Source organism: Heterodontus francisci, chromosome 5 (genome assembly GCF_036365525.1).
Source record: "Heterodontus francisci isolate sHetFra1 chromosome 5, sHetFra1.hap1, whole genome shotgun sequence".
Classification (NCBI taxonomy): domain Eukaryota; kingdom Metazoa; phylum Chordata; class Chondrichthyes; order Heterodontiformes; family Heterodontidae; genus Heterodontus; species Heterodontus francisci.
The window spans coordinates 145,329,537-145,439,983 of NC_090375.1; the positions used below are offsets into that span (position 1 = coordinate 145,329,537).

At 44.3% G+C, this 110,447-nt stretch overlaps 1 protein-coding gene across 3 annotated transcripts; it reads left to right on the forward strand.

Annotated features, from left to right (window-relative positions):
* Positions 1–7,746: 7,746 nt before the first annotated feature.
* On the forward strand, positions 7,747–80,362 carry colec10 (collectin sub-family member 10 (C-type lectin)). 3 transcript variants are annotated; one of them, XM_068032192.1, is made up of 7 exons: positions 7,747–7,834; positions 26,119–26,270; positions 50,342–50,413; positions 54,982–55,053; positions 57,682–57,735; positions 62,626–62,721; positions 78,863–80,362. In XM_068032192.1, exons 2-7 carry the CDS (start codon positions 26,138–26,140, stop codon positions 79,249–79,251), a joined length of 816 nt encoding a protein of 271 aa, XP_067888293.1. In that variant the 5' UTR covers positions 7,747–7,834; positions 26,119–26,137; the 3' UTR covers positions 79,252–80,362. The 3 variants fall into 3 exon arrangements, with proteins under 3 accessions (XP_067888293.1, XP_067888294.1, XP_067888295.1); XM_068032193.1 differs by having other exon boundaries at positions 57,682–57,726; XM_068032194.1 differs by lacking the exon at positions 57,682–57,735.
* Positions 80,363–110,447: the final 30,085 nt, after the last annotated feature.

Sequence of the window (110,447 nt, forward strand, 5' to 3'; positions counted from 1 at the left end):
AATTACAATTTTATTTTAATGAAATTGCATTTTAAGGCATTCCCTTCCCAGAGGAGGCTACAGGGACACATGTAACATCTTTCTCAGGAGGCTAGGGTACCCGGCACCTCCCTGAAACCAGACACTTGTGCTGGACCTTTCAGCCTCTCAACTATGGCAGGTGAGCTAGATGTATCCCTTGTGAAACAGGCCCCGATTACTGACATGATAATGAATGAACCTCATCCGATCCCACAAGCATTGGCAGAATTAGTGCCAGAGTTCTTAAGCAGGTACAATTTGGCACTGAAACCAGGATGCCCCTCTCCTTGCGGATTTTCTGCACACTGACGATGTAAACATTATTCATCTAGGACTGGTGTGATCCAGTTGTTTTCATAAATCTCTGTTCTGCATAAATAAATATTTTTTGCTAAAAATATTTTCCAAGTTTATGACCATTACATTAATGGCTGTTAAATAAAAAAAAATCATAGCACGGAGTCAACATATTATTTATATCATTGTGGAAGCAGAGTGGTTTCTGTTAAACGAGCATCGATATTTCATAGTTTTAGTTAAACCCTGTATCACATGGGAAAAGCACCAAATCCAAGGTCACTAACACAGAGTACAAAATGCAAATCAAAGATCCTGACCGAAGCTAGCAGAGGGCACAATTGTTACAGCGTGTGTTCCTAGAGCAGGGGTAAGCAAATATTTTGGTGGGAGGGGCACATCTGGGTATGGAAATTGTATGGCCATAAATACTCAAGAAATAAACAATTAAAATAAAAATAAATTTTGGTACATAAAATAAACATAAAACCTTTATTATGATAATTATACGATCATAACAATGCATTACAATAATGAAACCAAACATACCCCCTTTTACAAACTCTCTTGGCTTTTCTTTATTTTTTCATGGGATGTGGGCGTCGCTGGCTGGGCCAGCATTTATTGCCCATCCCTAATTTCCCTTGAGATAGTGGTGGTGAGTCACCTTCTTGAACCACTGCAGTCCTTGGGGTGTAGGTACACCCACAGTGCTGTTCGGAAGGGAGTTCCAGCTTAATGCGAACAATGCAGTTGGTCACTCCTCTTTACAATGACATCAAAGTCTGAAATAAGGAGCTGAGATGCTGGCCAGTTAACTAATTACTGATATGCCCATCTCAAAATGTTAAAATAAATCTTTGATGGTTCCCAGAGCATCACTTAATCACATGACAGCCAAAACATCATTTGATGTTCTGATCTAATCAAGTATTTGAATCTATAGGTATTTAAAAGCTATTTGCTGAGAAGGGTACTTAATCACTTGAATTTTGGAAAATACTGGAAAACATTTTATACTGTTACGCCATAGTATTTATAAACAGACCTCCCACAATATCAATTTAGCATCATTTTCACGCTGATTAGACTTTTTAACTTATTCATGAAATTTTCTGCATTTTAGAAAATGATTGCATACCAAATTGAAGTTTGAAAAAAAAATCACATGACCTTATAAATAGGCCCATTTATACATTATCATCTCACAGAGCCAGGTTTTGATCTTTGAGGCCTAAAAAGTGGATGCCTGTAGACCCTTGTCCCTCCCAAGTAATTCCTAATGAGTTCAGACTAACTGATATTATAATGCAGACGATATTATAATGCAGACCATCACACCCAGTCCAGCCTCAATCACCTCCAGGTCAAAAATATAGCCTTCCATAGTCAGCAGAAATCTGAGGGTTTACTTATATTGTGCTGCTCTTAGTGTACCTCCACATGCACGCCTCTCCTTTTACATGGTGGCCACACTCCTCAGGAAATACCCGCACCTGTGCTAAATTAACCACAAAACTCACCGAAAGACCAGGTCAGAATCAAGTACATCTTTATACTGTTAGTTTGGAAGCCAAACAAGAATTGTAGAAGAACATATTATAACGGTTAATCATGAGGAGGACTAATACAGCAGCACAAGGCTACTAACCAAGCAGATATTCCCCCTTTCCTTCTACATCCAAATGAGTAAAACTCCTCTTTCCATGAGCTAAGGCTTGAGGTGAATAGAGATTATACTATAATCAGAGAGGGGGAGCGAGGAGCGGAGCCTGGGGAGCAGCAGGACCGGAGGTATAAAAAGCTCACCAGAAACCTATGTGGGAGAGAGACAGAGAGCAGCGGAGCCCGGGGAGCGGGGAAAAAAAAATCCAAAAGCGACATCAGAGTGACATCACATTGAACAGCGAGAGCAGGGAAACAGAGAGCAGCTGGGGTTAGTATTCAGGGAAGTTTTTCATTTAATTTAATTGAATCAATATAGAGTAAGACTTGATTAATTTATAAGTATATAAACTAAAGACTAAAGCAGTTTAAAAAAAAACTAAAGACCAGTCGGAAATTTAAGTAACAAATTAAAATCTAATTATATAAAATAGATTTGCAGGGCCTGGTGATGTGTTGTACCTGCATGATGTGGGAGCTGGTGGGCCCCATTGTGGTTCCTGGTGACCACATCTGTAGCAAGTCTTGGTTGCTTGAGGAACTCCGGCTCAGAGTTGATGAGCTGGAGTCTGAGCTTCGGACGCTGCGACACATCAGGGAGGGGAGAGTTACCTGGACGCTGTGTATCAGGAGACAGTCACACCCCTTAGATTAACTACCATGAATTCGGCCAGTGGTCAGGGACAGGAGGGTGTGACTATGAGTGAGGCAGGTAGAAGGATCCAGGAGGTAGTACTACAGGAGCGTCAGCCATTGTCCTTGTCCAACAGGTTCAAGATTCTTGCTCCCTGTGTTGACGAGAGCAGGGACTGTGGGGAGGATGAGCAAACTGACCAGGGAGCCATTCAAGGGGAGAGAGAAAAGAGAAATGTAGTTGTAATTGGGGATAGCATAGTTAGGGGCATAGGCACTGTTCTCTGTGTCCAGGATCGAGCGTCCCGAAAGCTGTGTTGCCTACCTGGTGCCAGGGTTCAGGATATCTCATCTGGGCTGCAGAGGAACTTGGAGTGGGAGGGGAAAGATTCAGTTGTCGTGGTCCACGTAGGTACCAACGATATAGGTAGAACGAGGTTTGAAGTTCTGCTGAGGGAATATGAGCAGCTAGGGACTAAATTAAAAAGCAGAACCAAAAAGGTAATAATCTCCGGATTACTACCTGAGCCACGAGCAAATTGGCAAAGGGTAAATAATATTAAAGAGGTAAATGCATGGCTCAAAGATTGGTGTGGGAGAAATGGGTTGTAATTCGTGGGACATTGGTACCAGTACTGGGAAAGGAGGGAGCTGTTCCGATGGGATGGGCTCCACCTGAATCATGCTGGGACCAGAGTTCTGGTGAATCATATAACTAGGGCTGTAGATAGGGCTTTAAACTAAATAGTGGGGGGGGGGGGGGGGGCGGTGGGTGGTCAGTTGCATGGAAAAACAGGAAGTTAAAGGAGAAGGTAGGAGTGCAGGTTAGTGGTGAGGCTGATTGTTACCAAACTGCAAGAAGTATACTGGTTAAACCAGAAGAGAGAAATAATAAACAGGTGAATAAAGCATCAGTGCTGAGGGACAGGTTAGGGGTATAGCCCAAATAAGAGTTCTATATACAAATGCACGGAGTGTAAGAAATAAACTAGATGAGCTGCAGGCGCAAATTCAAATGGAAGATTATGATGTGGTGGCCATTGTGGAGACGTGGCTGCAGGATGGTCGGGACTGGGAACTAAATATACCTGGTTATAAAGTTTACAGGAGGGACAGGGAAAAAGGCAGAGGGGTTGGAGTAGCCTTACTGATTAGAAATAATATCACCTCACTGGTGAGGGAGGATATAATGAGGGGAAAGCATCCAGTGGAGACCTTATGGGTGGACTTGAGGAACAGAAGAGGATCCAAAACTGTAACAAAGCACGAATCAGTTACTAGAATTTTAGACTTGGGTAAGGCTGGCTTTCCCGGGATGAAACAGAGACTGTCCATGGTAAACTGGGTAGATCTGTTAATGGGTCAAACGACTGAAGAACAATGCAGAATATTTAAAGAAACATTTAACGAAATACAGAGCGAGTATATACCCCTGAGAGGAAAAAGCTCCACTTCATAGAAAAAACAGCCATGGACAACTAAAGAGATTAGATTAATAGCCGGTAGGGGACTGGGACTTAACACAATTAACGTAAGTAAAACATCAGTATCAAGGACATTAATGGAACTAAAGAGTGAGAAATCCCCAGGACCTGACGGTTTCCATCCGAGGGTGTTAAAGGAAGTAGGGGAGCACATTGTAGATGCCCTAACTATAGTCTTTCAGAGTTCCCTAGATTCAGGAGTGGTCCCTCTGGATTGGAAAGTTGCACATGTCACTCCACTTTTTAAGAAGGGTGAAAGGGGGAACCAAGGAAATTACAGACTAGTTAGCCTGACATCTGTGGTGGGCAAGTTGCTGGAGTCTATAATCAAGGATAGGGTGACTGAACACCTAGAAAAATTTCAGTTAATCAGGGACAGCCAGCATGGATTCATGACGGGAAGGTCATGCCTGAGAAATCTCATTGAATTTTTTGAAGAGGTGACCAAGGTAGTGAACAGGGAAGTTATTTATATGGACTTCCAAAAGGCATTTGATAAATTCCCACATAAGAGACTGTTAACTAAGGTAGAAGCCCATGGAGTTGAGGGGAAATTATTGGCATGGTTAGGAAGTTGGTTGAGTGGTAGGCGACAGAGAGTGGGGATAATGGGTAAGCACTCCGATTGGCAGGATGTGACTAGTGGTGTCCCGCAGGGATCTGTGTTGAGGCCTCAATTATTCACATTATTCATTAACAACTTGGATGATGGCATAGTAAGTCATATATCCAAATTTGCTGATGATACAAAGTTAGGCAGCATTGTAGACAGTCTAGATAATAGCATAAAATTGCGAAGACATATTGACAGACTAGGTGAGTGGGCAAAACTGTGGCAGATGGATTTCAATGCGGGCAAGTGTGAGATTATCCATTTTGGACCAAAAAAGGATAGAGCAGGGTACTTTCTAAATTGGAACAGGTTAACTAACAGTGGATGTCCAAAGAAACTTGAGGGTTCAGGAGTATAGATCTTTAAAATGCCACGAAAAAGTGCAGAAAATAATCAAAAAGGCTAATGGAATGCTAACCTTTATATCTAGAGGATTGGAGTATAAAGACACAGAGGTTATGCTGCAGCTGTATAAAACCCTGGTTAGACCCCACTTGGAGTACTGTGAGCAGTTCTGGGCACCACATCTTAGGAAGGATATATTGGCCTTGGAGGGAGTGCAACGTAGGTTTACAAGAATGATATCTGGACTACAGGGGTTAAGTTACGAGGAGAGATTACACAAATTAGGCCTGTTTCGCTAGAATTTAGAAGGTTAAGGGGTGATCTGATCAAAGTCTTCAAGATATTAACAGGAAAAGACAGGCTAGATAAAGATAAACTATTTTCACTGGTTGGAGATTCTAAAACTAGGGGGAATAGTCTAAAAATTAAGACCAGACCATTCAGGAGAGATGTTAGGAAGCAGTTCTTCATGCAAAGGGTGGTAGAGGTTTGGAACTCTTTCCCACAAACAACAGTTGAAGCTAGAACAGTTGTTAATTTTAAATCTGAGATAGATAGATTTTTATTAAGCAAAGATATTAAGGGATATGGGCCAAAGGTAGGTATATGGAGTTAGGCCGCGGATCAGCCATGATCTCAATGAATGGCGGGATAGGCTTGAGGGGCTGAATGGCCTACTCCTGTTCCTATCTTCCTATGTTCCTATCATTGGCACTATGACCTCAACAGCTCCTTCATCTCTGCTTTTCTCTTATCTTTCACGTGTGCCAGTTTACCTTTGCATCCTAAAGTCCAAACAACAGACTTGAATCCATCAGCATGACTGCTCTTATCAACCACACCTGGCTGGACTGTCAAACATTATTGTGAGGGTTTATGTACATTGTGCTGCTCTCAACACTCCTCCACATGCGCCCCTCCTTTCACATGACAGCTGCACTCCTTGAGAAATGCCCACCTGATGAAAGGTCACAGACCTGAAACGTTAACTCTGCTTCTGTCTCCACAGATGCTGCCTGACCTGCTGAGTATTTCCAGCACTGTTTTTATTTCAGATTTCCAGCATCTGCAGTATTTTGCTTTTATCTGTTCACCAATCATTGGATAACTTAGCTCAAACTACTTCCTGTGGTTGTTGGACCCATTTAATCATTGTTTAACTTACGTTAAATTACCTTTTGTGGTTGATAGACCCCTGGATGTTTGCCGAAGGCTGTAGTTTGCCCACCCCTGTCTAGGGCAACAGAAAAAGAGGTTCTAGCTAGAAATCAACCTTTAATTTTCAAATCATTGCAGGTCCTGATTGGTCTCCTTATTTACAGATGCCAGTTCTAATTAGGATTTTTAATGTTTCGCATTGTAATGACAGCCATCCTTATTATATTTAATGTATTAATACCATAGTTTGTACAACTATGCATCCTCTTGCTTACTTCCCATCTTTGGCTTTGACTTAGTATAACAGAGTCTTCAATCTTGGGAGTCAGAGAGATTGTCCCTGCCTCCCTGGGTATGGCTAGCCAACTCTCCTTTGTCATCTTTCTGTTTTTTCTTTGCTGCATTTTTACATTTGTTTCTGTTTCTTTCTTTGTTCTTTACTCCTTCTTCCCTTGACTACGTATCCTCCATGAATGTCCCTCAAGCCTCTGCCAAACTTTATGTTAAAAGATCAGAATACAAGGTATGGAAGGGCAAAAGTGGGGAACATGCAAACTACCTTGCATAGCCCCTTTACGCACATAATTGCCACAGTAAATATAAAATAAAAATCGAAAAATTAACCATAAGAGCCAATAGGTTTCTCCTGAACATTAAATAAACAGTGACATACAGGCTCTTCAGATTTTGTTTACATTTGATTTTCAGACTGACACCCTTCCTCAGATTTGTAATTTAATGAAAAATACATTTCTGAAAAGACTTTGGAGCAGGAGCGTAACAATTTTCTGTTTTAAAATGATAATATCGAAAATTGTGTATATTCAACTAATGGTTCATTTTTTTGGGGAGTTGGTCACTGTGCTTCACTCAACAGTTTTGTGTCTATGGAACTATTTGTGAACCTTCAATTTCATAGAACTAGTGGGGAAAATCCAAGCTAACCAAGACTACCTGCCTGACATATTGCATACAAAAGAGCACCTTTTGCAAGAAATCCTTGTTCCTCTGTCTCTCCCTGCCCCCCTTTCCCAGTAAATAATGTTTGACCCAATTTCCTCCTCTCATACTCCCTTCCAATCACTGCCCTTCTGGTATGATGTGGAGGCCAGCAGCTTCCGTAACAGGGAAAAAAGAAGAAATCTTGAGCTCCAGCTACCCTACGTTCTTCTTGTGCACCCTTTCACAGTCTTCTATACATGAAGGCATTGTTGTAGTTTGGAAGGAAAGTGAATAGTGGAGGGAAATGTAATAGGGAAGAAATAGAGAAAAAAAAGGCAAAAGAATAACTCTTTTAACAAAATAGAAAAAACTGCAATTTGCTCAGTGCAGGAATTAATTTTAAATAAACCACACTTCTTTCAACAATGCTTTCATTTATTTTATGATTACAACACACTTCACAGAGAGTCTTTGAAAAACTTTAATATTACAGAATCAGATCCTTTAAACAGAAACACTGGGTGGGCAATGTGATTCGCTGACGCAATATTAAAAGCAACTCTGTAATAAACAAATGTCAACAATGAATAAACACTCTGGGAAGGATGGGATCTGGATGGGGTACCAGCTGAAAGGCATGGATAAAATCTTCCATTTTGCTCTGTTGCTTCAGGAGGTAAGCCGTCTAAACTTGTTCCAGAATATGCAAATCTTGTGTTTAGTCAGAAACTTTAGGTTGTGTTTAGTGTTATAACATGAGGATTGACATTAGTTTTTAAGAAAGTGTGCATTAAATAAACAGTGGCATAAAGGCTCTTCCGTTTTTGCTTTTATTTAACTTTCAGAATGACACCCTTCCTCAGATGTATACTTTAATGAAAAGTATATTTCTGAAAAGACTTTGGTGCAGGAACATAACAATTTTCTGTTTTAAAAGGATAATATCTAAAATTGTATTTATTCAGCTAATGATTTTTATTTTCCCGGAGTTGTTCACTGTGCTTGGCTCAGAAGTTCTGTGTTTAGAGAATTATTTCTGAACCTCCAATTTCATGAACTGGTGATTAAAGTAGCGGGATAGATGGATTAGTAAAGTATTATTCATGTAGGGTCACTTCAACTGGAGATAAACAGCTACACATCCTGCTGGGCCTCAAAGGGGAAAGCTAACTGAGAATTTAAATTACAACGAGGCTCTGTGGTGAACTATATCAAAACAAAGAGAATGAATAATGACAGGCTAAAAGAAGGAACTACAAAGTGCCCACAAAATAAATTAAAAGGGATCATTACTGATGACGGATCACTGCAAGTGATGCAATCTTGCCTGATCCAATGTTTTTTTCAAATTAAGATCAGAGCTATGCTGTTATTAAAAGAATCAAGAGAATTTCCAGTACAATCGTACTGTCATATCCATCCAACCATTAGATAAAACAACATTTTATGTTGAGACAAAAACAAGAAATGCTGGAATCACTCAGCAGGTCTGGCAGCATCTGTGGAAAGAGAAACAGAACTTAGACCTGCTGAGTGATTCCAGCATTTCTTGTTTTTGTTTCAGATTTCCAGCATCCGCAGTATTTTGCTTTTATTTTATGTTGAGATGTCATCTGATGATATATTAAGATCCGCCAGGTTTAAAGGATTAAAAAATCATCAAACAAGTAAATTATGTACATGCAAAAATGTAAAGAGAAACTTCCAGGCTGTCAAAATTATATTAGTTGTTTGTTTGGAGGTACAATTCCTTCTTTGTAAAATATATGGGGAGAAAATTGGTTAAGATCCTTTTTGGGGGTATAACCAGTAGTGTGCATGCAGCACGTCCCCCAAACAGTCGGCCTGAGTCTCACCCAAAATAGGGCTTCAGGCCTCATTTAAATAATTTGCTCAAGCTGTCAATGCCAATTGCACCTCCAGAGGCAGGTCTTCCATTTCAAGAGATCTATTTCACACTGCCTGTCTCACTGGCAGCAACCCTCAGTTAAGTCCTGGGAGGAGAGGGATGAACAACAGAAGGGAAGTCCAATTGTAGGCTGGTAGTGTCTCACAGCATGCTGTGGAGCTGGGAGGAACATTCCTGCTGCTCCTAGTTCCATATCAATCTGTAAGATATTTTTTACTTACCTTTTTTAGTGACAGGCACTAGCTAGGCCACTTCAACTCCAGGAAGACCAATTTGACACAGGGGTCCTAAAATAAGCCTTGGATCCCTCAATAACATACGCAAGGGGCCTAATGCTTGTTTTAGGCAGCTTCCAGGGATGTCTGAAAAACCATCTAATGCAATATGAGATCAGAAATATTTCAGAAATCTGAGATTGTTAGGAGTTGATGAATGGTTACTTAACCTCACTTTGTGGCACGAAGTCTCTGCTAGTTCTTTCTTGCCTGTAGCATCACAGGCTAAACTCCAGAGTTCAACAGGTAGCGGGTTGCCTGCAAGAATGCTTATTATCTTATTCTATGGCACAACATGAGAGAGCAACAATGTTCTGATGTTCTGTGTCAAAAAGTTCCCATCCCTTGAAAATGTGATTGATTTGGGTTAGTTATTTTTCTGTTAACTTTGTGTCATCCATCACGAAGCACCATTCTGGTAAAAAAGGTGAGGTCCAAACCCAGGTCTGTAATATCACTCCATTGCCTACTGCTTGGAGTTGTGTGAAAGTTACCCATGTGACTAACCCTCTGGTCTTCCCTCCCTTTCATCTCTGCCTCTCAGCAAATACCCCTTAGGATACACATTTGTCAGAAATTCCTTTCTCTACTATTTTGGCGGAGACATTAAAGAAGGAAAGAACTTGCATTTATATTGCATTTTTCATGACTTTAGGACATTCCCAAAGCCCTTTTCAACCAATGAAATACTTTTTAAAGTCTGGTCACTTTTGTAATGTTTGAACCCTGATGGGCAATTTGTGCAAGCATAGTCCCACAAACAGCAATGTGATAATGATTAAATAATCTATTTTAGCAATGTTGGTTGAAGGAACAATATTGTCCAGGGTATCAGGAAGACCTCCCCTGCTCTTCTTCAAAATAGTGCCATGGGATCTTTTGCTTCCACCCGAGAGGGCAAATGAAGCCTTTATTTAATATCGCATCCAAAAGATGGATTATTCCTTTTACAATAGATAATTTAATTCCTCCACTAATTTAATTCCTCCGGCACAGTGGCGCAGTGGTTAGCACCGCAGCCTCACAGCTCCAGCGACCCAGGTTCAATTCTGGGTACTGCCTGTGTGGAGTTTGCAAGTTCTCCCTGTGTCTGCGTGGGTTTCCTCCGGGTGCTCCGGTTTCCTCCCACATGCCAAAGACTTGCAGGTTGATAGGTTAATTGGCCATTATAAATTGCCCCGAGTATAGGTAGGTGGTAGGGAAATATAGGGACAGGTGGGGATGTGGTAGGAATATGGAATTAGTGTAGGATTAGTATAAATGGGTGGTTGATGGTGGGCCGAAGGGCCTGTTTCAGTGCTGTATCTCTAAACTAAATAGAACTGAGAGGAATTTCAGGCAAATACATTAATCATTGGTATAGTTGCTGCTGCTCTCACATGCATTCAAGTCTTCAGAAGAAGGAATTTTCCTCCACATAAGATCAGATGGCAGGTTGTTCAACCTTGCCCGTCTAAGAGCGAAGACCAAAGTACGGAAAGTCATCATCAGGGAACTCCTCTTTGCTGACAATGCTGCATTAACATCCCACACTGAAGAGTGTCTGCAGAGACTCATCGACAGGATTGCGGCTGCCTGCACCGACTTTAGCCTAACCATCAGCCTCAAGAAAACGAACATCATGGGACAAGATGTCAGAAATGCTCCATCCATCAATATCAGCGACCCCGCTCTGGAAGTGGTTCAAAAGTTCACCTACCTAGGCTTAACTATCACCAGTAACCTGTCTGTCGATGCAGAAATCAACAAGCGCATGGGAAAGGCTTCCACTGCGATGTCCAGACTGGCCAAGAGAGTGAAGGAAAATGGCGCACTGACATGGGACACAAAAGTCCGAGTGTATCAAGCCTGTGTCCTCAGTACTTTGCTCTATGGCAGCGAGGCCTGGACAACGTATGTCAGCCAAGAGTGATGTCCCAATTCATTCCATCTTTGCTGCCTCCAGAGAATCCTTGGCATCAGGTGGCAGGACCGTATCTCCAACACAGAAGTCCTCGAGGCGGCCAACATCCCCAGCATATACACCCTACTGAGCCAGCAGCACATGAAAAGGCTTGGCCATGTGAGCCGCATGGAAGATGGCAGGATCCCCAAAGACACATTGTACAGCGAGCTCATAACTGGTATCAGACCCACCGGCCGTCCATGTCTCCGCTTTAAAGACGTCTGCAAATGCGACATGAAGTCCTGTGACATTGATCACAAGTCGTGGGAGTCAGTTGCCAGCGATCGCCAGAGCTGGCGGGCAGCCATAAAGGCGGGGCTAAAGTGTGGCGAGTCGAAGAGACTTAGCAGTTGGCAGGAAAAAAGACAGAAGCGCAAGGCGAGAGCCAACTGTGTAACAGCCCCGGCAACCAATTTTATCTGCAGTTCCTGTGGAAGAGTCTGTCACTCGAGAATTGGACTTTATAGCCACTCCAGGCACTGCTTCACAAACCACTGACCACCTCCAGGCGCTTGGGTGTTGGGTGTTGGGTGTCTTGCAAAGCATTAAGGTAGATAAGTCCCCAGGGCCTGATGGGATCTACCCCAGAATACTGAGGGAGGCAAGGGAAGAACTTGCTGGGGCCTTGACAGAAATCTTTGCATCCTCATTGGCTACAGGTGAGGTCCCAGAGGACTGGAGAATAGCCAATGTTGTTCCTTTGTTTAAGAAGGGTAGCAAGGATAATCCAGGAAATTATAGGCCGGTGAGCCTTACGTCAGTGGTAGGGAAATTATTAGAGAGGATTCTTCGGGACAGGATTTACTCCCATTTGGAAACAAACAAACTTATTAGCGAGAGGCAGCATGGTTTTGTGAAGGGGAGGTCGTGTCTCACTAATTTGATTGAATTTTTTGAGGAAGTGACAAAGATGATTGTTGAAGGAAGGGCAGTGGATGTTATCTATATGGACTTCAGTAAAGCCGTTGACAAGGTCCCTCATGGCAGACTGGTACAAAAGGTGAAGTCACACAGGATCAGAGGTGAGCTGGCAAGATGTCATAGAAGACAGAGGGTAGCAGTGGAAGGGTGCTTTTCTGAATGGAGGGATGTGACTAGTGGTGTTCCGCAGGGATCAGTGCTGGGACCTTTGCTCTTTGTAGTATATATAAATGATTTGGAGGAAAATGTAGCTGGTCTGATTAGTAAGTTTGCGGATGACACAAAGGTTGGTGGAGTTGCGGACAGTGATGAGGATTGTCAGAGGATACAGCAGGATATAGATCGGTTGGAGACTTGGGCGGAGAAATGGCAGATGGAGTTTAATCCGGACAAATGTGAGGTAATGCATTTTGGAAGGTCTAATGCAGGTGGGAAGTATACAGTAAATGGCAGAACTCTTAGGAGTATTGACAGGCAGAGAGATCTGGGCGTACAGGTCCACAGGTCACTGAAAGTGGCAACGCAGGTGGATAAGGTAGTCAAGAAGGCATACAGCATGCTTGCCTTCATCGGTCGGGGCACAGAGTATAAAAATTGGCAAGTCATGCTGCAGCTGTACAGAACCTTAGTTCGGCCACACTTAGAATATTGCGTGCAATTCTGGTCGCCACACTACCAGAAGGACGTGGAGGCTTTGGAGAGGGTACAGAAGAGGTTTACCAGGATGTTGCCTGGTCTGGAGGGCATTAGCTATGAGGAGAGGTTGGATAAACTCGGATTGTTTTCACTGGAACGACGGAGGTGGAGGGGCGACATGATAGAGGTTTACAAAGTTATGAGCGGCATGGACAGAGTGGATAGTCAGAAACTTTTTCCCAGGGTGGAAGAGTCAGTTACTAGGGGATATAGGTTTAAGGTGAGAGGGGCAAAGTTTAGAGGGGATGTGCGAGGCAAGTTCATTACACAGAGGGTGGTGAATGCCTGGAACTTGCTGCCAGGGGAGGGGGTGGAAGCAGGTACGATAGCGACGTTTAAGTGGCATCTTGACAAATACATGAATAGGATGGGAATAAAGGGATACGGTCCCCGGAGGTGCAGAAGGTTTTAGTTTAGGCAGGCATCAAGATCAGCGCAGGCTTGGAGGGCCGAATGGCCTGTTCCTGTGCTGTACTGTTCTTTGTTCTTTGTTCTTACCCATTGTCTTTCGAGACAAGGAGGCCAAAGAGAGAGAGAGAGTTATTACACAACTTCAGTGTCCTTGAGTCCAATGTCAGTGACACTACTGATATCAGGAATTCACTATTTGATGTGAAAATTGTATACTTGGCACGGTATTATCTATAAGGAACAGATTAATCTTCTTCAAAGGCTCAGCCCAACAACTATAATAGGTTTCCTCAGAGGTGATAATGGTGTCCACAAGGTCTCCTTACTACTAACAGTCTTTTACCAGAACTTCTTCCTGTCTAATAAGTGTTAATGATATATTGTTCCAATAAATACCATCTGTTTAGTAACCAGTTATTATGAACAGTTAAAAAGAAATCTACTCTTGTTCAATTGCTCCGAGTTGGTATTCCGAAACAAGTTTAAGCAGGGTAGTGTTATCAAGTTCTAGGTCACACCAGAATGGAAATACAATTGCTGCATCAAGACCATTGCAACTGACTGAGCAGCAGCTCCAAATGGAGCATTGCATTGTTGCCAAATAGTCGTTTTCTATCTTTTTATGGGAGCTTGCTGTGCACAAATTGGCTGCCACATTTCTAGCATTACAACAAAGAGCACACTTCAAAAGTACTAAATTGGCTGCAATGGGTTTTGGGGCATCCTGTGGTCATGAAAGGCATCTATGCATGTCTTTCTTTCGAGAATGATCTCGACTAGTCATTTTAAAGAGTAACATCATGGGCTGAATTTTATTCGGACGCCGTGCTTCGAGGCGGCGCCCTTCAAACTTAGTGTGGCGGCCGCATTCAGCGTCTGCCGAGGAGCCCCCACGATATTTCATGCTGGGGCTCATTTCAATCGTGGGGGCAGAGCGCCTGCCCACGATGACGTAAGGGGGCGGCCTCCGCGCCCCCGGTAACGGCGTCCAGCGCCACCGCGCAGGCACCGGTGCCATTTTTTAAGGGCTTTAAGCCCTTAACAATAAGTGTAATTTTTAAAGGGATAATAGACATGACTTTTATTACATGTAAAATAAGTGATGGAGGCCCTTCCCCAACCCCTGCAATGGTCATTTCAGGCAATGAAATGACCATCAATTGCTTGTACAAATAACCGAACATTCCACCCCAACCTTCGATCTTTTGCCCTCCAACCCCTTCCCATCATCCCCACATCCAATAAGTATTGTATCCCTGCTCCTCCACCCCTCCCGCCCTGAAAATTTTATTGCTCCCCCCTCCCCACCAGGTTCTCGCCTGGAACTCCACACGGAGTTCCGAAGGCGTGCGGAGCACAAACGGTGGCCCTAATATCAGAGTAGGAGGCTGCCGCCTGCAGGTAGATTTATTTAAATATTTAAATGTTCATTTGCATATTTAGATGAAGGGCTCACCGCCATGCGACGGTGGGGCCACACCGACATCCCGCCACCGCTGGTAATATGCGGCAGGCCCTTCTCAATGTCGCGGGGTGAGGCAGGCCTCTCCCCACAGCATTTTACTGGCCCCCCCACCGCATCCCGCGGCGTCAAGGGGCCAGTAAAATTCAGCCCCATGTGTGCCTGATATAATTAGGATAAGAGTAATAAAGAAGAAAGACTTGCATTTGTACAGTGTGCATGACCACTGCATGACTTGCATGACCACTGGACGTCTCAAAGCATTTTACAGTCAATGAAGTATTTTTGAAGTGTAGTCATTGTTGTAATGTAGGAAATGCAGCAGCCAATTTACGCACAGCAAACAGCAATGTGATAATAACCAGATAATCTGTTTTTGTGATATAGATTGAGGGATAAACATTGGCCTGGACACTGGGGATAACTCCCCTGCTCTTCTTCAATATAATGCCATGGGATCTTTTACATCCACCTGAAGAAGCAGATGGGGCCTCAGTTTAACATCTTATTCAAAAGACGGCACCTCTGACAGTGCAGCACTCCCTCAGTATTGTACTGGCGTGTCAATCTTGATTTTTGTGCTCAAGCCCTGGAGTGGGACTTGAACCCGGAAGCTTCTAATTCAGGTTCATTTTAAGTAGTAATACCATGTTGCCTGATACAATTAGGATAACAGTAATACAAAGTGCACCAGAAGATTACAATATTCAAATTTTGATTTAAATAGTCAACTGCAGGAAAGCAATATTCTATGCAGATCAAATATGGTTTTAGCATCCTGTTGCCATTAATCACTATGGTTGTTGCATTAGTTCTGATGTTCATGGTTAAAAGAAAATCTTGCCTTAAAGCAAATTTTTAACTTCCTACCTGTCAATGAAAAGAAACAGAACACAAAGGGCAAACTTCCTAAGAGAAATTAAAAAGTTGCCAACAGTCCTCTTGGAAAAAACAGAAGCAAAATGCATACCTAAAATAAATGTGAATTGGCTCCAGAATGCAGTATTGTTGTGATAGTGAATAATCCATTGGGGACCTTCGCCTTAATCTAACTAACCAGGGAGAAATTGATTAGCACCTGACTAGGGGCACAAAATGGTTAGAGTGACTGCAATGCATGCCAAAGAGGTTGGCCTGAGAATCACCTGAAATTGATCTTTGGGCTCATTACCATGACCCTGGTGCTATGGGCACCAATCAGGCGTCACAATGTAGCTCATTGGTCAGGCCCAGAGAATTTATGGCTGCTGCAGATAGATTTCAGAGGCCCTCGAAGCAATGAACATAACTCAGTGAAATTGGACTTTGTTACTACCCATTTGTGCCCAAGAAATGGGCAATACAATTTCCAATTTTGCTTCCATTAACTCATATAGAGTCATAGAGTTTTACAGCACAGAAACAAGCTCTTCAGCCCATTGTGTCCGTGCCAGCCATCAAGCACCTATCTATTCTAATTCCCATTTTCCAGCATTTGGCCTGTAGCCATGTATGCTATGGCGTTTCAAGTGCATATCTAAATACTTCTTAAATGTTGTGAAGGTTCCTGCCTCTACCACCCCTTCAGGCAGTGCGTTCCAGATTCCAACCACCATCTGCGAGAAATAATTTTTCCTCAAATCCCCTCTAAACCTCCTGCCCCTTACCTTAAATCTATGCCCCCTGATTATTGACACCTCCACTAAGGGAAAAAGTTTCTTCCTATCTATGCCCCTCATAATTTTGCATACCTCAATCAGGACCCCCCTCAGCCTTCTCTGCTCTAAGGAAAACAATCCTAGCCTTTCCAGTCTCTCTTCATAGCTGAAATGCTCCAGCCCAGGCAACATCCTGGCAAATCTCCTCTGCACCCTCTCCAGTGCAATCACATCCTTCCTATAGTGTGGTGACCAGAACCATTCCACAGTACTCCAGCTGTGGCCTAACTAACGTTTTATACAGCTCCTGCTCTTATATTCAATGTCTCAGCTAATAAAGGCAAGCATCCCATATGCCTTCCGAACCATCTTATCTACCTGTGCTGCCGCCTTCAATGATCTATGGGCAAGTACACCAAGGTCCCTCTGACCCTCTGTATTTCCTAGGGTCCTACTACCCATTGTATATTCCATTGCCTTGTTAGTCCTCCCAAAATGCATTACCTCACACTTCTCAGGATTAAATTCCATTTGCTGTATATACTGTAGCTTTCTTGATCAATCTAATGAGCCTAATAATTACCATTGATGATATTATTGTTTGCTATTCTACTATCAACTATTTTAGTGTTAAGCCGTTTAAATTAAAGGACGTCTTTAAATGTGTTACACATTTGTCTGCTAATATCACCATCTAGGCTGTAATCGGATGCCTGGGATAAAGTCTCTCTTATCCCGAGGCTGCTGCGAGGCTATTCACCAGTAAAGTCTTTAAATATTTACTGCCTGATTAAAAAAAAGAGCACATTGTTTAAGGATGGAACCCAGTGATAAAATATATGTCAGAACTATTAAAAAACAGGATGGAAATTGTCCTCTGACAATTGCTGTTATTTGTTTGTTCTAGCACTACCTCAGTGAATACAAAACAGGATCCCCGTGGTTGATGAAGGGTATTTTTAACAATGTGCAACAGTAAAGTTGAATAGCATTTACCTCCAAGTTCTGACGGTTTTGTGCCAAAGACCTGGATCCATTAGGAGTTAGATTAGGAGTCACATAGAACAAGATGAAATTTTATCCAAACAATCTGCTGAAATTCAAATCCTGTCCCAAAAGAACAAAAGACTGTGGAGGAAGGATTGGATAAGGCCAGAAAATGGGTACAGCGATCATGAGGTGTGATTAACCCACACCCATTCTTTCTGATGCAGGCAGCACGCAAACTTCATGCTGCCTGCTAATATAAATGATAGTGTCTTGCAGCCTTGTAGTAAGCTCGCTGCTGAGCAGCTGCATGCCTGAGCAGGGGGCCCAAGTTCGTGCGGGCCTAGCACCACTTAAAGTTAGCCCGCACTACTTAAAGCCAGTCTGCACCTCTTAAAGGCAGGACCTGGAACCAGTTACAGTAGAGTCTTTCAGCAAGAAGAAGAGCAGAAATGGAGCAACAGGACAAAGAACATGCTGCAAGGTTCTCCAATGCAGCACAGGAAGCCTTGATGTGGGAGTGGTGAGATCCAAGAGCCACGAGGTCCTCCAGAGAAACTTTGTGAAGAAGTGGGAGCAGAGAACCGTCGCTGTAAATGCCAACAGCCTAACCCCGAGGACTTGAATGCAGGTTTAAATGACCTTACCTGAATAGTCAAGGTCAGTGAATGCCATATCCTACACAAGTGAACTGCTATCCTCACGTGCTGCTCCATTCACCACCCCCATTCATCCCCTACCTACCAAAAATCTCGATCAATCATGACTCAAGCCTAACATTCATAGCTTCACCTCAGCCTCACACACTTAACACTAGTGTAAACCTCACACCCACATCTCTGAGCTTGCACATAGTGCCAGCTATTCAACAATGACAGGCACATCACCCAAACGCATTGCACCATACTCATTGACACAATTCCCTCTCTCTTGCAAAACAGGATGGCCATAACCAGAGGCAGTAACACCTCAGAAATGGGGGGCAGGCACAGCCACATGTCCTCACCCCCATGCAGAGACAGTGTTGGCCATCATTGGAGCAGCCATGACTGAGGCCATGGCCAGCAACAGGGCTGAAACTATGGAAGATAACGGCTTGTTCCTACCTAATCCACCTTCTCACATCTCACTTCTCCCTCATCCCAAAATCTCTTCTGATTTACAAGCTGCAGATGGTATAACCATGCATCTGTTGCTTTCTCTCATTCCCCCAGATAACCTCAACTCTACCCTTGTGCCTTTCGCCTTTCGAAGACCCAAGAACTGAAACCTGGTAAAGCACTGGTATGGGAGTGTGTAGTGCAAGGGCACTGATGATGAAGAAACACTGTCACTCGATCTCATACTCGCAACTACCAGCTTAGATACTGGCACTATGTGAACTTCAGAGAGTAGCACAGAGGCAGGATCTACATGTGGTGAGCCACTGGGCATGAGTGGCCTCCAACCAGGGCAAGGGGAAAGGGTAACACAGGTGCCAGCTCCCCAGAGGATGAGATCGCACACAAGTTCTACTGCTGAGGACTCAGATAATGACTTCAATGGGGTGGCATACAGAAAGAGGCTGATGGGTATGCAAACAGAAATGCTTGGTGCATTGGCAGACCTGCCAGAAAGCCTGCTGTCACTGTCAACATAAGAACATATATAAGAACATAAGAAATAGGAGCAGGAGTGGACCATATGGCCCCTCGATCCTGCTCCACCATTCAATACGATCATAGCTGATCTTCTGCCTCAACTCCATTTTCCTGCCCAGTTCCCATATCCCTTGATTCCCTCAAGAAGCATAGAGGAGTCCAGCACCAACTTAGCACAGGGCTTTGTGCAGAGCTTGGACCCCATCCTTTCAAGATTGATGTGGAGGTCAACTCCATGACAGCATTTGCAGACTTGAGCACGTTGTAATGTCTGATGGCCAATATCTCAGCTTCCATTGCAACACAAGCAGAAGCCACCCAACATATGACTGGCCTGACCAGAACACTTAAAGTCAAAACCAAAGCCTTTTCCATGTGCAACACCACTCCCTGCAGACTTCATCAATTTCAAACAACTCTGCAAATCACAAAGCACCTCTACAAACTCAGACTGTACCAGTAGAAATTAATCAGTAACTAATCGGAGAGTGGTTGACGCTCCCTTTTAATAGAACCGGTGGGGTTGGTAGGAGTTGAGGGGTGTGGTCTTTCTTGTTGCTGAATGCATGCTCAGCTGTGTGTGTTTAAAAGAGGATATTAGCTAGAGCGGTAAGGTCGAAAGTGGCTGTGCTGATGTGGGATCAGCATTACACACTGATTGATGTCACAATCTGCCTATTCTGTATACTTCCGGCATACGGTCCTCATGCCCATGCTTCTGACCTCCCCTAAAAGGCTTCCGGTGTGTGATACAATGGAAGTTTGGACGTATGGTGCGCTCCACACCATGTTGGGACCAAAACAGCACCCGTAGCGCCAAAACTACAGGGGCTACAGAGCCAAATTTTGCAGCAAGTGTATTAACTTACAGTACCACTCAACATCCACTCTCTCTTTACTGTTATATAATTTACATATTCTGTTGTATATCTCAGATGTAGCAATGTTCAATTTTAATAATACACACATAGAAAACAAATGGCACATTGCTGAAACAAACTCACCAATACATGGATTTCTGGCAAGTTAGGCTTTCATCATCCAGTCACTGTGCAATGAGGACGTGTGCAAGCATGAAACTAATCTTATGTACAATAAAGCTATATTGCAGTGGGTATGTTTATTGATTAGGAAGCAAAGCACTATGTAGTGTATTGTATTGAACTGGCTGAGCTAGTGTATTGTGATAGCTAACCATTTGTACACAGCCTCTCTGCTGCTCTCTCTGTTGGGGAAGTGTAAATAAAAAGCTCCACAATGGCTGCCTACTCATGTTAGATTTACTAAGTGAATACACAACACACTGGACCTCATCATAGCTGAGGTGAAAATAGGCCACTCTGATTGACTTAGAAGGGAGGAAAGTGTCTGTTTCCATATCTATCATATGCTCATTTGAGAACTTTCAAGCTCCTGAACTAGCTTTTGATCTACCATGACCTCGACCTGGTGTATTGCTGCGACCTGGAGCTTTACCGTGACCTGGAGTATCACTGTTTTCTCTACTCCTGCATGCCATCTGCATATGACCAACTTTCCCACTGGCATAGCACTTTGAGAATACATCCATAAAACACACAATTTTGAATAGTTCCATTCTTATTGAAAATGCATTGCACACATCTCTCCTGCAGTCTCAGTGTCCCTGTTCAAAGACCATTGCTTCCCTTCACCACTTCTTCCCTCTTTTGCAGTTTTTCTATCAAAGAATGGAAGCTCACATGTCTCACATGGGATCATGGCATAACATCTCCAATGTATTTAAAAATTAACAATATACACAAGCACAAATGAAAGTGAATCAAGTGAGCTACTCAGTGCAATGAACAGCACGGTGGCCTTTGCTCTCGGCCACTTCTATGCAGTGCTCCCTTTGTGGTCTCGGATGAGGTGAGGCAGCCTGCTCGCGTGTGTCTGTTTGTGGCTGAGATGGCCATGGCGCCATCCTTGTCATGGAGGTTCCAGTGGGGGCAACTCCAGACGCTGCTGCACTGGCATCAATGCAGGGGCCGCCTCCGTCACAGGGTCCTGCTGCATAGATGGTCCCTCAGTCAGAGGGGCGAAGGAGGCCAATGATGATGATGGTGCCCCATGAGGATTGACACCCTCACCCTCATCAGTGACTCAGTCCTTTGATGGTGCTCTAGATTGCTAGATGGGAACCATCAGACGGGGTACAACTGGCATCCACCCTATGCATCTCTGCACCATTAGCACTACTGACTGTAGCATGCAATGAACAACATGACAGCCTTTGCTCTGTGTCAGTGTGCTGTTCCTACATCCACTCAGGGTGCTGCTGCATATGACTCTCCATGAGATTGGCCACTCCCTCAATGGAGGAGCTCATACGTTCAAAATCCTGAGCCATGATGTGCACATGAGCTGAATGGACTCCTCCATTCTCATCCCATAACTCTGCACTGCTCCAGGGAACTCCGACATGTGGGCACACCTCTCACACTGCTGGTCAAAGTCAAGCTGCCTCGCTTGTGACTTGCGAGGCTGTGCATCTGCACCCAGCTGAGCAAGGCTGAGTCTGTCCTCCATCCTCTGAGGGGACTGCTTGCAGCTGCCTCTGCCTCTCTCACCTCCTCCTGCTCACTCGTGACGTGCTCTTCACACATTGTCACTCTTTCTAATAGTACTTGAGGACCCACTAATGTGATTATATCTGAACTTGTATGATGTGACAGTGCTGGCTCTGTGGCTGCTGTCTCCTCTGAGGACACTGGTGATGTCACTGGGGCGCTGGCCCTGTGGGAGACATAAGAAGGAGATCATGAGAACTTGCCTCTGATGGCAGATGCCTCTGCAGAGCTGAGGCTTCCCAATGCAGCTGTAGTATTGGCATGCTGTTGCATGGGGAGGAGTGCATGCCATCGCCTTCATCTACAGAATTCAATATCTTTTCATCCTCTCCTCCAGGTATTCCCATCTCTCCATCACCCACTTCCTCATGCAATGTCACTCTCGCTATGTCGAGGTGCGCTTCCTTCATTCTAGTAAGGATGGTGAGCTGGGACACTCCTCCATCTGTGCGAGCCCCTTCCCTGGCATGTGTATCCTCTACTCCTGCAAGGACAAAAGAGAGATAAGACAATTCTGGCCTCTCTCACCAATTCCAGCGGCTCATTTAAATGAGATGCTGCATTCATCAGTGCTCCAGCTCCTCAGCAGCACTAGGGAGTTGAGCCTTGTTCATGGGTCTGTAACTATCCTGGGCACACACTTCTCCCATGTTCAGGAGCACCAGGCAGTCTCAGGCTGCTCAGCCGGTGTGTCTGCTGGTGGCTGCAGACCTGGAGGCTGGTCATCTCGGTGTCGCACTGCATTCACCTGGCCAGAATGGAGAAGGCTGTTGAACATTTTACGGCACTGCACCCAGGCCCACCTCACAACGCTGCAGCTACTCACTTGATGTTCCGCCTCCAGCCAAGTTTGTTTGGTCTGGCTGGGTGGCCTTCTCCTGCCACTCTCTGGGAACAAGATACCTTGATTACCTCTCATCACCTCCAGCATCACCTCAAGGGCGGCATCACTGAACCTTGGGGCTGCCCTGCCACGGGTGTCTGGTCTCTGCTTTTCCTGCTCCTTGTTTCTCCCTGCGATAGCATTTCAATATGGCAGCCACAGTAATGGTTGCCTTCATCCCTTTAAATCAGGCCCGCACTTTCAGTCTCCCACCTCCTTTCCGTGCCTGCTGCCTCTAATTGGTTGCCAAAGCTGCTCTCCAGCCAATTAGGACTAACCTCCAGGAACATCGGATCCCATGACTGCTTCCCCCTCAGAACAGGGTCAGCACCTGCCAATGGTGCTGACGTCGGGGTGCTGACCCCTAAAGGAATCCAGCCACTGGACTCTTTTGGAAGTGTCAGGATAAAGGTTGAATTTTATTGGATTTAGTAACCAATGTCACTAAACAGATATTGACGGCTGCTTCATAATTAAATTATCTGTTTATTTGGGTTGGACTCTGAAAACTCATTAATGCTCCCATCACCCACATTGAAAAAAATTGAAAACAGTATTTGTTAACTAAAAAGCCAGTCATTTCATTGTTTATATTTGATTATTTCATTATAATTTGCACTTTTAGACTTTTATATTATCGAACGAAAGTCCCAATTCCTGAAGTCAGAACAGTACATAAGAGTGGATGGGCACTCATGCCAATATCAATGTAACTTGATTGCTTGCTGCAGGAAATTAGAGTTGGGCAAAGGTGAACCAGCCAAAGAAATTGAAAAAAAAATACCAAGCTATTTATTCAAAATAAACTCAAGCCTTCTACAATGTGGCAACCTTTAATGCATTATCATTGTTGGATGCCAGGAAGGCTCAAGTGTCCCAAATGCCCAGCATTCTTAAGGGCGTAAATGCAGGAATTATGTCATACAGTGTTATTTCCACATTTGCATGTGCCTGACTAATTTTGGTAGGTAAAAGAGGAGTGGAGACCTCGTGTAATCAAATACAGCCCTTGCTAGTTCCTGTTCATCCCGAATGCAATGCTTTAATAATAGAAAGGCCACGGGAATTCAATCCCATTATTATGAGCTATCTGCCCTCCCTCTGTTGCGCCATTGCCTTCACCATAACTGCCTTAAATCTCTCTTTCCTCTTCAGATTTCATCCCACCAACCAGTACTGTGTGCCCATTACTTGCCACCAACAAATTCTCTGAAAACTCTAACTGCCCAAATGAAACTTTTCAACATTTCTTGTCACTCAACCTTTACTACCCATTCACCATGACAGCCTTTTATCCATTCACTATCACTAACCTCTCCACAGCCCAACAGCTTCATCCTCTTTCCTCCCCTAGTGATTCATAGCTCCCGCCACTCTAACCTAACTCCTCAACATACGGGCACTAAATTTTCACATATCCAACTTAGCATCCACATTTGAATCAGCAGAGAAACTGATACCCAAACATAAAATTCTCGAAATGCTTTTATTGTACAATTTTTATTCAACTAGCTTCAATCATTCAACCTCAGGGAGGCAATGGTGTAGTGGTAATGTCACTAGACTAGTAATCCAGAGCCCAGGCTGGTGGAATTTAACATCATTTAACTAATAATTAAATTAATCAAAAAAATCTGGAATTGAAAGCTAGTCTCAGTAATGGTGCAATGAAACTATCATTGATTGTTGTAAAAACTCATCTGGTTCACTAATGTCCTTTAAGAAAGGAAATCTGCTGTCCTTACCTAGTCTGGCCTATATGTGACTCCAGACCCACATCAATGTGGTTGACTCTTAACTGGCCTCTGAAATGGCCTAGCAAGTCACTCAGTTGTCAAGGGTAATTAGGGATAGGTAACAAATGCTGGCCTTGCAAGCAATGCCCACATCCCATGTAAGAATAAAAAAAAGTTCAATACTTTACAGAAAAATATTCCAAGATGTTTAGATACATGCATTACATATATAATTGCACTTTACAAACAATGTTATATATTTTACATTAATTTATTTTAACTTATTTTCATCTTTGCAATCCACTGTAAGCATATAAAAACATTCTAATATTCAATTTTGTCCCAATTTTCAATTGCTAATATTCTTTTTTCTATAACCTCTATATAGTTTTGCAATGATACAGTCTCTATTATACCATCCGGTCCTTCATTTGCAAGCAAACAGCTTCCTGTGAGTCACAGGAAATCTATAAGTATCTATAATAAATAAAATGTTAAATATGTAAGCAATTATTGTAATATCTGATGAATTGCCCCACGTTTAATCATGTGTTTTGCATGCTGTAGTATAACATTAGTATAAATTGGGGCATTTCTTGTGGTTTTGTATATGCTATAATATAATATTGGATTTCTTATAGGAAAACATATATTTGTAGGTGCCAGGCAAGCCCCTACATCTGCCAAGAATGAGGAATATTGATTTTGCCACATGAACACTGATTTTAAACTGTTGTTGGTGAAGAAAGAACTTGCTTTAAAAAACAATTGGAGATTCTGACTGGAAAGATATTTGCATAGAAACAGACAGTACTTAGAACGGACAAAGGGGCCACTCCCTGCTCCAATTTAATCCACAATGGACTTTTGATTACCAGACATTGAAACATTCCAGGTTAACTAAAAAGATGGCCGAATACACAAGCAGACATGGTCACACCAGTTTAGTCACATGACTAACTGACTATTGCAGTTTTTTGAATTTGACCTGCCCACAGTTTTAAAAACTCAGAAAGCTGTTTGCTCCTGGACTGGAAAAGACCTCTCTACTGTCTGCTCTCATCTCACTCTCACCAGCTTTGGAAACCACTGAAGACATATGAACCCCAAGAGAGAAAAGTCTCCTACAGTGAACAAGATTTAAGAAGAATACTGGGTCTCAACGAAACTCAAGACTACCTACAATCAAGGACCCTACAGCAAGCTCGAAGCACAGTAGCAAGAAACTCTTCAGAGATTGCGTCAAATCGCTCCATTTTATTTTTTTCTCTTTTCTGTCTCTATTTCATGTGTGTATCACATGTGCATGCTAGCGTGGGTGTGGCGTGTATCTGTAGGCGTTAACCAACTTAGAGTTGAAGTAGGTTTTAATAAATTTTCACTTTTCTTCTTTAAACCTAAGAAAATCTGATTGTGCTCATTTCTTGGCCTTATAATGGAAAGAGGTGAACAAGGATTCACCAAAGGGGGAGCTCAAAACACAGTGTGTTTAAAATTAAACGCTGTTACAATAGGGTGAAGACAGTAAAAGACCCCTAGACACTTTTCTCACCTGGTCATAATGGTAGGTGTTGTGTCAAGTCACTTTTACATAAATTGAATGCATTTTATAAGTATCGCAGTAAGGTATGAAAATAGTAGATTTTGACCTTGTGTGATGGTGTAAAACAGCTAAAAACGAAATGGCAGTCCACTTTACATCTCTCCTGATTCTCACTGACTTCAACAGAAATGAAAAGCAGGTGTGATGTAAAATGGGCTGTCATTACGTTATCATCCATTTTATACTAACGCTCAAGGACAAATCTACCCCAGAAGTAGATGTAATTATAAATTCTGAGTACTGCTGCATTTCCTTTTTTTGCAGGTTAGAAAAATCTAGAGGAATGGAAGTTGAGTGGGTGAAGAGATTTTTGTTTTTGCTCATAGTTCTACAAGTACAGATTCTGTCCCTCACTACAACCCATCGTCCTGCCTCAGACAGCTGTGCAACTCACATAATCTTGCCAGGTCCAAAAGGTACTGAGAATATATTTCAGACAAACAATACTTAATGCATCATAAAAACATTATTGTTGTTATAGTAATGCATTTATTGAACTGATTTCTCTGTGTCACCCTATTAACCTCCCAGCTACCTCCCGAACTTACCCTCAGCAACTGGATCAAGAGGCATTGGTAGAAGCCTGGAATCAGAGTAACTACTCACCTTCTCATTCAGTTTTAATATATGGCATGAGGGGACCTAAAGGGAGAGAAGAGAGATATGTTAAAAATAGAAGACGAAAATAATTACTAGAATCATAGAATAGTTACAGTATGGAAACAGGTCATTCAACCTATTATGTCAATTCCAGTTCCTGTAAGAGCAATTCAGCTAGTCCCACTCCCCTGGCCTTTCCCTGCATTTTTTTTTCTCTTCAGATGCTTATCCAATTCCTTTTTGAAAGCCACGATTGAACCTGCCTCCATCACACTCTCAGGCAGTGCATTCCAGATCCTAACCACTCACTGCATAAAAAAGTTTCTTCTCATGTCATTGTTGCTTCTTTTGCCAATCATCTTAAAGCCGTATCCTCTTGTTCTCCACCCTTCCACCAATGGGAACAGTTTCTCCCTATCCACTCTGTCCAGACTTCTCATGATTTTGAACACCTCTATCAAATCTCCTCTCAACCTTCTCTCTTCTCCAAGGAGACCAATCCCAGCGTCTCCAATCTATCCTCATAACTGAAGTCTTATAAATCTTTTCTGCACCCTTCCCAAAGACTTCACATCCTTCCTAAAATGCAATGCCCAGAATTGAACACAATACTCCAGTTGAAGCCAAACCAGTGTTTTATAAAGGTTCATCATAACTTCCTTGCTTTTGTATTCTATGCCTCCATTTATAATTCCCAAAATCCTGTATACCTTCTTAACCACTCTATCCGCAGGTTTCTCTGTTCCTGTACCATCTTTAGAATTCTACAATTTATTTTGTATTGCCTCTTCTTGTACTAGATATTATATTTGCAGCATATACCATGCACTCCTTATTTGGGCATCAACATTCTCTGACAATCAGAATTTGCTGTATAAGTGCTAATGTTGAAGAAATCAATATTTTACCACCTACATTGGAATGAATTCTCTGTAATCTCTATATAATGAGGGGATTTGCAAACTGAGCACGTGCTGTATCTGTTTGTTCATATTTCCATTTAAGGTAGTTTGCAATTAACATCAACAGAGGTGGGAGAGTTTGGATATCACAAGCCTGTCCATTACAATAATTGGAGTGATTACTTTCAAGGTGTATCAGCTGTCTTTCTACGTATGTGCACAATATGGTGGCCGAGCCTGAAGACCATCCTGTCCCTCCACTGGAGCCACCTATGCGCACCGCAATTGCAGCTGCGCAGGTGCCTAGCCAGAATCTAGAGTCTGAACCATGTTTTTGGCTGTAAAATGTCAGGAACTTGGTGGGAGAGGTGGAGAACATCAGAAACTTGTGGAAAGAAGGTCAGGAACTGTTGTGGGGAGGGAGCATGAACTTGGGGGACAAGGTCAAGAACTTAGGAAGGAGGGAGAACGTCAGGAACTTGGGGAGGTCAGGAATTCGGGGAGAAGGTCAGGAACTCGGAAGGAGAGGGTCAGGAACTCAGGGGAGAAGGTCAGGAACTCAGAAGGAGAGGGTCAGGAACTCAGGGGAGAAGGTCAGGAACACGGGGGTGGGAAGGTCAGGAAATCAGGGGAGAGGGTCAGGAATTTGGGGAGAGAAGGTCAGGAAGTCGGGGGAGAAGGTCAAGAACTCAGAGGGGAGAAGGTCAGGAACTCCGGGGAGAAGGTCAGGAATTTGGGGAGAGGGTCAGGAACTCTGAGGGAGAGGGTCAGGAATTTGGGGAGAGAAGGTCAGGGGAGAGGGTCAGGAAGTTGGGGGGAGAAGGTTGGGAAGTCAAGAGAGTAGGTCAGGAAGTAGGGGGAAAAGGTCAGGAAGTCTGGAGAGAAGGTCAAGAATTCGGGGAGAGAAAGTCAGGAAGTCAAGGCAGAAGGTCAGGAAGTCGGGGGAGAAGGTTAGGAAGTCAGGAGAAAAGGTCAGGAACTCAGGGGAGAAGGTTAGGAACTTGGGGGGAGAAGGTTAGAATTTGGGGAAAGGTCAGGAAGTCAGGGGAGAAGGTCAGGAAGTCGGGGGGGAGAAGTTTGGGAAGTCGGGAGAGGTCGGGAAGTCAGGGGAGAAGGTCAGGAAGTCGAGGGGGAGGTCAGGAACTCGGCGGGGGAGAAGGTCAGGAATTTGGGGAGAGAAGGTCAGGAAGTTGGAGGAGAAAGTCAGGAAGTCGGGGGAGAAGGTCAGGAACTCGGGGGAGAAGGTCAGGAACTCAGAGGGGAGAAGGTCGGCAACACATGGGGGGTGTGGGTGGGGAAGGTCAGGAACTTGGGGAAGAAGTAGAAAGAATGAAGAAGGACAACATAAACTAAATGGCATAATTTTTAAAAGCTTGCCAGAACAGAGAGAGCTGGATGTATGTAAACAAGTCTCTGAAGGTGGCAGGCCAAGTACAGAGGGCTATAAAGGGATTACAGGATCCTTGGATTTACTAATAGAAGCATAGAGCACGAAAGCAAGGAAATTATGCTCAATCTTTATAATCACTATATATGCTTCAGTTGAGGTAACGTGGTCAATTCTGGGCGCCACACTTTAGGAAGGATGTCAAGGCCTTAGAAAGGGCGCGGAGGAAATTTAGTTGTATAGTACCAAAGATGAAAGACTTCAGTTACACAGAGAAACCAGAGAAACTGGGGTTGTTCTCCTTAAAAATTGGAATGTGTTCTGTTCTCCTACCAATGTGAATTACATTGGGATGGTGTGCTATTTATCATGCTGGACTATTCCAACGTTTTCCTGGTCACCCTCCCATCTTCCAGCCTCAATAAAATTGAGATCATCCAAAACTCTGCTGCTCGTGTCGTAACTTGCAGCATGTCCCATTCACCCACCACCCCTATGCTCATCGACCTGCATTGGTTCCTCGTCGAGCAACACTTCAATTTTTTAAAGAAGGGTCTCTGACCTGAAACGTTGACTCTGCTTCTCTCTGCACAGTTGCTGCCAGACCTGCTGAGTATTTTCAGCATTTCTTGTTTTTGTTTCAGATTTCTAGCATCTGCAGTATTTTGCTTTTAACTCAACTTTAAAGTTCACTTCCTTATGTTGAAATCCCTTCATCTCTCACCTCTTCCTATCTGAACTCGGCAGTATGAATGCTGCGTGTTCTTTGAAATCCATAGTGAGAGCCTCATGCACTCTCTAAAATCAATAGTTTGAGCAGTGTGCCTTCTCTGAACTTGATAGTGTGAGGACCAGGTTCTCTGAACTTGGTAGACTCGGTGCTACACGTTCTCTGAATTTAGTGGTGTGAGTATTGTGAATTCTCTGTACTTGGTAATGCATGCTCTGAACTCAGTGGTGTGAGTGCTGTATAGTTTCCTAACTGGGGAGTGTCAGCCCTGTCTGTTCTGCAGCAGTGTTAGCACTGTGAACTTTGGAGCCTGTCTAAATGGCTGGATAAAAGACACATTGCAGATGTTTTGAATTACTCTACACCACCAATCCACTTGTGGTGCAAATGAACACAGCCTACAAAAATCCAGCTTCCACTGTACTGCATTGTTATTCCATGAGGCTTTGCTGACACATTTGACAACTCACTGGGGTAATTTTAAGCTTGGACAAAGGTCTAAATGGTGTGATATTGGCTTGGCCTCCCATTAAACACCCATCCTGATTTTTGCTTCCATTGAAGTCAATAAGGCAATATGTCAAATGGGATAGATTCAGAACAGATCTAGCAGCTCAAAACTGGCCATCCATGAAGCGCTGTGGGCCATCAGCAGCAAAGAATTGTATTCAACCACAATTTCAGGAATGAGAAATTTCCCATTGGCTTCTTCTTTCCAGACCAGTCGGACTTTAAAAACATTCACAGACATCAGTTTCACAGCTGACAGGTGCTGGGAGCAGGAACAGCAGCTTCCAAACTCAGGACCAGTTCGGAGTTTTCCAGTGGGTTCCGATCTTGTTAAAAAGCCCACCACAAACCACAAACTTGTCCTGAGTTCTGAAGTCGCTGTTCCTGCTCTGAGCATCTGTCAGCTGTGAAACTGTCCACTGTGAATTTTTTTTTTAAACTGAGCAATCACAAAGCAGCTCTGGGAAGAGTTCCTACTCTCTGCAACTGTCACAGAGAGAGAGAGGGAAGACAGAGAGGGGGGAGAGAGAGGGGAAAGAGAGAGAAGAGGGAGAGAGAGGGGGAGAGGGATGGATACAGAGAGAAGGGTGAGAGATCGAGAGGGGGAGAGAGGGGGGAGAGAGATGGGGAGAGAGTGAGAGAGAGGGGGAGGGGGATAGAGGGAGGGGGGGAAGAGAGGGGGAGAGAGGGAGGGGGAGATGGATGGACACACAGGGAGGAGAGGGGGGAGAGAGAGAGATGGGAGAAAGATGGACATAAAGGGGAGAGTGACTGACACAGAGGGGGAGAGAGAGACAGCAAGAGGGGAGAGAGAGATGAAGATCACACATGACAGATGGACATCAATCCAGATTCTCCACATCACCACATCAAGTGTGTGGGCAGCCATTGGCTACTTGTGCAAGCAAAAACAATGCCAGGTACTCACTAAATAGGGAGAAATGTGTTTTAAATCAGACTGTATTTTGATGGCATTAGGTTGGCTGTACACTTTATATACAAATTAATTGCCCCCATGTCCATGACTGAGTCAATAATTTTGTCAAATGTCCATGGTGCAACATGTTGTTGCCTATCCCTGGCCAGGAGCAGCACCAGGCATACCTAAAAATGAGGTGTTATCCTGGTGAAGCTACAACACAGGAGTATTTGCGTGCCAAACAATGGAAACAGCATGCATTAGACAGAGCTAAGCGATCCCACAACCAACAGATCAGATCTAAGCTCTGCAGTCCTGCAACATCCAGTCATGAATGGTGGTGGAAAGTTAAACAACTAACAAGAGGAGACTCCACAAATATGCCCATCCTCAATGATGGGGGAGCCCAGTACATTAGTGCCAAAGACAAGGCTGAAGCATTTGCAACAATCTTCAGCCAGAAGTGCCAAGTTGATGATCCATCTCGGCCCACTCCTGAGGTCCCCAGCATCACAGATGCCAGTCTTCAGCCAATTCAATTCACTCCATGTGATATCAAAGAACGGCTGAAGGCACTGGACACTGCAAAGGCTATGGGCCCTGACAATAGTACTGAATGCTTGTGCTTCAGAACTAGTCACGCCTCTAGCCAAGCTGTTCCAGTACAGCTACAACATTGGCATCTACTCAACAATGTGGAAAATTTCCCAGGTATGTCTGGCAACAGAAAGCAGGACAAATCCAATCTGGCCAAATACTGCCCCATCAACCTGGTCTCGATCATCAGCAAAGTGCTGTAAGGTATCGTTGTGAGTGCTAGTAAGTGACAATTACACAGTAATAACCTTCTCACTGATGTTCAGTTTGCGTTCTGCCAGGGCTACTCAGCTCCTGATCTCATTCAGCCTTGGTCCAAACATAGACAAAAGAGCTAAAATCAAGAGGTGAGGTGAGAGTTTTTGCCCCTGACATCAAGGCAGCATTTGAAGAGTATGGCATCAAGGAGCCCTGGCAAAATTGACGTCAATGGGAATCAGGGGGGAAACTCTCTGCTGGTTGGAGTCATACCGAGCACAAAGGAAGATGTTTGTAGTTGTTGGAGGTCAATTATCGCAGTCCCAGGACTTTGCTGCAGGAGTTCCTCAGGGTAGTGTCCTAGGCCCAACCATCTTCAGCTGCTTTATCAATGACCTTTCCTCCATCATAAGGTCAGAAGTGGGGATGTTTGCTGATGATTGCACAATGTTCAGTACTATTTCCAACTCCTCAGATACTGAAGCAATCCGTGTCCATATGCAGCGAGACCTGGACAACATCCAAACTTGGGTTGATAAGTGGCAAGTAACATTCATGCCACACAAGTGCCAGGTAATGACCATCTGCACAGAAAGGATCTAACCATCTCTCCTTGACACTCTGTCATTGTTTTATGCAATTGAGTGGCTTGCTAGGCCATTTCAGAGGGCAGTTAAGAGTCAACCACATTGCTGTGGGTTTGGAGTCTCATGTAGGCCAGACCAGGTAACAACAGTGGATTTTCTTCTCTTTAAGGGCATTAGTGAACCAGATGGGTTTTTACAACAATCCACTTGTTTCATGGTCATCACTATGGAAACCAATTTTTAATTTCCAGATTTAATAATCGAATTTAAATTCCACTAGCTGCCTTGGTGGGATTTGAACTCATGTCCCCAGAGCATTAGCCAGGGCTTCTTTAATTACTAGTTCAATAACATTACCACTATGCCACCATCCCCAGTGATATGGATCCCTTTTCTGCTTCATCTTACTGTCTGTCTCATTCGTCAATCAGGGCGCTCTGGCTTTGGTTGCCCTAACTTTCCCCCTCTTGGGAATGTACCTCAACTGTACTTCAAATATCTCCTCTTTCAAGGCAGCCCATTGTTCAGTTGCAGTTTTGCCTGCCAATCTTTCATTCCAATTTAACCAGGACAGGTCTGCTCTCACCCCACTGAAATTGGCTCTCCTCCAATTAATTATTTTCACTGTAGATTTCTCCTTGACTTTTTCCATAGCTAATCAAATCTTATACTATGATGTTCCCTAAATGTTGCCTGACTGACACTTGATCCATTTGTAAGATTTAGATTCGGGAGTCACAGATACCCAAAGAAGGGGGATGAAAATCACAAGTAATTTTAAAGTAGTTTATTAAGAAGCAACAGTTTAAACATAATGAATATTAAGAAGTGGCAGTTTAAATATGATGATGCATAAACTAAATAGACAGAAGAAGTATATGACCCGTGAAAGATGATTTTGCAGCTGATCTCTGCAGCTGGAAAGGCAGTCTTCTCTCTCTTTTTTTCTTTCTTGTGCTCTCTTCCTCTGTCCTTTTGCCTCCTCCAGTTAGCCAAGGTGTCAGGAAGCGCTCTATCTTCTGCCGGGCAGGAGCTGTTCTCTCTTTTCATCTCAGCATCCATTGATACACCATATTTCTGGGGGCTGGTACTTCACCCTATCTCAATCTCTTGTTTGAACCCTTCTGACCAATGAGTACAGGACAGTTATCTGAGGTATCCATCACTTCAGTTGGAGGCCATCTTTCAGTTTACTTCATACTAGAGGCCAAATTAGACACTTACACAGGTAAGAGAGTACACAAGGTGCTAGAAGACTCTCTTTTATCAGCGTAGGAATATCTATGGTGTCTAGCGGCTTCTATATGACCCCCTTGGGAACGTCATGCATTTCCCCCCTCTATCTTGTTTACACCAGTGATGACCCTGGTGTCTGTCCCTTTTGAGAAAGGAAAACAGTTCTTCTGTGGGTCTATTTCATACAATGCCTGTTTCTATAATAATTCTACATTACTCTGAGAAATATTATCTCTTAAAGGGGTCCCACTTCTTATCAACCTCATTCACCAGAATTATTATTGATCTACAGACCTTTGACAGTAATGTTTCATAGCAGTTGGCTTAAAGACTAAAGCTGCAAAATTCAGCTCCACCGCGCTAGTAACTTTGGCACTACAGGTGCCAGTTTAGTAGCAAAATGACATTAGTGCCACTTCTGCCCAAGTCCAGTGTCGTCCCTGCTGAATGCCACATTGTTGAGGCCGTTAGCGCGAGCATTAGGAGCGTCCACCAGCAGCATGCAGAGTAGGCAAATTGTGACGTCAGTCCACTCCTAATGCTGATTTGACACCAGCGCTGCATTTTGGATCTCGCCACTCTAGTTAACACCCTCTCTCAAACACGCACAGCTGAACATGCATTCAGCAGCACAAGAGACCCCCACCAGTGCTAGTTAAAGGGATCATCGGCAATGTCCAGGTTAGTTGCTTATTACTTTCTACAGGCTCTGCTTGAATTTGTGGAAGTATCTGGTGGGGGAGAAATTCATTTGTGTAATGTCACTTCTAGCTATGTAGATTTACATCGAGTCCAACGCAGTGGCCACTACCTGAATGGCCCCTGTGGCATTTTTTCATTGATACCATTCATATCATTTGAACAAATTTCTCAACCTGGATGTTCAGAGGAGTTGCTTATAGTTTATGAAGATTACAGGGAGTGGTGCTGCATGTGGGGAATTCATTGGTTGCTACTGCAAGGGCTCTGGGCACACCACTTGCTACAAGTCATGGGGACCATAGTAGCAGTCTCCATTTGGGCTGCAGCAAGAGAGGGAGATGGTGCAGAGGCAGCAATTAATAAGACAAGCTGCTCATAAAGAGAGAAGAAAGGGAGAGTTCTCAGCAGCAGGTGTTATCCACCTCAGGTCTTCCGGGAGCTCTTTGTTTACATCCACTAAGTCAGGAGCAGTGTGTTTGTTGTCTGTAATTCATGAAGGAGCTGCTCACAGAACTATGCCACCTCTTGAAACTTGACCTGCAGCCTCAGAGCTGTGTGAGGATGGTGCTATCAGTGGCGGTGAAGGTGACCATGGCCTTCAACTTCTACATGTCGGGATCCTTCCTGGCTGGAACAGGCGACATAGCTAAAAAGACATAGCTAACATCCCCAGTTCACCGTCCATTGCTCTATCAGAGAAGTGACGGATGCTCTTTATGCCAGGAGAGGGGAGATCATTGTGCTCTTTCTGAATAGAGAGAAGCAGGCGGAGTGCGCATGTGGCTTTGCCAGGTTAGTGGGGTTCCCCATGGTGCAGGGTACCATCGACTGCACACACATGGCTTTGCAGGCATCTCAATTCTATGATGTACCGTAACCACAAAGATTGCCACTCACTCAATGTGCAAATGGTGTGCGACCACACTCAGCATATAATGATAGCCATGCTTCCATGTGAAACGTCATCAAGCAGACAATTGGAGTGCAGAAGCAAAGGTTCTGCTGGCTCAACCACTCTGGAGGAGCAGTTGTCCCAATTCGTGATGATGTGCTGCATTCCCCACAACTTGGCAATCATGAGGGCACAGCCCTTGTCGCCATGGATTTGGCGATGACCTCAGGAGGAAGAGGAGGAGGAGGAGGAAATGAGGAGGCAGTCAAAACATCCACGTTCCATACAGGCTATGCGTAAGCATCTAATTCAACTCCAGTTTAAGTGAATATGACCCAGATCCACATTGCCCAACAGCCCCACACCTTACCATCCATCAGTTGTGGACCATCACATCATCCTCTTGGACACATTCCTGAAATAAAAGCCACCATAAAACAAACATTCCATACCAACTTCATGCAACAAAACATCCAATAATCCATATAAAACTCAACCAATCGCCCTTGTGCATTCCCTTAGTGTCTGACTTACAGGAGCCTTTGCCTGGTCTAGTGCTCCTACATAGTGCTACTCCGGTGTCAGCAGCATGGCTGTTTTTCTTAATTCTTTCATGGGATGTGGGTATCACTGGCAAGGCCAGAATTTGTTGCTGCTGACTTTCAGCGGGGGAGACCGCAGATGGCCTTGCAGGACAACAATGAGCAGCTCCGGGCTTATAAGACCCCGCACCAACTTGGCATGGACAGCTGCAGCCTAGGCCGGCTGGCTAACAGGCAACAGCAAGACTACTGGAGGAGTTCTTTTTGATTCTTTCTTGGGATGGGAATGCTGTTGGCAAGGCCAGCATTTATTGTCCTTCCCTAACTGCCCTTGAGCAGGTGGTGGTGAGCCATCTACATACAACTGAGTGACTTGCTAGACCATTTCAGAGTGCAGTTAAGAGTCAACCACATTGGTGTGAGTCACATGTAGGCCAGACCAGGTGAGAACGGCATGAGATGGGTTTTTATGATAATCTAGTAGTTGCATGATCATTATTAATGAGACCAGCATTTTATTCCAAATTGATTAACTGAATTTTAAATTCCTCCAGCTGCTATGATGGGATTTGAACTTATAGTTCCAGAGCATTAGTCCAGGCTGCTGGATTACTATTAGTAACATTTCCACTATGCTACTGTGTGGCATTGTTGGGAGCACAAATGATGTTATCCTGAGAGAGGACACAAGATTCGCACTGCACGGAGCCACTGCCACTGCCCCGGGGAAGCACTTCAGCAATCCTAGTAATCTGCAGGAGGACAGATTGCTGGACTGCTATGAGACCCTGAAAGCATCTTTGAACACTGGTATCTGCAGTCATGATGGCAGCAATCTGAGCCTGCATGGCAACAAGATGAGATTTTATTACCTCAAACTGAGCTTCCACTGCAGCACTCAGACATTGGGTACGTGGCTTCTGCTAGTGCTGCAATGGAAGCTGAGATACCGGCCATCAGACACTGCATTATGCTTGGGCCTGCAAGTGCTCTCATGCCAGAAAGGATGAGCTCCAGGATCTGCACAAAGTTGCACCAAGTTGAAGCCAGACTCCGACAAGCTCCTATACATTGATAGCAGCTGTCTGACAGGTCTGCCAATGCACCTAGCATTTTTGTGTGCATGTCTCTAAGCCTTTTTCTATAGGCAGCCCCATCGAGGTTTTCACCTAAGTCCTCAGCAACAGAACCTGTGTGTGACCTCACCTTCCGGGTAGCTGACACCCAAGTGATCCTTTCTCCCTGCCCTGGCCAGAGGCCACTCGTGCCCGGTGACTCACTGGGCTGAATTTTATGGTCCCTCTAGGGAGGTAGGGGTCCCATTAAATTGTGTGGCAAGGTGCAGGGCGCACTGCTGCACGCTTTTCCGACACCTTCAAATTAATGGCTATTTAAGGGCCTCTTGCCACCACCGCTGGTATTTTACCAACGGTGAGGGGTGCCTCCGGCATTTGAGACCACCCAGTAACTCAAGGAGGCCTCGGTGTGGGATTGTGGTGGCCCTCTTCTGTGGGCAATCTGTGGCCCACGGAGGGCCCCTGGCTGCAAAGGCCTCCCCTGTGGCATCACTCACCCCCACCCCCCTGCTCTTAGTAACTCACATCCCCCATCCCTTGTTCTCTGGGACCTGCTTGAGTGGTCCCAGCGAGCCCACACCCACTTACCTTCAGTCCAGGCTCCACAGCCGCTCTTCTTCAAGAGACTGCTGCAGTACCAGCAGTGGCTACCATTCCCAGTGGAGCTGCTGGGACTGCTGAGCTGCCAGACCTCTGATTGGCCAGTCACTTTTGGAGGTGGGATCTCTGTCCTTAAAAGGATGGGGACCCTGGAGGCAGGCAGTTAATTGCCTAAGCACCGTGAAATGCAGCCGGGGGTACCCAAATGGCCAAGGTGGGTTTCCTTCGTTGTTTTGGGCCAGGTGTCAGGACCCACGCTGGCTGCATAAAACCCAGCCCACCATGTGTAGATCTCAATTCCATACTACCCTTTAAAGTACTGTAGGCCTGAAAGTGCCGGTATCTGAGCTGGTGGCTGCTAGTGTCAGATCGAGTGACAGTGTTTCTTCCTCATCAGTTTCTTCCTCATCTAGGGCTTCAAATTCCTGCACCACTGGCTGACCTGGTGGCAGTTCTTGGGTATCTAAAAGCATAAAGTCACGAGGGCAGGGTTTGGGTGAGGGAAGGATGAAAGCAAAAGGTTACATCATCTGCAGATTGTAAACCATAACAGATTCTGGGATGATGGTGACGTGGGATGTGAGAAGGTGGATTAGGCAGGAACATACTGTCATCCTTGATGGTTTCAGCCTCGCCACTGGCCACTGCCTCAGTGATGGCTGCACCATCTTCTCCATGGGGTCAGCACATGCAGCGATGCCTGCTTGCTGCTAGGTAGCTGCTACTGCTATTATGGGCCATCTTGTCATTGATTATTGTGCCATCTTGTTTGGTTGATGTGCCTGCCACAGTTGAACACATGGTAGTACGTGCAAGCTGTGAGATGTGTGCAGCTTCTAGCAGGGCTAGGTGTGCGAGGGTGAGGTAAGACAATGAATGTAAGGTATCAATCGTGGTTCAAAGATGTTGGTGGGTGACTAAATGGAACAGTGTGTGAGGCTAGTGGTGCAGTTAGCAGTATATGACATGTGAAGGTGCATTCACTGATCTTGACCACTCTTGTGAGGTCATTAAACTTCTTTCTCCACAGTATCCAGATCCTCAGGCTAGACCGCTGACATTGACTACAACAGCTACCTGCTTTCACTACCTTCTCAGTCTCTCACTGAAAGGCCTTCTGAAGGAAAGTCACCTCCCCCCTCCTGTGCAGCTTCTGCGCCAGAGTCTCCAGTGCAGCATCCAAGAACCTTGTGGCACACTGTCCAGCCTGTTGAGCCATTTCTGTAGCTTCTTCCTAATCTTCAACTCTTCTTTAACCAGTTCCAGCCCCTGCTGCAACCAGAATGCACCAGACCATAAGTGGTCGCCTTAACTTAGAACCCTGCTGAGGCAAGCAGCTATGCAACAGTGCATTCGGTGCTGGGCTGCAAACCGCAATCATTATAATTGGCTGGCAGTTTGAAATTTACATGCTGCCTGCATTACTTTGAACAGGTGCAGATTAATCGCACATTGCGATCACCAGCCCAATTTCAGGGGCTATCCAATTTTGCCCCATGTTTCACCTCCTTACTATTTTAGAACCAGTACCTGTGTAATTTATGTGCTCAGTGCATTTATTTCTGATTTCCACCTCTGCAGTATTTTGCTTTTGTATTCTTACCTTGTTGCACTGTTATTGTTAATGAATGAATGTATAGTAAGGTATCAAACTACTTCACACAATGTAGAGTATACGGATCTGATAAACTATAAAAATAACAATTCTTGGTAGAAGTCCCAGATAAGTACATCCTGTATTACCATGAAAACGAAAACTTACCAAGAACACAATTTCTCAGAGACAAGATTCTCAGAATAGCTTTGACAATAGTTGCCATCATTGCTTACAGCCAAAAATTTCTGCTTGTGTAACTGCATGGGGCAGCTAACAGCATAGATTAGTTCAGCCTCAGGCCATTCTAGAATATGGTGAAAGCATTTGTTTTCTGATCAGTAACATAATTCCTATATCATAGCCCCAACCAGTCAAGTCATAACTTGGATCCACCCGGCTTTAACTACTCAGAACATACAGAAAAATTACACATCCCTAAATTTCAATCGGCAAGCAAGTTAAAATACATGTTTACAGCTCAGGTGAATAACCAGGCTTCATACTGAGGTAGTTTGTTAGGCCTAAGTTCACATCCTGTCATTTCAATTTAAAGAAACAGCCATTTAGCCCACTAAAAGGAAGTGAATCTGCCTTTAAAAATGTGTGACACTTTGCAAGTAAGTACTGTTTCTTGGAAGATTTCCACCAGAAAAAAAATACGATTCAGGAGTTTCAACTTTAAAAACCATTGACTGAAGGTATGTCACAATCTACCACTGGAGTTTCACAGTACAAGAGCTGACACTCACAATCAGACTTCCTTCAGGTCACACTGCTATAAATATAAGTTTCTCCCTTTCAAATTTTACATGACTGTTGTTATGACGGAGGTGGGAGGAGTGCACTGTCTTTTCTAGTCTGACTTCTCCGCAGGTCACAACATATATTTTAAAAACATTTACCCAGTTACCAATTCAAGCAATCACATACTCTACTCTTTATTCCAGAATAAAATACACCAACCAGGTTTCTTTAATAAACAACAAAATGATCAGTTTATTATCAAACAAGACTTATCCAGTAACAAAGCAAAGCATTAACACAGATTGAAATATGAAAGTTCCCTTTTTAAATTCCCCCCCACATATACACACACTGAAAAAATACAGAAATTCTCTCTGCAGAGGTATGTTACAAAAAAAGACAAAAAATAATACTTAGGCCAAATACTTGCTAATTCTTGAAGAAAAAAAGATATGGAAGGAAATCAGTTGACCCTTTTGGTCTAGCATCCGGGTATACAGTGATAGGTAACTGCAATCTTTTCTAAAGCAGTTATTTTCAGGTGGCGTTGAGAATTAATCTGTCAGGTTTTTCCAGCTTCTCAGGAGAGATATAGCAGCAGGGATTTTAGCTCTCCCACACTGAATCTTTGCAGGGTTTCTTCAAAGAGGTATAGAAAGAGGTGAGCTGGGTGGTTTCTTTTTCCTTGGCAGGCAAAACACCAACTGTGTTCAAAACAATTCACACCCCAACAGAAAGTGAACCTCCTGACCTCTATAAACCTTGACATGTGGCTTCTCTGTAAACATCTTCCCCAGGTCACTAAGGTTTCTGTTGTTTATTGAGCTTAAAGCACATGATTTCCAGCACAGGTTATTTTCAAACAACATCTCAAGTATCCTTTCAGTGAACTTGGTAAAACAAAAAAACACATCCATGGAATATGTTCAGTTTTAACACAAGTTCTCAAAAAATTTTTTTTAAATGGAAGCACTTCCGTAACACTATAAAATTCCTCATATACACTCAGATGGGATTTTATGGGCCTCTCCGAGATGGGATCGGAGGTGGGGGTGGAGGGCCCATCGCCTCCCCATTGTCCAGCAATCTTACCGGGGGAAGGGATAGGCTGACGACGGCCATCCTGCCCGGAGGCAAATTGAAGCCCTTAAGTGGCCTGTTAAGGGCCAATTATGGGCCTCTTCCTGCTGCTGCTGGGATTTTACCAGTGGCAGGAGGGCCTCCACTGCGCAGAGAGGACGCCTTGGAAAATGAGGCGCCCTCCCTGTGGGCTTGAGGGGGGGGGGGGACCCTCCTTTGTGGGAACCAACTGATCCCCCAGGACACCCCTCCCTCTGGACCGCAAGACCACACCCCCTCACCGGGGCCATCCAGACTGGCACCAGTGACCCAGCCTCACCTACCTCTTCTCAGGGGTTCCAGAATGGGCCTGCGTCTGAGGCATATACTGTACCGGCAATGGCCACAGCTTCCGGTGGCGCTGCTGATTGTACTGAGCTGCTGGCCCTGTGATTGGCCGGTAGCTCTTGGAGGCGGGATCCCGGGGTGGGGGTTCGAGACAGAGGTGGGGTTCGCCCTGCCTTTTCTGTCTGGTGCCACGAGCCCTGCCTCAAGCACAAAATCCAGCCCAATGTTTGCATAGTTGCTCTTCCAAGAATAGGTAGCCCTCATGATCTCTTTCTCTCAGATCATAATTTCTTTTCGAATTACCTTTAAAGCTACTAGTTTATCATATTTTCTACCAGACCCAACTTAAGATGCCCGGATTGAACTTCCATCTTCTTCCTCCAAAATAAAAATCAATTCAAATTTATTCTATTTAAATGGATGGTTCAGAACACCTCCACATTTCTTAAATTTAAAATAACATCACTAAAGCAGATGATCTGGTCATTATCTTACAGCTGTTTGTGAGACCTTGCTATGTGTAAATTGGCTGCTGTGTTCCCTACATTACAACAGTGACAACACTTCAAAAAGTACTTAATTGGCTGTACAGCACTTTGGGATGTTGAGAGATCATGAAAGGCGCTAAATAAATGCAAGTTTTGTTTTCTTTCTTTTTACCTAATTTTAGTCACTTGGAGTATCTGTTTGAAGTGTAGAAGCTATCTTCTTGCTGCAGACCCTTTTGTGGCCAGTTATAATTTTAGTGAAGGCTTGATCCAATGAGATTGGTTTACTTTGTAATGCAGAAGTAACTGCAGAATTACAGAAAATCTATCTTTTCAGTAGCTACACTAACAAGAGCCACTGCTTCCAGAACCTCAAGTACCCACAGAGCAGGATTATGTCAGAAAACCTGAGCAGAGCATTGATGCAGGTCCACTGCCACTCAATGCTGACATGGGAACAGTCCCTCATTCAAAATCATGAGTGGTCTGGACAGAATAGATAGGGATAAACTGTTCCCACTCATGAAAGGATCGAGAACGAGAGGGCACAGATTTAAGGTAAGTGGTAAAAGAAGCAAAAGCGACATGAGGAAAAACTTTTTCACACAGCATGTGTTTTTTTATGCATTCATGGGATGTGAGCATCGCTGGCTATGTCAGCATTCATTGCCCATCGCTAATTGTCCTTGAGAAGGTGGTGATGCGCTGCCTTATTGAACCGCTGCAGTACATGTGGAGTAGGTACACCTACAGTGCTGTTGAGAAGGGAGTTCCAGGATTTTGATCCAGCAACAGTGAAAGAATGATGATATAGTTCCAAGTCAGGATGGTGTGTGACTTGGAGGGGAACTTGCAGGTGGTGGTGTTCCCATTCATCAGCTGCCCTTGTTCTTCTAGGTGGTAGAGGTTGTGGGTTTGGAAGGTGCTGTCGAAGGAGCCTTGGGGCATTGCTGCAGTGCATCTTGTAGATGGTACACACTGCTGCCACTGTGCGTTGGTGGTGGAGGGAGTGAATGTTTGTGGATGGGGTGACAATCAAACGGGCTGCTTTTCCTGGATGGTGTCGAGCTTCTTGAGTGTTGGTGGAGCTGCAGCCATCCAGGCAAGTGGAGAGTATTCCATCACATTCCTGATTTGTGCCTTGTAGATGGTGGACAGGTTTTGGGGAGTCAGGAGGTGAGTTACTTGCTGCAGGATTCCCAGCCTCTGACCTGCTCTTGTAGCCACAGTATTTATATGACTACTCCAGTTCAGTTTCTGGTCAATGGCAGCCCCTAGGATGTTGATAGTGGGGGATTCAGCGATCATAATGCCATTGAATATCAAGGGGAGATGGTTAGATTCTCTCTTGTTGGAGATGGTCATTGCCTGGCATTTGTGTGGTGCGAATGTTACTTGCCACTTATCAGCCCAAGCCTAGATACTGTCCAGGTCTTGCTGCATTTCTACACGGACTGCTTCAGTATCTGAGGAGTCAAGAATGGTGCTGAACATTGTGCAATCATCAGCGAACATCCCCACGTCTGACTTTATGATTGAAGGAAGGTCATTGATGAAGCAGCTGAAGATGGTTGGGCCTAGGATACTATCCGGAGGAACTGAAGGTCTGGAATGCACTGCCTGAGAGTGTAGTAGAGGCAGGTTCGATCGAGACATTCAAAAGGAATTAGACTGTTATCTGCAAAGGAAGAATATGCAGGGTTACGAGGAGAAGGCAGGGGGAGTGACACTAGGTGAAATGCTCGTTAGGAGAGCTGATGCAGACATGATGGGCCAAATGGCCTCCTGCGCCATAATTATTCTGTGATTGTTGTTGAGACAAACTATGCCAATTTTCAGCTCTGGTTTATCAGCTTGAGGTGGCTGGTGTCAGCTTATAAACAGCAAATCTTTACGGCAGTCTGTAGGCTAAGTAGTATTGGCAAATTGATGTACTGATAAACTTAGAGCCAGCATTCATGGAACAGGGAATCTTCTAAGCACCAATACAGGCTACGGTGTTATCTGTGCTTTATGGTATTGGCAAATTGAATATACTTGTGGCGTTGAGTCAGAGTCAAAGCTAGAAACTAGTTATTAGAATGAACTTACCAGCTACTTCAGATACATGAACTACAGTTTGGACGTTTCATCTTCTGACAAGGAGACGTTCAATTTACATCAACAGGAATTCCCCTGTCTCAGTTCAAACAATATCATCATTTGATTAAACTGTATGACTCTCTGACTCTAGGTCTTTGTTCCTTCCTGTGGGAGTTTATTGCATTTCCAAGTAGACTGCTTTGTTGCCTAACTACGTTAACACAAATAACCTCCTCCAGAGTCTAAAGGCCAGATTTTGAAAGAGCTGTGGAGTTGGGATCTGGTGCGAATGCAATTTGAAAATCACAGTTCTGCAGGTCATATCCAGAACCTGATGGTTCCGAGGTAGTCCACAATTTTTAATGTGAGGGCAGCAGGGAGGGAACGGGGTAGCTGCTCGCTTCGAATTACGGACCCATTCAGCTCCTTTAAGAGCTTGTTAACAGGGAAGACGGGGTCTGCACCAGAATCTTCAAAGAGAAATGCAGTGAGCTCCACCAGTCTGGGGAACAATAGTGCACAGCAGTCCGGCTTGCAGCGGGCAGGGGGTTAACTTTGCTTTTTGAGGATAAAATTTCTCTGGGTTCTTGTGCTGGGTCCAGTGCGGGACTTTTTTTTTATTATGGAACCACTGCCTCACCTGTTCATTCTGCTGGCCCTCTGAGGAGCTGCCTGCTCTCCTTGGCAAGGCAGTGGCAGCCCCAACATGTCTGCCACCTGCCTTTGTCGCTGGCACCAGGCAGGCAGCTCCCATCTCCTGGAGGCACTTGCGGCACTAATTGGGTGCCGAACTGTCCTCCTGCTCAATCAGTGCATTAGCACTTGAAGATCACATTGCGAAAGCAGCGCAGCTGAGGTGCGGTGGTGGGGGATGGGGGGGTGGGTGATCCAGAAATCATCTGGGTGTCAGGTTCCCGACCCCATTTGGAAATCCATCCCGAACAATCCACAATCCAAAAACTTTACAAAAATCATTAGTTTTAAAGAATTTTTAACTCAAATTACTTATTGAAGGTTTGCAATCTTGATAAATTAATGCTCAATAATTGATGGGACTTTTCCACATTTCAATATCTGCTGTTCAGAAATTTTGGCTGTGACTTTGGGCTCCGTAGTGTCTCTGGTGCCAGTGTTACACAAGCCCCAAAGCAATAAAATGGTGCGGGCCACACTGCTGGCCACTCCAGGCACGTCCCGCTTGGCACTGCATACTGGGCAGGGTGCTAGTATGGGCATATCACACATACACCAGCAACAAAAGGAAGGGTCTGATTGTGGCGTCATTCCAGCTGATTTGATGCATTATTTCACTAACTTGGTAGGTACATGTGTACTGAATGCCTGTGCTAATCACTGAATCTACATCTTGATCCTTCAATCTAAGGTCCTCTCTCACTAATGTACTGATCTCATCCATTATTAACAGTACTACCCCACTTCCTTTTCGTTTTGGCTATCCTTCTTAAATGTCAAATACCGTTAAACATTCAGTTCCCTGCCTAGGTCACCCTGCAGCCACATCTCATAAATGGCAATTAGGTCATACCTGTTTACTTATATTTGTGTTGTCAATCCATCTACCTTGTTGTGAATGCTGTGGGCATTCAGATGGAGTGCCTTTAATTCTGTCTTTTTTTCTTATTTTCACAACCTCTCGCCTTATCTGGTGGTGCACTCCTAGATTTGTACTCTCTGTCCCTTCCTGCCACACTCATATTCTTCTTCTTCTTTGGCCTCCTTGTCTCGAGAGACAATGGGTAAGTGCCTGGAGGTGGTCAGTGGTTTGTGAAGCAGTGCCTGGAGTGGTTATAAAGGCCAATTCTAGAGTGACAGACTCTTCCACAGCTGCTCCAGATAAAATTGGTTGTCGGGGCTGTTACACAGTTGGTTCTCGCCTTGCGCTTCTGTCTTTTTTTCTGCCAACTGCCAAATCTCTTTGACTCGCCACACTTTAGCCCCACCTTTATGGCTGCCCGCCAGCTCTGGCGATCACGGCAACTGACTCCCACGACTTGTGATCAATGTCACAGGACTTCATGTCGCGTTTGCAGACATCTTTAAAGCGGAGACATGGACGGCCGGTGGGTGTGATGCCAGTGATGAGCTCGCTGTACAATGCGTCCTTGGGGATCCTGCCATCTTCCATGCGGCTCACATGGCCAAGCCATCTCAAGCACCGCTGGCTCAGTAGGGTGTATATGCTGGGGATGTTGGCCGCCTCGAGGACTTCTGTGTTGGAGATACGATCCTGCCACCTGATGCCAAGGATTCTCCGGAGGCAGCGAAGATGGAATGAGTTGAGATGTCGCTCTTGGCTGACATATGTTGTCCAGGCCTCGCTGCCGTAGAGCAATGTACTGAGGACACAGGCTTGAAACACTCAGACCTTTGTGTTCTGTGTTAGTGCGCCATTTTCCCACACTCTCTTGGCCAGTCTGGACATAGCAGTGGAAGCCTTTCCCATGCGCTTGTTGATTTCTGCATCTAGAGACAGTTTACTGGTGATAGTTGAGCCTAGGTAGGTGAACTCTTGAACCACTTCCAGAGCGTGGTCGCCAATATTGATGGATGGAGCATTTCTGACGTCCTGTCCCATGATGTTCGTTTTCTTGAGGCTGATGGTTAGGCCAAATTCATTGCAGGCAGCCGCAAACCTGTCGATGAGACTCTGCAGACACTGTTCAGTGTGAGATGTTAATGCAGCATCGTCAGCAAAGAGGAGGTCCATGATGAGGACTTTCCGTACTTTGGTCTTCGCTCTAAGACAGGCAAGGTTGAACAATCTGCCACCTGATCTTGTGTGGAGGAAAATTCCTTCTTCTGAAGACTTGAACGCATGTGAGAGCAGCAGGGAGAAGAAGATCCCAAACAGTGTAGGTGCGAGAACACAGCCCTGTTTCACGCCACTCAGGATAGGAAAGGGGTCTGATGAGGCACCGCTATGCTGAATTGTGCCTTTCATATTGTCATGGAAAGAGGTGATGATACTTGGTAGCTTTGGTGGACATCCGATCTTTTCTAGTAGTCTGAAGAGACCACGTCTGCTGATGAGGTCAAAGGCTTTGGTGAGATCAATGAAAGCAATGTAGAGGGGCATCAGTTGTTCGCGGCATTTCTCCTGTAGCTGGCGAAGGGAGAACAGCATGTCAATGGTGGATCTCTCTGCTCGAAAGCTACACTGTGCCTCAGGGTAGACGTGCTCAGCCAGCTTCTGGAGCCTGTTTAAAGCGACTTGAGCGAAGACTTTCCCCACTATGCTGAGCAGGGAGATTCCACGGTCGTTGTTGCAGTCACCGCGGTCACCCTTGTTCTAATAGAGGGTGATAATATTGACATCGCGCATGTCCTGTGGTACTGCTCCCTCGTCCCAGCACAGGCAAAGCAGTTCATAGAGTGCTGTAAGTACAGCAGGCTTGATTATTTCAGGGGTAATGCCGTCCTTCCCAGGGGCTTTTCCGCTGGCTAGAGAATCAATGGCATCAGTGAGTTCCGATTTTGTTGGCTGTTCGTCCAGCTCATCCATGACGGGCAGAGACTGGGCTGCATTGAGGGCAGTCTAAGTGACAACATTTTCCCTGGAGTACAGTTCTAGGTAGTGCTCCACCCAGCGGTCTATTTACTTGCGTTGGTCAGTGATTGTGTCCTCTGATTTAGATTTGAGGGGGGCGATCTTCTTGATGGTTGGCTCAAAAGCTCTTTTAATGCCATCATATATTCCTCTGATGTTTCTGGTGTCGGAGGCCAGCTGAATACGACTGCATAGGTGTTGCCAGTAGTCATTTGCACAGTGCCTGGCTGTTCTTTGTGCAGTGCTTTAAGTGCTACAGATGTTAACTCACTGGGGGCTTTCTTGTAGTTCAGCAGTGCAATGTGCTTAGCGGCTATGACAGGTTCCAGCTCTTCAAAGTGAGATTGAAACCAGTCTGCATTCCTCTTCGCACGTTTGCCATAGGTGGTCATTGCTGAGTCATCGATGGCGTCTCTGATGTGGGCCCACTTGGTCTCAGCATCCCCTGAGGGAGTGTTTTGAAGGGCTTTTTCACTCAGATTATCAACTCCCTTATTGCTACTTTGATCTCTTGTCTTCTGATCTCTCTTTAAATTATCATATCTTCCCACACTTGATCCCTCACCCACACTATTTAGTTTGAAGCCCTCTCTACTGCCCTAGTTATATGACTCACTAGAACACTGGTCCCAGCATGGTTCAGATGAAGACCGTGCTAACTATACAGTTCCCACTTACCCCAGCACTGGTGCCAGTGCCCCATGAATCAAAACTCACTTCCCCCATACCAATCTTTGAGCCAAGCATTTAACTCTTTAAACTTATTTACCCTACACCAATTTGCTCGTGGTTCAGGTAATAATACAGAGAAATACTAGCCTCTGAGGTATGAGCTGTACCAGTATCTGAGCTGATAGCTGCAAGTGTTAGATCAAGTGGCGGTGCCTCTTTCTCGGAGGTCTGGTGCAGCTATCTCTTTTCCTCCTGGGTGTGCTGTGGCTGGCCAGGTGACAGTTCTTCGGTATCTGAAACATAAAATCAGAAGGGGAGGGTTGGAGTGAGGGGGATGCGGGTGCTGGTGGGGAGGAAAGAAAGAGGTCCACAGTCATGCCATCTGTAGCCTGCACTTCATGCCATACAGCAGGGTGAGGGTGAGGTGGGAGTTGAGAAGGGGCATAATCCTGAATTCTCTCAGTAACATCAGATGCTACAGCCTCTGTCACAGCCGACCCCGTGATGCAGAGCACCATTTTCTCTGTAGGGCTCAGGAGATGAAGGCATACATAGCCCCCATCAGTTCTCTGTTGCTCCCTGGTATTTCATGCCACCTTGTCCTGCAAGATTGAGGATAGAGTGTCAGTGATTGTGTTGCACTGTGCTTGGATGATGTGCCTGCCACAGCTGAATAGCTGGAGATATTTGGAGGCAATGAGAGGTGGGCGTGAGGCTAGTGTTATTGGAAGATGTGTGAGGATGAGGTGCAACATCTGAATGTTAGGCCTGAGTCCAGAGTGCCAGGGACTGGTGATGGGTGAGTAATGGGGGGTGTGGTGCATCGAGCAGCATGGTGCAATGGGTAGGAGATGTAATGCGAAGATGCATTCACTGACTTTGACCACCCATGTGAGGTCATTAAACTTCTTCCGGCACTGCTGCCAGGTCATCGGGGCTAGACTCCAGAAGCTGACCTCCCTGGCCGCCTAATCCCTTTGGAGGGCTGACCTTGAGGGCCTCCAGGCGCCCTACAGAAACATGGCATCTCTCCTCCTGTTCATCTCCATGACTAAAGATTCTCAGGCTGCATTTGTGAGCCAAGGAGCCTTCTCCCTGCTCTGGTGCTCCATTTCCCTTCTCTCCTGTTGCAGCAGTGACAGTCAGCAGTGGCCTCCTGTCATTTGGTGCAGCCTTCCTTTAAGATGGGTATATGCCTTTAAGAGCTGGAGGTGAGCTGGAACATATGCTAGCCTCACATGCTGTTAGGACCTCTGTTGTGTATGCAGTCAGGCAGCAGCACAGGTTGATCTGGGTTGCAAGCAGAAATCATGGAAATGAGGCAGCACAAGGTTAGCAAGCTGCCTTGCCTCAAAGTGAATGGGTGTGGGCAGATGGCAAATTGTAATCTCTGTGCCTAAAAGGACCTAATCGAATTTTCCCCCCAATTTCTTCCATTGGCTATGCACTACAGACCTTTATTGCCTCTTTACCGAATTTCCAAATAGTCTGTGTGCCTGGAAGACCCAAAGGCTGCTTACTTGGAAAACATTCCAAATCCTTTCCAAATGGCTGCCGAGCACCACATTTCCCAAACTCCCTTGTCCAACAGATGTCCAAAAGGGGTCCAAGGATTGATGATAGGACCCATTACTGTCAGCTGTATGGAGGTTGGGTTGCTTGTGTTTGGAGGTCTGCAAGTTACACCGCTCTATAAAGTTATATCTACCTGCTGATAAGTTCCTTTTCCTTCTAGAGGATTATTACTTTTCCATGCTTTGCACCTTTCCCTTTTGACAGTGGCAATATTGGAAACTTATGATATGGGCAACTGTGAGCATAAATACTCCCCCAGTCTAACTAGCATGAGACAACTTGTTTGTATGATTCAAAGCTGCCATCTCATTTGGGACCTGAGTGCAGCATCCGGAGCACTTTTGTCTGTCTTGTAATTAGGCAGCCACAGGAATACAGCCCATCCACATTGCTTTCAAAATCAAGGAAAACATAAAAAATATAAAAGGGGAGACTGGTAGCAAAGCAATAAGAAAGAGCAGCCTCTGACTGACGTCAAATTTGAAAGCAGAATTAGCTCCTTTCTAATACTACAAACTTAAATACTGTAGAACAAGTAGCAAAATGTACATTTAAGTAAGAAAAGCCAGCTCCATACCAGTTGTAGTTACACTGCAGCCAATGCCCAGCGCGACCTGTGATATTAATACAAAATAATTAGTTTCTCAAAGACAACATCACATTTCAGTATAATTGGAAGATAATTCTATTTTGTAACAGTTAGAAAAACACAAAAATCACATTTGGAAATACCATGTTATGAAAACGGTACATGTATTGTGAAAATAGGAGCAATGCTTCTGTTTCAAGGATATAATATTTAAACAGTAGAAAGCTGGAAAGAAAACTTCTGAATTAGCAAAACCTGCATCTGATGATTGTTTTCTGTTTTGAAAGGTGAACAGGGCGAAATGGGCGACTCCGGTGAACCTGGGAAAACAGGAAAACTAGGTCCACCTGGACCAAAAGGTATGGTGCATGGTAGACAGAAATATACCACAGCTATAATGGCTATGGGCCAAGTGCTGGAAAATGGAATTAGAATAGATTGGTGCTTGATGGCCAGCACAGACAAGAAGGGCCAAAGGGCCTGTTTCTGTGCTGTATAACTCTATGACTCTATAATCTGTAGGAACATTTTAACTTGCAATTACTGATATCTTTAATATCTGCTGATCAAGAACCAGATAGTGGTAATATTGCAAAACAATAGCTATTCACAGGCGGGTTTGGATGACATTGCTGCAGATCACAGAAACAGGGTCAACTCTCAACATACTTCAGCACAGTTTACATTTACAGCATATCATACAAAGCTACACACTCTTCAGTAACCCTCTCTCTAGAACTTTAGCTCCAGGGCTGTATCTCAATTAACATAGATTTTAACCATGTCTGATGACTCAGTAAATGGCCTGGTTCTTAAACTTGGACAAGTTCTAGCTACATTATCTCTCACTGCAGCATCAGCTTCTCAGCCTTTCTCTGATATCCTTAGGAATCAGGTATTCCTCCTACACTCAGTGATCTTTCAGACTCTCTCCACCTGCACCAAGGTTCACTACAGGCGCTCACTGTCTTATATTCTGGCTTTCTCCTTTTCGTATTGAAGGATCTTTGCTGCTTCCTCTCCTGCACTCTCAGCTTCAGCTGATTTCTCAGTGCGATCAGGTTCCATCTAGCTGTCACTTTTGGTTCATTCTTTCTTTTACTATGATTCTCAATGGGCCATCGTCTTCCCTACCTGCTGTTGATCTATCTTCTTTTCTCAGGTTTGTGTCTCTCTCCTTGGTTCCCACTTCCTTGTTTCTCTTTTTGCTTTGCTACTATCCATCTTTTCGTACTTTCTTTTGCTGTGTCTCGAATTTGTCACACATTCATTTTCCTTTCTGAAATTTAGGGCTGAATTTTCTTCCAGGTTATGCTGAGCAACCATTTTACATATGAATTCTTCAACAACCAACTGATTAGCATCATCTTCCGTGTATTTCAATTTTTATAATGCTGGGAAGCCAGTGTAACCATTACGGGGGGAGCAGGGATGCAAAATTGGGCAGAAACCCTTATGTTATCCTCCCTTGTCATTTGTGCCTTAACGATGCTGGGTGAAAGTGAAATATTTTCAACAATAGCATCCAGTATTCCTAGAGGACTTAGGTGAGTTAAACATTAAGGCTGTTACAATACAATTGATCACAGAGACAACGCAGTGATTTTCTTTCCCCCCTCCCCACCTTCCACGATCCTCTGCCTCACCAGCCAAGGTGGGTAGCTCAGCTATGCCACTAATGGCAGCAACACCCAGGCAAAATATTTTAACACCTGTATTCCTGGGATATAGGCCAGCGTCAGGGGAACAGGTAAGGGGTGTGAGGGTGGGAGAAAGTCCTGTCACACACAAGATCTGCCCCTAGAACAGCCAAGCAATACCAATCCTTTCCTATTTATTGGTTTTCTAAATTCCTTTTGGCATACTAGATGTGCTTGTTTGCTTGGTCCTCCTGTACACTTTCCTTTCACTTAATGCCTATAAATCCACTGACTTGTTCCAAAGTCATATTCATTTTTACACAGTGTCACAAATTTTTTTCAGGAAGTATACAAAGGAAGAGCCAGCCTGTTCTCTACAGGATTAACTGAAAAAAAACATTTACTGTTTTACTGCCAGATTAGATTCACACTGATTTCACCATCAAGCACCCATGTTGCATGGGTTAGTACAGGGAAAGATTCTTTGGATACTGACTCCTATAAATTACCTTAACTCTTTCCCTCTCCTGATGTGCACTACATACGACACCAGTTCTGATACTAGTCATCCTGTCTAAGTAAGATTGCCATGAGCTTGCTTGCCCATTAGTAAGTTAATTTCACTTAGGAACTTTATAGGTAAAGAGAAAGGTAACTTCAATTCCACCAATCTGGATAAATTTGAATTCTGTCCTGTGGGTAATCGGTCAGTGTGCTGACTGTTCACTGGGACTCTCAATCCTGAAAGCCATGACTCTTAAGAGATTTGAGTTCAGACACTTTTCTGTGGTAGACCAGGGGAAGTTTACTCTGAAGCTAGCTACGCTGATTTGACCGAGGAGTATTTCATGCCAATGTTAGAAGGGTAATTTTTCACCATCATGTTGGCAGCCAGGAGCCTCGCCCGTTAGTGTCACATCAGAAATGATTGGAAAATTGAGCGCAGTGCATGAGTGAATTTCCAACATGTTTGATGGTTGACAGTCTCAACTGTCAGCATAAAGTGAGGATATCACCCCTTAGGCACCATTATCTAGCAGTGACAAAAATTTACTATCATTCACTGCCAAAAGAAAAGAGAAATAGCTGGCAAAAGTTGTAAACTTCAATGAATTCTAAAGCTTGATTCACATTTTGTTCCTTATTCCCATAAATGAGACCAATTCAAGTAATCATGCTAGCTGCAGTCAGTATTGTTATTTGTAAATACGCAAAGCTATTCCTTACTAACCGGATTACCTTTGACAGTCACTTAATTGGAATTCACTGATAATGATAGTGAAAGGAAATTTATTTCTGCAACAAAAAGTTTCCCATTAATGAGTATCAGTTTTAGTATAATAGACAAACAGGATGCCCCGTCAGTGGTCAATAAATAAATATCAAAGGAATGTCATCTTTCTAACTCAGCAGTGTCAGCTGTGGCTCAATGGTAGCACTCTTGCCTCTGAGTCAGAAGGTCATGTCTACTCCAGGGACTTGAGCACAAAATCTAGGCTGACATTCCAGTACAGTACTGAGAAAGCAACGCACTGTCGGAGGTGCATTGAGACATTTTAGATGGGATGTTAATCCAAAGACCCATCTTCTCTCTCAGCTTGACATAAAATATCCCATGGCACTATTTCGAAGCTGAGCAGTGGAACTCTCCCTGGTGTTCTGGCCAATATTTCTCATTCACCCAACATCGCCAAAAGAATGTATCTGGTGATATATCTCATTCCGTTTGTGGGACCTTGCTGTTTACAAATTGGCTGCCTTGTTTCCCACATTATAAAAATGACTATACTTCAAAAAGTACTTCAGTGGCTGTAATGTGCTTTAGGATGTCCTGAGGTTATGAAAAACTCTATGGAACTGTGCATTGCTATTTGAAGCTGGCAGGACATATTGAGAGAGTAGTTAGAAAAGCATATGGGATCTTGGGCTTCAGAAATAAAGGTATTAAGTACAAAAGCATGGAAATTATGCAGAACATTTATAAAACACTGGTTAGGCCACAATTTGAGTATTGTGCCCAATCCTGGTCACCACACTTTAGGAAGGATGTGAGGATCCTTGAGAGGGTGCAGAGGAGGTTTACCAGAATGGTTCCATAGATGAGGAATTTTAGTTACAAGGTTAGATTGCAGATGCTGGGTTTGTTCTCCTTGGAGCAATGGAGGCGGAGGGAAAATTTGATGGAGGTGTACAAGATTATGACTCCTGGTTATACCTAGCGCAAAGGAAGATGGTTGTGGTTGCTGGAGGTCAATCATCTCAGGCCCAGGACATTGCTGCAGGAGTTCCTCAGGGTAGTGTTGGTTAATGTAAGTGAGTCCTGGGAGTTAAAACCACTTGGGCCTCACGCTCTGGGGTGGGAGGCATGGATAGTTTCCTCTCAGCTTCGGTCCCCGCAAGCACAATGCCTGGCCAGAGTCATAATCAGGGCATTAATTACCAAATCATCACTACCAAGGGTGCCGCAACACTACTGGAAACATTGAAGAATAAGTTTGTGATATCACTGATCTCACCCCTGCTACAGAATTGAGTCCTGGTCCCTAAGCAGAGGTGCCATTCACTGTTACTGTAAAGGAGGAAGTGCAGACAACTATGTTTGTGGGGTTTAAATTATAATGGGTTCCTTTAACCTAACCCATCTGGCGGGAAACTGACGACATCAAACCAGTCGTCTGTTTTACACCACATCTATTGCTACTTTCCATCAATGCAATATAACATCAGATGGGCTACAAATCTGATGGCCAATCCAGTCAGTCAATTTCCCACTGTGCTGGTTAGATTAAAATTACACTCTTAGACTTTTCTCAAATGTTAAGTCAAAATTGCATTTTTCAGTCTTAGCGCATCCGAACTACAACCTGTTTTTTGTACCTTAAGCTTTATATTAAACAATATTACTTAAAGACACTTAACTAATCAAAGATCAGTTTAATGATATTGACGCTCTACTCAAGTACATCTGCATGTCTTTTAAAGATTAAATAATTTGACTGTGAAAAGCTGTACATAGCTTTGTACATTTGACTCCTTACACAATTTTGGCATAAGTTGCACTAGATTATTTCTTTCATCCAAGGTGCAAGGACATTTCACCCAAATAAGAAGAACTCTCCTTTTCATTCTTATTGCCTGCTAACAAATATAACAAACTCCAATTTGATTGGTCACATAAAGTATGCAATGAAGTACCATTTTGTCTGAATAACTGCCATTTTATCAGTAACAGCTATATTACAATACAACACATCAACCAACTAATGTGAAGTTTTAATTTTACTCAGGATTGATTGGTGAAGCTGGTCAGAATGGAGAAGTTGGACGAAGGGGTAAAATTGGTCCAATTGGTTCAAAGGGTAAGCCTAAAGTTTGAATAGTATAAGCACTTTGAAGTTGCAATGTTTAGATATAACCAAGCATTTCCTTTCTCATGGAGTTATTTTTATCGTTGAACATTACTTAAGATTAAACAAAGAGAATTGGAAAATAAAGATCTCTGATTACATCAGCCCCTATTAGAACATTCTGGAAGAAAACTTCTATTTCAAATGTTTCAGCAACTCATTCACAATCTTGCAGTAAAGGAACAATTTATGAATTAATTCCGTATCATAGAAAAAATAAGTTTGTTTGCTATTTTATGCTTCCAACACATTCTGGGGCAACACAAATTTTGCTTAATATTCTCTTTCCCTCATTCAATGTGGTACGTTTATTTTGTGTAGTAGTGAGTGAAGGAGAACAGGAATGGTATTAATGTGGCTCCAATAATGGTGGCACCAATATTTTCCTTAATCTTAGGTTGGAGCACATGCTGAAGCACCATTTTTAAATACAAAATTTTGGAGCAGATATTTACAAATATCCCAGATAATTCAATTGACAAAGGTCATTTTTACACCTAAATAAAGAAGAAAAAAATTCAAAAATATTCTTCTGCCTCAGGGTGAAAATGGTGTGCGATTTGTATAACATCAGTTAATTTCCTTTCTGTTATTTTGATTTTGCTCCAGTGTGCAGGTGCAGAAGCAAGCAGGGACAGATTGCTGTGGCCTTATAGATATTTAAAGCAGATTATCCCTCCATCGGGGATGTTGTGACAGGGCAGGACTTCCCTACCACCAAAAGAGAAACACATAATTGCTAGGCCAGAGAAATACTGGCAGTGCCATAGCAGCACCTCTGCTGCAACACTTGAAGAAGTGGGACCACTTAATGGGGTGAAAGAGCTCCAAAAGATCTGGGGGAGAAATTTGTTCATTCATTGATATCATTGAAGAACACCACAGGCCGCACTCCTGATGGTCTTTGAGATCGGCAGATGGCAGGGAAATGGAGCAGCTTGCCGGGCCCCACCTCTGTGCCGGAGTTTACGTGTGGTGGGCGAGGTAGGGAGCAAAATTTTACTTTGAGCAGAAACACAAGGTCACGATCCAGTTTTCTCCTTATTTTCTGCTTTTATCTTGCCCAAAATTGTGGGGATATCAGTGGAATAACAGAGGAAAGTCCAGCCCCCAATTGGTGAAGTAAAAGAGTGCTGCACCACCAAGTGAAACCAATAAATCAGTACCTGAGGGCATACAAAACACTGCACATTGCTGAAATATTGACACACTAATAAAATTAACCAGTAGGCTTTATAGCTGGGACATTTATTAGAATTTAAGTACTGTCAGCAAACAGACTGGCACATTATACTTCAGCCATGTTCTATTTGAATAGCGGAGCAGGCTCGACAGGCCGAATGGCCTACTCCTGCTCCTATTTCCTATGATCCCATGATTCAAGGTACAGTATGTAAACCTTATAGATAGAAGGTTCAATGCTGACAATTCTCACATGAGAAACACATTTTTGGAGTGGAATACATAACTGTATCCTAACTGGCTAGATTTAATAGTTATAATTTATGAACAAGTAGTTTCCAACATTTTATAGTGGCCCCAGCCTATAGAATACATTTCCTAAAACAGATTAAAGTTGCATCATTTTAAATTATTTTTTGACTTCCCACAAACACATCAGACAAAATCTTACTGCCTTTGAAATTACTCTTCCATCAGGGACAAATGTTGCCTCTGCACACGCCATCTAATTAAGGATGGTGGGCAGATCAGGGAACAGATGGAAGGAGCCTGCAGCAATGTCTGGCCGGCATCCCCACCAGGAGAGGTAGGTGCTGCTGAGGCAGGAAGGAGACCACGAGGGCACCTCAAGATGGAGGCACCCTCTGACGAATTATAACATTTAAAAAATTAACTGTGGCCACAGCTGCCAGGCCATCGTTGTGGAAGAGGTACCCGCCACAGGATGGCCTGCAGCCGCGGCTGTGGCCCAATGTTCAAAGTGGCTCCAGGAGGGGGGGAATTAAAGGAGGCATCAATAGCCCCTGGACTGCTGCCAGGAGACCACCTCCTCCCACCTGCCAGGCTCTAGCCTCATCAGGGGGCCTGTCCACCATTGGTAAGATCCAGGGAGCTTCATATTCTTGTCCCCAATTGGCCTGTTAATGGGCCTAATTGGCTATCCACCAATGTCGGGCAGATAGCTGCATTTTCCTTGGCTCCACGTCTGGCAAAATCGCTTGGAGACAGGAAGACGTTGGACATTCCACATGATGATCATCTGTCAGAATTTGCCTGCCTTCCTGCCTCCAAAGCCGCCTCTACGTGGCTGGTAAGATTCCACCCATTATTTTCCAAAGGATTGGACCACAGACTTATCCATGGTTGTATTTGTTTATGAACACATCTTGCACTTATTGAATGCAAATTACATTGTAATGCATCATTGTGTCATGTACATGTGCCATCACGGTGATGAAAACGATGCATGGCTGTTCTTCCTCCCAAACAAAAAATTGATTTGCCATTTTTTTTCCATAAGGACAGTGCACCTTTAAATAAAATAATATTGTACCTCTGGCAATAACTAGTCCTCTAATTGCGATATCAGATTGTAACTCACTGTGGATTATAATTTAGGTGACAAAGGGAATAAAGGTTATCCAGGATCTCCCGGATTGAAAGGTGAATCAGGTATTGTCTGTTTTTTAAAATATATGGGTAAATTCAGCAATTGTATGCTCTCAGTGAAGGGCCACACTAATTGGGGATGTAGATTCGACAGAGGGCTACAACATGTTGGGATTTATTCAATTTATCCTACCATTTCTTTGATTAACTTTTTCCTTATAAAGCTGAGAAATCTTATTGCTGGGGAGGGAACACTTTTCAACTTTTGGCACCCTGTAGTTGCATTGACCTTCCAATGCCAGGTACAGGCCAAGATTTTATCAACTGCCGTGGGTCCTGATGTTGGGACCAAATGCGGGTCCTTAGCCCGTGCAGGTGGATGATGGGACCACAGTGACAATTTTACTGGCAGCAGCCAATTAAGAGATTGCCGCCAGGGCCGCCGACAAATTAAGAGCGGCGGCCTGCCTCTCCATACTGCTGGCCCAGAGGGCTGGCAGCTCTGCAGCGCCACCGATAGAGGTGGGTATGCCTGAGGCTGCAAGGAGGAGAGGGGGCCTCCATGTTAAGGTACCCCCAAAGGACCAGTAAGAGAATGGTGGATGTGCTGGAGCAAGGCAGGCAGGCCCCAATGATCTAGCGGTAGCATCGGAGCTGTGGAACTGGCCATTGCTGCCAGGGGGCTCCTTCTTGGGCCATGGACCATCCGGAAATGAAGACCACCGCAGGAAGCTGCTGGGAGGCCATCTCAATGCAGCTGCTGGACTGAGCATGTGGCTAGGGGCTGTTCCGACGCTCATTAAATCCCAGTGGCCTGATCAAATAGGCATCAACAGGCCAATTCATTGGATTAATTGGCTGTCTCCAAAGGACTGTAAAGTTCTGGCCACCGTGAGGTAAATAATACTCACTATACCCTATTCCATCAAAGTGCTTTTTTTATTAGTTCCTGGGATGTGGGTGTCATTGGCTAGGACAGCATTTATTGCCCATCCCTAATTGCCCTTGAGAAGGTGGTGGTGAGATGCATTCTTGAACCACTGCAGTACATGTGGAGTAGGTACACCTGCAGTGCTGTTGGGAAGGGAGTTCCAGGATTTTTTGCTGCAACAGTGAAGGAACGGCGATATAGTTCCAAGTCAGGATGGTGTGTGGCTTGGAGGGGAACTTGCAGGTGGTGGTATTTCCATGCATCTGCTGCCCTTGTTCTTCTAGGTGGTAGAGGTTGTGGGTTTGGATGGTGCTGTCGAAGGAGCCTTGGGACATTGCTGCAGTGCATCTTGTAGATGGTACACACTGCTGCCACTATGCGTTGGTGGTTGAGGGAGTGAATGTTTGTGAATGGGGTGACAATCAAGCGGGTTGCTTTATCCTGAATGGTGTTGAGCTTCTTGAGTATTGTTGGAGCTGCACCCATCCAGGTAAGTGGAGAGTATTCCATCACACTCCTGACTTGTGCCTTCTAGATGGTGGACAGGCTTTGGAGAGTCAGGAGATGAGTTACTTGCCGCAGGATTCCTAGCCTCTGACCTGCTCTTGTAGCCACGGTATTTATGAGGCTATAAGTAGGCAGTTCAGTTTCTGGTCAATGGTAACCCCCAGGATGTTGATAGTGGGGGATTCAGCAATCGTACTGCCATTGAATGTCCAGGGGAGATAGTTAAATTTCTCTTGTTGGAGATGGTCATTGCCTGGCACTTGTGTGGCATGAATGTTGCTTGCCACTTATCAGCTCAAGCCTAGATGTTGTCCAGGTCTTACTGCACTTCTACACGGACTGCTTCAGTATCTGAGGAGGCGTTAATGGTGCTGAGAATTGTGCAATCATCAGCGAACATCCTCACTTCTGACATTATGATTGAAGGAAAGTCAGAGATGAAGCAGCTGAAGATGGTTGGGCCTAGGACACTACCCTGAGGAACTCCTGCAGTGATGTCCTGGAGGTGAGATGACTGACCTCCAACAACCACAAACATCTTCCTTTATCCTAAGTATAACTCTAACCAGTGGACAGATTTCGCCCTGATTCCCATTGACTCCAGTTTTGCTAACTCCAGTTCTAACTCCATCCTCAAAAGAACACCCTGCTGTATTGGTGAAAGTCAAGTTTCCTTTGCCAAGATAGAGACCATTTGTTCAACTGCCTTTGTTGCTACCTCCCATTCCCTTTGCCCAACAAATTTCCTCCAAAGACCATTCATACCTTAACCCTTAACCCCCATCGCTCTCTAGTTTCTCTCATTTCCCTTCCTGTCTCCTCTGAGCTCATAATGACTGAGATCCACTTCCTGCTGCCTTGATCCCATTCCCACTAAACTGCTGACAATCTAACTTCTCTTCTTGCCTCCAAACCACTTGTTAGCTACATTGTAAACAGTTCCCTTGACTCAGGCATTTTTCCTTCCTTTTCAAAACCACTATCATCAATTCTCTCCTCAAAATAAAACACCCTCGACAACTCTTTCCTTGCAAACACTGCCCTCAGTTCAAAACTCCCTTACCTTGCAAATCCCTGAATGTTTTATGATCCCATCTTTTATGCAGCACCCTGTTTGAATCCCGCCAATTGTATTTCTACCCATCCCACCACACTGAAATTTGCCTGAATGAAATTTACGATTGAAATCCACTTTGACTATGATGCATTATTCCTCCTTTTTCTTCTTTTTCACTCTGCAACCTTTGTTAAGAATGTAGGAAATAGGAACAGGTCTAGACCATATGGCCCCTCAAACCTACTCCACCATTCAATATGATCTTGCTGATCTTCTGCCTCAACTCCACTTTCCTGCCCACTCCCCATATCTTTTGATTCCCTGAGTGACCAAAACTCTGTTTATCTCAGCCTTATATATACTCAATGATGGAGCGTCCATAACCATCGAGACGAGAATTCCAAAGATTTTCAACTCTTTGAGTGAAGACGTTTCTCCTCATCCGAGTATTAAATGATTGGCCTCTTATCCTGAGACTGTGTCCCCGTGTTCTAGATTCCCCAGTCAGAGGAAGCAAGCTCTCGGTATCTACCCTGTCAAGCCCCTTCATAATTTTGTATGTTTGAATGAAATCACCTTTCATTCTTCTAAACTCCAGAGAGTATAGACTCAATTTACTCAGTCTCTCATCATGGGATAACCCTCTCATCCCAGGAACCAATCTAGTGAGCCTTCACTGTACCACCTCCAATGCAAGTATATCCTTTCTTAAATATGGAGACCAAAACTGCACACAGTATTCCAGGTGTGTTCTCACATGCTTTGACATGATTGACTGTATCATTCTCCTTCAATGCCTCTCTTCCATTGTATTACTTAGTAGGGTTGCAGTCATTCAGTCAGATACCAGTGTATGTATGTCAGTCTAACAATGACTTCTCTTCCCATCCTATATGATGACCCCAGGAGTCCCTCAAGGCACCCTTTTCATACTAATTTAGGTGCTACCCCGGGTGACATTGTCTGCAGACATGGGCCAGTTTCCACATTTATACTGATGACACCTTGTTCTACCTCTTTTAGCTCCTCTACTGCCTGTATGCTGTCAAACCTTTTAACCCAACATTTAGTCTTAAATGAACTGCAATTTTTCCCAGTTAAGCAAAACCAAAGCCACCTTTCTCAGCTCCTGCCACAAACCCCAAAATCCTCACCGTCGACTCCATTCCCAATCCAGTGTCCTAGTTGGCATCTACTCAACTATGTTGTTGTTTCCAAACCAGACACTTTTGAAGTATGTCAGAGTGATACTGTCAAGTATGTGCCAATTTTGCAGTTATGTGCAGTGGATACATAAGGGGCGGCACAGTGGCGCAGTGGTTAGCACCGCAGCCTCACAGCTCCAGTAACCCAGGTTCAATTCTGGGTACTGCCTGTGTGGCATTTGCAAGTTCTCCCTGTGTCTGCGTGGGTTTCCTCCGGGTGCTCCGGTTTCCTCCCACATGCCAAAAGACTTGCAGGTTGATAGGTAAGTTGGCCATTATAAATTGCCCCCAGTATAGGTAGGTGGTAGGGAAATATAGGGACAGGTGGGGATGTGGTAGGTGTATGGAATTAGTGTAGCATTAGTATAAATGGGTGGTTGATGGTCGGCACAGACTCGGTGGGCCGAAGGGCCTGTTTCAGTGCTGTATCTCTAAATAAAAATAAAAAAATAAATAACTACAAAGAACTGGACTGAAACTGCTTCCACTAACACCAGCACAGATGACATGGAGCAAAGGGCCTGTTCCTGTGCTATAACATTATATAATTCCACATAAGATCCCACCTTACAACTGGCAGTGGGGATACTGATCTCATTAATCTGGTCTGAATTTCAACCCAGAGATAGTGTGTTAAATTACTGTCCCACACTGTGCTAAGCCTGATTTTTCATTCTATCATCCTGTTATGACTACAACTGCCAATGTTTCTGCACATGCTTTAAAATCAATATGGATGCTATTGTTAAGGTAGATCTGGAACACTACTTAAAACTGAACTGCAACAGCAGGATAAAAAAAGCATAAGTTCAAACTAGTGAAAGGCTAATTCAGGACTGACACCAGGAGGTTCTTCACAAAAAAGACTAATTAGCATATGGAATGGAATTCAAGATACAGCAGTGGAGGCAAAAATCCTGGAATCATTTAAAAGACAGTTAGATAATTTTATAGATGGAGTTTAAATTCTTTGTAGATGGGTGACCTACCCATCTTTTTGGCCTTCTTAAATTCTATCAATCTTCTGATCTGGTGACTTATTTGACTCTTCATCATGCAAAGCCAGGAGTGCACAATTCTCCTGAAAAGGTTGAATTTTCTCAGCCCTGCGGAGGCTTTGGAGGCACAAATAAGTCATCAGATCAGAAGATAGATAGAATTTAAGAAGGCCAAATGATCTATATCTATCTAAGACCATGCTTATCCTGAATAAGGCAACATCACTCATATAATGTGTTCTGATCAATTAATAGGCAACTTCTGTGACTGTGGAAGATACCGCAAAATTGTAGGGCAGATGGATATCAATATTGCTCGTCTGAACAACACAATGCGCTTTGTAAAGAATGGTAGGTAATTTTAGATATCAAGTTGAAACAATTCCCCACTGAATGGGCATGCTAGTAAACGTTTTTGAATATGACTGACTAAGTGAAGAGGATATTTATTTAGAGCAAAATTTATATTTACTATCAGTAATACACTGATATTTCCTCAATATTTTATATTATCTATTTATGATCACAGAATTCCAAATGCTATTGCTCTATAATCCACACAGATTTATACTGCACGAGAACTAAGAAAAGAATCTCCTGGAATGCACTTCCAAAAATGTAATGGAAGCAGATTCAATAGTAACTTTCAAAAAGGAATTGGATAAATACTTGAAAAGGAATTATATTTAGGGCTATGGTGAAAGAACATGGGGGTGGGACCAATCGATAGCTCTTTCAAAAAGCCTCCACAGATACGATGGGCCAAATAGCTGCCTTCTGTGCTGAGTGATACTTTTGATTCTAATCATTTAAGGTGTGAGTTTCACCACCAGTTCATGCAACCGCGCAAATACAGTTAAATGCAGAAATATGGAAGTTCCTGTCCGCTTTGTCCTGCTCATCTGGAAACTGCCCTATATCAGCATCTCACCAAGAAACTCGGCATTGAAATACATGAAAGGGCGTAAGGTTGTGGTACTTATGTGATAGATACACTAAGCTCATCAGAAAATATTATTTCTTGCTCATGCCAGTGTAAGTGAATTTTTAAGGCTGTGAGAAGTCTTAATTACTCCCAAACAATTTCCCTGGCATTAAAAAAATATTTTTACAAATGTGGAGTCTCATTACTTCAGATTTTGTTGGAGGTTTCAAAAAAATTAAAAACTTAAACAATTTTTTTGAAACATTTTTTATGTCTCTTTTATCTCTTTCTGTCTCAATCCTATCTTTCTTTCTCTCTTTATCTCTCTTTATGTGCATGATTTGACATTTAATGAACTATTCCAATTTCATCTTTCTGGCTTAGACTGCATGCTTCAGTAAGGATTATTCAATCTGATTCATTAAGTAGATACAGAGGGGGGAATTTTATGCTCTCCACCGCAGCAAATTTGGTGGCGGACAGGTGATATAATTAAGTGGGAGGTGTTTTTTTGGATTCCCAACAATGGGATATTTTAGAGGAATTAAGTCAGTGGCGGGTTTGTGGTGTTCCCCAGCTCAGTGGTGGATTGCAGTTTTACATTCATTTAAATAACATGAATACTCATTACCCTATGCATAATTGCAATTTAGTCCTACCTGCCAGATTAAGTGAACAATGAGCGATATTCCCATGCCACTTGGTTCACATTGTTTCAACGTGCAGCAGTCGGATTTATGCAGTTGAGTCTCAGGTCTGTGCTCTTCTCCCTTTAACTCATCTGTTAAATTAACGCCAACATTAAAATGGATGTTTGCCTCCAGACCATCACTGGAATGGATGTTTGCCTCCATGCTCGACACCAGCAAGGGAGAATTTTCTAAGGGGAAGGTGACAAAGGCATGGTTGAGGGCTACATGGAGGAGCAGGGCAGGGTAGTCGGGGAGGGAAGGGTAGGGCGTTCACGTGCATCAAGGAGCAGGGGATGGCGGAGTGGAGATTGTTGAATGGTGAAGATGCATGTTGTCAGCTGCGGGGGTGGTGGGTGGATTAGATCACTACAGTGTGAAGATATTTGGCAAGGGTCTAAAGGAAGGGGTGAGTGCTGTCGATGTCGGGGAGCTGTGGGGCAAATTGAGGGTACTGGCTAGCAGAGGGAATGGTCACAGTCAATTGGGGGCAATTGGATTCTGTAGAGGAGAAGGTCAAGACTAATGGGTGGGTATTTGGTAACATCACATGGAGGGGAATGGGACTCAGCAAAAATGGTCAGTTTGATGTGAGGAGGTTCAAGGGTAAGAGTCGGCATGTCGATAGTAATGGAAGTAAGAACAGGGAGGAGGGATGGCATGAATAAATTGGTGATTACACTGTGCACGGAAATGGGGGGAGGCTCAATAGTTATGGAGGGAAGGGTAATGGTAACATTGGGTGGGTCAAGGATGATGGGTTCAAGCTAGAAGGTTGCAGGAGGAGGTTGGAAGGTGGGGAGACTTGCCCTGAATTCCACGCGCACCATCTTCTTCAACGATAATGGAAACAATGTGAACACTCAGGATTGCTAGGAGAGTGGGAGGAGGCAAACAACAGTGGGTGTGTCTTCTACCTGGATGCAATTTGAAGGCAGATACAAGGGAGCTGTTCATTGCCTCGATGTTTCAGCTCAGTGTCAACAGAGGGCAGAATTGCCACATTCTGCTTATTTATTGTTCAGAAAGGCCACAGCGACATGGGTCTCATATACGCAACTTGTCTAGTACCACGGGAAGAAAAGCAAAAGGAGAGACTAAGGAGGGTTCTCTTCCCTCAACTCAAGATGCCTGAGCACCAGCAACAGACATAACAGGAAGGAGAGGATGCTCCGTATGGTAACATCTAGGAATGGCATTATCGAAGACAGGCACTGGCACATCATCGCATCTTCAAGATAAGGACAAATTACCTACAAATGTTAGAGAGGCAATGCCAGAGATGCCTAAGGATGTCACATGAAATGGTCACAGAAACTTGTAGGTTGAGCTGCAGCCGCTCGGCTTCGGTGGGAATCCCATGCCAGTTACCCTCAAGGTGACAGCTGCACTCATTTTTTTTCCAGTGCCTCCTTCCAGGGATTGAAGGGTGACACATGTGGCATCTCGCAGTCTGTGACCCACAGGTGCACCAGTGACCTTTTTCGATGTGCCAATGATTTCAGCTACTTACCTGTAGACGAGGACAGCCTGGCAGCAAGATCTGCAGCCTTCGGTGCCATCGCTAGGTTCCCTAGAGTGCAAGAAGTGATTGACTGTACTCATGTGGCCATTAGAGCTCCCTGGGACCAGCCTGCTGTGTTTGTCAATTACAAAAGCTTCCACTCTTTAAATGTGCAGCTGGTTTGCAGCCACAGGAGAAGAATTGTGCATGTTTGCACACGTTTCTCAGGGAGCTGTCATGACTCATACATTTTGAGGAACTCCCAGCTGCCTGCAGTTTTCGAGGAACCAGCCAAAATGGATGGATGGATCCTGGGTGACAAGGATTACCCACTTTGTACATGGTTGATGACACCAGTACATCATCCCCAAAGTGCTGCTGAAGAGAGGTACAATGTCGCTCATGCATCCACCAGAGCCATCATTGAACACACCACTAGCATGCTGAAAATACAGTTCCGTTGCCTTGAGGGGCTCTTCAGTACGCGACACAGAGGGTGTAATGAATAATCATTGTCTGATGTGCCTTGCACAACCTTGCAATTAGATGTAGCAACATTCTGCTGGCAGAGGAACAGGGGGAACACCAGTCCTCCTCAGATAAGGATAACTATGAAGAGGGTGAGGAGGAGGACAACAATGACAACGATGCCATCATAGATATGAGGGCCATGGAGAGACATGCAAGGGACATCAGGGAGAACCTCATTTGTGCACAGTTCGGCCAACAATATGTCGCATCAAGAAACGCTGGGAGGAGAAACATAACAATTCCCCACAGAAAATCACTTTTGCATGAGCTGTTTTTCATCGCTGCGATCTTAACGAAGTTTGCTGCACTTTCATGTGATTGGTACTTGAAATCATCTATGGGCTACGATAAATGCGACCGTACACCGCCGCAAGCAGCGTTAAGTTATGACTGTAGAAAATAACAGTAAGGCATGACAGTACTGGAAAAAGTTAATATTCATCACTGGGACAAAGCACAAAAGAGCAATAGTTATAGGGGACTCGATAGTCAGGGGCACAGATAGGCACTTCTGTGGACGTGAAAGAGACTCCAGGAAGGTATGTTGCCTCCCTGGTGCCAGGGTCAAGGATGTCTCTGAACGGACAGAGGGAATTCTGAAGGGGGAGGGTGAACAGCCAGAGGCTGTGGTACACATCGGTACCAATGACATAGGCAGGAAGAGTGATGAGGTCCTGCAGGGGAAGTTTAGGGAGATAGGTAGTAAGTTAAAAAACAGGACCTCTAGGGCTGTAATCTCTGGATTACTCACTGTGCCACGTGCCAGTGAGGCTAGAAATAGGAAGATAGTGCAGCTAAACACGTGGCTGAGCAGCTGGTGTAGAAGGGAGAGTTTCAGATATCTGGACTATTGGGCTCTCTTCAGGGACAGATGGGACCTGTACAAGAAGGACGGGTTGCATCTAAACTGGAAGGGCACTAATATCCTAGCTGCAAGGTTTGCTAGCGTCACTCGGGAGGGTTTAAACTAGTGTGGCAGGGGGGTGGGAACCAGAGCAGTAGGACAGCTAGTGAAGTAAATGAGGACATAGTAAATAAGGCTAGTAGAACTAAGAGGAAGAGCAGGCAGGGAGATGTTGCTGAGCACAGTGGGACTGGTGGTCTGAAGTGCATTTGTTTCAATGTGAGAAGTATAACAGGTAAGGCAGATGAACTTGGATTAGTACTTGGAAATATGATGTTGTTGCTATTACAGAGACTTGGTTGAGTGAAGGGCAGGATTGGCAGCTGAATGTTCCAGGCTTTAGAAGCTTCATACGGGATAGAGGGGGATGTAAAAGGGGTGGGGGAGTCGCATTACTGGTTAAGGAGAATATCACAGCTGTACTGTGGGAGGACACCTCAGAGGGGTCATGCAGCGAGGCAATATGGGTGGAGCTCAGGAATAGGAAGGGTGCAGTCACGATGTTGGGGGTTTACTACAGGCCTCCCAACAGCCAGCGGGAGGTAGAGGAGCAGATATGTAGACAGATTTTGGAAAGATGTAAAGGTAACAGGGTTGTAGTGGTGGGTGATTTTAACTTCCCCTATATTGACTGGGACTCACTTAGTGCTAAGGGCTTGGATAGGGCAGAATTTGTGAGGAGCATCCAGGAGGGCTTCTTGAAACAGTATGTAGATAGTCCAACTAGGGATGGGGCCATTCTGCACCTGGTATTGGGGAATGAGCCCGGCCAAGTGGTCGAAGTTTCAGTGGGGGAGCATTTCGGGAGCAGTGACCATAATTCCATAAGTTTTAAGGTACTTGTGGATAAGGATAAGAGTAGTCCTCGGGTGAAGGTGCTAAATTGGGGGAAGGCTAATTATAACAATATTAGGCAGGAACTGAAGAATTTAGATTGGGGGCGGCTGTTTGAGGGTTAATCAACATCTGACATGTGGGAGTCTTTCAAACGTCAGCTGATTAGAATCCAGGACCAGCATGTTCCTGTGAGGAAGAAAGACAAGTTTGGCAAGTTTCTGGAAGCTTGGATAACACGGGATATTGTGAGCCGAGTCAAAAAGAAAAAGGAAGCATTTGTAAGGGCTGGAAGGCTAGGAACAGATGAAGCACTTGAGGAATATAAAGACAGTAGGAAGGAACTTAAGCAAGGAGTTAGGAGGGCTAAAAGGGGTCATGAAAAGTCATTGGCAAACAGGATTAAGGAAAATCCCAAGGCTTTTTATACATATATAACGAGCAAGAGGGTAACCAGGGAAAAGGGTTGGTCCACTCAAGGACAGAGATGGGAATCTATGCATGGAGCCAGATGAAATGGGTGAGTTGCTAAATGAGTACTTTGCATCAGTATTCACCAAGGAGAAGGACTTGGTGGATGATGAGCCTAGGGGAGGGAATGCAGATAGTCTCAGTCATCTCTTTATCAAAAAGGAGGAGGTGTTGGGTGTCTTGCAAAGCATTAAGGTAGATAAGTCCCCAGGGCCTGATGGGATCTACCCTAGAATACTGAGGGAGGCAAGGGAAGAAATTGCTGCGGCCTTGACAGAAATCTTTGCTTCCTCATTGGCTACAGGTGAGGTCCCAGAGGACTGGAGAATAGCCAATGTTGTTCCTTTGTTTAAGAAAGGTGGTAAGGATAATCCAGGAAATTATAGGCCGGTGAGCCTTACGTCAGTGGTAGGGAAACTATTAGAGAGGATTCTTCGGGACAGGATTTACTCCCATTTGGAAACAAACGAACTTATTAGCGAGAGACAGCACGGTTTTGTGAAGGGGAGGTCGTGTCTTAATAATTTGTGGAAGTGACGAAGATGATTGATGAGGGAAGGGCGGTGGATGCTGTCTATATGGACTTTAGTAAAGCCTTTGACAAAGTCCCGCATGGCAGACTGGTGCAAAAGGTGAAGTCACACGGGATCAGAGGTGAGCTGGCAAGATGGATACAGAACTGGCTCAGTCACAGAAGACAGAGGGTAACAGTGGATGGGTGTTGTTCTGAATGGAAGTATGTGACTCATGGTGTTCTGCAGGGATCAGTGCTGGGACCTTTGCTCTTTGTAGTATATATAAATGATTTGGAGGAAAATGTAGCTGGTCTGATTAGTAAGTTTGCGGACGACACAAAGGTTGGTGGAGTTGCGGATAATGATGAGGATTGTCAGAGGATACAGCAGGATATAGATCGGTTGGAGACTTGGGCGGAGAAATGGCAGATGGAGTTTAATACGGACAAATGTGAGGTAATGCATTTTGGAAGGTCTAATGCAGGTGGGAATTATACAGTAAATGGCAGAACCCTTAGGAGTATTGACAGGCAGAGAGATCTGGGCGTACAGGTCCACAGGTCACTGAAAGTGGCAACGCAGGTGGATAAGGTAGTCAAGAAGGCATACGGCATGCTTGCCTTCATTGGTCGAGGCATAGAGTATAAAAATTGGCAAGTCATGTTGCAGCAGTACAGAACCTTAGTTAGGCCACACTTAGAATATTGCGTGCAATTCTGGTCGCCACACTACCAGAAGGACGTGGAGGCTTTGGAGAGGGTACAGAGGAGGTTTACCAGGATGTTGCCTGGTATGGAGGGCATTAGCTATGAGGAGAGGCTGGAAAAACTCGGATTGTTTTCACTGGAACGACGGAGGTGGAGGGGTGACATGATAGAGGTTTACAAAGTTATGAGCGGCATGGACAAAGTGGATAGTCAGAAGCTTTTTCCCAGGGTGGAAGAGTCAGTTACTAGGGGACATAGGTTTAAGGTGTGAGGGGCAAAGTTTCGAGGGGATGTGCGAGGCAAGTTTTTTACACAGAGGGTGGTGAGTGCCTGGAACTTGCTGCCAGGGGAGGTGGTGGAAGCAGATACGATAGCGACGTTTAAGAGACATCTTGACAAATATATGAATCGGATGGGAATAGAGGGATATGGGCCCCGGAAGTGCAGAAGGTGTTAATTTCGGCAGGCATCAAGATCGGCGCAGGCTTGGAGGGCCGAATGGCCTGTTCCTGTGCTGTACTGTTCTTTGTTCTTGGTAGGAAAACAGTCACCATTGAAGAGTGAAGGCTCAAATTCCAATGAGAAATGGACATTGGACATTTCCTGAGATGCTTTGCAAACATCATTGCGTTCTTGCCATTGGCCTCCAAAAAAAACATCTTTGTATCCATCTGTAACCAAGCAAAACATTATCAAAAGTGGATCAAATTTTGTATCGTTCCTATTATCACAATATGCACGTCACCCGTGCCACCTTCATAGAGTCATGGAGAGATACAGCACTGAAACAGGCCCTTCAGCCCACCGAGTCTGTGCTGACCAACAACCATCCATTTATACTAATCCTACATTAATCCCATATTCTCTACCACATTCCCACCATTCTCCTACCACCTACCTACACTAGGGGCAACTTACAATGGCCAATTTACCTAACAACCTGCAAGTCTTTGGCTATGGGAGGAAACCGGAGCACCCGGCGGAAACCCACGCAGTCATAGGGAGAACTCGCAAACTCCGCACAGGCAGTACCCAGAACTGAACCCGGGTCGCTGGAGCTGTGAGGCTGCGGTGCTAACCACTGCGCCACCCCTCATGCTTAAAAATGTTTCAATTTTTTTCACCCACTACGTCTCGGTGCTACCCGACATTAGCAGCTGAGGTGGAGACAGGCTGCTCAGTGCGCTGCCCGGTTGCTGTGGATGACTGACGGGCAGCCTCTGGAGGAATGGGGCCTTGATGGTTCCATTCTACTGAGGGTCTGCAGCAATGGTGCTTGAGTATCCTCAGTGAGTAAATTGGGCCTATATTCTCTGGAGTTTAGAAGAATGAGAGGCGATCTCATTGAAACATACAAGATTCTGCCTACAAGGGTGAAGGAAGTGGAAATGATGAATGATTTCAAAAGGAAATTGGATGGGCACTTGAAGGAAAAAAAACTTACAGGGCTACGGCAATAGAGCTGGGGAATGGGACTGATTGGATTGCTCTGCAGAGAGTTGGCATGAACTCAATGGGCCGAATGGCCTCCTTCTGTGCTGTTATGACGTTATGACTCTATGGGAACAGGGCTATGAGGGCTATGGGAAGGGCTGATAAATGTAGAGGCCTAAAATAATAGCTTCTTCAAAAGTGCAACTGAGTAGCCATTGCTGGAGCTGTAAGATTTCCTTTTCTCAGTGGTGAGTGGTAGGAATCTGGAGACAGGTGCGAGGCCTCTGGCAACTCTTGGGTAGCTGGAGTTGGCAGGGGAAGGCCTGGTTTTCACTCAAAGCCCAGCTGAGGGAGTTCAGATGGGATCTGATAGGATGTTAACCTGTCTTTTTCCCTTGGGCAAAGTCATGGACCTTCTGCCTAACTTCAGCACTCACCATTTTAGTGCTGAATTCCTGTTTTTGCACTTTCTTTCATGTCATCTCACCAAGACGTTGTGCTCAGTGATAGAAGTAGCCTTCATATCCACGAGCTCTTGACAAGGGCTTTTTTAAGTAGTGTGTCATACAGATTGCACAGTCCAAAGCTAACAACAGAAGGGTACATGAGAAAATGGTAGCAAGCTTCACGGACAGTGAGGATGATACTAATCAACTGCAACAGGACATAGATAGGCTAGAAGAATGGGCAGACAAGTGACAGATAGAATTTAATACAGAGAAATGTTAAGTGATGCATTTTGGCAAAGGGGATCGGGAGAAGAAATATAGATTAAATGGTACAGTTCTAAAGAGTTACCAGGACAGAGGAACCTGGGGATTCATGTGCATAGATCTTTAAAAGTGGCAGGATATATTGAGAGAGTAGTTAGCAAAGCATATGGGATTTTGGGCTTCAGAAATAATGGCATTGAGTACAAAACTGGGAACGTTGTGTTGAATCTTTATAAAGCTCTTGTTCGGCCACAACTAGAGTATTGCATCCAGTTCTGGTCACCACACTTTAGGAAAGAAGTGAGGGTCCTTGAGTGGGTGCAGAGGAGATTTACCAGAATGGTTCCAGGGATGAGGGATTTTAGCTCTAAGATTAGGTTGGAGAAGCTGGGGTTGTTTTCCTTGGACCAAAGGAGATTGAGGGGAGGTTTGATAGAGGTGTACAAGATTCTGTCAGGTTTGAATAGGGTAGACAAAGAAAAGGTGTTCTCATTAGCTGATGGAATAGATCTGAGGTTTTGGGCAAGAGATGCAGGGGGGATGTGAGGAAGAACTTTACATAGCGAGTGGTAGTGAACTGAAACTCACTGCTTACAAGGGTGAAATGATGAATGATTTCAAAAGGAAATTGGATGGGCACTTGAAGGAAAAAAAAACTTACAGGGCTACGGCGATAGAGCTGGGGAATGGGACTGATTGGATTGCTCTGCAGAGTTGGCATGAACTCAATGGGCTGAATGGCCTCCTTCTGTGCGGTTATGACGTTATGACTCTATGGGAACAGGGCTATTTTGAACATTGGACAGAGCAGCCAGGATGAGCTTCAGCAGATGCAACCTCCTGGACAGGAGAAGGCCAGAGGAGCACAACAGGGGGCTGCCAGGGGAAGATGGTGCAACCCAACACATCAGGTATAAAAGTAAAAGAAAGTTATTTAATTTTTTAAAATTTTCAACAATAATTAAAATCTGAAAGATTGAGGCTCCACACTTGAAAAAGTAAATTTTCAGTGTCAGAGAGGTTGTTTGGCAATAATAAATACTTAACACCCCATTAAAATTCCTTACACTTGAATGGTCAGGCCTAATTTTTTCTGGTGTGTTTAGTAGTATCTATCACGTAAGTACAGCAACTTTGCACCCTTACATGTAGTTCAATGCTGAGTCTATCAGTGAGATAGCAATATATCGCAACTTCTGGATGAGCAGGGAAACATGGACAGCAACTTCCTGATTTCCACGTTTAACTGCAAGTGTGGACGCCGGATATTGTCTGAATTATGTCTTAATAACTTTGGGCGCTGATAGAACAAAGAACAAAGAACAAAGAAAATTACAGCACAGGAACAGGCCCTTCGGCCCTCCAAGCCTACGCCGATCCAAATCCTCTATCTAAACCTGTCGCCTATTTTCTAAGGGTCTGTATCTCTTTACTTCCTGCCCATTCATGTATCTGTCTAGATACATCTTAAAAGACGCAATCGTGCCCGCGTCTACCACCTCCGCTGGTAATGCGTTCCATGCACCCACCACCCTCTGCGTAAAGAACTTTCCACGCATATCCCCCCCTAAACTTTTCCCCTTTCACTTTGAACTCGTGTCCCCTTGTAATTGAATCCCCCACTCTGGGAAAAAGCTTCTTGCTATCCACCCTGTCTATACCTCTCATGATTTTGTACACCTCAATCAGGTCCCCCCTCAACCTCCGTCTTTCTAATGAAAATAATCCTAATCTACTCAACCTCTCTTCATAGCTAGCGCCCTCCATACCAGGCAACATCCTGGTGAACCTCCTCTGCCCCCTCGCCAAAGCATCCACATCCTTTTGGTAATGTGGCAACCAGAACTGCACGCAGTATTCCAAATGTGGCCGAAACCAAAGTCCTATACAACTGTAACATGACCTGCCAACTCTTGTACTCAATACCCCGTCCGATGAAGGAAAGCATGCCGTATGCCTTCTTGACCAGTCTATTGACCTGCGTTGCCACCTTCAGGGAACAATGGACCTGAACACCCAAATCTCTCTGTACATCAATTTTCCCCAGGACTTTTCCAGTTACTGTATAGTTCACTCTTGAATTGGATCTTCCAAAATGCATCACCTCGCATTTGCCCTGATTGAACTCCATCTGCCATTTCTCTGCCCAACTCTCCAGTCTATCTATATTCTGCTGTATTCTCTGACAGTCCCCTTCAGTATCTGCTACTCCACCAATCTTAGTGTCGTCTGCAAACTTGCTAATCAGACCACCTATACTTTCCTCCAAATCATTTATGTATATCACAAACAACAGTGGTCCCAGCACGGATCCCTGTGGAACACCACTGGTCACACGTCTCCATTTTGAGAAACTCCCTTCCACTGCTACTCTCTGTCTCCTGTTGCCCAGCCAGTTCTTTATCAATCTAGCTAGTACACCTTGGACCCCATGCGCCTTCACTTTCTCCATCAGCCTACCATGGGGAACCTTATCAAACGCCTTACTGAAGTCCATGTATATGACATCTACAGCCCTTCCCTCATCTTTGTCACTTCCTCAAAGAATTCTATTAAGTTGGTAAGACATGACCTTCCCTGCACAAAACCATGTTGCCTATCACTGATAAGCCCATTTTCTTCCAGATGGGAATAGATCCTATCCCTCAGTATCTTCTCCAGCAGCTTCCCTACCACTGACGTCAGGCTCACCGGTCTATAATTACCTGGATTTTCCCTGCTACCCTTCTTAAGCAAGGGGACAACATTAGCAATTCTCCAGTCCTCCGGGACCTCACCCGTGTTTAAGGATGTTGCAAAGATATCTGTTAAGGCCCCAACTATTTCCTCTCTCGCTTCCCACAGTAACCTGGGATAGATCCCATACGGACCTGGGGACTTGTCCACCTTAATGCCTTTTAGAATACCCAACACTTCCTCCCTCCTTATGCCGACTTGACCTAGAGTAATCAAACATCTGTCCCTAACCTCAACATCCGTCATGTCCCTCTCCTCGGTGAATACCGATGCAAAGTACTCGTTTAGAATCTCACCCATTTTCTCTGACTCCGCGCATAACTTTCCTCCTTTGTCCTTGAGTGGGACAATCCTTTCTCTAGTTACCCTCTTGCTCCTTATATATGAATAAAAGGCTTTGGGATTTTCCTTAACCCTGTTTGCTAAAGATATTTCATGACCCCTTTTAGCCCTCTTAATTCCTCGTTTCAGATTGCGCCTACAATCCCGATATTCTTTCAAAGCTTCGTCTTTCTTCAGCCGCCTAGACCTTATGTGTGCTTCTTTTTACCTCTTAGCTAGTCTCACAATTTCACCTGTCATCCATGGTTCCCTAATCTTGCCATTTCTACCCCTCATTTTCACAGGAACATGTCTCTCCTGCACGCTAATCAACCTCTCTTTAAAAGCCTCCCACATATCAAAAGTGGATTTACCTTCAAACAGCTGCTCACAATCTACATTCCCCAGCTCCTGCCGAATTTTGGTATAGTTGGCCTTCCCCCAATTTAGCACTCTTCCTTTGGGACCACTCTCGTCTTTGTCCATGAGTATTCTAAAACTTACGGAATTGTGATCACTATTCCCAAAGTAGTCCCCTACTGAAACGTCAACCACCTGGCCCGGCTCATTTCCCAACACCAGGTCCAGTATGGCCCCTTCCTGAGTTGGACTATTTACATTCTTTCTTTTTCTTTTGGGCCTCCTTATCTCGAGAGACAATGGATACGCGCCTGGAGGTGGTCAGTGGTTTGTGAAGCAGCGCCTGGAGTGGCTATAAAGGCCATTTACATACTGCTCTAGAAAACCCTCCTGGATCCTCCTTACAAATTCTGCTCCATCTCGACCTCTAACATTAAGTGAATCCCAGTCAATGTTGGGAAAATTAAAGTCTCCTATCACCACCACCCTGTTGCTCCTACATAGCCTCACTATTATTCTTACAGCAAAATACGGGACATTGCATTCAACAATTTCTTATGCAATATTCTCTGCTTATTCACCACTGCTATATATCTCCAACACAGAAGTCCTTGAAGCGGCCAACACTCCCAGCTTATACACACTACTGAGTCAGCGGCGCTTGAGATGGCTTGGCCATGTGAGCCGCATGGAAGATGGCAGGATCCCCAAAGACACATTGTACAGCGAGCTCGCCACTGGTATCAGACCCACCGGCCGTCCATGTCTCCGTTATAAAGACGTCTGCAAACGCGACATGAAATCGTGTGACATTGATCACAAGTCGTGGGAGTCAGTTGCCAGCATTCGCCAGAGCTGGCGGGCAGCCATAAAGACAGGGCTAAATTGTGGCGAGTCGAAGAGACTTAGTAGTTGGCAGGAAAAAAGACAGAGGCGCAAGGGGAGAGCCAACTGTGCAACAGCCCCAACAAACAAATTTCTCTGCAGCACCTGTGGAAGAGCCTGTCACTCCAGAATTGGCCTTTATAGCCACTCCAGGCGCTGCTTCACAAACCACTGACCACCTCCAGGCGCGTATCCATTGTCTCTCGAGATAAGGAGGCCCAAAAGAAGAAAAGAAAAAAGAATTCACCACTGCACAGACCTAATTTTCTTCCACTGAACAAACATACATTTTAACTTGTTTCTCACACACATTTGCATTGTGTGCACCAAAATTACATTGAGAAGTCATAGCCAATAGGGAATAACAAAGCGCGTTTGAAAATACAGATGTAAGTCACCTTAGTCAGCCAAGGTGATGTAAATTGAATTAATATATAAGTGCATCTCAACTTTTTCACACTAGTCTAAAAGTGAAGGGCAGGTAAGGAAAATTCCATTGAAACCAACCTGCAGAAGAGCACTTTTAACCAGCCAATCATCGAGCAGTATTAAGAGTAGGCATGGTAACGTCCCTAGCCCAAAATGTTTACTGTCTGAAATGAATGAATTGCTGTGATGATTGAGATAGTAGTGGAGAACCTAAAGGGGAAAAAGTATATATTTTTTAAATAATGGCACTTTTCAGCTCAGTGCATGCCAAAGCACTTCGCAGCCAATGAAAGGCACTGCTGTACTATAAGGAAATTCAGCAGCCAATTTGTGCAGAGCAAGGTACCACAAACAGCAATGAGATAAACAACCAGGCAATCTGTTTTAGTGATATTGGCTGAGATATAAATGTTGTCCAGGAAACTGAGATATTGTCATGTCTTTGAATAATGGCTTGAGGTCGTTTACATCCACATGAGACGGCAGATGGGGCTTTGGTTTAATGTCTCATCTGAAAGATGGCACCTTCACCAACTCTACTGCACTGAAATGTCAGCCAAGATTATGGAATCAAGTCACTGAAGCTGGCTTAAACCCATAGTAATTACCACTATTTAAGAAAGGGTATTTTTGTCTTTGGTAAAAGTTTTAATATTTTTCGTAGTGATTTTGATTCCAATCAACTAGAAAATGCAATTGCCAATGTCATGCAGACCCCCACTTGCCAAGAATGAGGCATATTGAGTTTAGCATATGAACATTGATTTTAAACTGTTGCTGGAGTGAAGAAATGACTGGTTTGAAGATCACCAGACACTTGGCTGGAAGAACATGTGCATACTAAGAGACAGTGCTTGGCGATGCAATTAACAGGGATTGATCTGACAATGGTTCCACATCTTGTTGGTAAGATTCAGCGCTACACCCACCCCACCAAGAGCTTTGAAATCCACAAACCACGCAGGAGAGGCTTTTCCAAATAAGGAGCTAGTCACATGACTAAGCTGCTGGGCAACCTGGGGTTTTTTGAATTGTGCCACAGAGAAAGGAGCAGAAGGCTGTGTGCAACTGAAGCTGGAACAAGGAAGCAGCGCTCTCTCTCTCTCTCGCCTTCTCCCAAGCCACCGGACCCATGGAAGACACGCAAACCTCAAGAGAGAAAAGACTCCAACATTGAAAAAAGCTGAAGCATGTACTGGGCCCCAACGAACAGCAGGGCTGACCAGCAACCAAAGACTCTACATTGAACTTAAAGGAGTGTAACTACCAGATATTGCCTCAAACTTTTCCCCTTTATTCCTTCTACTTTTTCTGTCTCTATCTGCATGTGTGTTTATCGCATATGCATGCTAGTGTGGTCACGTCGCATATTCGTAGTCATTAACCAGATTAGAGTTTAAGATTAATAAACTTCCGCCTTTCTTGTTTAAATCTAAGGAAACCTATCTGATTTCTTTGCCTTACAATTGGAGCAGTGAACAAGGATTCACTGAGGGGGAGCTAAAAACACAGTGTTTTAAAAATTAAACCCTGTATGGTTAAATCAGGCAAAGGCTGAGAGGGAACCCCTACACACCTTCTCACCTGGTTGTAACACAATATTATCATATAAATGCTTGAGGTATTAGTATCAAACTCCTCTCTGTTAGTTTCATGGACTAATTAAGCCCTTCCAAAACAACGGGTTATATATAATCTATTTAAAATACATGTGTTAAAGCCTCTGACAGAGAGGAATTTGATTAAACTACTTTAGATTTTTGTACATTATCACCAACAGTAAGTTGTAGGCTCATATGTTTTTAAAACCTTTCCCATAATGAATACAGGCACTTGAAATTCAAGGGAGTGTCATGAGATCCTGCAGTAGTTTAAAGAGCTCGGGGGAAGAACAGTCACATATTTTTGTCACAATAGTTCCAATGCAAGAGAAATGTTAACAGATTTATGATATAATTCTGTATTTTAACATCAGCTTGTCACAGTACTTAGGGGAAAAAAAACAAAAAGGTGTACCAAATCTTTTCAATGGCCCAGTGTCTTTTAAATAGAACAAGGATGTACAGCATATACAGCCTGTCTAGGATTTTACAGGTTAAATGCAAATGGATTTAAAGGGATTATTATTGAAGGCTGTTTACATTGATATGTTAAGCCACATCAGATAATGAACTACCGAAAAACCTAATACATAGAATCATGCAGCACAGAAGGAGACCATTCAATCCATCACGCCTGTTCCAGCTCTTTGAAAGAGCTATCCAACTTGTCCCACGTCCCCATAGCCCTGTAAATTTTTGCTTTTCAAGTATATATCCAATTCCCCTTTGAAAGTTATCAAATCTATTTCCACCACCCTTTCAAACAGTGCTTTCCAGATCATAACAACTTACAGTGCAAAATATTTTATTTTCATCTCCCCTCTGGTTCTTCTGCAAATTTGCTGACATGCAGGGTCCTTGGCCACCAGGCATTCATAACTACTGGCTACTGGTTGAAAAACAAAATAAATTCTCTGCTTTATCCTTTTCCAGTTATAGCAGGTATCAAAGAGACAGAGGAGAAATTCTACCTGATTATGAAAGAAGAGAAGAATTACAATGCTGCTCTTGTGCACTGCAAAGACAGAGGAGGATCACTGGCAATGCCAAAGGATGAAGAAACAAACACACTGATTGCTGCCTACGTGAACAAGACTGGCTTATCGCGAGTTTTTATTGGAGTGAATGACTTAGAAAAGGAAAGGCAATTCATGTATACTGACTCGACTCCTCTACTGAATTACAGCCATTGGAGACCAGGAGAACCCAACAATGCATTTGGTGAGGACTGTGTAGAAATGGTAAGTGATGGAGGTTGGAATGATGTGGAGTGCCACCTCACCATGTACTTTGTCTGTGAATTTTTAAAAAAGATTTCATGATCTGAAAGGAGTCTTGCATTTCACCAAAGACAACAGTCACTAGCAGGTTATAATAAAAAAAAACTGCTGTTTATATCTTTGGTTTGTAACATAGTGGAGTCATAATTAAATACACACAATTAAACCAACCAATTCAATATTAACTGACAAAGCTACATATGGAGATTTTGAATTTAAATGGAGGATATTGGGGGACATCTTTTTGGCTTGACAGCAGCATCCTGTTAGTGTCAAATACCACACGTGTTGCTACTGCATAGTAGCAGCATGAAACAGCTGAAAAAGACACTCTGCCTATCACACAAATGAGTAATGTGATATATGAATTTCAATGCCTGTGTGATGCTAGGTATATAGGCCGTACGTCCCAAAGACTGGCAGATCGTATCAAACAACATGTCCCTTAAGCTGTTTGCAACAGGCAAGGTACATGCCGTACCCAACCAGCCCCATGCACAGTGTCCAACATCAGATGTGAATTCTGCAATTGGACAACATTTGCTAGATAATCCACAGTGTGCTAAGAATTACGCTAACAACCAATTTAAGATTGTCAGTAGAGCTCGCAGTGTGGCGCATGTGTTTGTACTGGAAGCTACATATATTAATACACAGGGCCCTGTTCTTTGCAGACAGAAGGAATGTTTCAGCTGAACAAAATAAGTGACAGCCATTCTTGCTGGTTCATTTCTCAGGGCAATGACTTGACCAATCAGAGTCAAGCTGCCTGGTTTAAATTTCAAACAAAGCTTGGCTGTTAACACCGTAAACTGATGCATTCTCCATGGCAACACACTCTTCTCATGCAGTATAAGCTGTTCTTTTCCCTTATATTGGTTCTTCTTGCGAATTGTCCTGAAGAGTGCAAGACGAAAAGCTTCGACAACATGTCTCTATTTTCAGCAATCCTCAGGTCTGTACTACTGAACGACTACATCAATTTTTGCTTCAGTTAGACAAAACATGGGCTGTAAAGTGCAGATTATGGAATAGATTTGTGTGTGCTGATAGGTGAAAGAGATCACCCGCCCTTCATAGAACCCATCCAATTTCCACACCATTTATTACACTTCTCTCTGCCAGATTACTGCCTCAGTGGTGAAGATGAAAAGCTACCATTGTCATTATGTTTGATTATAGTCTATAATGTTAAAAATTTCCCAATTTTATTGAGGAAAACATTCCATTTTATAATGAAATGGTTTTAATTAAATTTCAGTGCATGGTTCTGGGTTTCATTTCTCACTTGCTATCTGGAGCCCTTCAGCATTATACACAGGTTCAATTATTTTGATGTGTGGTGGATAGCTCCCTCTGCTGACTGTGAATGCTTCTTTCCATTTTGCTTCAGGTTATAAATGTAATACAGGAAAGTTGGAACTACAGCAGGTGTGGAATCCCAGACCCAGGTCAACAATCTCAGTCCTAGTGGAGCTCCAACAAGTTGTGAGACCATGGGGTAAATTTTATCCTGGTGGCGAGGGTCTCGATGTTGATAGAAACTGACGCCGAGATCGTCGCGTGCCTCTGTTGGGAAGACCCGCCAAATTAGGTGACAATCAGGCACTTAAGTGGATAGTGCCGGGCCTGCCATAGTATCTAGGACCCCGTCGCCAGAAGTCCCACCCTTGGAGAGCTTCCAGCCAATCAGAGGCCGGCAGCTGCAGCGCCACCGCGGAGGCAGCAGCTGTTGCTGGAGGTGACCGTCCTGAAGGCCGAGGAGCGTCACTGGAGCCAGGCCTCAGGAAGGTCAAGGTGGGTGGGGGTTGCGGTGGGTTTGGAAGAGGGTGTTGGCAGCAAGGGCCAGGGCGTGCCCCTCAGTGGATCCCTCATTCAGGAACTAAATGCCTTTGAATGAGGGACCCCACCTCCAGCCCCCCATGCCCCCCAGAGCCAGGAAGCAGCCTGCATGGTTTTTCATGCCGTGCTTCCCGTGCGGCGACACGGCCGCCTGCCGTACCGCTAATTGCGGCTGTAGCAGGAAGAGGCCCTTAATTAACGGTTAATTGTCCAGTTAAGGGCCTCAATTGGCAGCGGGGTGGGAAAGGCATTCACAGGCCTTTCCGCCCCGGACTAAATTTTGGCAGGGACGGATTGGTGGCAGGAACTCCCCCTCCCACCACCATCCTACCTGATTTTTGCTCTCCCCGCCTCCATGCCCGCCACGGGGGAGAGCATAAAATTTCCCCCCATGTCACATTTTATTTATAAAATATTTTAATACAAACACTGTACCAACCTAATTTACAAAAACAAAAGTAAGGATCGCTACTTCAGTGTGACAATTATATACTTGCGAATTTAAGTGAGGAAGTTTGCTGTGATCTTCCATCTGCCTTCCACAAATGACATTACCCTTTGTCTAAATCTAATAGCAGAGGGCTGTCATGTCTTTGTCAATATACTTACCACTATCCCTATAATCTTCAATCCATTTCCTATCCTGGTATTTATCAATCTCCTGCTTTTGCTAAGTCTGTTGCATGGAGCCACTGCTCTAAATAAGTGTCTTGTAAAGCTACAGTCACAGTCAAAGTCAAGTATTCAGCTATATCTACATATGTATCTCCGTATTTCATACCTTATTTACACAGAATCATTCCATTGGAAGCACTTAAGTAATTGTACCATTCTGTCATTGCCAAGTTTGGACTCAGCAACAAGAGATTACTGAAAATGTACTGGATTTGCACCTGTGCTCCAAAGTAGAAACGTTGTCAGTCGAGTCACTGATGTATGCATTGTTTTAGAATGGTCTGTATAGTTTGACACTGAGATACAGAACAATCACAGGCACCGATCAAAACCTCTCCTTGGTGATGTCGGAATTGAATCAAATATGGTATGAGTAAGCTGGATCATATTTTACCCTTGTATCCTTTATTCCAACATTTTTAGCTGAATGAGTTCTTGCTCATAACTTAACGGCTATACGTCTCTTACTTCTTTGTTTGAACTTTTCTCTATTGCATCAAGGTTGTTTTGAAGGCAGATGCCCAAAATTGCATGCGATATTCCAAATGTAACTTCAGAGATCTATACAGGTTCTAATAACTGCTTTGAACTTGTTTGAGGCACATCCTAAGGCACAGTGGTGCAGTGGTTAGCACCGCAGCCTCACAGCTCCAGGGACCCGGGTTCGATTCCGGGTACTGCCTGTGTGGAGTTTGCAAGTTCTCCCTGTGTCTGCGTGGGTTTTCTCCGGGTGCTCCGGTTTCCTCCCACAAGCCAAAAGACTTGCAGGTTGATAGGTAAATTGGCCATTATATAAATTGTCACTAGTATAGGTAGGTGGTAGGGAAATATAGGGACAGGTGGGGATGTTTGGTAGGAATATGGGATTAGTGTAGGATTAGTATAAATGGGTGGTTGATGTTCGGCACAGACTCGGTGGGCCGAAGGGCCTGTTTCAGTGCTGTATCTCTAATCTAATCTAATTGATTGTTGACAACAGTCTCTCGTTAACTTGATACTGTCAGTGAACAATCAATAATTACACCCAAGTCCTTTCTTTCTTTCTTTGGCAAAGGACTTGCCTTTGTTAGGTTCATTTACATTAAAATTCATTTGCCTCCACCAAGTTTACCCAGTAAATAGTTGTCCATACAGAACAGAAGAGGGCCCTCTTTTGTCCTGATTTAGCGAATCTCAGCCAGGATTGTGGTAGGGTTGCTGTATTTAGCCACAATGCTCCTAAGTTTGGGTAGGGAAAAATAGGCCAGGGCTCCTCCTCGTGATCATGTTCCCTAAAATAGAGGGATGAAAGGGAAAGGATGGTTAATTCATGAGTCCATAAATATAAACTGATGATCCATGGAATACAGCAAATGTTTAAATCCAGCTGATGAACATTACAGTGGTAGAAGTGTGACTCCTTTACTTACTGTATTTATGTATTTTCTTTCATGTGAATATGAAATGGATAATTCAATGTTATTATGAGATTGCTTTTATTGGTTGTCACCACATATTTTAGAAATTACTGCGCATCTCAAAACATTTCATGTGTTAAAAATGTTAACATTTACAAAGTTATGGCCAGAATAGATAGACTTTGGCCTCAATTTTAACATCCCTTCAGCACCACCTGCCCCACCCAGTAAGAATGGTACACAGGAGTGTTTAAGATGAGGCTGATTATGGTGCTCTGGCCACATGAGATGGGGAGACGGGAACCTCGCATTTACATGATGACACAATTAATTATCAGTCTCTTCACAGGAGCGTTACCAAACAAAATTTGACACATAACAAGATATTAACGCAAATGACCAAAAGCTTGGCAAAGAGGCAGGCTTTAAGGAGTATCTTGAAGGAGAAAAGAGAGGGAGAGGTAGAGGGAGAGGTTTAGGGAGGGAAATTCCAGAGCTGAGGAGCTTGGCAGCTGAAGGCTGCCGCTGGAGGAGCAATTAAAATCAGGGACACTCAAGATTTCAGAATTAAAGAAGCACAGATATCTCGAACATTTGTATGGCCGGAGGTGATTACAGAGATACGGAGGAGAGGCGCCAAGGAGTAATTTGAAAACAAAGATGAGAATTTTAAAATTGAGGCGTTGCTTAATTCGGAGCCAATGTAGGTCAGCCAGTACAGGGGTGATGGGTGAATGGGGTTTGGTGCGGGTTAGGATACGGACACCAGAGGTTAGGAGGACCTCAAGTTTATGGAGGGTAAAATGTGGAGGGCCAGCCCGGAGTGCATTGGAATAATCAAGTCTGGAGGTACCAAAGTCATGGAGGAGATTTTCAGCAGCAAAAGAGCTGAGGCAAGGGTGGAGGTGGGCGATGCTATGGAGGGTTTTTTAAATTTGTTTATGAGGATGTGGGTGTCGCTGGCCAGGCCAGCATTTATTGCCCATAAATGGATAGTCCATCACACCCTGACTTGTGCCTTGTAGATGGTGGACAAGCTTTGGGGAGTCAGAAGGTGAGTTACTCACCGCAGGATTCCTAGCCTCTGACCTGCTCTTGTAGCCACGGTATTTATACGGCTACTCCAGTTCAGTTTCTGGTCAATGGTAACCCCCAAGATGTTGATAGTGGGGGGATTCAGCGATTGTAATGCCATTGAATATCATGGGGATATGGTCAGATTCTCTCTAATTGGAGATGGTCATTGCCTGGCACTTATGTGGCGCAAATGTTACTTGCTACTTATCAGCCCAAGCCTGAATATTGTTCAGGTCTTGCTACATTTCTACACGGACTGCTTCAGTATCTAAGGAGCCACGAATGGTGCTGAACATTGTGCAATCATCAGATAACATCTCCACTTCTGACCTTATGATTGAAGGAAGGTCATTGATGAAGCAGCTGAAGGTTGGGCCTCGGACATTACCCTGAGGAACTCCTGCAGTGATGTCATGGAGCTGAGATGATTGACCTCCAACAACCACAACCATCTTCCTTTGCATTAGGTACGATTCCAACCAGCGGAGAGTTTTCCCTCGATTCCCATTGATCCCAGTTTTGCTAGGGCTTCTTGACGCCATACTTGGTCAAATGCTGCCTTGATATCAAGGGCAGTCGCTCTCACCTCACCTCTTGAGTTCAGCTCTTTTGTCCATGGTTGAACCAAGGCTGTAATGAGGTCAGAAGCTGAGTGGCCTTGGCGGAACCCAAACTGAGCCTCACTGAGCTGGTTAATGTTAAGCAAGTGCCGCTTGATGGCACTGTCGATTTCACCTTCCATCACTTTACTGATGACCGAGAGTAGACTGATGGGGTGGTATTTGGCTGGGTTGGATTTGTCCTGCTTCTTGTGTGCAGGACATACCTGGGCAATTTTCCACATGTTCAAACCTCTGGATTAGGGCAGAAAAAACATACCCAATGTCGCCCTCATTCTGATGACCACCTTTGTGTGCGGCTGCATCAAGCTGTGTGTATAGCCCCAGTATGGATGGTCAGCCATGATCATAATGAATGGCGGAGCAGGTTCGAAGGGCTGAATGGCCTGCTCCTGCTCCTATTTTCTATGTTTCTATTCTATGCAAACACCAAGTGGCACGATGTGTTGAAGTTCTATCTGTCCCCAGTGTTGCTAAGGATGGGTCTGGTCATATTGCTGCAGAATGCTCCATCCAGTTGGATCGTGCCGTACCACCTATCCTTCGAGGAAAGGTATGTGCTTAAAAACACTTTTGACCACCAATCCATCAGGCAATGGTCTGCACAGAATGTCCTCAAGGCCCTACGGGATAAGGGGATGGTGGATCCTGTCGGATGTTTCCCCGAGGAGACTGTCAAAGTCATTTGGCAGAATGCCTCATCATCAGAACTTTCAAACATCAAGACGTAGCTTCGCTGGTGGTGAGAAGGGCCCTCCCTGTCAGATAATTCCTGCACGCCCACAGTCTCACCCCCTCCGCATGCTGCCCTCGAGGTGGCTGTGGTGGTGAAGAGACTGTTGCCCACCTCCGTCTGGAATGTGCCTTTGCAAAGCAGGTGTGGAAAGAGATGCAGTGGTTTTAGTCGAGGTTCATCCCAAGCAGCTCTGTAACACAGGAGTCTGTGCTCTAAGGGCTGTTCCCAGGGACGCACACTGAGATTAACATCAACTGCTGCTGGAAGACCATCAATTTGATGTAAGACGCTCTTTGGTCCACCCAAAACCTGCTGGTCTTCCAGTGCAAGAGTTGTCCACGACCGAATTTTGCAGACTGGCACATTCCAAGGTCCAGGACTACGTGCTGAGGGACGCACTAAAGCTTGGGGTAGCTGCCGCAAAGGCTCAATGGGGAAAGACCACTGTGTAAGCTCTTCCCGCCACAGTGAACTGAGGGGCTGGACCCATGGAAAAGCCCTTGGGCTGTATACACCAAATATGGGTTTGCTGTAAAATGTACATGGCATGTAAAATGGAATGGAAGGGTTGTGAGGCAACTCATTCCTATATTGAAGAGAACTGATTTCCTTTGCACTTTTTGGAATGTCAACCTGGTGCTGTTTTGAACTGTTTATTCATAAAAATCTGTAAAAAAAAATACATTACAAAAGTATATTTTTGGGAAAACAATTTCCACATTTCCGGGTAGATGCCAGTGTTGTAGCTGTACTGGAACAGCTTGGCTTGGGGCACAGCTAGTTCTGGAGCACAGGTCTTCAGAATTATTGCTGGAATGTCGTTCCTTGATATCACGTGGAGTGAACTGAATTGGCCGAAGACCGGCATTTGTGATGCTGGGGACTTCAGGAGGAGGCCGAGATGGATCATCAGCTCGACACTTCTGGCTGAAGATTGTTGCAAATGCTTCAGCCTTATCTTTTGCACTGATGTGCTGTGCTCCCCCATCGATGAGGATGGGGATATTTGTGCAGCCTCCTCCTTCTGTAGTTGTTTAATTGTCCACCATCAATGACGACTGGATGTGGTAGGACTGCAGTGCTTAAATCTGATCCGTTGGTTGTGGGATCGCTTAGCACTGTCTATTGGTGAAAATAGTGTCTTAGTGATGGCGTGGATATGTGGTCGAAAGCTCATCTTGGGGTCTATTATGACACCAATGCTGCAAACAGTGTAGTTCAGCCTCAGAGAGTTGCCAGGAAGAGGGATGAAGTTGGTGGCTAAGGAACAGAGTTTTTGGCGGGAGAAACCAAAGACAATGGCTTCAGTCTTCTCAATATTTAGTTGGACGAAATTTCTGCTTATCCAGTCCTGAGTGTCAGACAAGCATTTTGACAATTTGGAGACAATGTAGGGGTTAAGAGAGATGGGGCCCGATTTTACCAAGCTCCTGACATCGGGCTCTGTGATGGGGGGGGGGCTAGAAGATCGTGCTGGCAGAGACCCGCCACGGAGCCTGACACCGGGAGGGCCGGGGCTGATCCTCTGGGTGGCACCGAGGCTCTGTGGTGATGCCCCCGTCGCTGGGCAATGGTACCTGCATCTACATTATGTAAATGAATAAATTTAAATACACTCACATTGAATCTTCTGGGTCCGTCGCGATCTTCAGTGCAGTGTCTGGTGCTCCCGCACCTTCACTTCCCTGTCTGGGGAAAGCAGGCATGCCACAAGTGGGGAGTGGGGGGGTGGGGGGAGTTAATATTTTTAGTACGGGGAGGTGGGGGAACAGGTCAAATAATCACAATGAGTGTAGGGGATGGTGGGACTTTGTACAGTCTGTCAAGGGGAAGGTCACATTTCAAAGGTAAGTTTTTTTTGGGGGGGAAAGCAAATACTTAATGTAATTATTATTGGGGGGGTGGGAAAGGGGGGGTTACAATTTTATTTGGTAGATTTTGGGGGGGGGAATACTTCTTTAAAAGTTCAAATTGACCGACAGAGCTGTCTACCCTTTAAAAATAGAGCCAGCACCCGCGCACAGGTGGCTACTGCCATTGTCGGCGCAGACAGCCCACCTCTTCCATGTGATTTGGGAGGGGGCAAGCCGACCCGGCTATTCTAAATGAGCCTCCTCATGGGAGATCACAATGGCTCTGCGGCGTGCGGGCCGTCCTTTCTTTCGCCCACCACCGGGAGCGGCGGTAGGCTCTTAGAATCCAGCCCATGGTGAGGTAGAGTGGGTATCGTCAGCGGATGTGAAAACTGACACTGTGTTTTCAGATGATGTCGCTGAGGGACTGGATGCAGATTAGAAATAGGAAAGGGCCAAGGTTAGATTCCTGGAAGACACCAGAGGTAACAGTACGGGAGGGGGAAGAGACACCACTGCAGGTGATTCTCTGGATGCAATTAGATAGATAAGAATGGAACAAGGAGTGCAGTTCCACCCAGTTGTGAGGTGTTTTTTTTTATAGTGTTGGTGGAGCATGGTGGTCAACCATGTTAAAAGCTGCAGATAGCTCGAGAGGGACAAGGAGTGATAGTGAGGATGACTCTGGTGACTCTATTATTTAAGAAGGGTAGGAGAGATAAACTGAAAAGTTATATGCCTATAGCGTAATGCATTTGTGGGGAAGTTACTACAATCTCATCTTAGGGATATATTGACTGTGCACTTGGACAAATATGAGCAGTTCTCTGAACTCAATTGTGTTAGCGCTGTGCATTTTCTGAACTCAATATTGTGGACGCTGTACATTCTCTGAACTCGGTATTGTCAATGCTGTACATTCCCTGAACCAGATAGAGTGAGTGCAGTGTGTTCTTTGAACAAGAGAACATTAACACTGTGCGCTCTCTGAACTCGGTAGTGTCAGTGCTGTGCATTCTCTGAAATTGGTTGTGTCAGCCCTGTGTGTTCTCTGAACCCAATAATGTCAGCGCTATGCATTCTCTGAACTCGGCAGTCTCAGCAATGTGTGTTCTCTGAACTCATTAGTGTGAGCACTGGGCATTCTCTGAAAGCTGTTGAGTAATCGCTGTGCCTCATCTGAACTCTGTAGCCTGCCTGACAATGACAGGACCAAATTACACCTTGCAAAGAATTTGAATTATTCCACAAACTGGATTATATTACACTTTAGAGACAAAGTGTTGGGTAAGTATTGTCCTCCCACATCCTGTCAGTGGGATTAAGAATACTGCTGTTTCCAACACAATGGCAGAAAAAGGCGCTGCCTAAAATAAGTTAATTAGCTGACAACGCAGTACCGCTGTAATCCTTATGGTGGTGCTCCTGAAAGTGGTGTCTTCAATGTTGAAATTAAACAGGTTTGACCAATGCAAAGATAACAAACTAATTTGAATTTTAAAATGGAAAGATTAATATCAATAAAAATTAGGTTCTGCACAAGGGAAAGAAAAAATTGGAGGAATTGCGTGCTCTCCCCCACGGCAGGTTTGGAGGCGGGGAGAGCGTGTAATGGGGTGGGATGGTGATGGGGGTGGGGGGGGAATGATGCCACCTTCCTGCCTCCGCAAAAATTAAGTTCGAGTGAAAGTGAAAGGCCTGTGAACAGCTTTCCCGTCCCATCACCAATTGAGGCCCTTAAGTAGGCAATTAATACCCAATTAAGGGTCTTAACCCACCGACACCGCAATTAGCCCAGCAGTGGGCGGGCCTGTTGCCAAAAGGTGAAGCACAGCAAGAAAAACCATGCGGGTTGCTTGCTGGCTCTGGGGAGCAGTTGGTGGGGGGGGGGGGGGGGGGAGGCAGATGCATGGGAACACAACCACCTGCAAGTTCCCCTCCAAAACACTCACCCTCCTGACTTGGAAATATATTCCTGTTCCTTCACTGTCGCTGGGTCAAAATCCTAGAACTCCCTTCCTAACAGCACGGTTGGTGTACCTACGCCCCCCAAGGACCGCAGCGGTTCAAGAGGGCAGCTCACCAACACCTTCTCAAGGACAATTAGGTACGGGCAATAAATGCTGCCTAGCCAGCCATGCCCACATCCCATGAACAAATAAAAAAGAACTTAGTGCCTAAAGGAGGGACCCGATATCGGAAAGGGGGGTGGGACCCACTGAGAGCCACCCACCTGCTCTGGCTGCTGACTCCCCCACGCCCGCCTCCCCCACAACCCCCACCCCTTGAGAACCCTCCCACCCTGGCCTACCTGTGGCCTGGACCCCGTGCTGCTCCTTGGCCTTGGGTGGGTGCTCAGTTAAAGAGTTCTGTCGCCAGGGTCCTTGCTCCTGTAAAAGTCTCGCGCTGTCCAGTTACATGACTAATTGACACTTATTTATTTAGAGATACAGCACTGAAACAGGCCCTTCGGTCCACCGAGTCTGTGCCGACCAACAACCACCCATTTATACTGATCCTACATTAACCCCATATTCTTTACCACATCCCCACCATTCTCCTACCACCTACCTACACTAGGGGCAATTTACAATGGCCAATTTACCTATCAACCTGCAAGTCTTTGGCTCTGGGAGGAAACCGGAGCACCCGGCGGAAACCCACGCAGACACAGGGAGAACTTGCAAACTCCGCACAGGCAGTACCCAGAACTGAACCCTGGTCGCTAGAGCTGTGAGGCTGCAGTGCTAACCACTGCACCACTGTGCCGCCCAAAATCAATAGCCCACACCTCCAGATTACCAGATCACCGCCACACTTGCCAGATCTGATAGTTATTCAGCAGTCCTCTCACAGAAGAGGCGACATTGGGTTCTCGGCAGCGCTTTTGCTGGTGGTCAAGATCCCCGTCGCCCAGATAAAATCCTGGCCCTTGTCTCAAAACTTTAGATCACCAAGTATTCAGGCCGAGATATTGGAAAGGTGTTGCATCAGTTTTTTAGCTGTTAAGAGGGCTCCTAAGTCTCCAAGATAGCAGCAGAAAACGCATGCTCATTACGAGCCAGAAATGCCCTCCCTGCTATATTAGTACAGGCAAAAAAATGGTGTCCAATCCCCATGCCTGAAAAAGGCGTTTTGGCCTTTGCCTAATCAATAAGGGGCCCTATCAGCTGTTTGAGGCCCCCCTGTGCAATATTGGAATGCACTGAACACAGCTGGCATCAGGCCACCTGCTCCAGGAAAACTAATTGTACATGCGGCCTAACAGGCATTCAATAAAGGGGCTGCTACAGGAAACATCCAACAAAATAGAATGGCCACTGAAACATGGAAGATGTTTTTCTTTTAATCCCAAACCATTTGACTGTAAATGTCTACAACTGTAACAGTATGGCAAATACTGAGTATAACTGGACTCCACTGCTTAGTTAACCATAGTCTTTGGTCAGGTCATCAGTTGCCAGATATGTGGCCTCCAAAGTTTTTCAAGGATATCCTCCATGCAAGACACGGGAAATGCATTAACTTTTGTTAGATCATTCAGTTTTCAGTTATCCACACAAAACCAAATAGTCTGATTGTTATTAGAAACCAATATCCTCCTGCTGACCATAAAGACTGAAAGCCATTTTCACTAGTTTAGCAAATAGCTGCGATGTTAGACTAATCTTGCCAATCTAGCAACGTGCTTTTGTTCTCAGTCAAGACCTCTATAATGTTGCTGTCCTCCAGGGTGGACATGACACATTGTCATCTTCTCAGGATCAGGTAGACTCCACACTTACATGGCTGCTTTGGAACATAGGAACAGGAGTAGGCCATTCAGCCTCTTAGAGCCTGTTCTGCCTCTCAATTAAATCATGGTTGATCTGTATCTTAATTCCATCTACCCGCCTTGGTTCCGAAACGCTAAATACCCTTGTCTACCGAAAATGGGCTTAGATATCTCAGTTGTATGATTCACCTCATTTTATTTCTCCACCACCCTGTGTGAACCTGCCTCAAGACATGTCATTTATTATGACTCATTGCCATTCATTTAAATGGAATAAAAATCAAGCAGACTCGGGTATAGGTGTATGATCCTTCCTGCTCGATTCTCTTTTCAGCACTCCATGTAAGAGACTTCATGTCTAGGCAGTAAAAGTAAAACATCTATCCCCACGTGACGCTATAAAATCTATCTCCCTGCGAAGAATCCATGACTACAAAATAGAATGGCTAGGTATTTACTGAAAAAAATCCATCCATAATACTTCATCTGTTTGAAAATCTGTTTTTTAACTGAAACACTACAGGAAGTTGCTTAACTGAAATTATTTCCTAGAGACAGTATGTGGAAATAAAATGCACATTTGTCTAGCTCCATGCAGAAACAGGTAGGACCAGTATGATGGCATGTTTCACTGCTTTCAGTGAGTTTGTTTGAATTGCCTATTCAAACGTTGCAAGTAATAAACTTTGCACTCTTGAGAAAGAAGGAAACAACTAAAGCTGGTTTACTGAAATAAGAGAATACCCGAGTAGGTGCTGACTACATTTGATTCTGGTTTGTGTAATCAGTGACTTCAGACGTCAGAGATAAGCATGCTCAGAGACAGGTTAAATTCAAAATATTTTGTTGCAGAAATTACATACCAACCATACTTTGGCCTGGAGATTAGAAGTTCTGTGGCCTGGGGTTCCTCTAATCCCATGTCTAATCTAGACTCTAGCTTTGTTGCCTATCTTTACATAGAAACATAGAAAAATAGGAGCAGGGGTAGGCCATTTGGCCCTTCCAGCCTGCTCCACCATTCAATACGATCATGGCTGACCATCCAAACTCAGTACCCTGTTCCCGCTTTCTCCCCATATCCCTTGATCCCTTTAGCCCTAAGAACTATATCTAACTCTTTCTTGAATATATTTAATGATTTGGCCTCAAGTGCTTTCCGTGGTAGAGAATTCCACAGGTTCACCACTCTCTGGGTAAAGAAATCTCTCCTCATCTCAGTCCTAAAGGTACGGTAATAATCATGGGTGACTTTAATATGCATATAGAATGGAATAATCAAATTGGCAAGGGTAGCCTCAAGGGAGAGTTCATTGAATGTATAAGAGATCGTTTTTTGGAGCAATATGTTGTGGAACCAACCAGGGAGCAGGCTATTCTAGATTTGGCATTGTGTAATGAGGTGGGATTAATAAATGATCTCATAGTTAAGGATCCACTAGGAAAGAGTGATCATTGCATGCGAGAATTTCAAATTCAGTTTGAGGGCAAAAAACTGGAGCCCTACACTAGCATTCTGGAGTTAAACAAAGGTAATTACATAGGCATGAGGACAGATTTGGCCCTAGTGGACTGGGTAGGAAGACTAAAAGGTAGGACAGTTGAAGAGCAGTGGCAGATGTTTAAGGAGATATTCAATTCCTCCCAACTAAAATATATTCCATAGAGAGAAAAGGGGGAAAAAACATCATGGCTAAGCAAGGAAGTTAAGGATAACATAAAGACAAAAACTAAGGCATACCATATTGCAAAGGTCAGTGACAGGCTGGAAGATTGGGAAATTTTTAAAGATCAACAAGGGTTACTAAAAAAGTGAAAAAAGGAGCAAAGGTAAATTATGAAAGAAAACTAGCACAAAATATAAAAATGGATAGCAAAAGCTTCTATAAGTATATAAAAGGGAGGAGAGTAGCTAAAGTGAATGTTGGTCCTTTGGAGGATCAGACTGGGGAGTTAATAGAGGGGAATACAGAAATGGCGGAGACACTAAATCAGTATTTTGCCTCAGTTTTCACGGTGGAGGACACTAGTATCATCCCAACAGCAACAGGTAATGCAAAGGTTATAGAAAGGGAGGAATTTAGAACAATCATGACTAGGGAAAAAGTACTGAGCAAACTATTGGGATTGAAGGCTGACAAGTCCCCAGGCCTGATGGCCTACATCCTAGGGTCTTAAAGGAAGTGGCAGCAGAGATAGTGGATCCATTGGTTATAATATTCCAAAATTCCCTGGATGCGGGAAACGTTCCAGCGGATTGGAAACATCTAATATAATGCCCTTATTCAAAAAGGGAGGGAGGCAGAAAGTAGGAAACTATAGACCAGTTAGTTTAATATCAGTCGTTGGGAAATTGTTAGAATCCATTATTAAGGAGGTAATAACAGGACATTTAGAAAGTCAAAACGCAATCCATCAGAGTCAGCATGGTTTTATGAAGGGTAAATTGTGTTTGACTAATTTGCCAGAGTTCTTTGAAGATGTAACAAGCAAAGTGGATAATGGGGATCCTGTAGATGTAGTATATCTGGACTTACAGAAGGCATTTGATAAGGTGCCACGCAAAAGGTTAATACAGAAGGTAAGTTCACATGGGGTTAGAGGCAATTTATTAGCTTGGATAGAGGATTGGCTAACCAACAGAAAACAGAGAGTCGGGATAATTGTGGTGGATGCCAGGACATTGAGTAAATTTAAGGAGGAGATATACAGATTTTTAATTAGTAATGGGTTGAAGCATTATGGAGAATGGACAGGAAAGTGGAGTTGAAGCCGAGATGAGATCAGCCATGATCATATTGAATTGCGGAGCAGGCACGAGGGGCTGAATTGCCTACTCCTGCTCTTAGTTCTTATGTTCTAAATGGCTTACCCATATACATATATATAAAATGTGTGTGTATATATCTGATCTGCATAGAAAGATCATGGGCTGGGTTTTGTTCTCCTCCCAATGTCGGGCTCCATGATAGGGGGTGGAGGGCCAGAAGATCGGAGCGGCCCGCCACGTAACTTGACCCTGGGATTGCCAAGCCCGATCATCCCGGCGGCGGCGAGGCTCCATGGGGGGCCCTTCACTGCTCTGCGACGGGACCCAACTTTACATATTTAAATTAACTGTTTGCATCAATTAATTTGCAGCGATCTTACATGCAGTTTTGGATCTTCAGCATGACGAGCGGCACTCACGGGTGTTCACTTTCCCATGCAGGGAAAGCTAGTGCTACCAAGGTGGGGAAGCAGGGAGTGCTGCATTTGTAGTGTAGTGGGGGGAGCAGGGGGGGGGGGGGTGGGTGGGGGAAGGGGTGAACTCTGAACTTAGTGCAGTTGGGTGGAGAAAGGGTCAACTCTGCATTGGTAGTGTAGATGCAGGGTAAATGGGGAAAATGTGTATTTTGGTGTAGTTGGGGGCAGGGAATGAGGGCAACTCTGCAGTTTCTTTGCAGGGCTGGCAGCCCTTTAAAAACGGCGCCACGCCTGCGCAGAAACAGTTGACGATGTTCACAACGTCGCCGAGGCCACCTCCGCCATGTGTTTGGATATGATAATGAGTCACCGGGGTCAAGATCGCGGTGTCGTGGCGGCACACAGCTTGTGCGTGCCGGCCGCCATTTATTACACCTGCCGCCATGCCTGGCAGTGGGACCACAAGATTCAGCCCCATATGTTTATACATTCTCTTTATACACAACCGAAATAAAGATGAATCACAACATTAGGAAAATAGGAACAAGAATAGGCCATTTAGCCCATCGAGCCTGCTCTGCCATTCAATACGATCATGGTTGATCATCCACTTCAATGCTTTTTTCCCACACTATCCCCATACCCCTTAATGTAATTGGCATTTAGAAATCTGTCAATCTTTGCTTGAAACATACTTAAAGGCTGAGCTTCCATAGCCCTCTGGGGTAGAGAATTCCAAAGATTCACGACCCTCTGAGTAAAGAAATTTCTCCTCATCTCTGTCCTGAGTGACATCCCCCTTATTTTGAAATTGTGTCCCCTGGTTTGCTATCAGATATTCACATAGACATTGCAAGTTTAACAAAGCTGCCACTTCACCCTGCTAACTGTGGCAATTTTACTGGTAAAAATGTTTCAGCATTCTTTGAAAATGCATCGCAATACAACAACATATTGACCAACACAACAGCATTTCACTGATCGACAGTAATGGTTTCATAGCAAGATTAGAAGAATTTATAATGTTCCACAGCAGTACAAGTTCATGACATATGCTGCACAGGTCATGCTGTTGATGACAATGAATGAAACCAACTCTCACAATGTTTTCCTTTCACACCAATATTGCTGTATTGTTTCCCTTCATGTCATATATTTATCTTGTTTTTTAATCAATTTTTCTCCCACCATCTTCTAGAGGTGTTCACACTTTGCTTCAGTAAAGTTTCAGATGTACCAGGTGTTGTCCAGTATCACAGCCCACAGCCAAAGTGGTAATTATTTATGTTCATATTCAGAGGGTAGTGAATCTTTAGCATACTCTATCCCAGAGGGCTGTGGAAACTCAATCATTGAGCATGTTCAAGCCAGAAATCTATAGATATCTGGATACTAATGGCATCAAGGAATATGGGAATAGGGCAGGAAAGTGGCTTTGAGGTAGATGATAAGCCATGATCTAATTGAATGGCGGAGCAGGCTCGATGAGCTGAATGGCCTACTCCTGCTCCCAAGTTCCTGTGTTTCCTTCCTATGTTCCTATGTGTAAGTGTTAACAATGAGCACTAGGCAGCTTTTAGTCTTTTGAAGGGCATCACTAATGAAGAGTTGTCCTTGCCAAGAATGCTTCCAGCAGGACCCAAGAGTTGCTAGTTAGTAATCATAAGCAAGAGCCCTACCTTATTTTTCCCTCCCTAACCCAGGGTCACTAATGACAATAAAAGCAAAATACTGCGGATGCTGGAAATCTGAAATAAAAACAAGAAATGCTGGAATCACTCAGCAGGTCTGACAGCATCTGTGGAAAGAGAAACAGAGTTAACGTTTCGAGTCAGTGACCCTTCTTCGGAACTGACAAATATTAGAAATGTCACAGGTTATAAGCAAGTGAGGGGGGGTGGGGCAAGAGATAACAATGGGGAAGGTGTAGATTGGACAAGACCACATAGCTGACCAAAAGGTCATGGAGCAAAGGCAAACAATATGTTAATGGTGTGTTGAAAGACAAAGCATTAGTACAGATAAGTTGTTATTGAACAGCAGCAAGTACAAACATGAAAAAAACAGTGGGTAAGCAAACTGAACAAGCTAAGATGAAATGAAATAAATGCAAAAAAAAATTGTAAAAATTGTAAAAAAGCAAAAAGGAAAAAATAACTAAAAATGAAAGTAAAATGGGGGGCTGTCATGCTCTGAAATTATTGAACTCAATGTTCAGTCCAGCAGGCTGTAGTGTGCCTAATCGGTAGATGAGATGCTGTTCCTCGAGCTTGCGTTGATGTTCACAAGGAGATATTCGGGAAGGTGACCAAAAGCTTGGTCAAAGAGGTACATTTATAGAAGCTTCTTAAAGGAGGAAAGAGAGGTAGAGGTGGAGATGTTAAGGTAGGGAATTTCAGAGCTTAGGGCCTAGGCAGCTGAAAGCATTGCCTCCAATGGTGGGGCATTTAAAATCAGGAATGCCCAAGAGGGAAGAATTGGAAGAGTGCAAATATCTCGCAGGGTTGTAGCGCTGGTGGAGATTGCAGAGATAGGGAGAAGTGAGACCATAGAAGGATTTGAAAACAAAATGAGAACTTTAACATCGAGACATTGCTTAACTGGGAGTCAATTCGGGGCGGCACAGTGTCGCAGTGGTTAGCACCGCAGCCTCACAGCTCCAGCGACCCGGGTTCAATTCTGGGTACTGCCTGTGCGGAGTTTGCAAGTTCTCCCTGTGACCGCGTGGGTTTCCGCCGGGTGCTCCGGTTTCCTCCCACAGCCAAAGACTTGCAGGTTGATAGGTAAATTGGCCATTGTAAATTGCCCCTAGTGTAGGTAGGTGGTAGGAGAATGGTGGGGATGTGGTAGGGAATATGGGATTAATGTAGGATTAGTATAAATGGGTGGTTGTTGGTTGGCACAGACTCGGAGGGCCGAAGGGCCTGTTTCAGTGCTGCATCTCTCTATGACTCTATGAATGTAGGGCAACAATGAATGAACAGGCCTTGTTGTGAGTTAGGACACAGGCAGCAGAGTTTTGGATGACCTCAAGTTTACAGAGGGTAGAACGTGGAAGACTGGCCACTAAGGAAGAGGAATCTGACAAAATATTGGTGGAAGCGGATAGAGTAGAGGCAATAGATAGGGTAAAAATTGAGAGGGAGCAGGTACTGGAAAGGCTGGCTATGCTTAGGGTAGATAAGTCATCTGGTCTGACAGCTTGCACCCATGTTGCTGAAGGAAGTGGGGATGGAGATAGCAGAAGGGCTTGCCATAAACTTGCAATCTTCCCGGAATATGAAGGAGGGGCCAGAGGATTGGAGAGTGGAAAATGTGACACATTATTCCAGAAAGGGTGTAAGGACAGTCCTAGCAACTACAGGCTTAGTTAGTTTAGTTTAACATCAGTGGTGGAACAGGTTTTAGAAACAAAAATCAGGGAAAAGAAATCAACAAACACTTGGAGAGGTTTGAGTTAATTAAAGATAGCCAGCATGAATTTGTAAAAGGCAGATTATGTTTGACTAATCAAATTGAATTTTTTGATGAAGTAACAGAGAAGGTTGATGAAGGGAATGTGGTGGATGATGTCTATATGGATTTCAAGAAACTGTTTGATAAAGTACCACTTAAAAGGCTGGTTAACAAAATTGAGGCTCATGGAATAGGAGGGTTAATGACCAATTGGCTAAAAAAAATTGGCTTAAGGGCAGAAAACAGCAAGTAATGGTAAATGGTTGTTTTTCAGACTGGAAGATGGTAGACAGTGGTGTTCCCCTAGGGTCAGTTGTAAGAAATGTGGATTCTGTCATTTTTACTGGCCTTTTTACATCTTTGGTATTATGAATTTTATGTACCTTCATATTATATATATTTTTATATATATATATATTGTATATGTTTTTGGTAAATGAAGAATTAATTTGAGATGAGTGCCTTACTGAGAAAAAAAAATATGCTGTACAGTTTGAGTCAACCAGAACCATATTGTGATGCAGACTAATAACATGAACAGATAAAGGGAAAGAAAAGAACAGATATCGAAAACTATCTAACAAGTTGTGATCAAAATGTAACAGAAAAGCAGGATGAGTCTTGCAGGAAATGTATGAACTAATGGACCTCAAGGTTATAATGGGCTGTTTGCGCGCCAAGGACACATTGTTTTGTGTATGTGATCATCATTAATGTATAAACAGAAGCATTGCCAAACAAAATGGCAGGACCAATCAAAACAGCAATACGTATGAACCAACCAATCAGTGCACAGGAGGAGCCACTGACTACAAAGAATAAAGGAACAAACCTGGAGAGGTTCGAAGCACAGATCTGAAGATGACAAAGGGAGAGACAAGAGGAGTCATGTGCACTTTGTGCCACTACAGCCGGTGAAGAGTAAAGGCCACCTGGACTAGGATATCGATTGCCTTGGATTTGTTAAGTATTGCTTTTTGCCTTAATAAATCATCCTACAAATCAAACTACATCAGGTGTTTCCTTGTCTAAATTCTTCCTGTCTGATCCAAGAACAAGGTAAGGTTCTAAATCTTACACACTGCTAGGACCACTGCTTTTTTGTGTAATATATAAATGACTTGGATCTTGGAATACAGAGTAGAATTTCAAAATTTGCTGATGATACCAAACCTGGAGGAGTGGCAAACAGTGGGAATGATACAAACTGCTTGCAACAGGGCATAGATAGGCTAGCAGAAAGGGCAGTCAAGTGCAGATGGAATTTAAATACACACAAGTGTGAAATGATGTATTTTGGCAGAAGGGATAGGGTGAGGTAATACAGACTGAATGGCGCAGTTCTAAAGGTTGTTCAGAAGCAGAGGGACCTCGGGGGGAGGAAACGGCCCACCCGCCCCAAGGCCGATCAAGGCCCTTAAGTGGCCACTTAACAGCCCTCGCCTGCCTCCACGGGTATTTCACCCGTGGCAAGCGGGCATGCTGAGGACATGAAAGGCCGCCCTGCGATAGCTGCCGGCCTTTTCGCGCGCCGCGGGGGGCGCCATGGCAGTCGGGCACAGGGTACCTGATTGAAGGCCACCGCCGCCTCCCAACCCACCCCCGGAACCCAAAACGCCCCTCCCCCTCCCCCCAAACGACCACTCCAGCCTCACCAAAGAACGCCCGATGCCCCTAGTGAGGTATGCCCAACTTAACTTCACTCCTGGTTCCATGGCGTCGGCTGGGCTGCAGTCCCAGTGGCGCTGCTGGAACTAAGAGCTGCCGGCCCACTGATTGGCCGGCAGCTCAATGAGGTGGGACCTCCTCCCTCATGCAGGTGGAAGTCTCGCCTCGGGACAATTAAAGCCCGGGGACCCGTAAAATGCGGGACAGATCCCCGGGCTAGGCAGAAGCATGTTCACCACCAACTTTTACGTCAGTGGCAAATTCCCATCCACCTAAGGTAAAATCCAGCCCTATGACTCTATGACTGCATTCAAGTTGTCAAGTCTATAGCTACCAAAGGCATAGATTAAGGTTTCAGCAGTAGGTGAGCCACGGCATGGTTGGAGTTGGGCAATGTTATGGAGGTGGATGTAGGTGGTTTTAGTGATGGTGCAGTTACATGGTCGGATGCTCATCTCGGGGTCAAATATGACACTAAGGTTACGAACAGTCTGCTTAACCTCGGACAGTTGCTCGGGACAGAGATGGACTCGGAGGCTAGGGAACAGAGTTTGTGGGAGGGAAGGAAGATATTGGCTTCGATCTTTCCAATATTTAGTTGGAGGAAATTTCTGCTCATTCAGTACTAGATGTCAGAAAAGTAGTCTGACAATTTAGAGACAGTGGAGGGATCGAAAGACGTGGTGTGAGGTAAACCTGGGTGTCATCAGTGTACTGTGGAAACTAACGCTGTGTTTTCAGATGATGCTGCTGACGGGCAGCATGTAGATGAGAAATAGGAGGATGCCAAAGATCCTTGGAGGACACCAGAGGTAATGGTGTGGGAGTGGGGACTGAAGCCATGCAAATTATAGCACTGACTGTCACTTCCACTGAGATAAATATACACCAGTGGGCAAACCCATGTCCTTCCTCATCTGTATGGCTCACCGTCTTGCTGGATAAATTAATAGAACCATTGGTTAAACATTTTTCAATCCATTAATAATGAAATACTTCTATTTATACTGATGATTTGTGCAAGTACCTGAAGAGTGATAGGCAAATGTGATTGGATTAAAGCAACAGATTACTTTAAAGATCACAATCATGTAAAATATCAGGGGTAAAATTTTCTGTTTCGTCACAGTATTCTGGTAGAGCATATCACCCAGCCCTTGTCAAATACACCTGCTTTTCATCTGGTTGATCTCCATGGACCAGGTTGTACAATGGGCACATAACCCACTCCACCAGGTTACCTCCCAGCCAGCGAAGTTGAAAATTACCCAAAGTCTCACAGGGAGTAGTTGGTAGTAAATTGCAAACCACATTCAGTACATGCAAGGCAAAAAAAAACAGCAACTGTAGGAAACATTAATGATTAACTTAAAACAAATAGTGAACAACCAGCAAGACAGGTTTTACTTTTTGAAAGAGATAACCCCTTTTACCCTTTTGAAGACTACAGATGTCTTCTTACAGAAGTCCCCTAAACTAATCTATCACAAGTTTGCTTTTTGCAGCTTTGTTCTGAAATTCTCTGTCGTCTTGTAAAGGCCATCTGGAATAAAACCGGATGGCTATTCTGTCATAGTACATTTATTAACTAGCAATGAATAATATGCATTTTGAAAGCTATATTGACTTTGAGAAATGTTATTCATCGACTTGCATAAAGCCTGTTCTCATACACAGGAGGCTTATGTCACTTTGTTTACAGAACTTGTTTCATTAAAGTACTAAGTCATTCAAGAGAATTAACCAATAAGGCATGTCGTAGTATGACAAGTTTAAAAATTCTTGTTTGGTAGGGAAGGTGCAGCTGTTGTTCAGAAGCACTGTACTTTCACCTTGGTGATCTCAAATTGAATTAGCCCAGACTAATGATGTGTTTAATGCCTGAACAACTCAGTGCTGTGCAATCTGCTCTACTTTTATTGAAGGGCAGGTTCCACAGCACCAGAAAAAAAGGTAAAATAACACACATGCACTGTCTCTTTTAAGTCAAAGTTCATGGCTTTCACAATGCCTGAACAAAATTTGGCTGCATGTGCAATCTCTGTGCATTCCCTCTCTGACTCTGGCCTCTTGCATATCACCCCTCCCTTTAATCTATCATTTGAAGACATGCCTTCAATCACGTAGGCACTGTGCTCTGGTATTCTTTCTGCCTCTCCACCTCCTTCTCCTCATTTAAAACCACTCTTAAAACCTACCTAATTGACCAAACTTTGAGTCATTACCCCATGTATTTTCTTAAGCTTAGCATTTGTTTTTCTGATTACACCTCTATGAAGTGTCATAGCGTCATAGCCATTTACTGCACAGAAGGAAGCTATTCGGCCCATCAAGTCCAAGCCGGCTCTCCACAGAGCTATCCATTTAGTCCCACTCTCCCGTTTGATTCCCATAGCTCTGCAAGTTTATTTCCTTCAAATAGCCATCCAAATTCCATTTGAAGTCATTGATTGTCTTTGCTTCCACCACCCTTGGTGGCAGCAAGTTCCAGGTCATTACCACCTGCTGGGTAAAAAAAATTCTTCCTCATATTCTCCCTACATCTCTTGCCCATAACCTTAAATCTGTGTCCCCTGGTCCTTGCACCATTAGCCAAAGGGAACAGTTTTTCCTTGTTTAACTTATCTAAGCCTATCATAATTTTGTACACTTCTATTAAATCTCCCCTCAATCTACTTTGTTCTAAGGAGACCAACCCCAGCTTTTCCAACCTAACCTTGCAACTAAAATCCCCCATCCCTGGAACCATTCTGGTAAATCTCTTCTTCACCCTAACAAGGACCCTCACATCCTTCCGAAAGTGTAGTGACCGGAACTGGATGCAGTACTCCAGTTGGGGCCTAACCAGAGACTTATAAAGGTTCAGCATAACTTCCCTGCTTTGGTGCTCAATGCATCTGTTTATGAAGCCTAAGATCACATATGCTTTGCTAACCACTCTCGCAATATGCCATGCCACCTTCAAAGATTGATGCACATGCATTCCCAGGTCCCTCTGTTCTTGTAGACTCTTTAGAGCTGTGCCATTAAGTATATATTGCCTCTCCCTATTCCTTCTGCCAAAATTCATCACCTCACACTTGTCAGTATTAAATTCCATCTGAAACTTCCCTGCCCATTCTGCTAACCTATCTATGTCCTGTTGCAGGCGGTTCATATCATCCTCACTGTTTGCCACACCTCCAAGTTTGGTGACATCGGCAAATTTTGAGATACTACTCTGTATTCCAAGATCCAAGTCATTTACAGACAGCAAAAAAGCAGTGGTCCTAGCACCGACCCTTGGGGAACACCATCTTCCAGTCTGAAAAACAACTATTTACTACGACTTGCTGTTTTCTGTCCTTAAGCCAATATTTTATCCAATTGTACACTGACCCTCCTATTCCAAGAGCCTCAATTTTGTTAACCAGCCTTTTATGTGGTACATTATAAAACATTTTCTTAAAATCCATATAGACAATGTCCACCGCATTCCCTTCATCAACCTTCTCTGTTACTTCATCAAAAAATTCAATTAGATGTCAAGCATAACCTGCCTTTTACAAATCCATGTTGGTTATCTTTAATTAACTCAAACCTCGCCAAGTGTCTGTTGATTTTTTCCCCTGATTATTGTTTCTAAAACTTTACCTACCACTGATGTTAAACTAACTGGTCTGTAGTTGCTTAGAATGTCCTTACACCCTTTCTTGAATAATGTGTCACTTTTGCCACTTTACAATCCTCTGGCACCTCCCCCATATCCCAAGAAGATTGGAAGATCATGGCAAGCCCTTCCATCCCCACTTCCTTTCGCAACCTGAGATGCAAGCCATCCGGACCAGGTGACTTATCTATGCTAAACATAGCCAGCCTTTTTAGTATCTACCCCTCTCAGTTTTTACCCTATCCATTGTGCTTACACTCTCCACTTGTTCCAATATTTTGTCAGATTCCACTTTCTTAGTGAAAGTACTCATTAAGTATATTAGCCTTGCTCTGTGCCTCTAAGCATATATCATCCACTTTGTCCCTAATAGGCCTCACTCCACCTCTTACTACCTGCTTACTAATTACATGCTGCTAGAAGATTTTGAGTTCCCTCTTATGTTGACTGCCATTCTATTTTCATATTCTCCCTCTGCCAGACTTATTTTCCTCTTCACCTCCCCTCTCAACTTTTTGTATTATACCTGGTTCTTATATGAAGAATTCACCCGACATGCATCATACACTATTTTGGTGTTTCATCATAAACTCTATGTCCCTCGTCATTCAAGAAGCCCTGTTTTTGGTTCCCTTATCTTTCGCCCTTGTTGGAATGTACCTAGCCTGTACCTGAAGCACCTCTTCCTCAATGATAACCCATTGATCTGTTATAGTTTTGTCTGTCGGTTTTTGGTTCCATTATACCCTGGCTAGAACCCTTCTCATCACATTGAAATTAGCCCTCTTCCAATCTACATGTTCTATCTTACTTTGTTTCTTACTTTTCTGTATTACTAGTGTGAACCTTATGATACGATGATCACTCTTACCAAAGTGATCCTATTACGGCCGGGTTAAAAAGGTTCTCAGACTCCCCTATTGCCCCTTTCCTGGTTTGGCCATAACAGGGCTTATCTTTTAAAACACAGTGATTTTAGCTTACCCCCTCATTGAGCCCCAGGCTCACTGCACTCTAATTGTAATTGCAAATGAACCAATCAGCTGGTTTTCTTAGGTTTAAACAAGAAAGATGTAAGTTTATTAGCCTTATCACTCTAACTCTGCTAAAATTACAAAATACGTGACACAGCCACGCTCGCATGCACACGAGAAACACACACATAAATAGATACAGAAGAGGAGAAAGAATTAGTTGGAGGGGGGGCGGGGGTGGGGTTGAACTATAGTTGGCAGTAAATGGAATTCAGTTACTGTCTTTTGTCTTTGATGTAATGTCCTTGATTGAAGTTAAGGTCTTGGAGTCCTCACTGGGCCTCAGTACACAATTTCCAACTTGCTTCTCTGGTATCAGAAAGCCGAAGATATGCTTTGTCTATAGTCTTGAAGCATAGAAACTGCCACCGTGGTTTTCCTGGAACTTTTTTGGAGACAGAGAGAGAGACCTTCCTTCTCCTTTCTGTTCAAATTGCAGTCTGTTTCCTTTCTGTGTGGCACAATTCAAAAAGCCCCAGTCTGGCCAGCAGGTAGGTCGTGTGGCCCTCTCTTTGTGTGAAACAGCAGCTTCAGGGAGGGTTGTTGATTTCAAAGCTTTCCAGACACACTCGGTGGGGGGTGGAATTCTGGCAATAACACGGACAAGATGTAAATCATCATTATTGCCCAGACCAATCTTGTTAATTGAATCAGTGAGCACTCCCATTGTCTGTCTATTCAACTGTCTCTCAGAATGCAAATGTGCAACCATGTTTTCAGCTGTTCTGCTCTGTTGTTCTTTTAAACTAGTTATGTGTAATGCTCAGTAAAAAAGGTTCAAGTAGTGCCCATATGACAAAATTAATATGTTTCCATTTGGCAGGTGTGATTTCCTCCACCCCTCGCTGAATGAAACGCAACATTAGGGAAGCATTTCATTACAAGTTAGACGGAAGAGAAAAAACAAGAAAGCATACATGCATTTCTCTCATTCATTCAGAAATCTTAGAAATTGTTTCAGACCATCTTTTCCTTGTAGCAGTTTGCTTTAAATTGCCCCTTTCTCCTTGAGGTGGGTTTGAGATAGTTATGTGTTGCCCAAGGAGTTTAAGGTTTCTTTACTATCAGCTTGCAATATGTTGGGAATGGGCATCCCAATAAACATGTGATTTTTGGGGAGGCTTGGGGTTTGCACATTTCTATGATTGTCTAGGCTGCCTTTGTTCCTATTGGGGTCTGCAGGGGGATGGTTAGATTTAATTAGCTCTGTTCATGGGAGTCTGCAGTATGAGGATCCACTCTGATCTCACTTTCAGTGCTCTGGTGAGTCATCCAAGTGCTGCTTACTTCACGGTATTGTTCGCCCACTTTTTTCCTGACTGCAGGGCAGGATTCTTTGCTAATCTTCCTTTTGCCCTCGGGGACACTCAAGTTTACAGGTATTTGACCAAATTTCACTGCACTCCTCTGCGGCACTTCCTGTAGGTGAGGCATCACCCTCACGGTTTATCTATCCTCTTGAGGACTTTGTTTGTCCCTGCAGGTTTCTACAAATGCTGTTAGCAGCCCTGGTAGGGTGCTTCCATTGTCTGCATAAACATAGGAGGATGTGAGGTTTAACTTTTCAAACGTTTCGGGGTTGGCTTACCGGACAGTAGGCGTTTCCCATTGGGAATCCTTCCAGACCTCCTTCAACCTGTCCTCTTTGTCCCCTTTCCTCTCTAAATTTTTGCCAGCCCTTTGCCTGTCTGTCCCCATTTGTTCTCAGCAGGAGTCCCTTACAATTCACCAGCCCTCTGCTGGAGCGTTTCCCAAAAACCAATACAGGAATTAGGGGTGCAGATTTCACTGCAGGTTGGGGCTTCCCTTCAACCTGGCACATGTGGCAAGTTCTACCGTACTCTGCTACATCTTTGTGGAGTTTTGGCCAGTCAAACTGCTGCCTTATGCAGACTTTGGTTCTTCGTATACCGACATGTCCAGCCATTGTCAACTCATGGGCCATTCTTAATATTTCTCTCCGGTACCTCTGCGGCACCACTAACTGGTGAACCACTGTCCTCAGGTCTGTGAGGAGAACTTCCCTTCCTCATCAGTACCTCATTGTATAAATAGTAGCAATCAGGGACTCCCTCTGCTTCAATGTCAGTTTGGGCAGCCTGTGTTAACTTTCTCGATAATATGTCAGCTCGCTAAGCCTTAGCTAGGGAAAATCCGTTTAATCCATTCCCTGAGTCCTCTAACTTTTCAAACTTTCCAAAGGAAGTTTCAGACAGACAGACTGCATGGTCATCTGTCTGCAGCACCAATTCCGTCTCCTCTAGGGGAGCTGGTTTGGCCATGGCCCAATTCACAACAATTCAGGAGAACTGCAGGGGACCGTCTCCTGCCACTGCCCTGTCTCTCTGACCTCCTTTGGTCTCTCTTTCACGACTGGGGAAGCTACCACCTTTGCCTCCGCCAGATCATTACCTAGGAGCAGGTCAACCCCGTCCACAGGCAAACTAGGGACAATCCTATGGTCACAGTCCCGAAACTAGGTCACACTCCAAGTGTACCCGTTGTAAAGGTACAGGTGTATTCTGCCCTCCAATACCATTCACCACTATTCTGGTATTTACCACACTATCTGGGGGAAAGGTCATGCCTTTTCCCAGCAAAAGGGATCTGGTGGCCCCTGTATCCCCGAGTATTACTATGGGTTTGCTTGCCCCACTCGAGGGTATGAGGTTACTCCCCCTTCAAATACAAAATCCTGATAATCTTCAGGAATCCTATTAAATTTTCCAGTGTCCAGTCCTCATCCTTTTTAAGCCACGTTTCGTTATTGCCACTAAATCATATTCCCACATGGGTATTTGTGTCATTGGATGATTTTCTACACTAAAAGGTGCTATATAAATACAAGCTGTTGTTGTTATTTTAAGGGGTAGGAAAAAGTTGTGCATCTTACAAGTCACTGAGGAAACACGTCATAACGGCGGAGACATGATGTAATGGGGTCTCACATTTTTTTCTCGTCAGTTCTGCCAAACTCTCTGGCAACTTGCATTTATACAGTGCCTGTAGGGTAGTTAAATGTCCCAAGGTGCTTCACAGGAGTATTACCACACAAAATTTGACACTGGGCTACATAGATATTAGAGGTATTAGGACAGGAGTAAGGTTTTCATGAGGGTCTTCAAGCAGGAGAGAGAGATAGATAGAAAGGAAGAGAGCTGTAAGAAGAGAATTCCAGAGCTTAGGACCTAAACAGCACAAGGCACAGCTACCTATGGAAAGGCCTAGGAAATCAGGGTTGCACAAAGAGGCCAGAATTGTAGGATCACAGAGTTTTCAAAGAGCTGTAGAACTTGATAAGGTTACAGAGATAGGGAAGGGCGAGCCCATGGAGCGATTTAAACACAAGGTTGAGAATTTTAAATTCGAGGCATTGCTGGGCGGGGAGCCAATGTAGGTCAGTAAGAACAGAGTGATGGTTGAACAGGACTTGGTGTGAGTCTGGATGCAGGCAGCAGAGCTTTGGATGAGCTGAAATTCATGGAGGATGGAAGATGGGAGGTAGGCCAGGAGAAAAAGACAATGGTTTCCATTTTCCTAATATTTAATTGGAGAAAATATCTGCTCATCCAATACTGGATGTTGGACAAGCAGCATGACAAATCAGGTGCAGTAGAAGAATCAAGAGAGGTGGGGTAGAGCTGGATATCATCGCATAAATATGAAATATGGCATTGATTCTTTGGGTGATGCCGCTCAGGGGTAACATGTGAAAAATTGGAGAGGGCCAAGGATTGATGTGTTGGGAAATTTCAGTAGTAATGACATGGGAGCAAGAAGAGCTTTTTCATTATTAAAGTTCATTATTTCTTTCTCAATATCACACAACGTTCACATATTCCAAAAATATAGTTTTATTCTGGGTCAACAGTGTTGAACTGAAGCTGAGCATTACAACAAAAACTAAAAATTTGGCACCTCTGTGCCAAGGTATTCTGCTGTCAGCCAAATCCATCAACGTCCTTGGGAGACACCATAGATGAGAAATTTAACTTGACCAACCACAAAAATGCTACGGTTACAAAAGCAGGTCAGAGGCTGGGAATTCTGCGACAAGTGACTTTCCCCCTGACTTCCCAAAGCCTTTCCATCACCGACAAGGCGTAAGTCAGGAGTGTGATGGTACATTCTCCACTCGCCTGGATGAGTGCAGGTCCAGCAACACTTAGAAAACTCAGCACTATCCAAGACAAAGCAGTTCATTCGATCAGCACCCCACCCACCACCTCAAGCATTCATGATTGCGGTGCACACTATTTTAAAAGATACACCTCCCTAACTTGTGATTTCTATTGCCTAGAACAGAGGTCGCCAACTTTTAGTCAGAGCTACGTCTGATAAAGGAAAAATATCATGAACTACACCCACACCCCTGCTCGCATGTTCCCCCCAACTCGCTCGCCCTTCCCTCCCCGCTGCTCGCCTGTCCCCTCTTTGTCGCTCGCTGATCCCACTGGGACATCAGTATGCATTGTGACGTCAGTGCACATGCGTGGATTAATGCTGGCAGGATGACAAAGGCAATCAGACTGCGTTGTCAGGAGCTTTATGCGAGCTACTCAAAGGCCAATGCGAGCTACCAGTAGCTCGTGATCAATGTGAAGGCAAGCCCTGACCCAGAAGGACAAGTGCAGCAGGTGCATGGGAACTCCACAAACTTCAAGTTCCCCTCCAAGTCACACACCATCCTGACTTGAACATATTGTCGTTCCCACGCAAGCTGAACGTATGAACTATAAAATGAACATACGAAGTAAACCTGAAATAAACACTTTTCTTTTAAACAAAATGGAGTAAGAGGTCAGGTGACCCTTCCTTACCTGCCAATACACATAGAACTAAAAAGAACTCTGAGCTAATTTTCATGTCTAGGCAAGTCTTGGAGAAGTTATTAAAATACAAATGACCTTTCTGGACTCATCCCAGAGAACTCACTAACATGCAAATGACTGTTTCTGTGGAAAGGGCTGCTTCTCTCCAACTGATTAGGTTAACAATGATGTTGCAGACTTTTTGACTCCAAACTCAAAATCCAAAGAATGGGTGTGAAAAAACTTACTTTATCAAGGTGAGGTGAGGATGAATGACACCCGGAATCCATTGACTAACAATGGCCCCACCATCAGAGACCATTTATGAGAACAACTGAAGGAGAAACTACGGTCACATTACAGAAACTAGGTTTCTAATAAGGTGCTTTAATAAAGGTATATTCTGGGCAGACAAAGGAGATCCATCTATGCCATCAAAGAGAAGGGACCCTGCTTTGAACTACATGTAGGCAGCAACTGGAGTTTGGCCTTGAACTCCCTACCTTGGAAATCATACCAGGACTTTGCCAGTGACCTTTGGCTAGAATATAACAAAAGCAGTCTGGAGAAGCGCACCTGCCTTCCTAAATCTCCTAAGCCTTTCTTCAGTGAATAAGGGAAAAGAATACAGGCCTGCACCATTTCAAGTCTTCATCCAGGGAAAAGCAAGTTTAATGGAGGACTCTTTAAAATCATCAGACATAATGCATATTACCTTTATAATCTCTATCTTCTCCTGAGCGTGTGTGTATGAGTGTGAGAGTGGGTGTTGTACAATAAACTTTTGTTTTTCTTTTAAACTTACAAGAAAACCTGCCATTTGTCTGTTCTTGATGTTATGACTGAAGGCAGGAGGACTGCACTGTTTTTTCTAGTTCCACTTCTCCACAAATCACAACATATATTTAAATGTTTATCCAGTTACTGATATGGTCAATCATAGACTCTATTTTTATTCCAGAATAAAATACATCAACCAGATTTCTTTAATAAACAACAAAATCAGTTTATTATTAGACAAGACTTAACCACTAATGAAGCAAAGCATTAACACACAGATTGAAATATGAAAGTTCCCTTTTTAACACACACACACGTTAACTGGAAAATAGAGATTTTCTCTTTAGAACTCTGTTACAAACAAAAAAAAGACAAAGAAGAATACTTCGTCCAAATATTTGCTAATTCTTGAAGAAATTCAAGAAAGGACATGAGGACACGAGAAGTCATTGGCGGATAGGATCAAAGAAAACCCTAAGGCTTTCTATAGGTATATCAGGAATAAAAGAATGACTAGAGATAGGTTAGGGCCAATCAAGGATAGTAGTGGGAAGTTGTGTGTGGAATCGGAGGAGATAGGGGAAGTGTTAAATGAATATTTTTCATCAGTATTTACAGTGGAGAAAGAAAATGTTGTCGAGGAGAATACTGAGATACAGACTACTAGGCTAGACGGGAT

Coding starts and splice junctions, on each gene's coding strand:
- colec10 (XM_068032192.1), top strand. CDS start 26,138: ATGGAAGTTGAGTGGGTGAAGAGATTTTTGTTTTTGCTCATAGTTCTA. Junction 50,414..54,981: donor AGGTCCACCTGGACCAAAAG/GTATGGTGCATG, acceptor AATTTTACTCAG/GATTGATTGGTGAAGCTGGT. Junction 57,736..62,625: donor CGGATTGAAAGGTGAATCAG/GTATTGTCTGTT, acceptor ATCAATTAATAG/GCAACTTCTGTGACTGTGGA.